Below are 144,179 nucleotides of genomic sequence, written 5' to 3' on the forward strand. Positions count from 1 at the left end.
GATTTATTTTTGGTTGTGTATAATTTCAGCCATGTGAAAATGGCTAAGTTTTCATGTTTGATTTCGGTATGTTTGCTTATGATCTGAGTTCATTTCGGTTGTAATGTTACATGCTATAAAAGAATGATGGTTGTGATAGGTGTTATATATTTCAGAAATAGCATGATAATGGTTGGGTCTTTGGAGGTGGTTGATGAAATGATTATGGTTTATATATCTTTCCTTAACATGCTTAGTTAATTCGACTAGTGCTATGTATAGATGATATAAATATGAAATTGGTTGTTATGATAATGTAAGAATTATATTGTGAATTGGTATTAAATGTTGTATGGCTAAGTTCGAATATGGTAAGGGTTTAACGAAATATGTTTTGTCTTGTGAATGGTTTACTAAATCGGTTTAATGTTGGAGTGAAATAATTATGTTATGTATATATGAATAGGTCAAGGATATTAATGTAATGAATTGGGTAAGTAGAAACAAGTTAAATTAGCTTTTTAAATTAGTAGTTATGTTGTGTGTATCATTCGACAAATGTATTATTATTATTAGGTTGACATATGTACGTTTATAAGTTCCGATATTCCATGGAAGACGGAAAATGTGAGATCGAGGAAAAAAAAGCCCGTTTGAACCTTAGGAATAGATTAGGATACAAGTGACATGCCACTAGGATGGTTGAGCATCCGAACTCGTTGAGTTGAGTCCGAGTTCACTTATGGATGCAAATGTCCGAACTCGTTGAGTTGAGTCCGAGTTCGTGAGATGTAACTAGGCATCCGAACTCGTTGAGTTGAGTCCGAGTTCACTTATGGATGTGAACACCCGAGCTCGTTGAGTTGAGTCCGAGTTCGCTTATGGGCGGGTTACATAATAGCTTGGCTACATATGTGGCACTTATGTGCAAACTTTCCATGTATCCGAATTGTATTCCGATGTGTTCAACGGGTAAAATTCTACTCAAATGGAGGAATACTTGAGATGAAAGGGACATATTGGTAAGTGTTGTGAAATGAATACTTTGAACAGGTATGTACTTAACCCTCGGGTTGAAAAATCGATATAACAACAATATGGTAAGATGATAAATGAAAATGTGATATGAATGTCTTGGTGATGATTATGCAAATGATGTTTTATGTTTGCTTATATGGTTATGTTACTTGCTATTTGCATGTGAACTTATTAAGCATTTATGCTTACTCCCTCCTCTTTATTTACTGTAGTTTTGAACAAGCCAGCTCGAGAATCGGGACGGGTCGAAGGTTCGATCACACTATCCAAAGGACTTTCATCTGGGTAAATGGCTTGTAAAACTTAAGTATGGCATGTATAGCAATATACTTATTTTGTGTAAATAATTTTATGATATGGCCATGATTGGTTGAGAAAATGTTTGATATTGATAAGTCATGGTGATGGTTAAATTTAGATCATGTTTGATATCATGGAAGTTTAATAGGTTATCTAGTTCATAACAACTCATGAAAAGATGAAATTTGCCTTAAAACAGAATATTGCTGCAGCAATGACATGAATTTGAAAAATCACTAAAAATAGTATAAATGGAATTAAATGATGAGCAGGTTATGAAATTGAAGCTTAATGAGTATATTTTCATATGGATTAAAAAAACAGGCATATACATTATACTTTATGAGATATTTGAAACCTTGTGAAACAGGGCCAGAGTGATTTATGGATCCTTTGTTCTGACTTTATAAATTCATAATAAACTATAAAAATATAATTAGAAGTCATTATTTTTATGTAAAGATTCCTTGTTGAGTCTAGTTTTAAGAGAAACAAACCTCGTAGTCATTGAAATTCTGTACAGGGAGATATCTGATTCGTAATACACAGAGGTCAGAGTAGTCGAACCCTGAAACAGGGGAGACTTTAACTAATAAACTGTACTAATTGGCCTAACCAAAAAAAAGTAGTAGATAGATATATGAGTCTAGTTTCAGGGAAAATTTATGGAATTGGATTTCGAGTTTCGAAACTCGAGATATGATTTTTAAAGCGACTGTGATGCAGTTAGCCAGCTTGTCTGGAAATTTTAAAATGAATTGTATGAGCTGTTTAAGTAATGAATTAAGTCTGTTAACACCTCGTGTTCGACTCCGGCGACAGTCTCGGGTACGGGGCGTTACATTTAGTGGTATCGGAGCAGGTTTAGTCGGTTCTCGGACTAACGTAGCATGTGTAAAAGTTTAGCTATACATGCCACTGATCTGTGATAGTGTGATGTCTTCCGACGCGTATGAGTACTGTCTTATTTAGACATGGTACTCTCCAACCGAGCTGCGACCATGTTCAATGTCATGTGAAGGTATTTGAGTAAAATTATGATTATGATAAGTGTCGGTTCAGAAAAGTATGAATAAAAGTTTATGATAATATGTGATAAATATCCATATTTGCTTAATGCTTATATGATGTAGTGTATATGGCTTACTTGATAAGATGAACGGAATAAATAGAAAGTAGTAGAAGTATGAATAAAGGTCAATATTATGATACGAGTGAAAATGTCCTTGTCTTGATTTGGACGTTGAATGCTGATAAATGTTAATGATATATAATTTTTATGAGATAAAGGATTATAATGAAATGAACTTATCTATGTTAATTAAATTGTTGGATTGAATTATATGATTGTAATGATATGTACATGATGATGCACGAAATGAAAGTTGTGATTGTGATGCAAATATCTATGTTTGTTTGGCCTTATATAATGTCATGAGCATGAATTAATTTAATTAAATGAATGGATAAGTAAAGCTGTCTAGAAAACATAGAATGTATGCATAAGTATATTGTCTAAATGGGACAATAGGAAAATTGGTGTAAGCCAACATGAATGAATGACATGATTTTGATGATGTTACTATGATGATGGAAGTTGTGTCATATGTGTATGTATAAGAAAGTCGAGTCAGAGGTCCTACAACCCCTCCCCCTTACCGAAGTGGTACTTATAATGGAATTTCATGAGATTTGTATTGAATAAGTTTCCGGTTGAGAACCCAAAGAGTACAGTGATAGAATAATTATAAGTATGCTTAGAGATTGAAAATGAGCTGATAAGTAAAGTCAGAGCCAGTAAAGTATCGGATTGACGTAAAAATTATTGGAGTTATGCACTGTCCCAGTTAGAAAAGGGAGTCTCCTTGGTAAACCGAATTACTGAGGTGCAAGGTCGAGAAAAGTGTAAATCGAAATTTATTCAGAACTGGCCTTCTTTAGTGAATGGTTTAATATGAAATTTGTGACGGCAGAACTAGTTGGGGAAATGATAATTGAAATGTGAACTATCTGAATGTGACAGTTATGACTGAACAGATTTAGCAGTCTCTTTTGAGATGTTCTATATGTTTACCCGTTCTCAGAAATATTTCTATGGCTATTGATCTTCTGAAGAAATTCTTGTTATATGGGAATGTCTTCTAATTCTAGTGTTGGATGAAAGCATTGGTAGTCTGACTAGTTTATAATTTATATTGCTCTACTTCATCGGGTATTCTATTTCATTTCGTCTGATAAGAATTGATGAGAGAATACATATGATATTATGATTCTGTTTCTTCTACTTGATGCTTCATCTGATATATATGTATGGGAAGATATATTGTTCTTGTTATATTTGATTCCAGTGGGATTAAATGATGTTTTCTTTTGGACTTTCTTTCTTTGAAGAATTATCGGGGTATTCTGTATTTTCTCTATGAGTTTGGTTTTCGATTCTCCGGCATAGTATCGTATCTTGGATTTCTTTATTCGATTTTCTTGTTATCTTTGTTCTATAATTTGTCAATTATGACTCATGTTCGAAGTACATTCTTCAACTCGTGATAATCATGTCAAATATAACTATACTTCTAATTTGATCTTGGTAATGTGGTGATTTTAGTATTGGGATTTTTTTTTCTAATTTCTGTGTAAGGATTTGACATCAGTAAAGGCATAGGTGATAAAAGCGCGAGTTTCAATCGGTATGGTGAATTATTTATTTGAAAGATTTCATGTGACAATTATGTCAGGATTATTTTTCTCAAGTCTGATATTATAATTTCATTTTTGTACTGATAAAAGAGTAAATAGTCTGAACGAGAAGTGTATATTTATTAGAAAGAGTTGGATATTAGTTAAAGTCACTACGAATGATAAGGTTTTCGTCTTGTGAAAGCTGAAAAGTTTATTACATGTTGACAAAGTTTGGATAGATGAGAATATTGGTAAATGAAGCGTCTGAACTAGACTAGTCTACATTAAGTAAAGACTTCCTGACTTTCAGTAATGTACTGTTGTATGAATAGTGATGTGTTTCAAGACAGTGAGGTAATGTGATAGTTTAGAGCATTCGATGTTACATAAAATCGGAGTTGTTAAAGGGGTTAAAGCTGAGCATTGGGATCTATCAAAATTATCCTTGTCAGTGTTGATATTGGGATGGAAATGAGAAGGATTATTCTTGAGGCCATATTAGAATTATTTCCATAGCGGAAAGAGGAAAATGTGATGTATCCTATTGTTAAATGTTTGGCGAGATCTATAAATCATACCTATATTGAATGAATTCCTACTTATCAGATTCATGGAATTTCAGGTCTCTTTGATTGTTGGATTTCTTGGAATTCCAGTCTCCATTAAATCAAGTTGAGATCCGGGTTTTATGTCATGATATCATGGGAAACTGAGAAGGGTTGAAAATTTAAGAACAGTTGAGAGTTGAGACTGTAAGCTTTTAGATCATATGAGAAATTGAAGAGATGTATTGGCGGTATAGTCTAAGTGCAAGTTCTTCGGCACCGAATATGAGATTAAAAGTGAAGACCACTTTTCTGGTAAGATTTTCGGGGACGAAAATCCCTGAAGGGGGGGAGAGTTGTAATATCCTGATTTTGGGCCTAGTCGGAACAATGGTTTCGTGACCACAAAATCCGAGATAGAAATAATTATTTTATGATTATTTTAAGGTCTATGATATGATTGCATGATTGTGTGAAAATTACGTGATGAAATTCTATGCCTAAAGTGCTTAAATTGAAAGTAGGACTAAATCGAATAAGTTGCAAAATTTGCATTCTAGAAGTTTTTAGTATGAAATTGCATTGAAATATTAATTAGGAGGTCTTAAATAACAATTTGACCAATTTCTAAGTCTATGGACAAAAATTGGACATGGATGGAATTTTTGGAAAGTTTAGTAGTAAGGGCATTTTGGTCATTTAGGGGTAAAATGAATTAAAATACAAAATTAAAAGCCAATTTTGCTCATCTTCAACCCCATGGCCGAATGTAGCAAGGAGAAACCATGGCTAGGGTTTTTCAAGCTTGCAAGCTCGATTGTAAGTCCGTTCTAGCCTCGTTTTTAATGATTTTTACGTTTTTGGAGTCCCGGTAGCTCGATTTAGCTTATGCTAGCAATAATTCAACCTGGGGTTCATATTTGGAAAAATACCCATAGGTGAAATTTGTGTATTTTGGTGTTTTATGATAGAATATGAGGTTTTAAATTATGTTAGACAACTTGTAATACTCGGTTTTAAGTGAAAACGAACGAAAGGGCTTAATCGGTAAAAATACCTAATAGTCATAAGTACATGTTAGAGTGAGAATTTGATGTTGCCATAGAAGGGAAAAATGATCAGCATGTCATAAAACATAAGAAAATAGGCTGAATTTTAATTTACGAGCTTTGGGGCAAAAGTATAAACATGCAAAAGTTTAGGGGCAAAACTATAATTTTTCCAAAATATGATTTTGGGTCAATTTGTATAATGTGAGTCCTAATTAGACTATATTTTAAACGATAGAGCAGGGAAAACTCAAATTCGGGCTAGAATAGGGAAAATACCAAGTTGTGGACGAAATGGTAAAAGTAGCCATTTTCGCATACGATGTAAGTTCATGTGTAAATAATGTAGCATAATTGTTATTTTTAAGTTATTGTTGTTAATTATATGATATGCTGATTTTTAATCGTGAAATATTATGCTTTGTGGTTAATGTTGAGTAATATGCAAATTATGTTTACTACTTGATAAATATGAATTGCTACCGAGTATCGGTTCCGATATTCCATGGAAGACGGAAAATGTGAGATCGAGGAAAAAAAAGCCCGTTTGAACCTTAGGAATAGATTAGGATACAAGTGACATGCCACTAGGATGGTTGAGCATCCGAACTCGTTGAGTTGAGTCCGAGTTCACTTATGGATGCAAATGTCCGAACTCGTTGAGTTGAGTCCGAGTTCGTGAGATGTAACTAGGCATCCGAACTCGTTGAGTTGAGTCCGAGTTCACTTATGGATGCGAACACCCGAGCTCGTTGAGTTGAGTCCGAGTTCGCTTATGGTCGGGTTACATAGTAGCTTGGCTACATATGTGGCACTTATGTGCAAACTTTCCATGTATCCGAATTATATTCCGATGTGTTCAACGGGTAAAATTCTACTCAAATGGAGGAATACTCGAGATGAAAGGGACGTATTGGTAAGTGTTGTGAAATGAATACTTTGAACAGGTATGTACTTAACCCTCGGGTTGAAAAATCGATATAACAACAATATGGTAAGATGATAAATGAAAATGTGATATGAATGTCTTGGTGATGATTATGCAAATGATGTTTTATGTTTGCTTATATTGTTATGTTACTTGCTATTTGCATGTGAACTTATTAAGCATTTATGCTTACTCCCTCCTCTTTATTTACTGTAGTTTTGAACAAGCCAGCTCGAGAATCGGGACGGGTCGAAGGTTCGATCACACTATCCAAAGGACTTTCATCTGGGTAAATGGCTTGTAAAACTTAAGTATGGCATGTATAGCAATATACTTATTTTGTGTAAATAATTTTATGATATGGCCATGATTGGTTGAGAAAATGTTTGATATTGATAAGTCATGGTGATGGTTAAATTTAGATCATGTTTGATATCATGGAAGTTTAATAGGTTATCTAGTTCATAACAACTCATGAAAAGATGAAATTTGCCTTAAAACAGAATATTGCTGCAGCAATGACATGAATTTGAAAAATCACTAAAAATAGTATAAATGGAATTAAATGATGAGCAGGTTATGAAATTGAAGCTTAATGAGTATATTTTCATATGGATTAAAAAACAGGCATATACATTATACTTTATGAGATATTTGAAACCTTGTGAAACAGGGCCAGAGTGATTTATGGATCCTTTGTTCTGACTTTATAAATTCATAATAAACTATAAAAATATAATTAGAAGTCATTATTTTTATGTAAAGATTCCTTGTTGAGTCTAGTTTTAAGAGAAACAAACCTCGTAGTCATTGAAATTCTGTACAGGGAGATATCTGATTCGTAATACACAGAGGTCAGAGTAGTCGAACCCTGAAACAGGGGAGACTTTAACTAATAAACTGTACTAATTGGCCTAACCAAAAAAAAAGTAGTAGATAGATATATGAGTCTAGTTTCAGGGAAAATTTATGGAATTGGATTTCGAGTTTCGAAACTCGAGATATGATTTTTAAAGCGACTGTGATGCAGTTAGCCAGCTTGTCTGGAAATTTTAAAATGAATTGTATGAGCTGTTTAAGTAATGAATTAAGTCTGTTAACACCTCGTGTTCGACTCCGGCGACAGTCTCGGGTACGGGGCGTTACATTTAGTGGTATCGGAGCAGGTTTAGTCGGTTCTCGGACTAACGTAGCATGTGTAAAAGTTTAGCTATACATGCCACTGATCTGTGATAGTGTGATGTCTTCCGACGCGTATGAGTACTGTCTTATTTAGACATGGTACTCTCCAACCGAGCTGCGCCGACCATGTTCAATGTCATGTGAAGGTATTTGAGTAAAATTATGATTATGATAAGTGTCGGTTCAGAAAAGTATGAATAAAAGTTTATGATAATATGTGATAAATATCCATATTTGCTTAATGCTTATATGATGTAGTGTATATGGCTTACTTGATAAGATGAACGGAATAAATAGAAAGTAGTAGAAGTATGAATAAAGGTCAATATTATGATACGAGTGAAAATGTCCTTGTCTTGATTTGGACGTTGAATGCTGATAAATGTTAATGATATATAATTTTTATGAGATAAAGGATTATAATGAAATGAACTTATCTATGTTAATTAAATTGTTGGATTGAATTATATGATTGTAATGATATGTACATGATGATGCACGAAATGAAAGTTGTGATTGTGATGCAAATATCTATGTTTGTTTGGCCTTATATAATGTCATGAGCATGAATTAATTTAATTAAATGAATGGATAAGTAAAGCTGTCTAGAAAACATAGAATGTATGCATAAGTATATTGTCTAAATGGGACAATAGGAAAATTGGTGTAAGCCAACATGAATGAATGACATGATTTTGATGATGTTACTATGATGATGGAAGTTGTGTCATATGTGTATGTATAAGAAAGTCGAGTCAGAGGTCCTACAACCCCTCCCCCTTACCGAAGTGGTACTTATAATGGAATTTCATGAGATTTGTATTGAATAAGTTTCCGGTTGAGAACCCAAAGAGTACAGTGATAGAATAATTATAAGTATGCTTAGAGATTGAAAATGAGCTGATAAGTAAAGTCAGAGCCAGTAAAGTATCGGATTGACGTAAAAATTATTGGAGTTATGCACTGTCCCAGTTAGAAAAGGGAGTCTCCTTGGTAAACCGAATTACTGAGGTGCAAGGTCGAGAAAAGTGTAAATCGAAATTTATTCAGAACTGGCCTTCTTTAGTGAATGGTTTAATATGAAATTTGTGACGGCAGAACTAGTTGGGGAAATGATAATTGAAATGTGAACTATCTGAATGTGACAGTTATGACTGAACAGATTTAGCAGTCTCTTTTGAGATGTTCTATATGTTTACCCGTTCTCAGAAATATTTCTATGGCTATTGATCTTCTGAAGAAATTCTTGTTATATGGGAATGTCTTCTAATTCTAGTGTTGGATGAAAGCATTGGTAGTCTGACTAGTTTATAATTTATATTGCTCTACTTCATCGGGTATTCTATTTCATTTCGTCTGATAAGAATTGATGAGAGAATACATATGATATTATGATTCTGTTTCTTCTACTTGATGCTTCATCTGATATATATGTATGGGAAGATATATTGTTCTTGTTATATTTGATTCCAGTGGGATTAAATGATGTTTTCTTTTGGACTTTCTTTCTTTGAAGAATTATCGGGGTATTCTGTATTTTCTCTATGAGTTTGGTTTTCGATTCTCCGGCATAGTATCGTATCTTGGATTTCTTTATTCGATTTTCTTGTTATCTTTGTTCTATAATTTGTCAATTATGACTCATGTTCGAAGTACATTCTTCAACTCGTGATAATCATGTCAAATATAACTATACTTCTAATTTGATCTTGGTAATGTGGTGATTTTAGTATTGGGATTTTTTTTTCTAATTTCTGTGTAAGGATTTGACATCAGTAAAGGCATAGGTGATAAAAGCGCGAGTTTCAATCGGTATGGTGAATTATTTATTTGAAAGATTTCATGTGACAATTATGTCAGGATTATTTTTCTCAAGTCTGATATTATAATTTCATTTTTGTACTGATAAAAGAGTAAATAGTCTGAACGAGAAGTGTATATTTATTAGAAAGAGTTGGATATTAGTTAAAGTCACTACGAATGATAAGGTTTTCGTCTTGTGAAAGCTGAAAAGTTTATTACATGTTGACAAAGTTTGGATAGATGAGAATATTGGTAACCGAAGCGTCTGAACTAGACTAGTCTACATTAAGTAAAGACTTCCTGACTTTCAGTAATGTACTGTTGTATGAATAGTGATGTGTTTCAAGACAGTGAGGTAATGTGATAGTTTAGAGCATTCGATGTTACATAAAATCGGAGTTGTTAAAGGGGTTAAAGCTGAGCATTGGGATCTATCAAAATTATCCTTGTCAGTGTTGATATTGGGATGGAAATGAGAAGGATTATTCTTGAGGCCATATTAGAATTATTTCCATAGCGGAAAGAGGAAAATGTGATGTATCCTATTGTTAAATGTTTGGCGAGATCTATAAATCATACCTATATTGAATGAATTCCTACTTATCAGATTCATGGAATTTCAGGTCTCTTTGATTGTTGGATTTCTTGGAATTCCAGTCTCCATTAAATCAAGTTGAGATCCGGGTTTTATGTCATGATATCATGGGAAACTGAGAAGGGTTGAAAATTTAAGAACAGTTGAGAGTTGAGACTGTAAGCTTTTAGATCATATGAGAAATTGAAGAGATGTATTGGCGGTATAGTCTAAGTGCAAGTTCTTCGGCACCGAATATGAGATTAAAAGTGAAGACCACTTTTCTGGTAAGATTTTCGGGGACGAAAATCCCTGAAGGGGGGGAGAGTTGTAATATCCTGATTTTGGGCCTAGTCGGAACAATGGTTTCGTGACCACAAAATCCGAGATAGAAATAATTATTTTATGATTATTTTAAGGTCTATGATATGATTGCATGATTGTGTGAAAATTACGTGATGAAATTCTATGCCTAAAGTGCTTAAATTGAAAGTAGGACTAAATCGAATAAGTTGCAAAATTTGCATTCTAGAAGTTTTTAGTATGAAATTGCATTGAAATATTAATTAGGAGGTCTTAAATAACAATTTGACCAATTTCTAAGTCTATGGACAAAAATTGGACATGGATAGAATTTTTGGAAAGTTTAGTAGTAAGGGCATTTTGGTCATTTAGGGGTAAAATGAATTAAAATACAAAATTAAAAGCCAATTTTGCTCATCTTCAACCCCATGGCCGAATGTAGCAAGGAGAAACCATGGCTAGGGTTTTTCAAGCTTGCAAGCTCGATTGTAAGTCCGTTCTAGCCTCGTTTTTAATGATTTTTACGTTTTTGGAGTCCCGGTAGCTCGATTTAGCTTATGCTAGCAATAATTCAACCTGGGGTTCATATTTGGAAAAATACCCATAGGTGAAATTTGTGTATTTTGGTGTTTTATGATAGAATATGAGGTTTTAAATTATGTTAGACAACTTGTAATACTCGGTTTTAAGTGAAAACGAACGAAAGGGCTTAATCGGTAAAATACCTAATAGTCATAAGTACATGTTAGAGTGAGAATTTGATGTTGCCATAGAAGGGAAAAATGATCAGCATGTCATAAAACATAAGAAAATAGGCTGAATTTTAATTTACGAGCTTTGGGGCAAAAGTATAAACATGCAAAAGTTTAGGGGCAAAACTATAATTTTTCCAAAATATGATTTTGGGTCAATTTGTATAATGTGAGTCCTAATTAGACTATATTTTAAACGATAGAGCAGGGAAAACTCAAATTCGGGCTAAAATAGGGAAAATACCAAGTTGTGGACGAAATGGTAAAAGTAGCCATTTTCGCATACGATGTAAGTTCATGTGTAAATAATGTAGCATAATTGTTATTTTTAAGTTATTGTTGTTAATTATATGATATGCTGATTTTTAATCGTGAAATATTATGCTTTGTGGTTAATGTTGAGTAATATGCAAATTATGTTTACTACTTGATAAATATGAATTGCTACCGAGTATCGGTTCCGATATTCCATGGAAGACGGAAAATGTGAGATCGAGGAAAAAAAAGCCCGTTTGAACCTTAGGAATAGATTAGGATACAAGTGACATGCCACTAGGATGGTTGAGCATCCGAACTCGTTGAGTTGAGTCCGAGTTCACTTATGGATGCAAATGTCCGAACTCGTTGAGTTGAGTCCGAGTTCGTGAGATGTAACTAGGCATCCGAACTCGTTGAGTTGAGTCCGAGTTCACTTATGGATGCGAACACCCGAGCTCGTTGAGTTGAGTCCGAGTTCGCTTATGGTCGGGTTACATAGTAGCTTGGCTACATATGTGGCACTTATGTGCAAACTTTCCATGTATCCGAATTATATTCCGATGTGTTCAACGGGTAAAATTCTACTCAAATGGAGGAATACTCGAGATGAAAGGGACGTATTGGTAAGTGTTGTGAAATGAATACTTTGAACAGGTATGTACTTAACCCTCGGGTTGAAAATCGATATAACAACAATATGGTAAGATGATAAATGAAAATGTGATATGAATGTCTTGGTGATGATTATGCAAATGATGTTTTATGTTTGCTTATATGGTTATGTTACTTGCTATTTGCATGTGAACTTATTAAGCATTTATGCTTACTCCCTCCTCTTTATTTACTGTAGTTTTGAACAAGCCAGCTCGGGAATCGGGACGGGTCGAAGGTTCGATCACACTATCCAAAGGACTTTCATCTGGGTAAATGGCTTGTAAAATTTAAGTATGGCATGTATAGCAATATACTTATTTTGTGTAATTAATTTTATGATATGGCCATGATTGGTTGAGAAAATGTTTGATATTGATAAGTCATGGTGATGGTTAAATTTAGATCATGTTTGATATCATGGAAGTTTAATAGGTTATCTAGTTCATAACAACTCATGAAAAGATGAAATTTGCCTTAAAACAGAATATTGCTGCAGCAATGACATGAATTTGAAAATCACTAAAAATAGTATAAATGGAATTAAATGATGAGGAAGTTATGAAATTGAATCTTAATGAGTATATTTTCATATGGATTAAAAAAAATAGGCATATACATTATACTTTATGAGATATTTGAAACCTTGTGAAACAGGGCCAGAGTGATTTCCGGATCATCTGTTCTGACTTTAAAAATTCATAATAAATTGTAAAACAATAATTAGAAGTCATTATTTATATGTAAAGATTCCTTGTTGAGTCTAGTTTTAAGAGAAACAAATCTCGTAGTCATTGAAATTCTGTACAGGGAGATATCTGATTCGTAATACACAGAGGTCAGAGTAGTCGAACCCTGAAACAGGGGAGAGTTTAACTAATAAACTGTACTAATTGGCCTGACCAAAATTTCTAGAAAAATATTAGTAGATATATATATGAGTCTAGTTTCAGGAAAAAATTACAGAATTGGATTTAGAGTTTCGGAAATCGAGATATCATTTTTAAAACGACTGTGATGCAGTTAGCCAGCTTGTCTGGAAATTTTAAAATGAATTGTATGAGCTGTTTAAGTAATGAATTAAGTCTATTAACACCTCGTGTTCGACTCCGGCGACGGTCTTGGGTACGGGGCATTACATATATGCTGAAATGAAATTTATGATTTTATTTAAGCTATAGCTGAATATGTTAAAGCTTAATTACTATGTTTCCGAATTGGTTTCGACCGAGTTACGAAGTCCAGAAGCCTCGTATGAACCTTAGGAATAGTTAGGATACATATGTCATGACATAGGATTCCGATTTATGTGTGTGAGTAAGACCATGGCATCTATTTGCGATTCTGATATGTGTTTACGAGTAAGACCCTGTCTAGGACAGTGGTATCGATATGTGATTACATGTAAGACCGCGTCTGGGACTTGCCATTGTACGACTTGTGTGATTATCCGAGTGTCATATCCAATTCCGAATGGTTCATCGGGCAAAGGTAAATCATGATCGAATGTGTAAAGGAGCTAAAAGGCCAAGTATGGTTAGCTTATTATCTATTGGTAATAAGGCATGTGTGAGACTTGAAAGTTGATAAGTTTTACGTGATGCAAAGAATAAATATGTATGAATTAAACAAGTATATTCGGTTTGAATTAATGGTATGAATATTATGGAATTAATTTTGGATATGAATATATATATGTGTGATCATATATGTTCGGCCATACAAGTAGTTTATGTCCATGACATTATAATTGGATTCTTAAGCTTATGTGAATAAGAATATGTGTGTTTGATTGTATAACGATGTTTTAACTTAGAAAGTTGATTGACATTCGGTTAATATGAGTATGAGAGCATTCGGCCAGGGTAGTATTATGCATGAAAATATAATTATTTATCTCATTTATAAGTTCGAGATTATGTTTAATAATGTTAATATTATTCGGTTTAGCTTTAAACGAATCGATTATATCTTAGAATTGATTATTTGCTTTTGACTTACTAAGCTATAATAGCTTACTCTGTGTGTGTTCTTGTTTACTCTATTTTATAGATTTTGAATCAAGTTACAAGCTCGGGGATCGTCAGCAAGGCTCATCACACTATCTACCGTTTTGGTACCTTTATAAATTAAACTCGAATTATGGCATGTTAATGACTAGTTTATGTTTTGAAATATTGGATTTATTTTTGGTTGTGTATAATTTCAGCCATGTGAAAATGGCTAAGTTTTCATGTTTGATTTCGGTATGTTTGCTTATGATCTGAGTTTATTTCGGTTTTAATGTTACATGCTATAAAAGAATGATGGTTGTGATAGGTGTTATATATTTCAGAAATAGCATGATAATGGTTGGGTCTTTGGAGGTGGTTGATGAAATGATTATGGTTTATATATCTTTCCTTAACATGCTTAGTTAATTCGACTAGTGCTATGTATAGATGATATAAATATGAAATTGGTTGTTATGATAATGTAAGAATTATATTGTGAATTGGTATTAAATGTTGTATGGCTAAGTTCGAATGTGGTAAGGGTTTAACGAAATATGTTTTGTCTTGTGAATGGTTTACTAAATCGGTTTAATGTTGGAGTGAAATAATTATGTTATGTATATATGAATAGGTCAAGGATATTAATGTAATGAATTGGGTAAGTAGAAACAAGTTAAATTAGCTTTTTAAATTAGTAGTTATGTTGTGTGTATCATTCAACAAATGTATTATTATTATTAGGTTGACATATGTACGTTTATAAGTTCATGGTACAATGGTGGTATTAATTATTTGTGGCTAAAAATAGGTTTATAGATCTGATTTACAAATATGATATATGTGCCATTTTAATTGAGGCATGCAATTTGGATATTAAGCATGGTTCGTTAGTGTATTTTTATTAGCAAAGTTGGAAGTGAACAATTGTCAAAGCTTAGTTATTAAACATATTTATGCTCAGCTAAATGAATGTAAAAATGACCAAATGAATAATGTATTATGCTATATTAAATCATGAAATTGTATGAATTTTTTTATGTGATATACATGTGTTCGGCTAGTTATAGTTAAATGTTATGTAATATGATAGCTAGTCCCTAAACCATGATTATAAGTTGATTAAAAAAATAGTAATATATAAGTGTCGAATATGATTTTATTAAATTGAAATAACTAAGTGAACTTTGTCATATGAGTACTATTATTGTATGAATCTATTATGTGGTTAAATTGTAATATGGTCCGTAAGTTTAATAAAACCTTAATGTGCATTAATGTTATAATCTGCTATATGGTAATAAAAATTAAATTGATTATTTATATTAATATTTGATTGTTTTAAAAGTTCGTGCAAGTGTATACAAATGATTGTTCATAGTTTGTGGCTTGTCTGGTTATACCCCGTAACCCCACTCCAGCGACGGATACGGTTTAGGGGTTTTACAGAAAAAGTTGAGTTTGATTAGTTAAAAGGGTCAAATGGCTATGAAACCTTAAAGTAAAGGACTTGAGGGATAAATAAGATAGTTAAGGTATTAGTGGATGTGCATGACATGGTTTCATTGAAATTTTGTTAGTTTTTAAAGGTTAATAAGGTAAATAGGTAAATAAACTTAAAACTAAAAGAAATTAAACAAGGTATCATCTTTTATTTCTGAACCCTAAACCAATTTTAAGTGAAGAAAACCTCCATGGATGTGTGCTTGGTTCGCTAGCTTATCTCTTTGCATGGTATGTGATTTCAACTCCGTTTTTAATGATTTTTATGCTTTTAAGTTTGTTTTAGCTTAATCTAGCTAGCTCGAGGGTTAATTTGAAAAAAATTAAAGGTTGAGGGTTATTCCAAGAATATTCTTGAATGCTTTTTGATGTTAATTGGTATATTATGAATCTTTATTAAGAAATAAACAAGTTTTGTTAAGTGATTTTTTATTAAATTGCATTTAGGGATCTAATTGTGAAAATAGTAAAATTTCACATAAATTTTTGAAATAATGGTTTAATTGGGGTAGTATAAGTCCCTAAGAAATTCAGCTAGCTTGAATAGAGGATTAAAATGGTTAGATTTCAATTTATGAGCTTAAAGACTAAATTGCGAAAAGTTAAAATGTTAGGGGTAAATTGGTAATTTTGCATAAATATGAAAGGTGGATTAAATTGAATACTAGAAGTATTTAATTGATTGAAATTACCTATTTAGGTCAAGATAAACCACATATGGACCTAGATAGAGGAAAAGCAAAAGCTCCGGATTACCTAGATTTAACTATTACGCCCCTAATTATCGAGGTAAGTTCGTATGAACGATTATCATATTTATGTTATTCTAAATTGAATGTTATTATGTTATTTATAATGTAAATGGATCGGTATATAAACATATTATTGCTATGATGAACTGACGAATATTGAGTCCCGGTTGAACCTTATGAATTTGTAGGATACAAACGACATGTCATTAGGGATTTCATGTTTTAGGTGCTGGTCTTGAATGACCTACTTATGGTTGAGGTCCTGCATTTGTTGCGGATTCTCCATAGCTTGTGTGAGTAGTTTCATGTAGCTTACATTTCGACCTACGACTTGTGTGAGGAGACCCATTCCACAGCTCGTGGGAGCATTAATGTAAAGGAAATGTTATAGTTAAATGTAAAGTCACACTTCTTGTGGGCTTTCCTGTGTATCCGATGAAATTCTAGATGGTTCAAGAGGCATGAAAAGGGAACGGAAAGGTAAGTATGCAATTGGATTGAATCCTGACTTATTGAATGGAAATATGAACTACATGATGTTATACACATGGTTGATTTCATTATATCATGGAAAAACTTACTAACTTGTGAGTTGATGACGTTGATTAGGCATTTCTAAGCTTTTGGCATTGGTGTTAAATTATATTTTAAACTATGACATGTATTCTGTAAATGGTAAGTTGTGTTTATGTTGATACGAGCTTACTAAGCATTGTTGCCTATGTAGTTTCTTTCCTTTGTTTTATAGATTATCAAAAGCTCAATTTGGTTGGAAGCTTGTCGGAGATCTATCACACTATCTAAAAGTCTTTTCGATAGTTTTTGAGTAGTTTGGCCAAGGTTTATAATGGCATGTATAGGGTGCTTTATAATGGTGTTTTTGATGAATATGTAAATGGTAACTTGGTATGTTTGTGCTTTGATGTTTATGTATGGTTGATGAACTTAAAATGTTTGTTTAGGTAAGTCATTTTGGTCACTTTTTGATATTGGATGTGTATGGCTTATTAATACAAATTTTTTTCTTGAAAATGGTCAATTATGATGTGTTTAGGTAGATAATAGGATAAGGCTTTTATGGTATGTCTTGAATGATTTGGAAATGGTTAAATGTTGTATGTTTTAGTACCTAAATGGATTAGATTTATATGCATGAAATGTGTCATATGTACTTGTTTATGTATGTAATGTTTGGATACTAATTGTGGTACCTTGAATGGCATATTGGTTAGTTGAATTAAGGTCTTGGAAATGGAAAATATATGTGTGCTTAGATAAGTTTTGGTGCTTTGAAGGTGTGTATAATTTGTCTAAATGTTCATGCATGGAATAATTTTGAAATGGTTTGATTTTAGATAAATTTGGATCCATATGGCCTGAGACACGAGCGTGTGACTCAGCCGTGTGAGGCACATGGCCTAGCGATATAGCTGTGTGTCATCTGATGATTTCCTCAGGGAACAAGTCAGTGAGTTATACGGCCTAACATACGACCTGGCACACGGGCGTGTAGGGCAACTCAAAAAGGCCGTGTGACCCTACTCAGAAAGTTACACAGGTGGGGATATGGGCTGAGACACAGTCGTGTGTCTCTATTTCGAAAGTTACATGGCCCAGGGCCATGTCACAAGGCCGTGTGACCCTTGTTTTGCAAATTTTCCATCTTTTTTCTAAACTTTCTAAACTATTTCAAATTGGTCCCAAATTGTTCTTATGTTATTTTTAGGGCTCAAAGGCTCGATTTAGGGACAAATTGCATGTGAATGAATGGATTATGACATGTTTTAATTTATAAAATTGTTTGGATGTTAAATATTTTTGAATTGTACGATAATGCTCTATAACCCTAATTCGATGATGAAAATTGGTTAAGGGTGTTACATTACTTCTTCATTTACTATCTACATTCGTAAACAGACTAAATCAATCAGAAGACCATATGCAAGTCCAAATTATTTACCCTGAACATGAAACAACCATTTGCATGAACTCCAATCCTTAATTTCAACTTAGCAAGAAAGATCCCTGATATATATATATAGAAAACCCATGTTTCATAATGGAATTTAACATGTGTCATCAACATTCAATACTGCCCTTTTAGCGGTTAACATCTATTAAGATACATAAATAAGAGTCCATAATCTATATGTATCTTTAATTTTCCATATCATTCATTCTTGACCATCTTGTTAGAATGTAATAAGGACTGTAAATAACCAACTCGACACATAATACTTTTCGACAATAACCCAATTACCCAAAATTCCTTAATACATTACTTAGCTCTTTCTTTTAATAATTCATCCTTTCTAAGACAATCCCTTGCAATAATCTGATGCCTGCTATGCACCCACTTTTACACGCCAAGAACATTGGTTGGGTGGATAGAACTCTATTCAGAGTATCATTTGATTTACCTGCCAACTTCAAAACCCACCAAGAACGGCGTGCTACATAGGGTGTGCTGGATGAACCACCTTAGACTATGGTTGTTGTGGTTGTTTTTTAGGCTCTTGATTGTTATCCCATAAACTAATCGAATAACTACGCCATTATAGCGAAAAACATAGTCCTAAATTGCATTTCCCATATTACTGGTAGTAGTAGCTTGTTCTTGCATAGGCATATGACTTTCCATTTCCTCACCTATGGCTTCTCTAGAACCGTCAGACATTTTCTTATAATACTACAAAAGAAAATTTAACTCAGTTTGAAACACTAAAGACTATGCTAAAGGCATACTATACATGATGGACTATGACATCACCATCAATTTTTTGAGAATCGGGTAAACCTTGGCTCTGATACCAACTTGTAACACGCCAAAACTGATCACTTAGGAGGATCCAAGTAAGACATTTTAGTATAAAGAAATTATTCATCTTTAAAACTGATTCTGGCGTAAACTTTGTAAAACCATAGTGTTTGAAATAAACCTTTAACAATATATGGAAAATAGAGTATAAGCCAAATAGCATATAGAATTTTAGTACGGAATTTTATCAACCCAAAATAGAATACTTTGAAATCATTCCATAAACTTTAATGACATTTCATTAAATCATAATTTTTCGACATGAGTCTTACGTACAATTTCTTTTCAAAATACAGTCAGACATCACCCCCATCATCATGCATAATACAAATGAACAAGTATCTCACAACAGCAGATGTCCTATGGCGTAGTCCTTTAGAAAGTCTTCCTTCAACAATAAGCCTAAGAAGGGACAGGAAAATGAGGTAAGTTTAAAAGAACTTAGTGAGCTTTAGGAGAAAGTGTATTAATAGATACTAATACTTCGAGCAAATCTTTTCAAAAATTCAAACACAATCACACAATTCGGCAGATGGTGAGTACCAAACACAAATAGACTATACATCAATTTACTTTTCCTTTGGCGTATACAATACACCTATATGACCATTCAGACAAACCTTCTTCATGTTGGCCATGTACCCAGATCCATAATCAGATTCATATCATTCATTCCATTCATATTCCTTTGGTTTATATCCTTTGTCATGATTTGCCAATTTGGTTTACAACATACATTTGCCCTACCAGAGGATACACAACCATTTTCATGCACTGCGATCTGCCAATTCAATGTACATTCCATTGAAGGCAACGCCATGAATATATTTCTTTAACATAATTTCCATGAATTAGTCCATATCATTCTTGCCAGAAGTGAAAGGTTGTGCCTTAAGCATAAAGAATGGTTCTTACACTTCAATACAGACATAACAGGCTCACACTAACAACTCTTAAACACCTTTTTTCATATACACATTACACCTTTACAGAGTATGAGTACATACCTTACTGAAATATAAAACAAGAATGTAACACCCCTAACCCGTCTCAATCACTGGATTAGGGTTACGAAACATTACTATACAAAACAGAACCTTAAACTTCAAAACAAAACAATAATTCAACTTAAGTATAAATTCCTAATAACTCAATCCAATTATAGCAAGAATACACAATTGGACCTTAAGTCAAACTTTTGGGGCTCTAAAAATAATTTAAAAATGATTGGGGATCATTTTGAATGAATCCAAAAAATTTAGAAAAAACCTAAAAAAATTGGGAAATCAGAGGTCATACGGCCATATGGCTAGGCAATGTGACATGGGTCAAACCGTGTGAACATTTAAAATAGGGACACATGGCCGTGTCCCAACCTATGTGGCTACCTATGTGTGTTTTCTAAATAGGGTCACACGGCTGTGTCGCAGGTTATGTGCTAAACCATGTGACCAACTATTTTAAGACACACAACCTTTTAGTAAGTCATGTCTCAGACCATGAGAAACTTTCACTTAAAATATAAATGACATACAGCCATGTGAGGTGGTCATGTGTAGCACACGGTCATGTGGTAGCCTGTGTCTATAGCCATGTACGCCAAATTTAGCCCCTAAAACAAGTCATTTCTAAACCTAAACTTGCATATCAAAACACACCTTTCTCATACAAATTCATATGACCAAAGTACACCTTAAACACATACAAAACATACCAATTCAACCATCTTATATGTTCTAAAAAATATGCCATTCTGTAACACCCCGTGCCCGAGACCGTTGCCGGAGTCGAACACGAGGTGCTGACCGACTTAGTTCATTTACTTTGTTTTCACAGTCCATTAAAAAAAATTCCAGACAGGCTGGCTAACCGCGTCACTGTCGCCTTAAAAATCATATCTTGAGTTTCACAACTCGAAAATCAGTTTCGTGATTTTTCCCTGAAACTAGACTCATATGCCTATCTCCAAAATTTTTTTCTAGAATTTTTGGTCTGGCCAATTAGTACAGTTTATTAGTCAAAGTCTCCCATGTTACAGGGATCGACTACACTGACCCTTGCGCATTACGAATTGGATATCTCCCTGCACAGAGCTTCAATACTGATGTCGTTTGTTTCTATAGAAACTAGACTCAGAGAGGAATCTGTACATATATGGCATGACTCCTAATTATCTCTGGTTAATTTATAATAAATCTCCAAAGTCGGAACAGGGAATCCAGAAACCGTTCTGGCCCTGTCTCACGAGAACCTCAATAACTCTTAACATACTGTCCATATGATCGTTTCGTTACTTTCCTATGAAAATAGATTCATTAAGGTTCGTTTACATAATTTATTAATTATTTAATTCCAATCCTACTATTTTTAGTGATTTTCCAAATCTACTTCACTGCTGCTGCCAGCATCTGCCTTTAAGGTAGACTTTACCTACTTCATAGTTTCCATGATTCAACTAGCCCTTTCAGCATAAATAGCACAAATTATGATGGTGATTAACCATTCCATACCAAATGATTATAACATTATGCTCAAACATATATAAGCCATTTTCGCATGGCTATATACATTAACCAAAATATTCCTCCGCCACTAGTCTATTTTATACATGCCATAAGATAATCCAAAACATAGCAGTACCAACAGTGGATAGTGATAGTGTGACTAGTTGCTGACGATCCCCGAGCCTGTAGCTTCGCAATGAGATCTATAAAACAGAGGAAACAGAGTAAACGGAGTAAGCATTACAATGCTTAGTAAGTTTTAAGCAGTGGCAATAGATAACAATCAAATTATAACATAGTTGTTCGTATTTTTATTTCACTCTTCCTTCGGGCATACCATCCCTTTTCCGAATACGCACATCTCATCATATACAATAGGCAGATAAACTTTCACATAAAAGTGAGCTCATGTGACATAGATATATCGAATGATTTCACATCACCCCTCACACTGATCCGATGTCACATAATCATAAGAATAGTCTCATAGATTGCTCTCGTATGCATCACATAACTACCTTATGATTTAGTGCAAATCAAGCTCACATATAAACTTGGAGTACATACCTGTTTAACCTTTCGCATTGAATATATTTATAAGCAATTCTTATTACGAAATCTTACCCGGACATAATCTCCACACGAAGTTATCGGGTCTTACCCGGACAAAATCCCCACACGTAGTCATCGGGTCCTTAGAACTCGGATATAGTACGAGCACGAAGCTTAGGGACATTAATCAGTGATAATATTCTCGCATAAAGCCTGCGGGGTTTTAACCCGGATATAGTACTGAAACAAATGCCCTTCGGGACTTATCACATTTATGCACTTTCACATCCATCACATTGGCCACTCGGCCCTGTCACATATATACACTTTCACATTCATCACATCGGCCATTAAGCCTTCTCACGCATATACACTTTCACATTCATCACATCGGCCATTAAGCCTTATCACGCATATACACTTTCACATTCATCACATCGGCCATTAAGCCTTATCACATATATATACACTTTCACATTCATCACATCGGCTATTAGGCCTTATCACACATATACACTTTCACATTCATCACATCGGCCATTAGGCCTTATCACATATATACACTTTCACATTCATCACATCGGCCATTAGGCCTTATCACGCATATACACTTTCACATTCATCACATCGGCCATTAAGCCTTATCACATATATATACACTTTCACATTCATCACATCGGCTATTAGGCCTTATCACACATATACACTTTCACATTCATCACATCGGCCATTAGGCCTTATCACATATATACACTTTCACATTCATCACATCGGCCATTAGGCCTTATCACATATATATACACTTTCACATATGGGTTTAATCAATAGCTTATAAGCAACTAAAACAAGTTTATCAAGGTTTACAACACAATCTCAAATTCAGCACAAGCTGTTTTTCCTGAGCAATAGTCACTAAATTATTTATAACTGGAGCTACAAAACTCCAAATCACTTTCCGTAAATTTTTCCTGAATATAGACTTGTATGTCTTCCATCCATAAAATTTCCAGAATTTTAGGTTTGGCCAATCAATACCAGATTTTTCTTAAAGTTTCCCCTGTTTCACTGCTTGACTAATCTGACCACTCTTCACTACGAATCAAATTTCTCATTATCAGAAATTCCTTTGCTTACACGGTTTCTTTTATAAGAAACTAGACTCATTAAGCTTTAATTTCATGTCTCATTCAGCCTCTAATTCAAATCCATGAATTTATGGTGATTTTCTAAATTCATGTTACTGCTGCTGTCCTGAGCAGGTTTATCACAATTTTACTCTTCTGACATATCCTTTCAGCACTTCATAATATCATATCCATTTGGCAACATATCATATCAATAACTTACCTATACTTCATAATAACCATTAGGCTATATGCATAAAGATTTACAATAGAGTTATGATTCTTTTAATATGTGCTTAACATATCATACTCAATCACATTATAGGCTTTAATACTTAAAACTTACCTCGAATACTTTGAATAGTTGTGGATAGACTACTCGATCACTTTTTCCTTTCCTTTATCAGATTTTGACCCTCTTGGCTCTTGAGCTTGATTCAACAAGTAGATTTTATTAAATAACTTATCAATTTAGCGATTCGATTTAATACATGTATACCATACAACTAAGTACAAAAGATGTTATTAACTAGATATTAAACATCAAACATATGCTCTACTCATGTACCAACGAACATGATACTAGCTCAATACCATGCATAATCGAATTTATTTAGCATCATTTAGTTTTATATAAATACACATATCATCCCAACTCGACACAAGAGTCAAATTCATCACTCAAACATTCACACCAATCTATTTGAATATCTTGGCCGAAACCCTCAATTGGCTAACATAGCCTTAATATTTCAATATAAGCATGTATACATCAAAGGCAATTTAAAACACTTAGCCCTTATACTCAATAATGAAACCAACCCGTATACCTAATTATTTAACACATCACCTCCAAATGCATGTATTAACTAACATATATCCAATCCACATGCCAAGTTACCATGAATAAATTAAACTTATATATATATAGATAACCTTTCATACCCTTGTATCTAGTGTCATGAGAATAGCCGAATGTCCAAATTAACCAAGCTTAAAGATTTAACCTTCAACACTTTAATGATCCACAACCTATTCTTCAAGGCTTCAATTTTAAAGTAATTAACATTTATACTCTTGTGCCGAATTAGCTAACACTTATAGTCCATAGCCGAACCTCTTGATGGTTAAGCCTCCAATTATTCATTTCAATTACCCTTACATTTTTACTATCAAAGCCGAAACCCATACATGACATTACTCATATCATTCAAACTCACCTTCTAAAAAAATCATGAACAATGCCGAATCCTTAAGTGTTCAAACCCTAATTTACTCAACACATTCTTCATCAAAACTTAAAGGAAATAATCAAATTCCTTCTTTAATAACCATAGCCGAATGCTCCATCCATCCATCAAAATTCCAAGTTTTCAAATGGGCTAATATGGAGCTAGCTAAATGACTTAAACTAAGCTTAAAATTTCAAAACTAACAAAATTTTACTAACCTTCTCAAGCTTCAAGTGACCGAATGCTACCCTCCTATCTTCCTCTCTACAATCGGCCAAGAAGAACAAGGTGATAACCTCCCTCTTTCTTTTTTTTTTCTTTTAGTATCCTTAGTATTTCTTTTATTATTTCTTTTCTTTTACTTAAAATAATGACCACTTCATGGAAATTTACCACATAGTCTAATATATGCTCCATCATGGCCGGCCACTATGCACACAAAAGGAGTATTTGACATGCAAAGCCAATATTTTCACTACATGCTTAAATAGGTCCTTATAAATTAACCTATCGCATTTCAAAAGTGTCACACATAAGTCCTATTAACTAGGTTCACATGCAATCGACTAAATCGAAGTTTAAAACTTTCACACATTCATATTCACATATTCTAGACAATAATTATCACATCCAAATACTTCGGTGACTCGGCTTAGCGGTCCCGAAACCACTTTCCGACTAGGGTCACTTTAGGGGTGTCACACATTCAAAGGCACCACATATCAAACACCTAACCAAAATCAATTTATCATCATAAATTCACTCATTTAACATGCTTCAAACATACCTATTATCCATATCCACAAACATAATCAACTATTTCCTTCCTAATTTCAAAACGCCATGCACAACCATTAACATAAGAATTAAGGCATACCAAAGCTTAACACAATCCAATACATACCAAGTAGACATGCAACCCTATACATGCCATTTATAACCATTTCAATATATTAAAAAGCTACCAAATTGGATCGATGGATAGTGTGATCTTGCTCTGATGAAGATTCCAACCGTTCAAGCTTTCCGATGATTTAGAAAACAAAGAAAAGAACTATATAAGCAACTAGTGCTTAGTAAGCTCGTATAAAGGAACTTAAACTTACCAATTGTATTAAATTATTCAACCATGAGTAATTCCATTTAGTTATAGACCAAATTTCCTTTTCTTATACACCATACCTCACAAGGTTAGTAGGTGAAGCAATGCATATATAAATCGAAACCAATCAATGCATATAACATAACACGCATTTCAATTTCACTATTCATCTATCTATGACTACCATAAAACTTCATTTTGTTTTAACTATACTTATCATATATACCATATCCTTACTTTAAATCATCGATAATTTCATATAGTCTCATACTCTATAAAGCTTCAATTACCTGTTCATATCAAGAAAAGAATTTCACTATATAAATCATTCATGGACTGTAGCACCCCAAACACGACCTAGATGTTATGGTCGAATCTGCGATGCCTCATTGAAGTGTGATTTGAAAAGAACGTTCTTTTGAAAAATCCATACTATAAAAACCCTCGTGTGATCTTTTACAAAACTTTAGGGTATCTTGTTCGTTGTTAAAAACTCAAAGTGGGTTTAGCAAAAAAGGTTTAATCATTATAGATCGTTATTGCGCTTTAAAAACAATGTTTGATTGCGGAAGCTTTTAAAGTATGTTGCAAAGGCATGGTGTTTTGAAAGAATTTAATCTTATGAAAAACCGCGACCTACTTCTAACAGACATGATCCAAGATAAGTAAAACCCAAATCAAAAGTAAAACTTTAAAAAGGCCCTATTACATAATAAATAGCCCGAACTAAATTACTTATAAAATAGAAGTTAAAAAGTGAAAACAAGTGCGGTTGTGTAGCCACCGTCGAGCCCCTCATAGCACCATCCTGCCTAAGGATTACCTGCGCAGAGAAGCAGAAAGGTAAGTTTACACAAACTCAGTGTGTAATCCCTTATTAAATAAACAATCAGTCATATAATAGGCAAATATAGTCTAGGCGTAAGCCTGTTTCAGTAACAATCCAGTAACAGTTAGGGCCTTTGCCCAATACAGTATCAATAGCAGTGTGGGCCTTAGCCCATTACAGTAATAGTAACAGAAATAAAATCAGAAGTCCTACCTATCCATCCACTACACTCCACTCTGTCCAGCCCTACGCTCTATGTGGGCATAAAATTGACCCACCCATCTCTACACTCCAAAATATAGCACCGGTTGCGGTAGTAAACAGTATATGCAGCAGAGCTGCTAGTACAGTACACTTCCTCCAAATATATCAAACCCACCCCCATGCAACATGAAGCCTACATTCAATCAAAATACTCCATTAATCAATGAAAATATGATTAACATCTCCTCTTTATATTTATCGCAAAAATTTCCACTAATACTTGCCTTTGTCGTACTAATGAAGATTCCACCCTTAAATTGATACATGCAACTGATTACGAACTCTTTTAAAGATTACCAGCGTTTCGAACGAACTTATTAACTAACACAGTACACAAACATAAATTGAACCAAGCGCATAACCACTTACCGAAGGTGCAAAGCCGAAACTAGGGAAGGAAAGTAATCGTTTCACAATCCCCAAAAAGATCGCTGCTACAATAAGGAAGAACTAGCGCAATCACTCCCCTAACAATAGTCGGCCGGAAAGAAGGTGTTAAAAGGAAACTATAGATTCAGCAGAAAGGGAAGAGGGGTGAGCAAAAACAAAATCTAAATAGCAGCACTTACCACCTGATTGATAGAGAAAAAGAAAAAGAAAGAGTCAGCACACAGAGGGTAAATGAAAGAGCAATATTCGTCCAAAAAAGATTCAATTGCACTTGAGAGAAGAAGGAAGAAGAAGACAGAAAATAATCGATCACCCCAAGCTAAAGCCAAAAGTGTTTGAGAGATAGGAAAGCAATAGGTATTCGACCAAGAAAGAGAAACAAAAAACTGTGGACAAGAGGGTTGGAGAGAGGAGTAGAATCTCAAGCAAAAAGGACCGAAAGATATCTGAAATAGCATAACACGGCTTTAGAAACAAAAGAAACCAACCACAATTTCACAAAAACCCAAACAAAAATAGGGAGAAAAGAACCCCGAAGAGTAGACAATGCCAAAAGTATTAGAGAATAGCAGTTAAAAATCCTTATGCCCACTACCCAATTTCGGCACAACTCTACCATACCTCAAACTCCACTTCTTCCTCCCTTATCTCTCTCCTAGAATCTCTCCACCATAATCTACTCAACATCCCATTCAAACTTCAATCAAACACCTCAATTTCGGTCAACCAAGGACACTTCCCCGGTACTTGTATCAAAAATAAAATGCTTCATTTGCCTTGCCAAGCCTCGAACCTCAGACCCCAAGGAACACCCCGCACGCCACTCACTCCTAGACTAGCAAGCCCTTTGTGACATATTTTACCCGTAATAATTTAAAAGTCTACTAACCACAGCAAGGGTTAATTTCCTAAAAACAAAGTTTTTGCAAATGCCTAAGCTTGAACCCAAGACTTCTCAGGCGCTATCCAAGGTACTTAACCATTGAAACAAGCATGCATTTGAGTTACACAACATACAGAAAATAAGTACCTATATTTTGGGGTGTTACAACTCTACCCCCCTTAAAAGAGAATTTCGGCCTCAAAATTTACCTAGTCAAAACAGATGAGGGTATTGATGTCGCATCGTCTCCTCAGATTCCTATCTGGCTTCCTTAAAGCTGTGATTACGCCACAGTACCTTCACCAGTGGAATGGACTTCCTCTTCAAAACCTTCACATCACGGTCTAAAATTTGAATCGACTCTTCTTCAAAGGTTAGATTTGGCCTAACCTCAATCTACTTAGTTGAGACGATATGTGCAGGATCAGAGCAATATCGCCTCAGCATAGAGACGTGGAACACATCATGAATCTGGTCTAACTCTAAAGGTAATTCAAGTTGATAGGCAACTGGTCCCACACGTTTCAGTATGCGATAAGGCCCAATGAACCTAGGGCTTAGCTTGCCCTTCTATCCAAACCTCAGAACCTTCTTCCATGGTGAGACCTTGAGAAAAACTAAGTCCCCCATAAAATATTTAATCTTCTTATATTTTAGATTCGCATATGACTTCTGTCTGTCAAATGCCACCTTCGATCTATCCCAAATCAACCTAACTTTATCCTTACTATCATAAATTAATTTAGGGCCTAGAATGCGTTGCTCGCCCAACTTAATCCAACACGTAGGAGTACGACACCTATGACCATACAGTGCCTTGTAAGGTGCCATCTGTATATTAGACTGGTAGCTATTGTTATACGAAAACTCTGCTAACGGCAAGTAATCCTCCCAACTGCATCGGAAGTCTATCACACAACCCCTTAACATGTCCTCCAGTATTTGAATCACCCTCTCTGACCGGCCATCTGTCTGAGGGTGGAACACCGTACTGAAGTACAACCTAGTACCCAAAGCCTCATAGAACTTTTTCTAGAACTGAGACATGAAGCAAGGATCTCTATTAGATATTATGGAGACCGGTACCCCATGCAGTCTCATTATTTTAGACACACATATCTTAGCCAGCTTCTGTAACGAGTAATCAGTACAAACAAATACGAAATGGGTAGACTTGGTCAATCAATCCACGATGACCCATACTAAATCTTTCTTAGAAGGCATTAGGGGTAGCCCACTAACAAAGTCCATAGTCACTCTCTTCCACTTCCACAGCGGAATCTTAACTGGCTGAAACAACCCTGATGGTAATTGGTGTTCAACCTTAACTTGCTGACAAGTAAGGAATTTACACACAAAGTCGGTAACTTTACGCTTAAGACCTAGCCACCAATATAACTCACGAAGGTCTTAATGCATCTTATTCCTTCCAGGATGCATAGCATAGGAGCCCCTTACAGAATAGACTACCTTAGATCAATATCCTTTGGTACACAGACTCTCCCACGGAAACAGAGTACCCTTTCGCTATTCAGCCCAAAATTTAAGTTTCCCTACTCTCTATCTATCGTAAACGAAGACCCAAAGACTCATCCTCTAACTGTTTTCCCCTAATTTGCTCAATCCACCTTGGTTTAACTTGAAGTTCTGCCAACAAGCTGCCATCGTCAAACAAGCTGAGACGAGCAAACATCGCCCTCAGATCAGTCACAACCCTACGGCTCAGTGCGTCGACTACCACATTAGCCTTACCAGGATGGTATTTAATCGAACAGTCATAATCCTTAAGTAGCTCAATACATCTATGCTACCTAAGGTTTAGCTCTTTCTGAGTGAGGAGATACTTGATGCTCTTGTGATCCCTGTAAATGATACACTTCTCACCGTACAAGTAATGCCTCCAAATTTTCAGTGCGAACACCACCACAGCCAACTCGAAGACATGTGTCGGGTAGTTCGCCTCATGCGTCTTAAGCTGATGAGACGCATAAGCCACTACCTTACCCTCTTGCATCAACACACATCCTAAACCAACATGTGATGCATCACTATAGACAGTGAATTTTTTCCCATACTCTGGCTGTATTAAGACAAGAGCCTAAGTCAGACCTTTCTTAAGCTTCTCAAAACATTCGTGCTGCTTATCAGTCCAGTTAAACGGTACCCATTTACGTAACAAATTAGTCAGAGGAAAAGCAATCAACGAAAACCTTTCCACAAAATGTCTATAATACCCTACCAGACCTGAAAAATTTGAATCTCAGATACCGACTTAGGCTACTTCTAATCCAGAACAGCTTCTATTTTTCAAGGATCAACCCTAATCCCCTCAGCAGATACCACATGACCCAGAAATGTTACCTCTCGTAACCAAGATTCACACTTACTGAACTTAACATACAATTGTTTCTCCATCAAAATCTGCAAAACAACTTGGAGATGAGCATCATGTTCATCTTCAGTTCTTGAATACACTAGAATATCATCTATAAACACCACCACGAATTGATCCAGATAGGACTGGAACGCTGGGTTCATCAGATCCATAAAAGCCACTGGTGTATTCGTCAGTCCAAACGACATCACTAGGAACTCGTAATGACCATAACAAGTCCTAAATGTTGTCTTGTAAACATCAGTCTCCTTGACTCTCAATTGATGATACCCTGATAGGAGATCAATCTTAGAGAAGACTGAAGCTCCTCGAAATTGGTCAAATAGATTGTCTATCCTCGCTAGGGGGTACTTATTCTTAATAGTCAATTTGTTCAGTTACCGGTAATCGATGCACATATGCATGGTTCCATCCTTCTTTTTCACAAATAAAACTGGTGCTCCTCACGGAGACACACTATGGCGGATGAACCCTCAATCCCGTAACTCTTGAATCTGAGCTTTAAGCTCCTCAAGCTCCTTCAGTGCCATTCTATAAGGGGCGATTGACATCGAAGCTGTACCAGGCAGAAGCTCAATCCCAAACTCGACTTCACGGTTTGGAGGTAACCCAAGTAGTTCATCGAGAAAACCATCTGGAAAATCCTTAACCATTCTGATATCTTTAATAGATGAAACCTCAGAATCAGAAGCACCGATATAGGCTAGATACGCCTCACAACTCTTATGAACCAATTTCTTGGCCCTAAGTGTAGAAATCACATTTGACAGATAATTTCGACGCTCTGCAATCACAACTACCTCATCACCATTTACAGTTTTTAGTACCACTCATTTTGCAGCACAGTCCTAATTCACCTAATGCTTAACCAGCCAATCCATGCCCAATATTAAGTCAAATTCTCCAAAAGGAAGTTCCATTAAATCCGTCAAAAAGATCATTCCTTAAACCTCCAAAGGTACATCCTTAAACAGTTTATTCACTCTCACCGACTGCCCTAATGGACTTAACACAGTAACCTCACTCGTAGTGTTTTCAACCATAATACCTAAAGTCTTAGACATAATGCAGGCTATATATGAGTGCGTAGACCCAACATCAATCAATGCAGTATAAGGTACATTATGGATAAAGAACATACCCGTAAAAACATCTGGGACGTCTCTATCCTCTCAGCAATGTACAGCATAAATCAGTGCCAGTTGTCTCGCCTCTGTATAACCAACACCTCTACCCAGTGCTCCTCGACCACGACCCATACCATTTCCACCTCGACCCTGACCATGGCCTCTCAGTGACTGCTGAATACCTCTCGACGGCTGCACAGTACCTATATCCATAGCTTGCATCTGATCGGGCCTCCGTGGACAATCTCTGATACGGTGCTCCATAGATCCGCACCTCAAACATTCCCTTAACCTTTTCTAGCACTCGTCCTGATGGCGTCTCCCACAATCAGCACAAGGCTGCAGCCCAAAAGTAGTAACAGAGGGCCCAACTCTGACTGGCCCATCAACTCTAGCCTTTTTCTTAGGCCTCTGAAATAAACTTGAGGGCTCCGAATCTCTCTTATTTCTACCCTTCTATTTCTCACAATTTTGGTGCTCAGCGCGCTTCACATCTTTGGCGATCTTTGCCTTATCCACCAAAATAGCAAAATCTCACTCCCTCTGTGGAGCTATCAGAATCCTTAAACTACCTTTGAGGTCGTCTTTGAACTAAACACAGTGCTCGTATTCAATTGCAACCATCCTACGTGCATAGCGGCTAAGTCGCAAAAACTCAGACTCATATTCAGCTACTGATTTATTCCCTTGAGCCAAATTCAGAAACTTTCTGCTTCGGGTATCTACATAACTAGCGCCCACATATTTTCCTCAGAATACAGTTTTGAAAAATTCCCAAGTCAACCGGTCGGGCTAAGTACCCTCTTTCACTGTAAGCGATTACTGGTATGCTTCATCTCGTAGCAACGACACTGCACCTTTTAATTTCTGCTCTGGGGTGCAGTCGAGGTCATCCAAGATTCTCTCTGTGGCCTCAATCCAATACTCACGCACATTAGGGGCAACTCCAGCGATACCCCTAAAAATCTCAGCCTTATTAGACTGGAGTCGTTCCGTAATCGACCCACGGCCCATAGTACCAATATTAGGCCCAGAGACCCTTTCTAGAATTTGCAACATAGCTTGGGATAGTGCGCCATCCCCAGCTGCACGATCGTGTGATCCAGTATCAGTTATAGGTGAAGTCGATGCCTCTCTAGCTTCATTGTTAGGCATGTGGCCCGATAACGACGATCCAGCTTGAGCACCTCCACGACCTCTGTCGTGGTCTCTTGCTCCTCTTCCACGAGTACCTCTAGTGCTCATTATCGGTTTGCGTATTATCTGAATTATAAATCTTATGCATCAGTTTATAGTTCCAGTGTTTATTACATGATATGTTATGGAAAATATTACCAGTGATTTAGAGTTTTGTTTCGCAGATCGCAGTCTTACTATAGTTTTAGGTTGACCTAAACAGAGATTTCGGTACAGTCTATTGCCTACAGTAGTCTCAATATTTCAATTTAAGTAGGCAGTAATATCAAGGAACTTAAAAAATCGGCGCTTGAGACTCGGTAGACCTCACATTCAAAAATAACACTTCAAAATACTTTCCAACCATTTGAAACAGTTCTTTTTAGAAATTTTACATTTTTAGAAAAACCCAAATCCATAGCCGAATTTTGCAACTTGGCTCTAATACCACTAAATGTAACACCCCAAACCCGGCCTAGACGTTATGGCCGAATTTGTGATGCCACATTGAAGTGTGATTTGAAAAGCATCGTTTTGTTGAAAAATCTGTACTATAAAAACCCTCGTAATGATCTTTTACAAAACTTTAGGTTATCTTGTTCGTTGTTAAAAACTCAAGTGGGTTTAGCAAAAAAAATTAATTATTATAGATCATTATTGCACTTTAAGAATAATTTTTTCTTGCAGAAGCTTTTAAAGTATGCTACAAAGGCGTGTTCTTTTGTAAGTATTTAAACTTATGAAAAACCGCAACCTACTTCTAATAGACATGATCCAAGATAAATAAAACCCAAATCAAAAGTAAAACTTTAAAAAGGCCTTATTACATAACAAATGCCCCAAACTAAATTACTTATAAAATAGAAGTTAAAAAGTGAAAACAAGTACGGTTGTGTGGCCACCATCAAGTCCCTCGCAACACCGTCCTGCCTAAGGATTACTTGTGCAGAGAAGCAGAAAAGTGAGTTTACGCAAACTCAGTGTGTAATCCCTTATTAAATAAACAATCAATCATACAATAGGCAAATATAGTATGGGCCTAAGGCCGTTTCAGTAACAATCCAGTAACAGTTAGGGCCTTAGCCCAATACAGTATCAGTAGCAGTATGGGCCTTAGCCCATTACAGTAATAGTAACAGAAATGCAATCAGAAGTTCTACCCATCTATCCTCTACACTCCACTCCTTCTAGCCTTACACTCCATGTGGGGATAAAATCGACCCACCCATCCCTACACTCCAAAATATATCACCGGTTGCAGCACTAAACAGTATATTCAGCAGAGCTGCCAGTACAGTACACTTCCTCCAAATATATCAAACCCACCCCCATACAAAATGTCAGGTCATAATATCATACGTGTATGAAAATATGTCATACTCAAATACAGTCATACAAATCATAGGGGCATATCAGTCATTTTACCTCATAGGGGTATAACAGTCATTTCATCAGTATGGGATCTAAGTATACTTATTGCCCCAACAGTAGGTCCACAATCGTATCGGGCGTCCCGTGCAACCTTAACAATCAATCAATAAAAATGGGCCCAAAGCCCATAATAGGGCCAAGTGGACCCACAAAGCCCAAAATGGCCATGGCCGTGTAAAGCACGTAGCCTGGTCCAATTATCTCCACATGTCCGTGTGGTTTACCTGTTTGAGGCCCACGAGCCCATAGGGCCCACACAGCCCATTTCGGCCCGACATGGCCCAAAACTGCCTAAGCCCATGAAATTGCTCATGGTGGCCTCTACGATCGAACACCCATGTTTTGTACTTTCGATTCACCACACGAGCGAGTGCACGCTCGTGTAGCGACACTAGTCATGTTTTCCAGCTTTTGCCTATTTATGATTATAGCAGTGTGATTACACACCTTAAACGAAGATGCGCGAGTAACCCACGAGCCCAAAGCCTACATTCAATTAAAAAACTAGTGATTACAAACTCTATTAATCAAATTTTTGCGCAGTATTAACATCTCCTCATTATATATATTGCAAAAATTTCCACTAATACTTGCCTTTGTCGTACTAATAAAGATTCCACCCTTTAGCCGATACACGCAACTGATTACAAACTCCTTTCGATATTACATGCATTCTGAGCAAAGTTATTAACTAACACAGTACACACACATAAATTGAACCAAGCACACAACCATTTACCGAAGGTGCAAAGCTGAAACTAGGGAAGGAAAGTAATCGGTTCAGAATCCCTAAAAAGATCGCTGCTACAACAAGGCAGAACTAGCGCAATCACTCCCCTAATAATAGTCAGCCTGAAAAAATGTGTTAAAAGAAAACTATAGATTCGGCAGAAAGGGAAGAGGGATGAACAAAAACAAAATCTAAATAGCAGCACTTACCACCCGATCGACAGAGAAAAAGAAAAAGAAAGAGTCGGCACACAGTGGGTAAATGAAAGAACAATATTTATCCAGAAAAGATTCAATTACAGTTGGGAGAAGAAGGAAGAAGAAGGTAGGAACGAATCGATCACCCCAAGCTAAAGCTGAAAGGGTTTGAGAGATAGGAAAGCAATAGGTATTCGGCCAAGAAGGAGAAACAAAAAATCGTGACAAGAGGGTTGGAGAGAGTAGTAGAATTGCAAGCAAAAAGGACCAAAGACACCCAAAATAGCACAACACGGCTTCAGAAAAAAAAGAAACCAAACACAATTTCACAAAACCGGAACAAAAATGGAGAGAAAAGAACCCTGAAGAGTAGACAATTCTGAAAGTATTAGAGAATAGCAACTTAGCGAAAAAAGCTTATGCCCACTACCCAATTTTGGCACAAATCTACCATACCTCAAACTCCACTTTTTCCTCATTTATCTCTCTCCTAGAATCTCTCTATCATAATCTACTCAACCGCCCATTCAAACTTCAATCAAACACCTCAATTTCAGTCAACCAAGGACACTTTTCCAACACTTATAGCAAAAATAAAATGCTCCATTTACCTTGCCAAGCCTTAAACCTCAGACCCCAAGGAACACCTCACACACCACTCACCCCTAGAGTAGCAAGCTCTTTGTGACATATTTTACCCACAATAATTTAAAAGTCTACTAACTACAGTAAGGATTAATTTCCCAAAAATAAAGTTTTTACAAATGCTCAAGCTTGAACCCAAGACTTCTCAGGCGCTTTCCAGGACACTTAACTATTGAAACAGGCATGCATTTGAATTACACAACATACAGAAAATAGGTACGTATATTTTGGGTTGTTATATCGACATAATTCAAATGTTACCTTTTCAATCCAAATACATCATAACAACCTCCATTTCGAAGGAATTTTTATACCATAAATCACATTTGCTCAAAGTAACAATCCATACATGTAATCTAACGTCCCAAAAATCCTTTAATTTATTTTTGTATATTTGTGTTACACAATTGCATGTCTGCTTCAGTGGTTAAGTGTCCTAGGAAGTGTCTGAGAAGTCTTGGGTTCAAGCCTTGGCTTGTGCAAAAGTTTTGTTTTTAATATGAATAAACCCTGTATCGAGTCAGTAGGTTTTTACATAAATGGGGGTAAAACATGTCAGAAAGGGCCTGCCAGTCTAGGGATAGGTGGCATCCATGAGGTCTGAGGTTTGAGTCCTGCTTTGAGCAGTGGGAGCGTTTTATTTTGCTCTAAGGCCATGTGGGAGTTCTAATTAACCTGAACTACTGAAGAGTTATTGTGGAATTTAAATTAAGTGGTTGAGGGAGGAGTGACGGTATGGAGGAATTTAGGGAGGAAAAATATGGGATTTTGAATGAGTGGGAGAGTAGTGCCGAAGTTGAACGCTTGCTCAGAGAATTTCGGCAGTGGCTGGAGAATTTTGAGGAGCCAAGTGAGGGGTGTGTTTTATGGTCATACCGAATTGGGAGTCTCGTTTTGGTCAAGAATCAATCATAGCTCACCCTTTTACCTTTGGTGCTGAAATTTTGCTTCTGTTTTCTTTTCTTTCTACTTCTCATTTTTACCATTTTTCTCTCTTTTTGAGACTAAATATTGCTTTCGAGCATCTTCTCATTTTTGTTGTTTATTCCGAATTTGCACTTCTCTAGAGTTCACTTGTTGATCGATTGGCTCATCTCTAACGGTCGTTCTATCTATTTTCTTTGCTTTGGCTGAATATCTCTTCTTCCCTCTTTCCCAATCAATTTTCCCTCTTTGACCGATTACTGCTTCTTCTCCCTTCTCTCAATCGGTTTACTTTGGCCAAATACTCTCTTTTCTTTCTCTCAATTCTTTTCTCATTTCATCTTTTGTTTTGACTGACTACTCCATCTCTATCCTTTCGGTTTTGGAAATTGTTCTTTGATCAATCTGGGTTGTGGTTGTTCTCGCCTTTGCCTTTGTTGTATCGTGTGCTTTCGACCTTCGTTTGGGGTGTGGGCCGATTACTTCTTTCTCCTATTATGAGTTTGACGCATTCGATAAGTTGTTATGCGGTTGGTGCAAACTATTGGTGTGATCAATAATGGTTTAGGTTATTAAGGTTTGGTTGTATTGCAGGTTATCTCTATGGGGTTTGTAATCAGTCTCTTGCAACGGGTTAAGTGTGTGAGCCTTAATTGATCGATCAAGGCAAGTGATAAGTAACCCTTTGGATAAGTGATATAAAAACAAATTATTCAATCCTGTTGATTAAAGGACTGGTGGTCTATTGTGTTTGAATCTAGGTTTCGAGCGCTTGTGGACTATTAGTGCACTTTTGCAATAAGGTGTGTAAACATAATCTCAACTATGGAAATCGGCAAAAGCCGGAATAAGTAAATCATGACGCTACACTGGCGTGTGATTGCTCGTGTGGTGGTCTGTTGACTAAACATGGGCGTTTGATCATTGAGGCCGGCCATGAGCGATTTCATGGGTCAAGGTTATTTTGGGCCATTTCGGGCCAAACTGGGCTGTGTAGGCCCTTTGGACATGTGGGCCCCACATGTGTAAACCACACAGACGTGTGGAGAATATTAGGCCAGGCTGTGTAATCCATACGGCTAAGGCTATTTCTAGGCTGTGTGGGCCACACGGGCGTGTGGGCCTACATGGGCCCGCAATATGGGCCGTGGGCCCATTTTTACTGTTTGACTGTTAAGGTTGCACGGGTCACTCGAGGTGAATGTGGACCTACTGTTGGGTCGGTAAGTGTTCCTAGGCCCCCTAGTTGATAAAATAACTGTAATGCCCCTATGAGATGTATGATTATATTTGAGCATGCCATTCTAAACATCTTGAATACATGTATGATATTTTGACATGACACGACTTGATGCATGATATGTTGCATGGGGATGGGGTTTATTATGATTGGAGGAAGTGTACTGTACTGGCAGCTCTGCTGCAAATACTGTTTAGTACCGCAACTGATACAACTTGGAGTGTAGGGATGGGTGGGTTGCTTATATCCCTACATGGAGTGTATGATTGGACGAAGATGGAGTGTAGAGGTTGGCTGGGTAGGATTTCTTGATTGCATATCTATTCCGTTATTGTTACTGAGATGGGCTCAGGCCCAAACTAATACTGATATTGTAATGGGCTAAGGCTTTAACACCCAAAAATCCTGAACTTTCCTTTTATGATGGTTTTGATAAAAGGTGTGCTTAATATTCCTAGTCAAGTGTTATTTATGTGATAATAGGCCTTGGTTAAGTTTAGAGTTTGAACTTTGTGGTGAAGGAAATTATAGTTTAATAATTAAAAGAACCTTGATGGTAAGTAGATTGTGTTTTAAATAAATGAAGGAGGAACTGGACATAAGGAGCCTTGTGTTAGAGCGGCAAGTAGCGTCACATGGGCGGCTTAGAGGTGGCACCACATGCATGGCAATGAGGTTTCGGGTTTGAATCCCTCCTTGCTCAAAAGAAAGATTTATTTTTGCTCAATAAATGGCCAGTAGTGGCGTTGGATGTGAACTCTGAAGGGAGTGATTAGAGGAGAAATTTAAGGAAGGGATTAAGGAGTTATTAGGGAGAAAAGTTAGAAGATGAGGGATGTAGAGAAGTGGAGCCGAATAGGGAATTTGGGGATAGGTAAATTCGGCTATAGTATATATAGGTGTTGATTTTGGATTCTAGGGTAATGCCAAAAATGCTTCTCTTCCTTTAGCCGAATTCCTCATTTATTTTTGAGTTGTCGAAACACTTTTCTCTCTAAGTGCTTTGAAGTCAAATTCTTTTTTCCTTGCTTGCCGATTTTCCATTCTTTCTCTTCTAAAATTCTTTTTTGATTTACCTTTGGTTTTAGCTGATTCATTCTTCTCTTCTTCTTATTTGTGCCGAATAACCCCTTTCACCATACAAATCTCAAAAGCCGAATACCTCTTTGGCTGAAGACCCTCTGTGCCGCCACTACTCCCTCTACTTCGCTCGATTCTTGTGTAAGTGCTCTGCTCTTTCGGTCGGTTTTCTTGGTACCAATTTCTTCTCTCCCTCACTCTTTCTAAATCGATTTTGGTAGGGGATTATTATCGAATCTCAGATTTCAAATCTATGCTGAATTGCTCCTTATGTATTTTGGGGTTTGGGTAAGTGTTCCTCTTTTATTAGTTAAGGTTGGTCGAATGGTCATGGATGTTTTAAGAGTGACTTAAGATGATTGCAAGTCAATTGTTGGTTAGTTCTTAATGATTAAGATTGATGCAGATTTAAGGAATACTCGTGATTAGTGATCAAAGAAGGTCTGTATGGCTTATCGTTCACGGTAAGGCAAACGTGATATTTTTGACTTTTGGTGATCGTATCTGATAAGTGTGTGATTAATCGTTGAGTGATATCATTTGTAGGTTTGTGGCTAAGGAGATCGCAGCATGTTTAGTACCAGGTGTGTACATACACTACACACACATAGTAGATCGGCAAATCCCGAAATGCTAAAAGGCCAGAAGTTTGGCAACAATAATCTTGCGAGTGCGCGAACACTCGTAAGGGGGAAACTGATAGGTTATCAGGGGCCCCATGAGCGATTCCATGGGCTTGGGCCGTGTATTGGTCAATTGGGCCAGAATAGGCTAAATAGGCCCGATGGGTGTAGGGCCCATAATAGGCAAAATTGGCAAATTGATACTATGTGATGAAAAATCATATGATTACATGACTATGAATGTGATTGGGCTTGACGGGCCATATCAATGTGATTGGGCCGATAGGCCATATGAATGAGATTGGGCCTAAATAGGCCAAATGAATAAGTGTGGGTCTGTTAGTGTTTGGTAAGGGGTTGTGGGCCCAGTTTTTTGGTAATTGCTTAAACAGACATAAAACTTAATTAATTAATTAATTGCGACTATGGATGAGTCATAAGGTTAAGGTGTGGCAATGGGTATATGCATGTCTAGGATTGGATCTAGGGAGAGCTTGGTACTTAAGCAGTCTTAATAACCCACCTCCTATTCTCTGGAATCCTACTTGGTGCATAGTATCTGTTCACTTTAGCCAACGATGACTTGTTAACTAGCCAAGGTAAGTAATAAACCCATAATAAAGAGAAATTATCGAAAATACCCCTAAGGGCAGAAATGACTAAAATACCCCTATGTGTGGATGTAAGATTTCTGGATGTCACATGTATACCTGCTGCATTTATATGATATTCTGTTTAGGTTGCATATAGGTTGGGAATTATGGAACGGAGGAAGTATATGAGGATCGCATGGTTGCTTGACGACCGTAGATCCACTGATGGCTATTATGCCCAATATTTAATTAGCAGCTTGCTGCAATGTTAGGTAGTACCGCAATCGGGCTACCATTGGAGTGTATCGGATGGGTAGGTCTGTAACAGTCTGATTTAAACCCTAGTCAGAACAGTGGTTTCGAGACCACGTAATCGATTCTGAAAAAAATATTTTCAGACCACGTAATCGAAACGGTGGTTTTCAGACCACGTATCCGAGTAAAAAAATATTTAAATATTATTTTTTGTGTTTATTATATGTGAATTAGCATGTGTGAAAGTTTCGTATGAAAATTTGATTGTTTGTATGCTTAATTAAATAAAAGGGCTTAATTGTGTAAGTTGAAAACTTGATAGTTTAATTCATAAAGGTTGAATTGGTAGTGGCTTTTTAATATGGAGTATTTTTGTTGCAATTAATCCTTTATTTTAGTGATGGCCGAATGTACCCATAATGTATACGATTATGTTATTATTTTTATAAGGTCAAATAAGTAAAATATGTTAAATGTTAACATATAATATATTAAAACATAAAAAAGAATTAAAAGCCATGGTTCTTTATCTTTGCATGACCGAAACTAGTAAAATAAAAAGAAAAGAAAAGAGTTAGGCATTCGGCTACTTCTCAAGCTAAATCAAGGTATGTTTTTACTTCAATTTTTGATATTTTTTATGTTTTTGAGATTGTTGCTTCGAATACTACCTGACCCATGCTTGAATTTTTTATTTTGGTGAATATTTTGTGTTATGCCATTGATGAATATTTGTGTTTTGTGATGTTCGATGATGAAATATCAAAAATATATTTTAGATTAACAAGTTTTGTATTGAAGTTTTTGATGATTTTGAGTTAATAGGACTAAATTATAAAATAATAAATTGAAGGACTAAAATGCAAAATAAATAAAATGTATGGACTAGTATGAGTATGTTGAAAACTCAGCTCAACTATGTTGTTGTGAGATTTGGTGTATTTTGTGTTTTGTGCAATTTGGACTAAATTGTAAAAGTATGAAATATCAGGGGTAAAATGGTAGTTTGCCCATTTATGTGTTGTTGGATTAAATTGAATGAAATTGTATTTAAATGAGGTTAATTTGAAATTATATAGACCAAGAACAAAGGAAATCGGACTTGGATCGGGGGAAAACAAAAATAGTCGAATAGCTGTTTTGTAACGTTCGTCGATATCCGAGGTAAGTCTTTAAGCAATTAAACACAGTTTATTTTGAACATAGAATATTTTACTATAATGGTTCAAATTTTATATTCTATTTTTATGTTAGCCGAATGTGATATATGAATATTTAATGTGGTTAAGTTTTGTTCGACTGATTTAAAACCCCTGGAAGTGTGTATGTGTTACATGGAATATTGGACTATTCGATATATGAAATGTTGTGGAATGATTCTATAATTGTGATATTCGGGCTTTGAGCCTAGCAAGCCTTGTTCTGGTGACATTTATCGGGCTTCGTGCCTAACAGACTTATTGCCAGTTAATAAATATCAGACCTTGGGTCTAGCAGGCCTTGTGCCGGTGTGTGATTCAGGCGTATGCCTAGTAGGTTTTATACCGGTGATTTGTTTACAAGTCTGTGATTATAAGAGTTCAAATTATTTTGTATATTGAGCAAGTGAAATTGAGATAAATTACCTTGTATATGTTCGGCTACATAGGTGAGTACATGTCAGCTTATATTGAACTAGTATATTTGGTTGCATGTGAGATTATATTGAATTTTAGTATTCGATTACATGTGAGCTTATATTTGAACTTGTACACTTGGTTATATGTGAAGTTATTTTGAATATGAATATTCGGCTATATGTGATGTTCTATTGAATTTTGAAATTATAGGTTACATGTGAAGTTTTATTTAACTTTTATATTCGGCCACATTTGATGTTATGATGAACCTTGTATATTTGGCTTATTATATAAGTGGCTATGTGATGATATAATTGATCTTGAGTAATTGGTTATATAGGAAATATTTATGTGGTGTTATATAATTGATTGTGAACATTCGGCCAAGGTATTTTATTAAGGTAAAGTATAACATTATGGATATACTTTGGTTAGTCTGAATGTTTTGATTATTCAATGAGTTGTTTAATTTACTTAAGTCTGACTAAGCTAAATTAACTTACTCTGTGTGTTTTTGTTATTCTGTTTTATAGATTTTGATTGTAAGTTATGAGCTCGGGGATCATTAACGAAGTCATCCATACTATCGTCAACTTTCGGTATTATTAAAAGTTTATTTTCGAACTTATGGCATGTATAGGCTAATATGTATTTTGTTAAACTTTGAATATGTATATATATTAAGCCATGCAAATATGGCTTATCTTTAAAGTTTGGATATGATTACGTTTGGCAATGGTTTATCTCATTTTGATTATAATGATATGTGAAGTGAATGAAAAGTAAATGTGAATGGTATTATATGTGTTGGTAATAGCTTGAAATGATAAGTGGAATTGGCTGTGGTTGATCACTTGGTTTTGATATGTTTAAATATAAATAAATATGATTTGATGATTTGATTGTGATGTATGTTTATTCATTTATAAACGCGAGCTTAGGTGTTAGCATGTTTAATGTATACTAGAAATGCATGATATGAGGCATGCCTATATTCAAATATGCAATGATTAGTGTAGTTCGGTTTGCATGGAAAAATGTATAAGTACCATAATTAGTTATAAGTTTATTAATGGTGAATTATTGGAATTGTATAATAATGCTTGTAAGTGAGACATTGATAAATGACCATTTGAATAGTGATTTTACGTAATAGTACACCATGAGCATTATATGCATTTTTGCAAAATTGATAATTATGTGTACGTATATACAGGTACTTTGATTGTTAATCCGAATGATGGTTTGGGTATATAATGAAATTATATGCGTATGTTTATATTTGTTAATGAAAATGTGATTATTTGAAAGGTATAGATTCAGTTAAATTTTGAGGTATGATTCTTAAATGTAATATGATAAATAAAGCATGTTTAATATTTAATTAGCCATGTGCTTAATGTATTTATGAATATGAATTGTATGAATATGTGAATGTTTGGAATTTTATTTTTGTTCACTAATGCCTCGTAACCCTAGTCCGGCGACGAATACGAGTTAGGGGTGTTACAAGAGTTGGCTAGCAAATGGTATGCTTGTGCTTAGTTTTTGGTAAATGGTTTGTGTTGCCAAATTGTGTATGCTTGTAATGGTTATATGGCCTTGTATGTGGTGGTCATTTTGAAATATACCGAGTTGAGGAAATGGTATGTTTAAGCATGAGTTAGAAGATGCCATAAGTCAGTTATGGAATGAGCATTTTGGCGTGTTGTTGTATTAAGATTTTTAATGTGTTTTGGTATGGATTTGAATAGGTTATCGAATGATGATTATTTAGTTATAATGAAGCATGTTTTGGGCATGGTTTTGGCTGAATATTTTGGTATAAATGTTGTTTAATATTGCTGGTAGGAATGACCCAAAAAAAGGTGGCAAGTTGGATTAAACCAAGCCTGCATTGTGCCACACGATCAGGGAACACAGGCTTGCCTTGTGGCCCGTGTATGCAAAGCAGTAACCTCTTAAGATCACACGGTTAAGACACATGGGCGTGTCATATGGTCGTGGGCTTAAGTCAGTAGCCAGCTAAGTATCACACGACCCTGTCTGTTGGCCGTGCGTAAAAATCAGTATGTATACTTTGTTTTGGCACAGTTGGACCTCATGGGCGTGTCTGGTACGCACACGGCCTGATCATACGGGCGTGTGACCTCAATAGAATTGAAATTTTTTTCTAATTTTTGAAAATTCTGAATGTGTTTAGTTTAGTCCCGAGCTTTTCTAAAAGTATGACTTAGGTCTTGGAGACCTCCATAAGGGATGAATTGTGGAATTGCTTATGCATTAATATTATGTGATATCCTTGATTTTGTATTGATCTGTGATTTTTTTCTATTTGGTAATGCCCCTTACCTATTCTGGTGACGGTTACGGGATAGGGGTGTTACAGGGTCAATATTATATCCCCACATAGAGTGTATCGGGGAATGGAGATGGTGTGTAACGGTTGGATGGGTGGGATTCGTGCATATTTGATTGCTTTACATCTATTCTGATATTGAATTGGGCTCAAGCCCAAAAAGACTTGCTATTGTGTGCTTTTCTATTTGCCGAGGGTTGTACACACTGAGTTTTCAAAAACTCACCCCCTCTTTTATTTTTCTCAAGTGATCCTCAGTAGGTGGTTCGATGGTTGAAGGGACTCTAAGGTGGCTAGCTAGCAAGACAACTTGGACTTCTTTTCTTAAGCCTATAATTTCTAGTATTTAAAGTTATTTCAGTTCGAAATGTAATAAGGCCTTTCTTCTGGTTATTATTCAAATTAGGATTATATTTATTATTATGCTTTATATTTGCTAGAAGTAGAACATGGTTTTCTTAAAACCATAACTGTTTTTAAATACTACGTTTCCGCAACTTAATTTTTAAATGACAAGTTTTCATAGATCATCTGTTTTAAATTTTTAAGTGACGTGTTTTCATAGATCATCTGTTTTAAATAAAGCTTCTGCAACAGAAAAGAGATTTTACAAAGTAATTATTATCATACAAGAAGGAATAGTTTTTTTAAAAATACACCTCGCTTTGAAAGCAACAAATACAAGCTGGGATTTTACACAAGGTTTTTATTGTAAAGAAGGGTTTTCAATGAAAACAAGGTTTTTGATAAAACACTTCAATGTGACACGCTGGATCTGGCCATAACGTTCGGGCCGGGTTTATCAAAGCCAAGTTGCAAAACTGAGGCTATGAAGTGGGCCTTATTATTTGGGTTTGTTTTTTTAAAAAAAAGAATTGGATCACAACTTCTTGGAAAAAATCTTGCTGTGCGGCACACCGAGTCTCCGACGTCGAACCAAATAAGTTCTTTTATTATTAAGCTTGTTTAATTTGATAGACTGTAGATAGTTAGTGGGCTACTTTAAATGATTATACTGAGGCTTTTAGTTAGAGTGGAACGGAAGACCGTAGGACCATAAAACTGTAGAGAATTTACGAAAACAACTTTCTTTTAATACTTTTATAAAACATCGGCTTAATTATTGAAACTAACTAAAACTTCATAAAATTTCTAATCCAGATAATACGCGAATCAACGATGAGTGTTAGAAGAGGTGCAAGAGGCCATTGCCGAGGCCGCGGAGGTGTTAGGGCTGAATCGTTGGCATCGGGCCATGTGCCCAATGTTGAAGTAGAAGAGGCTCCGGCCACACCCGTGGCTGAGACTGGACTGTATTATCGGGTCGCGGGGGATGATGCATTGTCGCAGGCAATGCTGAGGATTTTGGAAAGGGTCACATGGCCTAATAATGGCACGGGAAATCGGGGGTTAATTTCGGAGCGACTTTGAATGGGGCTGAGATCTTTAAGGGCATGAATGATGTGGCTCCTAACGTGGCTGAATACTGGTTGAAGGCCATTGAAAAGATAATGGAAGACTTTAACTGGTCGCCTGAACAAAAGTTGAAAGGGGCATTGTCATTGCTTAGGGAAGAAGCTTATCAATGGTGGCTGACAGTGAAAGAGGGCACCCAACCTGAGCAGGTCACTTAGGAGTTCTTCAAAACTGCGTTTCAAGGGAAGTATGTGGGTGCGAGTTATGTGGATACTAGAAGGAAGGAGTTCCTAAACTTGACCCAGGGAAACAAATCTGTGAGGGAGTATGAGGTAGAATTTCTACGCCTTAGTAGGTATGCAAGAGTCACGGTGGCAACGGACTATGAGCGTTGCGTTAGGATGGTCTGAGGGATAGCTTCAGAGTATTGATAGATCCACAAAGGGAGCGAGTTTTCTCGGAGTTGGTAGAGGAAGCAAAGATAGCAGAGGAGGTGAAGCACGCTGAGCGCCTGAATTGGGAAAAAGAAAAGGGTAAGAATAAAAAGGAGGCTGAGACTCCTGGTGTTGGACAGAGGCCTGGGGCTTAGGCCAAAGTTAATGGGGCAGTTAGAGCAGGGCCCCCTGCTGTCAGTCCAACGGTGCCGCCTTGTACTACTTGTGGAAAAAGTCATGTAGGAGAGTGTTGGAGGAGAACAGGAGCCTATCTGAGTTGTGGTTCCATGGAGCATCGTCTCAGAGAATGTCCTTGAAGACCAGATCAGAGGCAAGTCTTTGGTAGAGGTAATGGACAGCCACAGAGGGGTGGTCAGCAGCCGCCTGGAGGCCGTGGTCAGGCCAGGGGCGGAAACTGTTTGGGCCGTGGAGCATCGGGCAGAGGTACTGGTCATGCTGAGGTGAGACAGCCAGCGTTGGTCTATGCAGCACGTCGTCTAGAGGCAAATACTGGTGCGTATTTTACCCATAGTGTGATATTTACTTAGTTTGGAATTAGAGTGCACAGCGGGAGCGTGGTGTGGTAGTCTGTGTTATGCAGCTGTACTGGTAGTTGAAAAATTTGAAGAAAAAGTTTCTTTTAGGGGGTACAGTTGTAACGCCCCAAAAATCCTGAATTTTCTTTTTATGATGGTTTTGACAAAAGGTGTGCTTAATATTCCTAGTCAAGTGTTATTTATGTGATAATAGGCCTTGGTTAAGTTTAGAGTTCGAACTTTGGGGTGAAGGAAATTATAGTTTATTAATTAAAAGAACCTTGATGGCAAGTAGATTGGGTTTTAAATAAATGAAGGAGGAGCTGGACACAAGGAGCCTTGTGTTGGAGTGGCAAGTAGCATCACATGTGGGGCTTAGATGTGGCATCACATGCATGGCAAGGAGGTTTGGGGTTCAAATCCCTCATTGCTCAAAAGAAGGATTTATTTTTGCTCAATAAATGGCCAGTAGTGGCGTTGGATGTGGACTCTGAAGGGAGTGATTAGAGGAGAAATTTAAGGAAGGGATTAAGGAGTTATTAGGGAGAAAAGTTAGGAGATGAGGGCTGTAGAGAAATGGAGCTGAATAGGGAATTTGGGGATAGGTAAATTCGAATATAGTATATATAGGTGCCGATTTTGGATATTAGGGTAATACCGAAAATGTTTCTCTTCCTTTAGCCGAATTCCTCTTTTTTTTGTGTTGCCGAAACACTTTTCTCTCTAACTGCTCAGAAGTCGAATTCCTTGTTCCTTGCTTACCGATTTTCCATTCTTTCTCTTCTCAAGTTCTCTTTTGATTCACCTTTGATTTTAGCTGATTCCTTCTTCTCTTCTTCTTATTTGTGCCGAATAACCCCTTTCACCATACAAATATCAAAAGCCGAATACCTTTTTGGCTGAAGACCCTCTGTACTACCACTACTTCCTCTACTTCACCCGATTCTTGTGTAAGTGCTCTACTCTTTCATTTGGTTTTCTTAGTACCAATTTCTTCTCTCCCTCACTCTTTCTAAATCGGTTTTGGTAAGGGATTAGTATCGAATCTCGGATTTTAGATCTATGCCAAATTGCTCCTTACGTGTTTTGGGGTTTGGGTAAGTGTTCCTCTTTTATTGGTTAAGGTTGGCCGAATGGTCATGGATGTGATAGCCCTAAAGTGACCCTAGTCAGAAAGCGATCTCGGGACCGCTAGACCGAGTCACCAAATTATTTGAATGTGATAATTATTGCCTAAAATATGTGAATATAAATGTGTGAAAGTTTTAAGCTTCGATTTAGTTAATTGCATGTGAATTTAGTTTATAGGACTTATGTGAGAAAATTTAAAAATGTGCTAGGCAAATGCAAGTGGCCTAATAGTGCATGTAATCAAAGGGGTGGACTTGCATGTCAATTTCCCCCCCCCATTTAAGTACTAGTGGCCGGCCATGACAAGGGATGATGGGCAAAACATGTCATGAAACATGTTGTGTTAATGGAAAAATAAAATAAGAAGCATGGGCAATAAACTAATAAGAAATGGAAGGAAGAAAACAAAAAAAAAAGAATGTGTGTGAGTGTTCCCCCCCCATTGCCGTGAGTGAAGAAAAGAAAAAAAAATTTGTTCATCCTTTTTCATTTCTTTTGGCCGAAAATTCTAAGGAAGAAGGAAGGAGCTCTTGCTTCATGTTTGGTTTGGAAGAGGATTAGGAGGAGGTTTGGCCATACTTGTATCTAGATTAAGGTATGTTTGAGGTTGTGCCATGAGATTCATGCATGTTTTTAGTTGCTAGCTTGAGTTCTAATTAGCCCATGGTTCAAATCTTTGCTATGTCATGGGGATGATATTCGGCCTAGGTGGATTTTGTGTTAATGCCATTGGATGCTAAATATGAAGCTTGTTAATGATACATGTGATGGTGGATTGATGACTCTTGGATTTTCTTTTTAGCATTTTTGAGTGAGACATTAAGTTCTTTGTTTAACCATGACCAAAATTGAAATGGTATGGTGTTGTGATGTATTCGGCCATGGTATATCCATAAGTATGATTTATGCTTATTGCATGGTAGGTAAGATTTGTGTTTTGGATTTATGTTCATGTTTAGTTATAATCAACTTTGAGATTCGGCTCTTGCACATATATATATATGTTTGCACATGACGTATTGGTATGACATATACAATATCCCAAGGTATATATTTACATATGATGGTGTTTCGGTTATGGAGTACATGATGGATGCGTATTGAGTTATAATATGTAATGCATTAGTTAGTAAAAGGTATGCCATTTGTGTGTGGTATTGAGTATATAATTGGCCTCAACATACACATGCATAATCGGCCACATGAATGAGTACATAGGTTGATGTGTTGTTCGGCCATAGGTAAGCATATTGAAGGCTTTATCTTGACTTAGAAAATTCGGCTAAGGAGAGTATTAACTAATGTGTTGAGTTTGATTCATGATTCCGTACATATGTGACTTTAATGTCTAATGAATATATGTGGGCCAAGTACCTTGAGTTCCTCTTTTCGATGCTCAAATGATTAAATCAATTTATTTGTTAAATTAAGCTCAAGAGCAAAGGGGAACTAAATCCGATAAAGGGAAGGAAAAAGTGGTCGAATAGCCATCGGAATCGTTCGACAACATCCGAGGTAAGTTTTCGAGTAATGGGACTTAAATTATGATTCGATTAGATTATGTCTTAAGTAAATCAAAATCACGCTCTTGTATGTGGCTATTGAGCCGAAATTGTAAATGTGATAAGTGTCTTGTGTTTGAGCTTTGGTAATGAAAATGAAATATGAATGTGTCATGACTTATTGATATATGTGCATGGTTACTCGAATGATATCCGGGCTAAGTCCCGAAGGCTTTTGTGCTAAGCGACTACATCCGAACTAAGATCCAAAGGCATTTGTGCTAGCGACTATATCCGGGCTAAGTCCCGAAGGCATTTATGCTAGTGACCATATCCGGGTTAAGACCCGAAGGCCTTGTGCGAGTGGTTATATCCGGCTAAACCCCGAAGATGCTTGATTTGGGAATGAGTGATCTTGCTGTAAAAATTTAAATTAATACGCTCGTAAAATCCCAGCGATGAGGTATGTTTCGTGTGTGCTTTGAATTAGTTGATCCCTTACAAATCGGTATTCGCTCAGTCGATAAATGAGCTACCGGCCTTTGGCTAAGTTGATCTTTTGTGTATGAACATAAGGGTTGGTAATGTGAAGTAAGTATGATATTGAGAATTTGTGCATATGAAATTATCCGTTTAGCTATATGAATGCTATACTTTTGTTGTGCTGGAATCCCTTGCTCAAAACTTACTAAGCATAAATTGCTTACTCCGTTTCTTTGTTTCTCTGTTTTATAGATTTTGGCTCATCAGCTATCGGACTCGGGATTTTTGGAAGTCGAAGTCTCCCACACTATCAAAGCCCCCTTTTGGTACAATTTTGGTTGAACTTTGAAATGGCATGTATAGGACTACCCTTCTTGTTGTTGGTCATGTACCCATGGATTTTGTGTAAATTTGGATAGCCATGCGAAAATGGCTTATATACGTTTTTAGCATAGCACTATAATCGTTTTGTATGTTGATCACTAAGAGGTATGGAAATGTTTGGAAACGATTAGCCATTGGAATGGTTAATCATGATTATACTTTGTGCTAAAGGGCTAATTGAATCATGGAAACTATGAAATAGGTAAAGTCTACCTTAAAGGCAGATGCTGACAGCAGCAGCGATGTGGATGTGAAAAATCACTAAAAATAGTAGGAATGAAATTAAATAGTGAATAAATTATTTAAATGAACCTTGATGAATCCACTTTCATATGGAAGAAACGAAATGGTCATATGAGTTGTATGTTAAGAGATATTTAGGTTTTCGTGAAACAGGGCCAGAACGGTTTCTGGATTCCCTGTTCTGACTTTGGAAATTCATTATAAATTAACCAGAGATAATTAGGAGTCATGCCATATATTTATAGATTCCTCTTTGAGTCTAGTTTCTATAGAAATAAACGGCATCAGTATTGAAGCCCTGTACAGGGAGATATCCAAGTTGTAATGCGCGAAGGTTAGTGTAGTCGATCCCTGTAACATGGGAGACTTTAACTAATAAACTGTACTAATTTGCCCGACCAAAAATTATAGAAAAAATATTGTAGATGCATATATGAGTCTAGTTTCAGGGAAAAATCACGAAACTGATTTTCGAGTTGTGGAACTCAAGATATGATTTTTAAGGTGACAGTGACACAGTTAGCCAGCTGTCTGGAAATTTTTAAAATGAACTGTGCAAGTAAATGAATTAAGTCGGTCAGCACCTCGTGTTCGACTCCGGCAACGGTCCCGGGCACGGGGTGTTACAATGGATGTTTTAAAAGTGACTTAAGATGATTGCGAGTCACTTGTTGGTTAGTTCTTAATGATTAATATTGATGCAGATTTAAGGAATACTCGTGATTAGTGATCAAGAAAGGTCTGTAAGGCTTGTTGTTCAAGGTAAGGCAAAGGTGAGATTTTCGGCTTTTGGTGATCGTATTTTATAAGTGTGCGATTAATCGTTAAGTGATATCGTTTGTAGGTTCACGGCTATGGAGATCGCAGCACGTTTAGTACCAGCTGTGTACATACACTGCACACACACAGTAGATCAGCAAATCCCGAAATGTCGAAAATCCAAAATACCGTAAAGCCAAAAGTTTGGCTGCAATAATCTTGTGAGTGCGCGAACACTCGTAAGGGGGAAACCGATAGGTTATCAGAGGCCCCATGAGCAATTCCATGGGCTTGGGTCGTGTATTAGCCAACCGGGCCATAATGGGCTAAATGGGCCCGATGGGCTGTAGGGCCCATAATAGGCAAAATTGGAAAATTGATACTATGTGATGAAAAATCATATTATTACTTGACTATGAATGTGATTGGGCCTGACAGGCAATATGAAAGTGATTGGGCCGATGGGCCATACGAATGAGATTAGGCCTAAAGGGGCCAAATGAATAAGTATGGATCTGTTAGTGTTTAGTAAGGGGTTGTGGACCCATTTTTTTGGTAACTACTTAAACAGACATAAAACTTCAATATTTAATTAATTGTGACCATGGATAAGTCATAAGGTTAAGGTGTGGCAATAGGTATATGCATGTCTAGGATTGGATCTAGCGAGAGCTTAGTACTTAAACAGTCTTAATGACCCACCTCCTCTTCTCTGGAATCCTACCTGGTGCATAGTATCTGTTCACTTTAGCAAACGAGGACTTGTTAATGGGCCAAGGTAAGTAATAAACCCATAATAAAGAGAAATTACCGAAAATGCCCATAAGGGCAAAAATGACTAAAATACCCCTATGTGTGGATTTAAGATTTATGGATGTTACATGTATACCTGCTGCATTCATATGATATTCTGTTTAGGTTTCATATGGGTTGGGAATTATGGAACGGAGGAAGTATATGAGGATCGCATGGTTGCTTGATGATCGTGGACCCACCGATGGCTATTAAGCCCAATATTTGATTAGCAACCTGCTGCAACATTAGGTAATACCGCAATCGGGCTACCATTGGAGTGTATTGGATGGGTGGGTCGATATTTATATCCCCACATGGAGTGTATCGGGGGATGGAGATGGTGTGTAGCAGTTGGATGGGTGGGATTCGTGCATATGTGATTGCTTTACTTCTGTTCTGATATTGAATTGGGCTCAGGCCCAAAAAGACTTGCTATTGCATGCTTTTCTATTTGCCGAGGGTTGTACACACTGAGTTTTCGAAAACTCACCCTGTAACGCCCCCACGCCCGAGACCGTCGCCGGAGTCGAGTATGAGGTGTTACTAAGCTTAGTTTAACATTTTTAGAACTTTGGATTATTTGTTTCTACATTCACAGCTTTTAAGCTACTTGCGTCACAGTCACAAGAAAAATCATATCTCGAGTTACGAAACTCGAAATTAAGATCTGTAAATTTTCCCTGAATCTAGACTCATATACCTATCTAATAATTGTTTTCTAGAATTTTTCGTTGAGCCAATTAGTACAGTTTATTAGTTAAAGTTACCCCTGTTTCAGGACTCAACTGGTCTGACCTCTGTTTACTACGAACCACATTTATCTCTGTAAAGAATTCATATGACTATGAGATTTGTTTCTACTAAAACTAGACTCAATAAGGATTCTGAGGATATAAAATACACCACCTAATTATATCTTTACAATTTATGGTGAATTTCTAAAGTAGGAACAGGGGATTCAGAAACTGCTATGACTCTGTTTCACTAAAATTCAAATATCTTCTAACATATAATTCCTTTACTTGTTTCATTTATTTCATGTGAAACTAGACATAATAAGCTTCAATTTTATATGTATTTAATCACCAAATTCAATTTATATGATTTTTAGTAAATTTTCAAACTCGCGTTAGTGTTGCTGCGGTATTCTGTTTATGGTAAATTTCATCCTTTTTATGAGTTTTTATGCACTAAGTATCTTAATAGTTTTCCTTAACATCAAACATAATCTAAACTAACCATTTTCATAATTTATCATTATCAAGCATTTCCTCAACCATTTCACAACCATACCATAAGATTATTTACACAAAATAGGTATATTGCTATACATGCCATACTTAAATTTATAAGCCATTTACCAAAAGTCTTCCGGATAGTGTGACTGAGCCTTCGACCTATCCCGACTCCTGAGCTGGCTTGTCCAAAACTACAATGAGTAAGAAGGAGGGAGTAAGCATAAATGCTTAGTAAGCTCACATGCAAATAGCAAGTAACACAACTATATACGCAAATATAAAACATCATTTGCATAATCATCACCGAGACATTCATATCACATTTTCATTTATCATCTTACCATATTGTTGTTATATCGAGTTTTCAACCCGAGGGTTAAGTACATACTTGTTCAAAGTATTCATTTCACAACACTCACCAATACGTCCCTTTCATCTCGAGTATTCCTCCATTTGAGTAGAATTTTACCCGTTGAACACATCGGAATATAATTCGGATACATGGATAACTTGCACATAAGTGCCATATATACAATCAAGCAATCATGTAACCCGCCCATAAGCGAACTCGGACTCAACTCAACGAGCTCGGGCGTTCGCATCCATAAGTGAACTCGGACTCAACTCAACGAGCTCGGATGCCTAGTTACATTTCACGAACTCGGACTCAACTCAACGAGTTCGGACATTCGCATCCATAAGTGAACTCGGACTCAACTCAACGAGTTCGAATGCTCAACCATCCTAGTGACATGTCACTTGTATCCTAATCTATTCCTAAGGTTCAAACGGGATTTTTTCCTCGATCTCACATTGCCGTCTTCTATGGAATATCAGAACCGATACTCGGTAGCAATTCATATTTATCAAGTAGTAAACATAATTTGCATATTACTCAACATTAACCACAAAGCATAATATTTCACGATAAAAAAAATCAGCATATCATATAATTAAAATCAATAACTTAAAAATAACAATTATGCTAGATTATTTACACATGAACTTACCTTGGTACCAAAATACAAGGATTTTGCAATTTAGTCCACAATCTTTTCTTTTCCTCGATTGAGGTCGATTCCACGTCTTTCTTGATCTAAAATAACACATTTAGCTCATTTAATACTCACATTATCAAATTAATCCTTAACTCAAATTTTGGCAAAATTACAATTTTGCCCCTAAACTTTTGCATATTTACATTTTTGCCCCTAAGCTCGGGATTAAACTTTATTCCTTATTCTTATGTTTTACAACATGCTGATCACTTTTCTCTTCTATGGCAACATCAAATTCTCACTCTAACATGTACTTATGACTATTAGGTATTTTTACCGATTAAGCCCTTTTACTCGTTTTCGCTCAAAACCGTGTAGCACAAGTTGTCTAACATAATTTAAAACCCCATATTCTATCATAAAATATCAAAATAAACAAATTTCACCTATGGGTATTTTTCCAAATATGAACCCTAGGTTGAATTATTGTTAGCATAAGCTTAATCGAGCTACCGGGATCTCAAAAACGTAAAAATCATTAAAAACGGGGCTTAGAATCACTTACTATGGAGCTTGAAAGTTGAAGAAACCCTAGCTATGGTGAGAGTGAAGTTTCGGCAGCAACTAAATGGGGAAGATGACTATTTTGTGTTATTTTTCCCATTTTATTTCATTTAATATCAAAATGACCAAAATACCCTTACTACTAAACTTTCCAAAAATTCCTTCCATGTCCTAAATTTGTCCATGAACTTAAAATTGGTAAAATTTCTATTTAAGACCTCCTAATAAATATTTCAAAGCAATTTCATACTAAAAATTTCTAGAATGCAAATTTTGTAACTTATTCGATTTAGTCCCTACTTTCAATTTAAGCACTTTAGGCATAGAATTTCATCACGAAATTTTCACACAATCATGCAATCATATCATAATCATCAAAATAATTATAAAATAATTATTTCTATCTCAGATTTGTGGTTACAAAACCACTATTCCGATTAGGCCCTGATTCGGGATATTACAACTCTCCCCCCTTTAAGGATTTTCGTCCTCGAAAATCTTACCTGTAAACAGATGTGGGTATTGATTTCTCATAGTTTCTTCGGATTCCCATGTAGCTTCTTCTACTCCATGCCTTTGCCACAACACCTTCACAAGTGCAACATTTTTATTCCTTAGTTGTTTGACCCCTCGAGCTAAAATCTTAATCGGTTCTTCTTCGTAGGTCATATCTGATTGTAGTTCAATTTCTGTCGGTGAAACTACATGTGAAGGATCCGAACGATACCGACGTAACATAGATACGTGGAACACATGATGAATCTTCTCTAATTTAGGTGGTAATGCTAGCAGATATGCTACCGGTCCAACTTTTTCAATTACTTCATACGGCCCAATATAACGCGGACTTAATTTGCCCTTCCGTCCAAATCTAAGGACTTTCTCCCACGGAGACACCTTTAAAAATACTTTATCACCAACTTGAAATTCAATACACAACATCTGAGCATGTCTTCAAGAATCTGAATTACTCTCTACTTCATCTGCCACAGCTGGATCGGGATCCATTTACTATAAAAAATCATTTAAAAAGGTCAGAAGTCGTCACACTATCACAATTTATACATATGGCATGTATAGCAAAATCCGTACATACAACACGTAGTCCGAGAACCGACTAAACCTGCTCTGATACCACTAAATGTAACGCCCCCACGCCCGAGACCGTCGCCGGAGTCGAGTATGAGGTGTTACTAAGCTTAGTTTAACATTTTTAGAACTTTGGATTATTTGTTTCTACATTCACAGCTTTTAAGCTACTTGCGTCACAGTCACAAGAAAAATCATATCTCGAGTTAAGAAACTCAAAATTAAGATCCGTAAATTTTACCTAAATCTAGACTCATATACCTATCTACTAATTTTTTTCTAGAATTTTTTGTTGGGCCAATTAGTACAGTTTATTAGTTAAAGTTACCCTTGTTTCAGGACTCGACTGGTCTGACCTCTGTTTACTACGAACCACATTTCTATCTGTAAAAAATTCATATGACTATGAGATTTGTTTCTACTAAAACTAGACTCAATAAGGATTCTAAGGATATAAAATAAACCACCTAATTATATCTTTAAAATTTATGGTGAATTTCTAAACTAGGAACATGGGATTCAGAAACTGCTATGACTCTGTTTCACTAAAATTCAAATATCTTCTAACATATAATTCCTTTACTTGTTTCATTTGTTTCATGTGAAACTAGACATAATAAGCTTCAATTTTATATGTAGTTCATCACCAAATTCAATTTATATGATTTTTAGTAAATTTTCAAACTCGCGTTAGTGTTGCTGCGGTATTCTGTTTATGGTAAATTTCATCCTTTTTATGAGTTTTTATGCACTAAGTATCTTAATAGTTTTCCTTAACATCAAACATAATCTAAACTAACCATTTTCAAAATTTATCATTATCAAGCATTTCCTCAACCATTTCACAACCATACCATAAGATCATTTACACAAAATAGGTATATTGCTATACATGCCATACTTAAATTTATAAGCCATTTACCAAAAGTCTTCCGAATAGTGTGACTAAGCCTTCGACCTATCCCGACTCCTGAGCTGGCTTGTCCAAAACTACAATGAGTAAGAAGGAGGGAGTAAGCATAAATGCTTAGTAAGCTCACATGCAAATAGCAAGTAACACAACTATATACGCAAATATAAAACATCATTTGCATAATCATCACCAAGACATTCATATCACATTTTCATTTATCATCTTACCATATTGTTGTTATATCGAGTTTTCAACCCGAGGGTTAAGTACATACTTGTTCAAAGTATTCATTTCACAACACTTACCAATACGTCCCTTTCATCTCGAGTATTCCTCCATTTGAGTAGAATTTTGACCGTTGAACACATCGGAATATAATTCGGATACATGGATAACTTGCACATAAGTGCCATATATACAATCAAGCAATCATGTAACCCGCCCATAAGCGAACTCGGACTCAACTCAACGATCTCGGGCGTTCGCATCCATAAGTGAACTCGGACTCAACTCAACGAGCTCGGATGCCTAGTTACATTTCACGAACTCGGACTCAACTCAACGAGTTCGGACATTCGCATCCATAAGTGAACTCGGACTCAACTCAACGAGTTCGGATGCTCAACCATCCTAGTGACATGTCACTTGTATCCTAATCTATTCCTAAGGTTCAAACGGGATTTTTTCCTCGATCTCACATTGCCGTCTTCCATGGAATATCAGAACCGATACTCGGTAGCAATTCATATTTATCAAGTAGTAAACATAATTTGCATATTACTCAACATTAACCACAAAGCATAATATTTCACGATAAAAAAAATCAGCATATCATATAATTAATATCAATAACTTAAAAATAACAATTATGCTACATTATTTACACATGAACTTACCTTGGTACCAAAATATAAGGATTTTGCAATTTAGTCCACAATCTTTTCTTTTCCTCGATTGAGGTCGATTCCATGTCTTTCTTGATCTAAAATAACACATTTAGCTCATTTAATACTCACATTATCAAATTAATCCTTAACTCAAATTTTGGCAAAATTACAATTTTGCCCCTAAACTTTTGCATATTTACATTTTTGCCCCTAAGCTCAGGATTAAACTTTATTCCTTATTCTTATGTTTTACAACATGCTGATCACTTTTCTCTTCTATGGCAACATCAAATTCTCACTCTAACATGTACTTATGACTATTAGGTATTTTTACCGATTAAGCCCTTTTACTCGTTTTCGCTCAAAACCGAGTAGCACAAGTTGTCTAACATAATTTAAAACCCCATATTCTATCATAAAACATCAAAATACACAAATTTCACCTATGGGTATTTTTCCAAATATGAACCCTAGGTTGAATTATTGTTAGCATAAGCTTAATCGAGCTACCGGGATCTCAAAAACGTAAAAATCATTAAAAACGGGGCTTAGAATCACTTACTATGGAGCTTGAAAGTTGAAGAAACCCTAGCTATGGTGAGAGTGAAGTTTCGGCAGCAACTAAATGGGGAAGATGACTATTTTGTGTTATTTTTCCCATTTTATTTCATTTAATATCAAAATGACCAAAATACCCTTACTACTAAACTTTCCAAAAATTCCTTCCATGTCCTAAATTTGTCCATGAACTTAAAATTGGTAAAATTTCTATTTAAGACCTCCTAATAAATATTTCAAAGCAATTTCATACTAAAAATTTCTAGAATGCAAATTTTGCAACTTATTCGATTTAGTCCCTACTTTCAATTTAAGCACTTTAGGCATAGAATTTCATCACGAAATTTTCACACAATCATGCAATCATATCATAATCATCAAAATAATTATAAAATAATTATTTTTATCTCAGATTTGTGGTTACAAAACCACTATTCCGATTAGGCCCTGATTCGGGATATTACACACCCCTCTTTTATTTTTCTCAGGTGATCCTCAGTAGATGGTTTGACGGTTGGAGGGACTCCGAGGTGGCCAGCTAGCAAGACGACTTGGACTTCTTTTCTTAAGCCTATAATTTCTAGTATTTAAAGTTATTTCAGTCCAGAATGTAATAAGGCCTTTCCTCTAGTTATTATTCTAACTAGGATTATATTTATTATTATGCTTTATATTTGCTAGAAGTAGAACATGGTTTTCTTAAAACCATAACTGTTTTTAAATACTACGTTTCCGTAACTCAATTTTTAAATGACAAGTTTTCATAGATCATCTGCTTTAAATAAAGCTTCCGCAACTGAAAAGAGATTTTACAAAGTAATTATTATCATACAAGAAGGAATAGTTTTTTTTAAAAATACACCTCGCTTTGAAAGCAACAAATGCAAGCTGGGATTTTACTCAAGGTTTTTATTTTAAAGAGGGGTTTTCAATGAAAACAAGGTTTTCGATAAAACACTTCAATGTGACATGCTGGATCTGGCCATAACGTCTGGGCCGGGTTTAGGGTGTTACAAAGGCCCTAACTGAAACTGACCCATTATCGAAATGGGTTTAGGGCCAGACTGTATATGCTTACTGTTTTGTTATTTGATATGGGATTACACACTGAGTTTTCATAAACTCACCCATCTATTTATCTGTGCAGGTAATCCCTAGTCTTAGGCAGATCGGTTGCTGCGAGGGACTCAAAGGTGGCCACACAACCTTACATACTTTCACATTTGATTTTTAAAGTTTAAGTAATTTTATTTTGGGTATTTTTACTGTAATAAGGCCTTTATGGATTTTTAATTTAATTTGGGTTTTTATTTGTTTTGATTTATAACTGGTAGCTAGGGAAAGACGCGGGTTTTCAAATAGATAACTATTTTTCAAAAACACCACGAATATGCAACATGTTTTAAGAGCTTCCGTAAGAAATAATGTTTTAAAATACAAATATACTAATGACGTTTTAATATGATTAAATTTTTGATAAACAACTCACATTTTGAATTGAACGAACGTCTTTAAGATCACACAAGGAGGTTAAATAGAGAATGGGTTTTCATCAAACATCACACTTACAAAAAAACACTTTAATGTGACATCGCCAGATTCAACCATAACGTCCAGGCCAGGTTTGGGGTATTACATGTAACTAAGGAAATCATTATAATATTTTTCACTTACCAATACTATAAATATGCCATAATATATAAGCATTGTAATTCGATTATTTCATAGGCATATGAACTAGTAACTTGACTTGGATACTCGGGTAACTACACCACACCAGAAGCATCGTAGATGCATAACAGAGGGACCGAAGTGCAGACAAAGACACAATTCGTGCAATCATAGGCATCAAAGTGCAAACAGAGACATTGAAATGTAATAGAGGCACCAAAGTACAATCCCATACAAGCGCGCATACTAACCCTATAGGCATGCCAATCGTATCCTAAGCGTTTACTACGTTCAACCGGGCATTAAGCATAAATTCATTACTTTTATACACATTCATCATTCGAAAGCACTTTATCATTTTTGTATATTTACAATAACTCCAATACATTCATATCAATAGTGTGTAATCACAAAAATGCTATCATCAACTATTCATTCTCATATTTACTCATTTGTAATAATTGATATCCAATAATAATAAATGAAATTTCTCAAACATATATTCACCTAACTAACAAACAATGATATAATAACAAGATAGTTAAATTTACATATCAAAACACTATGAGTTTACCTTACAATCTGTAACGCCCCGATTTTTGGGGCCTAGGAGAGTTGAGTTTTGAGTCTGGGATTCGGATAAAAGAAAACCTGAATAATTAAGAAGTTTTAAATATTATCGTTTAAGAAAAAAATTGAATTAAATTACTACTAGAAATTTTTTTACTATATTTATTATTACGAATATTTTAAATTTTTATGAAATTTTAATTAGAATTATGAGATAAAATTACTATTATTAGAAAAATAATATTGTATGTATGTTTGAAAATTTTTTATGAAAATTATTATTTACTGTATTAGTGATATTTGAAATTTTTATTATTTATAAAATTTTTATTATTATTATAATTATTATTAGATAGGAAAGAAAAAAATACATATATATTTATAAAAGTATTTTTGGGGTTTAAACTCTAGGAAAAAAAATTGTTTTAATTTTTGCCTCATAGAGGGAATCTGGGCATAAGGCTTATAAAATAAATTGGGCAAGAATGGGCATGAAGAAGCGTACCTGGCCCAGTGGTTAGCATGCTAGGTAGTAGGAAGGAGAGCTGAGGTTTGACTCCCAGCATGTGCAAAAGTGTTTTATTTTTTCTAAATATCAGGGAACGACGCAGGGAAGCCTTATATATAGTTGGGGTTAAAAGGTAACACAAAGGGAAGCTCGGTCCAGTGGCAGCTGGGAGTGTGGTATAGTGCCTAGGTTTGAGGAGTGGTGCACATAAAGGCTTGTTTTTATTTTAGAAGCCAGGTCGCACTAAAGTAAGGTTTAAGAATAGTTGCGACCGAGTTATGCTACAAGGAGCGCCTGTGGCGCAGTGGCAGCAACGTGTTGGGCATGCAGAGAGGGCGAAGGTTCGAGTCCTTACGTGGGCGAATTCCATTTTATTTTTAAAGTGGGCCAGAACTGAAGTAGGTAAGGTTTATAATTAATTGTAAGCATATATTAATAAGGGAGAAAACGTGGTGTAGTGGCCAGCAGCTCGGGCAAAGGCGCAAAGGTGCAAGGCGTACGAAGGTCTGGGGTTTAAGCTACATCTCGCGCATACAAGGTTGGGATTTTTGCTGCATGCGTGGGGAAGGTTGGGGTCAGATCAGGACTCTTGGCAGCATGTTGAGGCGGTGCAAATGGTGGGCTGATCGGTCTAGAGTTTGAATGGAATTCAAACATTGAATGTGGCCAAAAATCAAGGAGCAATTCGGGGAATTGGAATTTAGGAAGAATACCTATGCCGATTTACACTCATTTTGCCATAGCTAATAAGTGCCATATATCTTTGGCTTTTAGGATTTATTTTCTTTTTGTGTATGGGGTGCCGTCTCTAACAATTCTTTTCTCTTCTTCTTTTCTCCTCTCTTCATCTATTTCCTCTTCTTCTTCTTTTTCTCTATAGCCGAATCTTTCTACTATTCTTCTCATCTCCACTATCTAATCATTTGTTCCTAAGCCTTATACACAAATGCCGAAATCCTGAAAGCCTCTATTTCTTCTGTGGTGATTTCTCCTAGCTAAATATCTTATTCTTCTCCATCTCGTGGTCGATTCTTTCTTCCTCTAAAACCCTAAAGTTCTGTCGACAAAGCCTCTACAAAACTCTTATATCTCATCTTTTTCACTGTTTCCAGAAGCCGAAAACCCCATAGTTTTAGGGGCATAGCCGAATCTTTAGACCAGAAAAGGGCTGCTTCTGCTAGGGGTTGAGGGTTAGATCTACATCAAAAGTGAATAAGAACTAAAGTGAAATCGTTGGCTGAAGGAACTGGTGGTAAGTTTTCGAAACTATTTCTTTATTTCGGGAATTAAGAAAAGCCGAAACCCTTATGGGTGGCTAGCGTTTTGGACTAAGGGTTTTGTGACTCTTTCGATTTGGTTGTGTAAGCGTTAGCGTGAGCAAGGGGACGTACAACAAAGGGATTGAAGACTAATTAAGTTGGCTCTTCAGAACTAACCCATATTTCGGCAAAAGGTAAAGAACTCTGGGATCTAAGGCTGTGTTGGCCGAATATGGTAAGGGGTTAAAAACATAGTTTGTTTTCGATATTTAGATTGACGTGGTAGTAATCCAATTGTAGGCAGTTCGTGTGAGTGGATCTCACCAACGTACCGTTCTAAATCAGGTGTGTATCGAACACCTCTCATAGTTCAATTCGGCAAAAGCCGAAATGCCGAAATTCTGGCATTTCGTGGGCTTGTGAGCGTGCGAGTGCTCACAAGACGTTTCGAAATCATTAGATCTGAAATAGCAAAGTGGTAAGTTAATTGTGTTTGAAATTTCATCCACTTCAGTAATTGGGTGTAACACCCCGTACCCGAGTCCGTCGCCGGAGTCGGACACGAGGGGTTTGCAGACTTAAATCACTTCTTTGCACAATCCATTTTAAATTTTCCAGGCAAGCTGGCTAACTGTGTCACTGTCACCTTAAAAATCATATCTTGAGTTTCACAACTCGAAAATCAGCTTCGTGATTTTTCCCTGAAACTAGACTCATATATTCATCTACAAATTTTTTTCTAGAATTTTTGGTCGGGCCAATTCGTACAGTTTATTAGTCAAAGTCTCCCATGTTACAGAGATTGACTACACTGACCTTTGCGCATTACGACTTAGATATCTCCCTGTACAGGGCTTCAATACTGATTCCGTTTATTTCTATAGAAACTAGACTCAAAAAGGAATCTATTCATATATGGCATGACTTCTAATTATCTCTAGTTAATTTATAATGAATTTCCAAAATCAGAACAGGGAATCCAGAAACCGTTCTGACCCTGTCTCACGAAAACTTTAGCATCTCATAATATACTGTTCATATGAACGTTTCGTTACTTTCCTATGAAAATAGATTCATCAAGGTTCGTTTTCATAATTTATTCACTATTTAATTCCATTTCTACTATTTTTAGTGATTTTCCAAATCTACATCACTGCTGCTGTCAGCATCTGCCTTTAAGGTAGACTTTACCTATTTCATAGTTTCCATGATTCAACTAGCCCTTTTAGCATAAATAGCACAAATTATGATAGTGATTAACCATTCCCATGGCCAATCCTTGTTAAGCATATCCATACCAAATGAGTATAACATTATGCTCAAACATATATAAGCCATTTTCGCATGGCTATCCAAAATTATACAAATCCAAAGGGTCCATGACCCACAACAAAAAGGGTAGTCCTATACATGCCATTTCGAAGTTCAACCAAAATTGTACCAAAAGGGGGCTTTGATAGTGTGGGAGACTTCGACTTCCAAAAATCCCGAGTACAATAGCTGACGAGCCAAAATCTATAAAACAGAGAAACAAAGAAACGGAGTAAGCAATTTATGCTTAGTAAGTTTTGAGCAAGGGATTCCAACACAACAAAAGTATAGCATTCATGTAGCTAAACAGATAATTTCATATGCACAAATTTTCAGTATCATACTTACTTCACATTACCAACCCTTATATTCATACACAAAGATCAACTTAGCCAAAGGCCGGTAGCTCATTTATCAACTGAGCGAATACTTATTTGTAAGGGCTCAACTAATTCAAAGCACATACGAAACATACCTCAATGTTGGGATGTTACAAGCGTATTAACTGAAATTTTTACAGCAAGATCGTTCATTCCCAAATCACGTACCTTCGGAATTTAACCGGATATAGCTACTAGTTCAAATGCCTTCGGGTCATAGCCCGGTTATAGTAACTCGCACAAATGCCTTCGGGACTTAACCCGGATTTAGTAACTCGCACAAATGCCTTCGGGCTTAGCCCGGAATTAGTATCTCGCACAAATGCCTTCGGATCTTAGTCCGGATATGGTCACTTAGCACAAAGCCTTCGGGACTTAGCCCGGACTTCATTCGAATAACCATGCACATTTAACAATAAATCATGACACATTCGTATTTCATTTTCATTAGCAAAACTCAAACACAAGACACTTATCACTCTTGCAATTTCGGCTCAATAGCCACACACAAGGAGCATGATTTTGATTTGCTTAAAACATGATCTAATCAAATCATAATTTAAGCTCTATTACTCAAGAACTTACCTCGGATGTTGTCGAACGGTTTCGACGGCTATTCGACCACTTTTTCCTTCCCTTTATCGGATTTAGTTCCCCTTTGCTCTTGAGCTTAATTCAAACAAATTTAACTCATTAAAGTCTCATTTTGCTAGCTTATGGCCGAATATGACAAGGAGTTTGATAGGTCATATGGCCACCTTTTAGCTCAAATACACAATGGTCATACGCATTTTTAATCACATCAAGCAATTTAATACAATTCATTCGAACATCAAAAGAGAAGCTCAAGGTACTTAGCCCATATATACATTAGACACTAGAGTCACATATGTACGAAATCACGAATCGAATTCAACATACTAGCTAATATTTCCCCTTAGCCGAATTTTCTAAGTCAAGCTAAAGCCATCAATAGGCTACCTATGGCCGAACATACACATAACTTATGTACTTATTCATGTGGCCGAACATACATGTCTATGTTGGGGCCGATTGCATCACAACACCATACCATTTCAATTTTTGGCCATGGTTAAACAAAGAACTTAATGTCTCACTCAAAAATGCTAAAAAGAAGATTCAAGAATCATCAATCCACCATCACATGCACCATTACAAAGCTTTACTTTTAGCATGCAAATGATATCAACACCAATCCACCTTGGCCGAATATCATCTCCATGACATAGTAAAGATTTGAACCATGGGCTATTTAGAACTCAAGCTAACTACTAAAACATGCATGCATCTCATGGAACATCATCAAACATACCTTAGTCTATCAAACCACCATAGCCGATTTCCTCAAAGCTCTTTTTCCTTCTTTTTCTTTCTCCTATTCGGCCAAGAACAACATGAGAGCTTTTCTCTTCTTTTTTTTTTTTGGTCATGCATGAGAATGATGAACACATTTTTTCTCTTTGTTTTCTTCCTTCAATTTCTTATTAGTTTATTGCCCATGCTTCTTATTTTATTCTTCCATTAACACAACATGTTTCATGACATGTTTTGCCCATGCTTCTTATTTTATTTTTCCATTAACACAACATGTTTCATGACATGTTTTGCCCATCATCCCTTGTCATGGCCGGCCACTAGTACTTAAATGGGGGGAAATTGACATGCAAGTCCACCCCTTTGATTACATGCACTATTAGGCCACTTGCATTTGCCTAGCACATTTCTAAATTTTCTCACATAAGTCCTATCAACTAAATTCACATGCAATTAACTAAATCGAAGCTTAAAACTTTCACACATTTATATTCACATATTTTAGGCAATAATTATCACATTCAAATAATTTGGTGACTCGGTCTAGCGGTCCCGAGACCGCTTTCCGACTAGGGTCACTTTAGGGCTGTCACAACTCTCCCCCACTTAAGAAATTTCGTCCCCGAAAATCTTACCGGTAAATAGGTTTGGGTATCGTTCTTTCATCGAGCTCTCGGTTTCCCAAGTAGCTTCCTCGATCTCGTGTTTGAGCCATAACACCTTAACTAACGGAACCCTTTTGTTTCGCAACTCTTTCACTTCACGAGCTAAGATACGAATCGGTTCTTCTTCATAACTCAAGTCAGATTGAATTTCAACTTCTGAGGGATTAATCACATGTGACGGATCGGATCTATAACGTCGAAGCATCGAAACATGAAAGACGTCGTGAATCTTTTCAAGTTCAGGGGGCAAAATCAATCTATACGCAACCGGACCAACTCGTTCGGAGATTTCGTACGGCCTAATGAATCTCGGGCTCAACTTGCCCTTACGGCCAAATCTGAGTATCTTTTTCCAAGGCGAAACTTTAAGAAACACTTTATCTCCCACCTGATATTCAACGTCTTTTCGTTTCAAATCCGCATACGATTTCTGACGATCTGTGGCTGCCTTCAGACTTTCACGGATTACCTTTACTTTCTGTTCAGCATCTTTAATCAAATCAACTTCGAAAATTTTACTATCACCGAGCTCGGTCCAAAACAATGGTGTACGGCATTTACGACCGTACAAAGCCTCGTAAGGTGCCATCTTAATACTTGATTGAAAACTGTTGTTGTAAGCGAATTCAATCAAAGGTAAATACCGTTCCCATGAACCGCTGAACTCGAGGATGCAACATCTCAACATATCCTCAAGTGTCTGAATTATCCGCTCGGATTGACCATCGGTTTGTGGATGAAAAGCGGTGCTAAAATGCAGCTTGGTACCCAAAGCTTCTTGAAATTTCTTCCAAAATCGCGAGGTGAACCTCGGATCTCTATCCGACACAACAGAAATCGATACCCCGTGTAATCTCACAATCTGAGAAACATACAATTCAGCTAGTTTATCCAATGAAAAATCCGTACGTACGGGGATAAAGTGAGCCGACTTAGTCAGTCTATCCACAACAACCCAAATCGCATCTTTCTTACTTGCCGATACTGGCAACCCAGATACGAAATCCATCGTGACTCGATCCCATTTCCATTCAGGTACCATGATCGGCTGAAGTAATCCTGAAGGCACTTGATGTTCTGCTTTCACTTGTTGACATATTAAACATCTCGAAACAAAGTCGGAGATGTCTCGTTTCATACCATGCCACCAAAACCGATGTTTCAAATCGTTGTACATTTTCGTACTCCCCGGGTGAATTGACATTCGGCTACAATGGGCTTCGTTCAGAATCATCGAAATGAGTTCCGAATTCCTTGGAACACACAAACGACTTCTGAACCTCAAACAATCATCATCATCAATTTGAAACTCCGATTCCTTGTTCGGAACACACTCAGCCTGTTTTGCAACCAATTCATCATCGACTTTCTGAGCTTTACGAATTTGATGAATCAATAATGGTTTGGCTTTTAATTCAGCTACTAACACATTGTCGGGTAGAACAGACAAGTGTACATTCATTGCTCGTAAAGCAAACAGTGATTTCTGGCTTAAGGCGTCCGCAACCACATTAGCCTTTCCCGGGTGGTAATCAATGACAAGCTCATAATCTTTCAACAACTCAAGCCAACGCCTTTGTCGCAGATTCAAGTCTCGCTGGGTCATCAAATATTTGAGACTTTTGTGATCCGAAAATACATGGCACTTCTCACCAAACAAATAATGTCGCCATATTTTCAAAGCAAATACGATGGCAGCTAGTTCGAGATCATGGGTCGGATAATTTCTCTCGTGTGGCTTCAATTGTCTCGACGCATAGGCCACAACTTGACCTTCTTGCATCAATACGCAACCCAACCCAAGTAGGGATGCGTCACTATAAATGATAAACTCTTTGCCTGATTCGGGTTGCACTAAAATTGGAGCTTCAGTCAAATAAGTTTTCAGTTGATCGAAACTTTTCTGACATTTCTCCGTCCATTCGAACTTAACATCCTTTTGAAGTAGCTTCGTCATTGGTGTGGCTATCATCGAGAAACCTTTTACAAATCGTCGGTAATAACCGGCGAGCCCCAGGAAGCTCTGAACTTCGGTAATATTTCTTGGAGGCTTCCAGGTACAAGCTCAATACTAAACTCTACCTCCCGAACAGGTGGTAAACCCGGTAATTCTTCAGGAAAAACATCCGGGTGTTCACAAACCACCGGCACAGATTCGGGTTTCTTTTCTAATTCTTTGTCATCAAGTACATACGCAAGGTATGCTTCGCACCCTTTTCTTCCATATTTCTGGGCCAACATTGCTGATATTACAGCTGGCAACCCCTTAAGTCCGTAGACTCAACTCGGATTATCTCGTTATTTGCGCACCTCAAATCAATAGTCTTGCTTTTGCAATTCACAACCGCATCATGCGCGGTCAACCAATCGAAACCAAGAATAACATCAAATTCATCAAACGGCAAAAGCATCAAGTCCGCCGGAAAACAAGAATCTCGAATTACTAGGGGACATTTCTTACACACTTTGTCGACAAGCACGTAACGACCCAAGGGATTTGACATCTGAATTACGAACTCAGTAGACTCAATAGGTAAAGTCTTACTGGATGCTAAGGTTTCGCATATATATAAGAATGAGTAGAACCAGGGTCAATCAAAGCAATCACATTAGTATCAAAGAGAGTAAAAGTACCGGCAATAACATCTGGCGAGGAAGCATCCTCGCGTGCGCGTATAGCATAAGCCCTAGCAGGAGCGCGAGCCTCGGATCTGGTCGTAGCATCTCTAGATCCTCTCTGACCACCCCTAGCATTGTCCATATTTCTAGATGGTCTACCTCGAACAGTGGTAGCACCCGGTTTCTCGCTTTGATTTATATTCTGTTCAGACAACCTCGGGCAATCCTTAATGAAGTGGTCAGCTGATTCACACTTATAGCAGGAGCGGTCATGGAACCTACAGCTCCCCAAATGCCATTTACCACAATGCTGACACTCCGTTCTGTCTCGACGTTCATTTCCAACACTAGCGACCGAAGTGCCTCGTGTACCCACAGGGGGTCGATCACGATCTCGTCTAAAAAGGCCCGAAGTGCCTCTAGACCGGCCCACATCATCTCGAAATTTCTTCGATGCCTATTGAAGAGACTTTCCCGAGGATCTTTTACGAAACTCTCCAGTTCCCACATCAACTTTTTGTTTTTCTTTTCTATGCTCTTCGACTTTACAAGCTCGCTCGACAAGTACTACGAACTCTCGTATTTCAAGAATGCCAACGAACATTTTTATATCTTCATTCAGCCCATCCTCGAAGCGTTTACACATGATAGCCTCGGACGAAACACATTCCCGAGCGTATCTACTAAGTCTAACAAATTTTCGCTCGTAATCAGTAACTGACATAGAACCTTGCTTAAGCTCAAGAAATTCCTTCCGTTTTTGATCAACAAATCTCTGACTGATATACTTTTTCCGAAACTCAGTTTGGAAAAACTTCCAAGTTACTTGCTCTCGGGGCACAACAGAAGTCAGAGTACTCCACCAATAGTAGGCAGAATCGCGTAGCAAGGAGATAGTACACTTTAGGCATTCATCGGGTGTACAAGATAGCTCATCGAGTACCCGGATAGTGTTGTCCAACCAAAATTCAGCTTGCTCGGCATCGTCGCTATCCGTAGCTTTAAATTCAGTAGCCCCATGTTTTCGGATTCTGTCAACTGGGGGCTTATTTGACCTTATTTGGTCAGTTACCGGAGGTATTGTAGGTGCGGGGGTGGCATTAGTCGGGAATGGAGGTTGTGGAACAGCCGTATTAGTTCGAATGTATTGGTTGAACCAATTATTCATTACGATATAGAAAGCTTGTCTAGCTTCATCATTCGGGTTACTAGTATTAGGTTGAGAGTCCGCCGGCGCTGTCCCTTGCGCGGGAGCAGGCGCTACACTCTCAAGATCATCAGCTACCGCTCGGTCGGGATCGGGATCCATTACTATAAATGAACACATTTTCAATTGTCAAAAATCACCACACTATCAAATAATCACAAAATGCCATGTATAGCTAGACCCAAACGTATTACGGTAGTCCTAGAATCGACTAAACCGTAGCTCTGATACCAATAAAATTGTAACACCCCGTACCCGAGTCCGTCGCTGGAGTCGGACACGAGGGGTTTGCAGACTTAAATCACTTCTTTGCACAATCCATTTTAAATTTTCCAGGCAAGCTGGCTAACTGTGTCACTGTCACCTTAAAAATCATATCTTGAGTTTCACAACTCGAAATCAGCTTTGTGATTTTTCCCTCAAACGAGACTCATATATGCATCTACAAATTTTTTTCTAGAATTTTTGATCGGGCCAATTAGTACAGTTTATTAGTCAAATTCTCCCATGTTACAGGGATCGACTACACTGACCTTTGCGCATTACGACTTGGATATTTCCCTGTACAGGGCTTCAATACTGATGCCGTTTGTTTCTATAGAAACTAGACTCAAAAGGAATCTATTCATATATCGCATGACTTCTAATTATCTCTGGTTAATTTATAATGAATTTCCAAAGTCGGAACAGGGAATCCAGAAACCGTTCTGGCCCTGTCTCACGAGAACCTGAATATCTCTTAACATACTGTCCATATGATCGTTTCGTTACTTTCCTATGAAAATAGATTCATCAAGGTTCGTTTACATTATTTATTCACTATTTAATTCCATTCCTACTATTTTTAGTGATTTTCCAAATCTACATCACTGCTGCTGTCAGCATCTGCCTTTAAGGTAGACTTTACCTATTTCATAGTTTCCATGATTCAACTAGCCCTTTTAGCATAAATAGCACAAATTATGATAGTGATTAACCATTCCCATGGCCAATCCTTGTTAAGCATATCCATACCAAATGAGTATAACATTATGCTCAAACATATATAAGCCATTTTCGCATGGCTATCCAAAATTATACAAATCCAAAGGGTCCATGACCCACAACAAAAAGGGTAGTCCTATACATGCCATTTCGAAGTTCAACCAAAATTGTACCAAAAGGGGGCTTTGATAGTGTGGGAGACTTTGACTTCCAAAAATCCCGAGTCCGATAGCTGACGAGCCAAAATCTATAAAACAGAGAAACAAAGAAACGGAGTAAGCAATTTATGCTTAGTAAGTTTTGAGCAAGGGATTCCAGCACAACAAAAGTATAGCATTCATGTAGCTAAACAGATAATTTCATATGCACAAATTTTCAGTATCATACTTACTTCACATTACCAACCCTTATATTCATACACAGATCAACTTAGCCAAAGGCCGGTAGCTCATTTATCAACTGAGCGAATACTTATTTGTAAGGGATCAACTAATTCAAAGCACATACGAAACATACCTCAATGTTGGGATGTTACAAGCGTATTAACTGAAATTTTTACAACAAGATCGTTCATTCCCAAATCACGTACCTTCGGAATTTAACCGGATATAGCTACTAGTTCAAATGCCTTCGGGTCATAGCCCGGTTATAGTAACTCGCACAAATGCCTTCGGGACTTAACCCGGATTTAGTAACTCGCACAAATGCCTTCGGGCTTAGCCCGGAATTAGTATCTCGCACAAATGCCTTCGGATCTTAGTCCGGATATGGTCACTTAGCACAAAGCCTTCGGGACTTAGCCCGGACTTCATTCGAATAACCATGCACATTTAACAATAAATCATGACACATTCGTATTTCATTTTCATTAGCAAAACTCAAACACAAGACACTTATCACTCTTACAATTTCGGCTCAATAGCCACACACAAGGAGCATGATTTTGATTTGCTTAAAACATGATCTAATCAAATCATAATTTAAGCTCTATTACTCAAGAACTTACCTCGGATGTTGTCGAACGGTTTCGACGGCTATTCGACCACTTTTTCCTTCCCTTTATCGGATTTAGTTCCCCTTTGCTCTTGAGCTTAATTCAAACAAATTTAACTCATTAAAGTCTCATTTTGCTAGCTTATGGCCGAATATGACAAGGAGTTTGATAGGTCATATGGCCACCTTTTAGCTCAAATACACAATGGTCATACGCATTTTTAATCACATCAAGCAATTTAATACAATTCATTCGAACATCAAAAGAGAAGCTCAAGGTACTTAGCCCATATATACATTAGACACTAGAGTCACATATGTACGAAATCACGAATCGAATTCAACATACTAGCTAATATTTCCCCTTAGCCGAATTTTCTAAGTCAAGCTAAAGCCATCAATAGGCTACCTATGGCCGAACATACACATAACTTATGTACTTATTCATGTGGCCGAACATACATGTCTATGTTGGGGCCGATTGCATCACAACACCATACCATTTCAATTTTTGGCCATGGTTAAACAAAGAACTTAATGTCTCACTCAAAAATGCTAAAAAGAAGATTCAAGAATCATCAATCCACCATCACATGCACCATTACAAAGCTTCACTTTTAGCATGCAAATGATATCAACACCAATCCACCTTGGCCGAATATCATCTCCATGACATAGTAAAGATTTGAACCATGGGCTATTTAGAACTCAAGCTAACTACTAAAACATGCATGCATCTCATGGAACATCATCAAACATACCTTAGTCTATCAAACCACCATAGCCGATTTCCTCAAAGCTCTTTTTCCTTCTTTTTCTTTCTCCTATTCGGCCAAGAACAACATGAGAGCTTTTGTCTTCTTTTTTTTTTTTGGTCATGCATGAGAATGATGAACACATTTTTTTCTCTTTGTTTTCTTCCTTCAATTTCTTATTAGTTTATTGCCCATGCTTCTTATTTTATTCTTCCATTAACACAACATGTTTCATGACATGTTTTGCCCATGCTTCTTATTTTATTTTTCCATTAACACAACATGTTTCATGACATGTTTTGCCCATCATCCCTTGTCATGGCCGGCCACTAGTACTTAAATGGGGGGAAATTGACATGCAAGTCCACCCCTTTGATTACATGCACTATTAGGCCACTTGCATTTGCCTAGCACATTTCTAAATTTTCTCACATAAGTCCTATCAACTAAATTCACATGCAATTAACTAAATCGAAGCTTAAAACTTTCACACATTTATATTCACATATTTTAGGCAATAATTATCACATTCAAATAATTTGGTGACTCGGTCTAGTGGTCCCGAGACTGCTTTCCGACTAGGGTCACTTTAGGGCTGTCACATTGGGCCTCGATAGGCTAAAATTGGGCCCAATGGGCTTACGGGCCCATACGGGTAAAGAAATAAAAAAAAGGCAATAAGTATGTTCTGTCAGACTGTAGAATTGAAACTACTTAAACCGGTAAACTTGTAACACCCCGAACCCGAGGCCGTCGCTGGAGTCGAACACGAGGTGTTAACAGACTTCAAACCACTTAAAAAAAATTTCCCAGACAAGCTGCCAGTCTGCGTACTAGTCGCTTTAAAAATCATATCTTGAGTTCTGAAACTCGAAATCCAGTTCCATAAATTTTTCCTGAAACTAGACTCATATTCCCATCTACATATTTTTTTCTAGAATTTTTGGTCGGGCCAATTAGTACAGTTTATTAGTCAAAGTCTCCCATGTTACAGGGATCGACTACACTGACCTTTGCGCATTACGACTTGGATATCTCCCTGCACAGAGCTTCAATACTGATGCTGTTTGTTTCTATAGAAACTAGACTCATAGAGAAATCTATAAATATATGGAATGACTCCTAATTATCTCTGGTTAATTTATAATGAATTTCCAAAGTCGGAACAGGGAATCCAGAAACCGTTCTGGCCCTGTCTCACGAGAACCTGAATATCTCTTAACATACTGTCCATATGATTGTTTCGTTACTTTCCTATGAAAATAGATTCATCAAGGTTCGTTTACAAAATTTATTCATTATTTAATTCCGTTCCTACTATTTTTAGTGATTTTCCCAAATCTACATCACTGCTGCTGCCAGCATCTGCCTTTAAGGTAGACTTTACCTATTTCATAGTTTCCATGATTCAACTAGCCCTTTTAGCATAAATAGCACAAATTATGATAGTGATTAACCATTCCATACCAAATGATTATAACATTATGCTCAAACATATATAAGCCATTTTCGAATGGCTATATACATTAACCAAAATATTCTTCCGCCACTAGTCTATTTTATACATGCCATAAGATAATCCAAAACATAGCAGTACCAAACAGTGGATAGTGATAGTGTGACTAGTTGCTGACGATCCCCGAGCCTGTAGCTTCGCAATGAGATCTATAAAACAGAGGAAACAGAGTAAACGGAGTAAGCATTACAATGCTTAGTAAGTTTTAAGCAGTGTCAACAGATAACAATCAAATTATAACATAGTTGTTCGTATTTTTATTTCACTCTTCCTTCGGGCATACCATCCCTTTACCGAATATGCACATCTCATCATATACAATAGGCAGATAAACTTTCACATAAAAGTGAGCTCATGTGACATAGATATATCGTATGATTTCACATCACCTCTCACACTGATCCGATGTCACATAATCATAGGAATAGTCTCATAGATTGCTCTCGTATGCATCACATAACTACCTTATGATTTAGTGCAAATCAACCTCACATATAAACTTGGAGTACATACCTGTTTAACCTTTCGCATTGAATATATTTATAAGCAATTCTTATTACGAAGTCTTACCCGGACATAATCTCCACACGAAGTTATCGGGTCTTACCCGGACAAAATTCCCACACGTAGTCATCGGGTCTTTAGAGCTCGGATATAGTACGAGCACGAAGCTTACGGACATTAATCAGTGATAATATTCTCGCATAAAGCCTGCGGGGTTTTAACCCGGATATAGTACTGACACAAATGCCCTTCGGGACTTATCACATTTATGCACTTTCACATCCATCACGTTGGCCACTCGGCCCCGTCACATATATACACTTTCACATTCATCACATCGGCCATTAGGCCTTATCACATATATACACTTTCACATTCATCACATCGGCCATAGGCCTTATTACATATATACACTTTCACATTCATCACATCGGCCATTAGGCCTTATCACATATATACACTTTCACATTCATCACATCGGCTATTAGGCCTTATCACACATATACACTTTCACATTCATCACATCGACCATTAGGCCTTATCACACATATACACTTTCACATTCATCACATCGGCCATTAGGCCTTATCACACATATACACTTTCACATTCATCACATCGGCCATTAGGCCTTATCACACATATACACTTTCACATTCATCACATCGGCCATTAGGCCTTATCACATATATATACACTTTCACATTCATCACATCGGCCATTAGGCCTTATCACATATATACACTTTCACATTCATCACATCGGCCATTAGGCCTTACTATCATTTCATATTCCAATACTCATATACTTACAACATCACGATTTAGAATTCAAGTATGGGTTTAACCAATAGCTTATGAGCAACTAAAACAAGTTTATCAAGGTTCACAACATAATCTCAAATTCAGCACAAGCTGTTTTTCCTGAGCAATAGTCACTAAATTATTTATAACTGGAGCTACAAAACTCCAAATCACTTTCCGTTAATTTTTCCTGAATATAGACTCGTATATCTTCCATCCATAAAATTTTCAGAATTTTAGGTTTGGCCAATCAATACCAGATTTTTCTTAAAGTTTCCCCTGTTTCACTGTTTGACTAATCTGACCACTCTTCACTACGAATCAAATTTCTCATTTTACTGAATTCAAAATGTGTTGTATTTGATTTCATTTGAAATTAGACTCATTAAGGAGTCTAAGCATATAAATTTTATCTTATAACCATTTTTGTACAATTTATAATGATTTTCTAAAAAGAAAACAGAGGATTACAGTGTCATTCTGCGCTGTCTCACACAACTTTAAGTATCTCATTATCGGAATTTCCTTTGCTTACACGGTTCCTTTTATAAGAAACTAGACTCATTAAGCTTTAATTTCATGTCTCATTCAGCCTCTAATTCAAATCCATAAATTTATGGTGATTTTCTAAAGTCACGTTACTGCTGCTGTCCTAAGCAGACTATTTCAAATTACCCTTGAATTCCCAAGCTCAAACACTTAAGAACTTACCATTTGAGCTTAGAACATATCATGGCCACATCATATCTTATTAAATCAACTCATCATGTCCTATTATAATTGAATTTACTCAACGTTTAATCACTTAAAACTTACCTCGGATGTGGTCGAACAATTTCGGCGGCTATTCGATCACTTTTTCCTTTCCCTTATCCAACTGTTGTCCTCTAAGCTCTTGAGCTTGATCTAGCAATCTCCTTAGCTGAAAATTTTAACAACAAAAGGAAATTTCTTCTCCACCCTTTCCTAGCTACGGCAATGGAGGAATAAACCAACTTTGGTTTCTCCTCCCACTAACACATTATTTTTATTACCCATACTCTTTTATTCATCTTTAATTCATCTAATACATTTTTTATTACATATTTCTCACCACTAATAAATATAATAATATTAACCCATGCATATAATGCCCATACTTATAAGCTTGGCCGGCCACTAGCATTAAAAGTGGCAAATTGGCATGCAAACCCACTTATTTGCATCATTCAATAATTAATCACTTAAAATAAGCCACACATATATTCAAAGCTTCTCACATAAGTCCTTTTTATTTAGAAACACATTCAAATTGACAAAAATCAAAGCATTCAAATTTCACACATGCATGATCACATATTTTAGACATAAAATATTATATTCAATTATTTCTGCAACTCGGTTTAGCGGTCCCGAAACCACTTCCCGACTAGGGTCAAATTAGGGGTGTCACAACTCTTCCCCCCTTTAGGGATTTTCGTCCCCGAAAATTTCTACCGATGCATAGTTTAGGATAACGTCCTCTTATTGAATTATATTCATATAAACATTAGCTCATCGATGGCAATTGTAATTAATTATTGATTTCGCATCGATCTGTAAAATCATTTTCTTATCTTAAAACAAATACATAAACATTTCTACAAGTATGCACATATATCTCATTTTCTTGATTTCATAAGTAATAATCACTTAATTTAATTCACAATTGCATCTCAAACACATATTAAGCACATATTAATATGTATAATTCACATCATCAACCCACATATTTGTAACCCATGTTTTCATTCATAAATAAGCTGTAACCTAACCGAACATATACTCAAACATCCCAATAAATATCCTTTATAACTTTATCACATCTCAATATTCAACTTAACTCATTTCCAAAAGAAAAGTCAACTTCCACGTACCTGAACATTTAGTTCATTTAGCACATTCAATCATAGTTAACGTTACCCGTATACAGTCGAATAGGCATAAAGCCTAATATAATACTCTGGCATGAGATTTATTCTAGCGCATAACTCGTATATCCAAAATTATCAACATTCATCAAAAATTCTTTCAAACTTTCGAATGTCGAAACTTAATCAAAATAATTTCTTGAACAAGATTAACAAAATAGTGTCCATTCAGCAATAGCACATATAGCTCTTACAATGCCATATCCTAGATATGGTCCTACATATTCTCACATATCGAGCCGATGCCATGTCCCAGACATGGTCTTACACACTATCTCAAATCAATGCCTTCGTCCCAAACGAGGTCTTACATGAATTCCACTTCACACACTTAGTGCCCACTGACCGATCTCGCACTCATAGTGCTCGGTTAAAGGAATTCGCACACACACAGTGCCTCTAATTATTCACATACATAGTGCTCTTATTCATTCGTTAATACACATTGATATGACTTAACCAAGTCTATAAACATCATGTATGTACACTTTTAAACATATCATCTCATTTAAATTTGAATTCGTATAGTAATGAATACTTAAACTTTGCTCAAATTACCGGCACGAAGCCTACTAGGCACGAAGGCCCGAATACATGTCACCAGCATGATTGCTCTTCGGGATTTAGCACGGATATATCACTAGCACGAATGCTCTTCGGAACTTAGCCCGGATACATCACTAGCATGAATGCTTTTCGGGACTTAGCCCGGATACATCGCTAGCATGAATGCTCTTCGGGACTTAGCCCGGATACATCACTAGCATGAATGCTCTTCGGGACTTAGCCCGGATTTAGTAACTCGCACCAATGCCTTCGGATCTTAGTCCGGATATGGTCACTTAGCACAAAGCCTTCAGGACTTAGCCCAGACATCATTCGAATAACCATGCACATTTAACAATAAATCATGACACATTCATATTTCATTTTCATTAGCAAAACTCAAACACAAGACACTTATCATTCTTGCAATTTCAGCTCAATAGCCACACACAAAGAGCATGATTTTGATTTGCTTAAAACATGATCTAATCAAATCATAATTTAAGCTCTATTACTCAAGAACTTACCCCTTTCCGCTGTTCGAAATCGACTTGGTAAGGTCGCACCCTTAATATAAATAATTGATAGAAAATATATATATATAGTGGGTTCGCACACATAGTGCTTAATAATCAACCACGCACACTTAGTGCCATGTACTTTAAACTCGCACACTTAGTGCCATGCATTTCAAGCCCGCACACTTAGTGCCAATCTCACAACCGTGAACACTTATTGCCCGCACACTTAGTGCCAATCTCACAACCGTGAACACTTATTGCCCGCACACTTAGTGCTGAAAACCAACCACTCTATACGCTTCACTGCCTTTTTACATTCGACAATTTCGTCTCTACATACATATACACATATAGCAATACACATTAGTATATCATTTACATTACTTGAATACAAACACAACATGCTTATCGACCATTCAACTTCCACTTCCATAGCCACATACAAAAATCACATTTATAGTCATAACACTCCTTCAAAATTGCATCACTTATACCCTTATAATCCAATCCAAATCGAAATTCAAATACGAGTACATGATACGTACCTGATCAACTTAATAATTTAGGCATATCTAAATGAAGTTATATCGCAAATTCTCATAGTCAGAAGCTTGCTACAGCTCGATCGGGATCAAGATTCATTACAATACAGCAAACACATTTTAATAGCCAAAAATCATCACACTATCATTGTATCACTTTATGGCATGTATAAATAGACTCACGCGTGCTACGTTAGTCCTAGAATCGACTAAACCGTGGCTCTGATACCAATCAAATGTAACACCCCGAACCCGAGGCCGACGCTGGAGTCGAACACGAGGTGTTAACAGACTTCAAACCACTTAAAAAAAATTTCCCAGACAAGCTGCCAGTCTGCGTACTAGTCGCTTTAAAAATCATATCTTGAGTTCTGAAACTCGAAATCCAGTTCCGTAAATTTTCCTTGAAACTAGACTCATATTACCATCTACATATTTTTTTCTAGAATTTTTGGTCGGGCCAATTAGTACAGTTTATTAGTAAAAGTCTCCCATGTTACAGGGATCGACTACACTGACCTTTGCGCATTACGACTTGGATATCTCCCTGCACAGAGCTTCAATACTGATGCCGTTTGTTTCTATAGAAACTAGACTCATAGAGGAATCTATAAATATATGTAATGACTCCTAATTATCTCTGGTTAATTTATAATGAATTTCCAAAGTCGGAACAGGGAATCCAGAAACCGTTCTGGCCCTGTCTCACGAGAACCTGAATATCTCTTAACATACTGTCCATATGATCGTTTTGTTACTTTCCTATGAAAATAGATTCATCAAGGTTCGTTTACATAATTTATTCATTATTTAATTCCAATCCTACTATTTTTAGTGATTTTCCCAAATCTACATCACTGCTGCTGCCAGCATCTGCCTTTAAGGTAGACTTTACCTATTTCATAGTTTCCATGATTCAACTAGCCCTTTTAGCATAAATAGCACAAATTATGATAGTGATTAACCATTCCATACCAAATGATTATAACATTATGCTCAAACATATATAAGCCATTTTCGCATGGCTATATACATTAACCAAAATATTCTTCCGCCACTAGTCTATTTTATACATGCCATAAGATAATCCAAAACATAGCAGTACCAAACAGTGGATAGTGATAGTGTGACTAGTTGCTGACGATCCCCGAGCCTGTAGCTTCGCAATGAGATCTATAAAACAGAGGAAACAGAGTAAACGGAGTAAGCATTACAATGCTTAGTAAGTTTTAAGCAGTGTCAACAGATAACAATCAAATTATAACATAGTTGTTCGTATTTTTATTTCACTTTTCCTTCGGGCATACCATCCCTTTACCGAATATGCACATCTCATCATATACAATAGGCAGATAAACTTTCACATAAAAGTGAGCTCATGTGACATAGATATATCGTATGATTTCACATCACCTCTCACACTGATCCGATGTCACATAATCATAGGAATAGTCTCATAGATTGCTCTCGTATGCATCACATAACTACCTTATGATTTAGTGCAAATCAAGCTCACATATAAACTTGGAGTACATACCTGTTTAACCTTTCGCATTGAATATATTTATAAGCAATTCTTATTACGAAGTCTTACCCGGACATAATCTCCACACGAAGTTATCGGGTCTTACCCGGACAAAATTCCCACACGTAGTCATCGGGTCTTTAGAGCTCGGATATAGTACGAGCACGAAGCTTACGGACATTAATCAGTGATAATATTCTCGCATAAAGCCTGCGGGGTTTTAACCCGGATATAGTACTGACACAAATGCCCTTCGGGACTTATCACATTTATGCACTTTCACATCCATCACGTTGGCCACTCGGCCCCGTCACATATATACACTTTCACATTCATCACATCGGCCATTAGGCCTTATCACATATATACACTTTCACATTCATCACATCGGCCATAGGCCTTATCACATATATACACTTTCACATTCATCACATCGGCCATTAGGCCTTATCACATATATACACTTTCACATTCATCACATCGGCTATTAGGCCTTATCACACATATACACTTTCACATTCATCACATCGACCATTAGGCCTTATCACACATATACACTTTCACATTCATCACATCGGCCATTAGGCCTTATCACATATATACACTTTCACATTCATCACATCGGCTATTAGGCCTTATCACACATATACACTTTCACATTCATCACATCGGCCATTAGGCCTTATCACACATATACACTTTCACATTCATCACATCGGCCATTAGGCCTTATCACATATTTATACACTTTCACATTCATCACATCGGCCATTAGGCCTTATCACATATATACACTTTCACATTCATCACATCGGCCATTAGGCCTTACTATCATTTCATATTCCAATACTCATAAACTTACAACATCACGATTTAGAATTCAAGTATGGGTTTAACCAATAGCTTATGAGCAACTAAAACAAGTTTATCAAGGTTCACAACATAATCTCAAATTCAGCACAAGCTGTTTTTCCTGAGCAATAGTCACTAAATTATTTATAACTGGAGCTACAAAACTCCAAATCACTTTCCGTTAATTTTTCCTGAATATAGACTCGTATATCTTCCATCCATAAAATTTCCAGAATTTTAGGTTTGGCCAATCAATACCAGATTTTTCTTAAAGTTTCCCCTGTTTCACTGTTTGACTAATCTGACCACTCTTCACTACGAATGAAATTTCTCATTTTACTGAATTCAAAATGTGTTGTATTTGATTTCATTTGAAATTAGACTCATTAAGGAGTCTAAGCATATAAATTTTATCTTATAACCATTTTTGTACAATTTATAATGATTTTCTAAAAACAGAATAGAGGATTACAGTGTCATTCTGCGCTGTCTCACACAACTTTAAGTATCTCATTATCGGAATTTCCTTTGCTTACACGGTTCCTTTTATAAGAAACTAGACTCATTAAGCTTTAATTTCATGTCTCATTCAGCCTCTAATTCAAATCTATAAATTTATGGTGATTTTCTAAAGTCACGTTACTGCTGCTGTCCTAAGCAGACTATTTCAAATTACCCTTGAATTCCCAAGCTCAAACACTTAAGAACTTACCATTTGAGCTTAGAACATATCATGGCCACATCATATCTTATTAAATCAACTCATCATGTCCTATTATAATTGAATTTACTCAACGTTTAATCACTTAAAACTTACCTCGGATGTGGTCGAACAATTTCGGCGGCTATTCGATCACTTTTTCCTTTCCCTTATCCAACTGTGGTCCTCTAAGCTCTTGAGGTTGATCTAGCAATCTCCTTAGCTGAAAATTTTAACAACAAAAGGAAATTTCTTCTCCACCCTTTCCTAGCTACGGCAATGGAGGAATAAACCAACTTTGGTTTCTCCTCCCACTAACACATTATTTTTATTACCCATACTCTTTTATTCATCTTTAATTCATCTAATACATTTTTTTATTACATATTTCTCACCACTAATAAATATAATAATATTAACCCATGCATATAATGCCCATACTTATAAGCTTGGCCGGCCACTAGCATTAAAAGTGGCAAATTGGCATGCAAACCCACTTATTTGCATCATTCAATAATTAATCACTTAAAATAAGCCACACATATATTCAAAGCTTCTCACATAAGTCCTTTTTATTTAGAAACACATTCAAATTGACAAAAATCAAAGCATTCAAATTTCACACATGCATGATCACATATTTTAGACATAAAATATTATATTCAATTATTTCTGCAACTCGGTTTAGCGGTCCCGAAACCACTTCCCGACTAGGGTCAAATTAGATTTGTCACAAAACTGGTCATAAAACTTGAATTAAATGGGCTTAAATTGCTAGTGGACACTGTCGGGCCCATTAGGGGTTTTAGGGTCCAATGGCTAAAATTGTGAAATTGAGATAAATAAATTATTGCGATGACAAATGGGCTAGTAAGGACTGTAACATTCATGAGAACCCTTAAAACTGATTTACCCCTAGGAGTAAAATTACGATATACCCCTAGGGTTAAGGTTGACCTGAATGTATGTTTGACCGTTGCTATTTACTGCATGCCATGTTATTATCATCTGATGCATAGGACTGGGTTATTAATGGAGGAAGTACTGAAAGTGGCTTGTCCACATACTAGAGGCTTTGCCTCAACTTACTGATATCTGAGCAGCAATGCTGCAACTGTGGAGTGTAGGGCGGGTGGGTTGAGCTATTCCCCACATAGAGTGTAGGGCTGGTATGGGTGGAGTGTAACGGTTGGTTATAGGCTGGGTTGGGCTTGCATACACGAATATGTCTGTTCTATTCTGGAATGGGCCTATGGGCCATACTGTTATCTGAAAAGGGGCTAAGGCCTAGTTTATTGTATTCTCAGAGGGCTTCGGCCCAGTACCCGCTGTTATCTGAATAGGGCTTAGGCCCAATGGGCTTGAGCTGACTTGGGCTTTGGATGGGTTTTCCATACACACTAAGTTTTCCAAACTCACCCCTTTCTCTTCCATCCTTGCAGGTGAGCCCTAGTTGGTGGACTTGGAGTTGGGCGGGATTCAGAGTGGCCACGAAGATTAAATTTCTGGTTTTTAAATAAGTTTCAATTAGCTTCCTTTTAAATTTCGCATTTATTTTTTATTATTTCTATTTTGGTTAAAGTTGTAATAAGGCCACTCTATTATTTTTATTTGGGGTTTTTAAATTACTTAAATCGTTTTCAACTTGACATTCACATCACTTAAATTGATTTCTTAAAATTGGATAGCCTTAGGGCGCGTTTTATAAAAGTTACTTATTTTCAAAATATCACGATAACCGAGCAAAGCTTCCGCAACGTAAATGTGTTCAAAGGAAATAAATATTTTAAATACACTTAAACTTAATTTGTTGTTCGTGGACAAGTAATAAGCTTAAAGTGTGGCAATGGATATGTGCATGTCTAGGATTGGATCATGGAAGAGCTAGGTACTTAATCAATCTAATTGACTCACCTCCTCTTTTCTTGAATCCTACCTGGTGTGTAGTATCCGTTCACTTAAGCCATAACAAAGAAGGTTTGACTTTTTGATACTTAACTATTTTTAATATAACATGTTTCTGCCACTACAAAGGTTTACAAGTTTAAACGGTAAAAGTTTCTAAACATCAAGAAGGGTTTTCAATGAAAACATGGTTTTCGAAAAACACTTCAATGTGATACACCAGACTTGGCCATAATGTCTGGGCCGGGTTTGAGGTGTTACATTTAGTGGTATCAGAGCCCGGTTGCAACAACTCGACAGTGGATCAGGTCCAAAAAAGTTTTCAAAACTTTAAGCCTAAAGAGGGTTTTTTTGGAAAAATCTGACTTTTGAAAACAAATTTTCTGGTTAAAGGAGATAAATTTTCAAACTTGGTTTCTTTAAATCAAATGTTTGAGAAATGGATTTTAAAAAGGCCTAAATCTTTTGCGTTTGTCTGAAATCTGATAAGGTGGCACACTGAATCCCCGGCACCAAGTCTGTAAGTATTTCTGTCACTCATACTACACTATATTAAGATATTACTGTAGATAGAACTGAGACCATATCATGACATTATAGCTAGGATAATACTAAAAACCCTAGAATATATGAGACTATAGCTAGGCTATGAAAATAGAAACTTTAAAATACTATCTCTGCATAACACGTATGAATAAGTATTATTTTTGAATCAAGATCTTGGTAGTTATTGTTATGCATGCTGATAATGTAGAGTGTGGATATGGATACTGAGGAGAAGCAAAGTCTACCAAATTTGGGTAGCGGTAACTCGGAGATTGGGACTGAGGCACTAGCCGAGTTAGTAAGGAAAATGGTAGAAGAAGTATTGGAGACCAAGGTTAAGGAAATTAGGGAAACGCTTCAAGCGAGGTGCTTGGAGTGTAAAAAGAGGAAGGATTCTAGTTCTCAAAAAACCGAGCTTCGTTCTGTGAAACATGTTAAGAAACGACCAAACTTTCCACCTACAAGAAATGCAACGAGCGTCATACGGGTGAATGCCTTCGAAAGACAGGAGCATGCTTTAGATGTGGGTCCAAGGAGCATCGAGCTCGGGATTGCCAAGTTTATCCTATTTAAGTGTGTGCTACGAATTGTATGCGAGCTTGATAGATGTTTCTTTACTTTGGTAATTAGATGTTCGGGGTGTAACACCCCTTACCCATATCCGAGGCCGGGCTAAGGTACGAGGCGTTACCAGAGAAACATACAAACATTAAACTAAAATACGAGCCATAAAATTTTATTCATATTTCAAAGCGTTCATTCTCTTACACATAGTCCCTTATTTGAGTCTACGGAGCCCAAAACATACTTTAGAAAGGGTTTGGGACTAAACCGAGAACTTACAAAAATCTTGGAAATTTCATGCTTTAAGGCTCCACACGCCCGTGTCCCAAAGTCGTGTTCCATACACGGCGGAGACACATGGTCGTGTCTCTGCCTGTGTGGAATATACCTAGGCTATTTTCCAAGTTTTGGTCAACCTTGATCTCTTACACACTTATACAAAATCAAAAGCATATAACATGGTATTCATTTAATGATTAAACATCCTCAATTAAACCACAAACATAACATTTGTATGTCATCATACATGTGTCTCTCATACTCATTTTACCTTGTTTATTATTGTACCACTTATACATTTATACCAAGATTATCATCTTACCAAATATCTTCAGCTTAATCATCAAGCATTCATATTTAAAGCTAGATCATATCTTTATAAAATACCACGATTCAGATGCGTAGAATAACATGTTTGCCTGAAACATTTCAATTCAATTCCATACCCAACAAGCATTACATTGAGACTAGTCATATATATATATACATGTCATGATACATAACATTCTCTTTTTGTTTTCTTATAAACACATATCATTTATTTCATTATATCAATATTTCATATACCATAGTTTCCATGTATTCCACATATATTTATTTTCCTCCTCCTCCTCTCCATTCCACATCTTTAATGTATATAGCATTCTTGTAAGTATGATTTCACAATTTACTAATAAATGTTCACATCAAACTGTCCACACGAGTCACAGTCACTTAATTATTTATAATTCGAGCTACAGAGCTCCAAATTAAGATTCGTAAATTTCCCCTGAAACTAGACTCACATATGTTCCACCATAAAATTTTCATAATTTTTAGTTTAGCCAATTAGTACAGTTTATTCATTAAAATTTCCCCTGTTTCACTTTCTGACTGTTCTGACTTCTCTTCAGTAAAAAATAATTATCTCACAGTACAGAACTCGGATAATGTTCTTGTTGATTTTTCTTGAAAATAGACTCATTATGGATTTTAAAAATATAATTTTGAGCCTATAATTATTTTTCTCCAAATTTTTGTGATTTTCCAAAGTCAGAACAGGGGATCACGTAATCATTCTGAATCAGTCTCACGAAAACATAAATATCTCAAAATATAGAACTCCTTTGCTTTCTATGTTTCTTTTATATGAAAATAGACTCATTAAGATTTAATTTTATATCTCATTCAGTCTCTGATTCAATTTATACTATTTTTGGTGATTTTTCAAAATCACGTCACTGTTACTGTCCAAAACAATTTTATTGCTAATTCACTCTTTCACACTTTCTTTGTATTAACCTCATTTTAACATACATATCACAAATCATTTTCACCACATTTCATACATCACAAGTATAGGCCCATGATCACAAGGTCACCATAAAATCATGCTCATGTATAACTTACTTGTTTATAACCTTACCACATCCTGGTCACTTAGTGAACACATCATTCTCATAACCAAGTTCCTGCACATATTCATCACAAAACTCACAAAGCAATACATAGAGAGTCTCCCGTTGAACACTTCGGATCAATCCTCGATACTTGGTGGTTTCAGCACATAGCTCCACCCATCATATAGTTCGGCTCTCTTCTACACATGGTGAACACTTAGTACCACCCATGTGACCTAGCCAGTTTATCTCGTAGCTCTCTTGTCTACATGGTGTCCTTCACTTGGAACCACGCATGCGACCTAGCTACATATATCCCGTAGCTCTCTTGTCTACATGGTGTACACATAGTATCACCCATGTGACCTAGCTACATCATAATGTCTTGTAGCTCTCTTGTACACATGATGTGCACTCAGCACTATACATGTGACCTAGCTACATACCATCTGTATCATCCAATCTTTCCGAAGGTTCAACCGGGATTTCTCTCTCTTTTCCAACAATTTCACCAATCAAGTAATTATCCACAAACATATTTCCAATATTTTTATAAAATATCATAATACAAGTAATAGTGATGTATTACTTACATATAAACTTACATCTTATTTAATATCAACGCAATAACATTAAATTACACATTGTCTTATTAAAAATCATATGAACTTACAATTTCCCATAATATCCATAATCATAGAAATCACATTTATGTATGATAATTCAATGCACTTCATGTACCATAGACATATTTTTAAATCAATTCATAAACTTGGCACCATAATCATTTAATTTAACATAATTCAATTAATTCACTAAATTTAACTTTCAAATATAAATTACAGCATTATTGTTGTATTATTATCATACCAACTTACATACTTTCAACACCTCGGAGATCATAGTAAATATATCAATTTTACATTGAAACATGCATAAATTAATGCTTATTATACATATGAACTTACCTTGATATTAAAACGGCCATTTTACCAACTTTCCCAATTTTCGATTTTTCTCTCATTCTAGGTTCAAATCTCGTTTTTCGGGATCCAAAACATCATATTTTACTTATTTAATTAATGTAATATTCAAAACAGTCCTTAACTCAAACTTTGGAAAAATTACAATTTTGCCCCTAAACTTTTGCATATTTACACTTTTGCCCCTAGGCTCGGGAATTAAACTTCTTCCATTATTCTTATGTTTTATGACATGATTATCACTTTTCCCTTCTATGGCAACATCAAATTCTCACTCTAACATATACTTCTGACTATTAGGTATTTTTACCGATTAAGCCCTTTTGCTCGTTTTCACTTAAAACCGAGTAGCACAAGTTGTCTAACATAATTTAAAACCTCATATTCTATCATAAAACAGCAAAATAAACACATTTCACCTATGGGTATTTTTCCAAATATGAACCCTAGCTTAAATTATTGCTAGAACAAGCTTAATCAAATTACCGGGATTCTAAAAATGTAAAGAACTTGAAAAACGGGGTTAGAACGGACTTACAATTAAGCTTGGGAAGCTTGAAAACCCTATCCATGGAGTCTCCCTTGGTATACACGTCCATGGTGAAGAAGATGAGCAAAATTGGCTTTTAATTTTGTATTTTAATTCATTTTACCCCTAAATGACCAAAATACCCTTACTACTAAACTTTCCAAAAATTCCATCCATGTCCAATTTTTGTCCATAACTTAGAAATTGGTCAAATTTCTATTTAAGACCTCCTAATTAATATTTCAAATCAATTTCATACTAGAAACTTCTAGAATGCAAGTTTTGCAACTTCTTCAATTTAGTCCTTAACTTCGAATTAAGCATTTTATGCATAGAATTTCTTCACGAAATTTTCACACAATCATGCAATCATATCATAGACCTCAAATAATCATAAAATAATTATTTATATCTCAGATTTTGTGGTCCTGAAACCTCTATTCCAACTAGACCCAATTTTGGGCTATTACACGGGGTCGTACTAAGAATTATTTTTTTAGAGTGCGCAGCAGAAGCATAGTGGGTTGACTGGAGTTATACGGTTAGTTGGTAGTTTGAAATTTCGAGGAAGAAATTTCTTTAAGGGGAGTAGAATTGTAACGCCCCAATTTTTGGGGCCTAGAAGAGTTGGGTTTTGAGTCTGGGATTCGGATAGAAGAAAACCTGAATAATTAAGAAGTTTTAAATATTATCGTTTAAGAAAAAAAATTTCCATTAAATTACTACTAGAAATTTTTTTACTGTATTTATTATTATGGATATTTTAAATTTTTATAAAATTTTAATTAGTATTATGAGATAAAATTATTATTATTAGAAAAATAATACTGTATGTATGTTTGAAAATTTTTTATGAAAATTATTATTATTTACTGTATTAGTGATATTTGAAATTTTTATTATTTATAAAATTATTATTATAATTATTATTATTAGATAGGAAAGAAAAAAATACATATATATTTATAAAAGTATTTTTGGGGTTTAAACTCTAGGAAAAAAATTGTTTTAATTTTTGCCTCATAGAGGGAATCTGGGCATAAGGCTTATAAAATAAATTGGGCAAGACCAGGCATGAAGAAGCGTACCTGGCCCAGTGGTTAGCATGCTAGGTAGTAGTAAGGAGAGCTGGGGTTCGACTCCCAGCATGTGCAAAAGTGTTTTATTTTTTCTAAATATCAGGGAACGACGCAGGGAAGCCTTATAAATAGTTGGGGTTTAAAGGTAACACAAAGGGAAGCTCGGTCTAGTGGTAGAGGCGCTGGGAGTGTGGTATAGTGCCTAGGTTCGAGGGTTGGCGCACAGAAATGCTTGCTTTTATTTTAGAAGCCAGGTCACACTAAAGTAAGGTTTAAGAATAGTTGTGACCGAATAGTGCTACAAAGAGCGCTTTTGGCGCAGTGGCAGCAATGTTGCTGAGCATGTGGAGAGGGCGTAGGTTCGAGTCCTTGCGCGGGCGAATTTCATTTTATTTTTAAAGGGGACCAGAACTGAAGCAGGTAAGGTTTATAATTAATTGTAACCATACATTAGCAAGGGAGAAAACGTGGTGCAGTGGCCAGCAGCTCGAGCGAAGGCGTAAGGGCGCAAGGAGTATGAAGGTCTAGGGTTCGAGCTTCATCTCGTGCACGCAAGGTTGGGATTTTTGCTGCATGCGTGGGGAAGGAGTTGGGGTCTGATCAGGATTCTTGGCAGCATGCTGAGGCGGTGCAAACGGTGGGCTGATCGGTCAAGAGTTTGAATGCGACCAAAAATCAAGGAGCAATTCGGGGAATTGGAATTTAGGAAGAATTCCTATGCCAATTTACACTCATTTGGCCATAGCTAATAAGTGCCATATATTTTTGGCCTTTAAGATTTATTTTTCTTTTTGGGTATGGGGTGCCGTCTCTAACAATTCTTTTCTCTTCTTCTTTTCTCCTCTCTTCATCTATTTCCTCTTCTTCTTCTTTTCCTCTATAGCCGAATCTTTCTACTATTCTTCTCATCTCCACTTTCTAATCATTTGTTCCTAAGTCTTATACACAAAAGCCGAAATCCCCAAAGCTTCTATTTCTTCTGTGCCAATTTCTCCTAGCCAAATATCTGATTCTTCTCCATCTTGTGGTTAATTCTTTCATCTTCTAAAACCCTAAAGTTTTGTCAACAAAGCCTATACAAAACTCTTATATCTCATATTCTTCACTGTTTCAAAAAGCCGAAAACCCCATAGTTTTAGGGGTATAGTCGAATCTTTAGACCAGAAAAGGGTCGACTTTTGCTAGGGGTTGAGGGTTAGATCTACATCAGAAGCGAATAAGAACTAAAGTGGAATTTGGCTGAAGGAACCAATGGTAAGTTTTTGAAACTATTTCTTTATTTCGGGAATTAAGAAAAGCCGAAACCCTTATGGGTGCCAAGCGTTTTGGACTAAGGGTTTTGTGCCTCTTTCTGTTTGGTTGTGTAAGCGTTAGCGTGAGCAAAGGGACGTCCAACAAAGGGCTTGAAGACTAATTCGGCTGGCTCTTCAGAACTAACCCATATTTCGGCAAAAGGTAAAGAACTCTGGATCTAAGGCTGTGTTGGCCGAATATGGTAAGGGGTTAAAAACGTAGTTTGTTTTTGATATTTAGATTGAGGTGGTAGTAATCCAATTGTAGGCAGTTCGTGTGAGTGGATCTCGCCAATGTACCATTCTAAATCAAGTGTGTATTGAACACCCTATCATAGTTCAATTCGGCAAAAGCCGAAATGCCGAAATTTTGGCATTTCGTGGGCTTGTGAGTGTGCGAGTGCTCACAAGATGTTTCGAAACCATTAGATCTGAAATCACAAAGTGGTAAGTTAGTCGTGTGTGAAATTTCGTGCACTTCGGTAATTGGGCCTCGATAGGCTAAAATTGGGCCCAATGGGCTACGGGCCCATACAGGTAAAGAAATAAAAAAAGGCAATAAGTATTTTCTGTTAGACTGTAGAATTGAAACTTCTTAAACCGGTAAACTGGTCATAAAACTTGAAGGGGACGTTAGAAGGCTGAAGGGGACCCTAGTTCGAGGCACAGGGCGTGCGAGACGTTTGCTTTTTTAAGTAAACGGGTTGCACAAAAATAGGCTTTAAATAAATTTGCGAACGGAGTATGCCATAAGGACCGCCTGTGACGCAGTGGCAGCAGCGTGCTAGGCATGCTGAGAGGATGTGGATTCGATTCCAGGGGAAGGAGAAATTTTGATTTATTTTTAAGTAGCTGTGACTGCAGCAGTTAAGCCTTAAAGTTAAATGTGAGAAGATTCTGTCATGAAAAGAAAGCTTGCTGAAGTGGCCAGCAGCAGGATGTGGAGCGTAGGGACAAGAGGAGGTCTGGAGTTCAATCTGCTGTGCGCGCGAAGGACCAATTTTGCTGCTCGCCTGGGGAAGGAGTTGGAGTCTGATCAGGACTCTCATAGCAGCGTGCTGAAGCGGTACAAGGGGTGGATAAGGCTGTTAAACGATGGGAAGGAGTTTAAATGCAATTCAAACTGTGCTAAGGGCTAAAATTAAGGAGCAAAACGAGGAATTTGAATATGGGAAGGACGGTGGTGCCGAAATAGAACTCATTCGACTTTGGGCAATTAGATGCCGAAATAGCTCTAAAATTTTGGCTAGGATGAATTGTTTGTTTATTTTTTTTCAGCTCAAATTCTCTTATCATATTTTTTATTTTATTTCATCAACTTTCATTCCTTTTGATCCATCTTTCTTTTCTTCGTCGAAGCCTAAATCTTCTATTGCTATTCTTAAAATTCTTTCCCTTTTATTTTTCTTCCACCAAACCATTGCTAACCGATTACCCTTCGAAAAGCCAAACCACACTACATGATAGCCAACTTTACTTCTTAGCCGAATCTTCTATTCTTTTTCTTCGTTATTCTTCTATTTTCTTCTTAAACCGAAATAAGCATACCTAAGAATAGGTTTTAGAAGCCGAATCATTAGATCTGTTCTCTACTCGTATTTTGGGGATTTGATCTACATCAGATCGGGAAAAGGAAGGTACTTGGGAATGTTTCTGGGAAGTGAATCTTCAATAAGTGCTCAGATCTCATCTCTCTGTTCATTATTTTGGGAATTAAGAAAAAGCCGAAAACCCCTATTCACATAAGGTGGCTATTGACTAAGACTAAAGGGTTTAGTGGTGTTATTTGATTTGTTTTTCTCTAGTGTGGATTAAAGGCTACTGATCAAGGGCTTGGATAATTGGAACGAACAGATTTAGATCTAGTCCATATTCCAGCAAAGGTAAGAACTTTAGTGCCTAAGGTGTTATTGGCCGATTATTGGTAAGGGGATTTGTATATAAGTTGTTATGGATTCATAGTTTAACGTGTTAGTAACTGATTGTAGGAAGCTCATTTGTGGAACTCGTCAATGTTTCATCGTAAAATAGGTGTGTAAAGGACACCCACTTATAGACTAGATCGGCAAAAGCAGAAAAGCCGAAATGCCGAAGAGCCGGATTTTGTGGACCTGCGAGCGTGCGAGCGCTCGTGGGATAGTTGTTTGTTAATCTTGGTAATCTCAAGCGGTAAAATTTCAGAGTGCGCAATTTCGTGCACTTCGGTATATTTGGGCTTAATGGGCTGAAATCGGGTTAATGGGCCAATAGGCCCAATTTGGTAAAAACGATCAGTAAGTGTTTCTTTTAATACGTTAATAACTGTAATAAGCATGAAACCCTAAAAAGACTAATAAAATTACTGAAATACCTCTGTAAGATAGAATTACCATAATACCCCTAAAGAGGTAAGTTTACGATTATGCCCCTCGAGGGTAAATAATTGTTCTTACGCTATAATCTGACTGTCTTTCTGAAGCATGCCTTGTCAATTATATATATTCCACCTATATGTCATACTGCATGGGGTTGGGTTTTGTTATGGAGGAAGAACCCGTTCTGGTGGCTGTGCCACATATTCTGATATATGCAGCTTTACTGCGGATTATAGTTAGTGCTGCAATTGGTGCTAACACTGTAAGTGTAGGGATGGCATGGGTGATTTATTCCCCACAGGAAGTGTAGGGATGGACGGAGGCAAGTGCAGGGTTGGATGGGGTTATCATGCATTAATCATATGAGACTGTTTTGTTATGGGCCAACTGTATTGAAATGGGCCCAACTATGTTAATATGGGCAAGGCCCAATATATCTTGACTTGTAATAGGGCTACGTCCCAGATTAATATTGATATGGGCTAACGCCCAGTTAACTCTGATTTCTGAATAGGGTTTATGCCCAGTAAAGCTTGAACTGATTTAGGCTCTAGTTGGGTTTATTTTACACACTGAGTTTTCCAAACTCACCCCTTCCTTTTTACCCTTGCAGGTGAGCTTAAACTGGGGACTTGGAGCTGGTAGGATTCAGGGTGGCCACGTGGACAGCGCAGATGGTTTTTAATTTAATTAGTAGTTCTTTAAGTTATTTTTCAATTATATTTCGTGTTGTAACAAGGCCGCTTTAATTATTTTTAACTATTTTTAGTATGTTTTGTTAGCTTAGATATGATATTGTTTTAATTGTTTGAAATTGAATAGCTCTAGGGCGCATTTTAAAAAGGTTACTTGATTTCAAAATATCACGTTAACAAAGCAAAGCTTTCGCAATGAAAAAGTTTTCAAAATTAATAACCTTTTCAAATGGTTTTAAATGAATTGGTTTTCCCTGAACAACCACTCAGCTAAAGTGTGGCAATGGTTGTGTGCATGTCTAGGATTGGATCCGTGGAGAGCTGGGTACTTAAGCAGTCTAATTGACTCACCTCCTTTTTTCTAGCATCCTACCTGGTGCACAACTTCCATTCACTTTAATCTATAACAAGGATATTCTTTAAACACTAAGAAAGACTTTAGATAAAACATGACTTTCCTAGTAACGCTTCAATGTGACACGCCGGATTCGGTCGTAACATCTGGGCCGGGTTGGGGTATTACAGAAGACATCGATACCCTTGTATACATAAGCATGGGGACAAGGTTTAGTGGAAGAATCAGATTATTCCATTAACACTATTGATTCTCGTGATTAAGTGTGCTTATCATAATTTAAGTTTTATCAACTACAGTATCATAGTTCCATTCTAACCAATTCTCACTAGATTAACTAAATAATCTTTCTAAAATAATAAAAAATCTATTAAACTATGAATTTAATGATGATGACAGAAACATCTAGGGTGGTGTATACCCAACAAAAGAATCCATCAATTCATAGATCTCACCAAAACACAAAATTCGCCATTGGGGCCTACACAGAATCCTATACTTAGTCATAACTAATACATTACTTACCCAACACTATGCTTAGTACAATAAGTAACAACAAGATATAGAGACTTTTTCTTGTGGATTGTTACAAAGGTTGTTCTGTTGAAAGCTGGGAATGACAAGGACCCGTCTAGAAAAAAATCCAAATGCAATTTTAGGTAAATTTTATTACTATAAATATCATAAACTGGCTCGATTTTCAAAATTTTAATTTTCTGCTATGCAAGAAAATCGTTTTTGAACCGAATTTTTTCCAACATGTGACCTTACAAACGTTACTGCAAGAGGTGGTAACAATTGTTTCATAACCTGTATAAATGTTTATTCCATGTATGGGTATGTGTACCTAATACACCGCAAGAGTGAAACCTTTGATAACTTCAAAGAGTTTTGTGCAAAAGTGGAGAAAGAACTAGGTTTACCCATAAAGACACTCTAGTCTAATCGAGGTAAAGAATTCTTATTAGTTGAGTTCTTAGTATTTCTCAAAAAGAATGTGATATTATCCCAACTAACCACATTGGGAACTCTAAAATAAAATGGTTTGGTTGAGAGAAGTAATCGAACCTTGTTTGACATAGTATGATCTATGTTAAGTTATTTGTAATTGTCGATTTCTTTTTGGGGATACACTTTATAAAAAAAACTTGTTATATTCTGAATGTTGTACCAACTAAAACTTCATACAAATCATGGCACGACTGAAAGCATTTTAGGATTTGCGGGTGCTCAGCCCACATAAAAAGTTGGATTCATAGATAAAATTGTGCATGTTTTCTGGATATCCTAATAAAACGAAGGGCAATTGGTTTTATAACCTAAAAGAGTAAACAACTATAGTGTCCAATCATGCTACTTTCCTTAAGGAGATTTACATGAATGAATTTAAGCCTCAAAGTAAAGAGGTACTCGAGGAACTTTTAGGAAATACATAAAGTCCTCTAGTATCGATTTCGGGTCCAACTTTTAATAGTTGACCTAAAAATAATCAGTAGCATAGGGAGCTCCGCCAGAGTAGGAGGGTCTCTCGTAAGCCTGAGTTCTTCTAGTATGGCAGAAGTATTTTTAGCTTTGAGTCTTTAGAATAGGAAGATGACGACCCACTCACATTAGACGAAACGATGCAAAGTGCAAATTCCAAGCTCTACGAAATAACTATGAAAATTGAGATAGATTCTATGAAATCCAACTTTGTGTAGGAACTTGTACATTTAATGTAAGGTATAAAACCTGTAACATCCTACAGACGAGCCTGGAAGTTTTGGCCTCGCAAATGAAGGGTTTGCCAAAAGAGTATTAACAAGGGGGTTCACCAGTAGCAGTGTATGCTTGAATTTGTTTAAGGGGTTTGCCAGTTTCTCTACGAGGTAGGGTCAATAATGTGATGGTGGGATAGTTTTTGCCTGTTAAGTTGCGAACAAGGGTTTGCCAGTCAAAGATATAATTAGACTCGGATTAGGAAATAAAAATTTAGTGTATCTATACTTTACGTGCAAGTAATAACTTTCCTAAGTTAAGTAAGGTATCCAAAGATTCTCAGTCTATAAATACAACCCTTAATTATGTGAATTCTTCACTAAATATTCTACCATCAAAGTTTCTGTTTAGTTCATAGCTATCGGGGTAAGCCTTTGTCTTGTTGGGTGTGATTGTCTAAGTTCACATTGCATTAATTCGTATGTCTTGTTCTAGTTAAATAATATGTGTGTATGTTGTTGTGAGTCAGCCAGACCATCTACGAACAAGGATAAAGGCAAAACTAAACTTTTTTAAGTATCTCCATTTTCTGATAAGTGGTTTGGAGTTATTTGGGGTATTTAATTGCCATGTTGTTCAATTTACACTGTTATGTTCTTTGAGAATTATGTTTCGAAACGAGTTTTATAAAATATATGTTTTAAAGCTATGAAGCTTTGTTTTCAAATATGGTTTGAAAATATGATTTTTAAAGCACAGTTTTGTGCAAGCTCTTATGCAAGTTAAGGATTTAAAGAATGTTTTCAGAAACAGAATTACAAGTTATGTAATCAGTGAAGCTCCCCTTATGAGCTTATGTAATAAGATATTTAATCAATGAAGCTCCTCATATGAGCTTAAGTGACAAGTTGTGTATTAGCAAAGCACCACATGCTAGCTTAAGTGATTGTGCTCCTTAGTGAGCCCAACTCTATGAAAACTAGTGTGATATGTCTCAAAGTGCATGCTCCTCTACGAGTTCGGTTGGATTATACACAATGAGACAAAGTGATGAGTTAGTCTTGTGACCTAAGGCATACTTTGCTCGCAAGTGTTAATCGGTCTTGCAAGCTAAGGCAAACTTGTTCAAAGAAAAGGTTTGTTTTAAAAGTCCAGGCTGCCTTTTCGATTTTAGCACTAATTCAAACTCAAATTTTAAAGGTTTTTTAAAACAAAAGGCCACGTAATTTTAAGGTGAGCCTTCCCAAGCATGTTTTAAGAAAAGAATAATGAATTTTCAAAGCTTTTTTCTAAAGATATTATTCCTAATAGAATGTGTGAACTAGGTCTCGCAACCTCACTCGCGAACCTAGCACGCTAAATGTTTTCAAGACTTTTTTTTTCTTTTAAAAACTCCATTTCTATAATGTATCAAAGGTTTCTGATTGTTCACTGAGTTCATTATGAACTCACCCACTCCTCTTTTACTTCTTCTCAGGTAAACAGATCGCAGATTAGCATTGGCGACGTTGATGTTGTGGCGAGAGGCACTCCTGAGCAAATGTTGGCGAACTAGGGTTAAAGATGATAGGATTATTGTTATGAGTTTAGAGTTAAAAATATATTTCTGACTTTATGAATAGGATAATATTATTTAAAGTTTAGATTATTTAGTTAAAATTAAATTCTTATTACAATGATTTGCGAACCATGTTTAAAAAACTTGTATTTTCATGAATTAAGTCGATGCTATCCATGCATGAGAGTATTGTGTTATATTTATGTACAAGTTAGACTTAAGGTTAAGGTTCACTGCATGTTGCATGCCATAATTACATGCGTACCCATGTTATGATTATTTTGTTACATTCGAATCAGTAGTAAGATACGCGGACCCATATATGCATGCAAACCCATGATTATTGTAACAACCCAGTTTAGATCCTAGTCAGAATAGTGGTTTTAGGACCACAAATCAGAGTTAGAAAAATATTTTAATAACATTTTTCGTGCTTATAATATGTGAATTAATATGTGTGAAAGTTTCATATAAAAATTTTGCTGTTTGTGTGATTAATTTGATAAAAAAAGACCTAATCGTAGAAGATGCAAAAGTGGTGTGCTACATGAATAAGTGCTGAATTGCTAATAAGTGTTGAATTGCTATGTCTTTATATATGTGGGGTCCTTATGATGCAATTATACCATTGAATCAATGCATGGACATAGTTGGACATGATTTAGTAGATTTTAAATGGTATTAGTAAGGTTAAAATTGGTATTTGATTATTAAGTTAATGTATTAATTAGAACAAAACAAAATGTGGCTATTAGTTCATCTTTCCTAATTGATTGAAAGAAAGAAAACAAGGGTTTTGATCTTCCTTACATTTGGCACTCATTGTGGTTAATTGAGGTATGATTTTTGAATTTTTTTTTATGATTTTTACGTTTTTGAGATGGTTGCTTAGTAATCTATCAAGCCCATATCTTAATTTCTGAATTTGATTATGATTTTAAGATGTGCCATTGTTGATAATGTGAGTTTTATAAAGTTTGATGATAAAAAGTGAAAGATATGTGCTAGATTACTATGATTTGTATTGGGATTTTTGATGAATTTGAGTAATTTGGGCTAAAATGTGAAATAAATGAAATATGTGGGCTTATATGAGCTAAGGGAAAATTTGGGTAAGTACGCGTATAAGGAAATTTTGTGTATTTTGTGATTTTGTTAATTAGGATTAAAATGTGAAAATGTGAAAACATGCGGTTTAATTTCTAAAATGCCATAATTATATGTTTTTGAATTGAATTGAATGATTTGATGAATAAAGGAGTTAAATTTGAATGTGTATAGATCAAGAACTAAAGAAAACAGAATTAGATCAGGAAAAGTCGAAAGTAGTTGAATAGTTGTTTGTTTCCATTCAATCCCGTACGAGGTAAGTCTATATACAAATAAATGTGTTTGAATTGATTTATTCATGCTTATATGATTTGAATTGTGATGAATGGTAATAGAAGCTGAATATGTGAAATTGAAAAAGTTTCGATAATGTGACGACGTCCGAAAGCCCCGTACGAACCATAGAAATGTTAGGATACATATGTCATGACATAGGATTTTGATATGTGATTTCATGTAAGACCATGTCTGGGACATCAGCATCGTATTTGACTTCATGTAAGACCCTGTCTGGGATAGTGGCATCTATATTTGATTACATGTAAGACCACGTCTGGGACGTTGGTATTGTATGAGCTTTTTGAGCTATTCGCGTATCCTATTTGATTCCGTACTGTTCAACGGGCACTCTGAGAAATGAATGAATATATGAAATGTGTATCCGATTCAAGTACGTTTAAAATGTGTATAAAGTTGAGAATGAGAAATGAGTATATGTTTAATTGTGATTAAAAGATGATATGTGATATTCATGGAAGTGAAATGATTTGGGATTATATGATTTGTATATGAACAAATGAGTATGATGTGCTTCATAAAATGCATATGTGAAATGGTGATGAATCTTAAATGAATGAATTGAATTATACTTGATTCATGAGTTAAATTTATCTGTATATGGCTTACTAAGCTTTCAAAAGCTTACTTTGTGCATGTTTTCAATTGTTTTGTAGTTATCAAAGCTACTAGGAGTTCGGGGATCGTCAAGGATCATCACCACACTATCAAACTTAATTTTGGTACCTTTTGAAAGTGTAAATATTTAAGTATGGCATGTATAGTCTAGTTAAATTGAGATATGTTTTTGAGTTGTAAATATTTAGCCATGTGATATGGCTTGGTTTTGGTTGTGTTTATGAATGAATTTTGGGTTTAAACTATGTGATGCAAAAGTGTCAATATGATGTGTTCATGGATGGCCAAGAGAATTGGTCAATTTGGTAAGATTTTGGCATGAGATTGAATGAAGTAAATTGAAGTTATGAAACATATGTTTTGGTATGACTTTGGCTTATGATTCGGTATGATTTGGTATGGATTATAAGCATGAAATTGGTTGATAATGACATGGCATGAATAGTGTATGTTTTGGTTATGTATTGATTGAAAATTTGGTATGAAATGGTTTGATTTTGAACTTGTGGGGAGGACCCAAAAATTTGGGTGGATATTGGCCTTGTAAATGACCTATTTTTGCCGACATGGGTAGGGACATGGGTGTGCGTCTTTGCCATGTTGCTCGAGGGCCATTTCAAAATGAGCCTGTGCAGACCACACGGTCACACACACAGGCGTATGCCAGGCTGTGTGGGCAAGTTAGAGAGTTACACGGTCTAGACACACGGGCGTGTCTTGTGGCTGTGTGGATAAGTCAGTCTGTATGCCCTATTTTGTCATAGCCAAGAAACACGAGCGTGTCTAATGTTGTGTGAGGCCACGGCCTGTTCACTCAAGCGTGTGACCTTTGTAACTTAGAAAAATTGTTTAGTTTCAAAAAATTTTGTATGAGATCTGTCTATACCCGACCCTTCCTAAAGCATGTTTAAGGTCTTGTTGACCTAAGAGAGGGACTCTGTGTTTATGTCTGACTATGATGCTTTTATCTGTGGATGATGTTTGTGAATTGATCATAAAATGTTCCGATATGTCCGGTAATGCCTGATAACCCTAGTTCGGTGACGAATACGGGTTAGGGGTTTTACAATTATAGGTGAACCCTATTGAAATATAGTAACCCTTGCATGCATATAAATGAGAAGTCTGTCTATTTGCAAAATCTATGAACTGTTCATATTTAGTGAACTCTTATATTATGCAATTTCATGTGAAGTCTGATAAGTATGCGAGTCCATGGTTTCAACTGAACTGCGAACTCATATGTTTTCTTGTTCTGCGAATCATGTTGTCTTTTGCAAAGTCTAAGTTGTGCTGCGAGCTCTTAAGTATGTTGTTAGAAGGAATGCGAACCTGCTTATGTTTGTTGTGAAGCTCGCATGTTTACATTTTGTTTTCGCTACTATTTTTGAGTTCGTGCAACTATTATTAAGGCTTAAGTGGTGTGTTGGAGGTTAGGTTGGGAGTCAACGGAAAGTCACTTTGGTGGCTAATAAAGCTCGCTAAGTTCGGGCAGATCCTTTTATGCTAGGTTTGGGGTGTTACAAAACCCATAGGGTGTAAGTGGATCTACAAGGAGAAGAGAAATGCGAAAGGAAAAGTTGAAAGTTATAAAGCCTAACTTGTAGTTAAGGGGTATACTTAGAAAGAAGGCATCGATTACAAGGAAACCTTCCCTCCAGTTGCCATGCTCTAGTTGATCCACTTACTTATTACTTATTATCAGATATATAGCTAAAGGAAATGAGCATAAAGTTTGCAAACCGCTTAGGTCCATATATGGTATTAAGTAAGCTTCCCATTCATGGAATCAAATATTTGATCAAGTGATCAAAACTTTTGGATTTGAGCAAAACATTGATGAACCTTGTGCTTATAAATGTGTTAAGGATTGAAAGATGATCTTTCTCATTCTATATGTTGAAGACACTCTACTCATTGGGAGCATTTTGCAATGGTCAATTATAAGGGCACTTAACCCTCTATATCTGTCCTTCATCTTTCTTTGAAGGATTACTCTAAGATAGTAGAAGAAAAAGAATACAAGAGAAAGGTTCCTCATGCTTCGATAATAGGAAGTCTCTCTTATGTTATGTTATGCACTCATCCAAATATTTATTTTGTAGTAGGTTTGGCGAGTTGATATCAAGCAAATCCCAGTCCAAGACACTAGTAAGAAGTTAAGCATATACTTAAGTATTTACAGAGCACGAGGTATTATATTATTGTGTATTCAAAAGGAGATATTACTTCTATCGATTATATAGATTCTGACATCCAAACATGTTAGGATTTGAGGAAATCGATATTAGGTTGTGTCCTTGTCCTAAATGGCAGGTCCATAGTGTGGAGAAGTGTCAAACAAGGTTGCACTATTGACTCCGCTATGGAGGTTGAATATTGTAATGGGATTTGTGTGCAAGTGTACATAGTTGGTCAAGTAATAAGTCAAATGAGTTATCATCTCCATAGGGACTGTATATGTTAATCAATTATTTTTAAAGTTATAAGTTAACAATTTGCTGGTCAAAACACAATATTTTGAGTGGTGGATGATTAAATTAAATTATCTACATGGAATATGATCCCTATGCAATTAAATCTAAATGTAAATGATCTAAATGTATGAATGGATTTTAGAAAAAAAAACACAATTTCAACAATCAATAACATGAATAGGCTAGAATAATCATATTAATCAATTTAATTCATTTTCATCATGCTTAACAGTGTTCAAAGAACATTCCATGGAAACTGATCTTTCATGAGTTTGGAAACAAAATTAAGTCCTTTTGGATCTTCTACTTAGTGAAACATGCATTTTACTAATCATATTAACCTAAGGATTTCTTAGTATTTATGCGAGGTAATAGGGACAATTAAGTTTGAAATAGTTTAATCACATAACCCTAAAAACTATGCAAGATAATATAGCTAATTAAAGATATTATGGACCTCTAACTTAGTCAGGTTTAATTATGTAAATTGAGCATTGCACTTTTCAATTATGTGTCTACTAGCCATCATCTGGTTAGGATCCCTCATCTAATCTAAATGCATCCAATCACGTATGAATGAAATACATCTTGATTTTAATTGTAAAATGATTAACTGAGGCATAAACACGTTAAGCATGATACAAACAAATATTATTGAATTAACATAATCATCCTAGCTAAATAGAATTAAACTGTCATTATTGATTGCAAGATCAATAAACACTTAACAAACATGTTTAAATTAAACAACAAATAGGAAAGAGTAAACTCTAATTCAATTTAGCAGCCTTTTTGAATCTTTTTGACTGAGGTGTTTCTCCGGTCCACCAGTTGCTCCTTTGCTAAGGGTTCCTTAAGGTGATCGACCAAGAGATAGTCTTGACAAGGCTTTTTTTGGGTAAAGAATGGAAAGGGAGATGGAGTGGCTAGGCGTGGGGAGAAAGAGCAAAAGAGAAAATGAGAGAATACTTAAGGAATGAATGGATTAAGGGATAATTTGAAAGGTGAAAGGTATGGGGTATTTATAAGTGAAGTTGGTGGCTGATTTTGCTAAAAATAGTATCACATCTCCCTTGATTCTCTCCCTCCTATGGCCAGCCATGATGTGTTGAAAGGTGGATGATTTAGTTGCTTGATTTGATCACAAGATCATGCTATATTTAGCCAAGGTTGGATGGTTTCTCAAGCAAACCTTGTGTGCCAATTTTAGACATTCTTACAAAGTGTAGGGACTTCTAAATAATTGTCCCAAAGTTAGTTTTTGGCTACGCAAGTGTGTTGTCGAATTGGGCTTCTCTCCTTTTGGATTGGACGGTTCCTTGACCCATTAAACTTGTAGACTGATCCAACATATATCACCCTTTTTTATTGGGTCAAGATGATAATTAAATGTGCCAATTTTGCATTGTTGTTTCCATCCAATACATGAGAAAGTAGCTCATGTCCATGCACATTATTATATACTCAATTTATTGAATCAACTCTATGGCCCCATTGCATGATAAAAATTAACACAATAATAAATGACATGAAATAATGTAATTTATGCACCAAAATCATGTAATAAAGCACAATTTTACATATTTTATAAATTCATGTCTATTATTAACGTTTAAGCAAAATCCACTTAATTTCTTATCAATTACTCAAGATTAATTTAATTATTAAGTCAAAAGGTGGTAAAAATATATAGAAAAATCCTATATAATTTTGAGTTTACACAACCTTAAACTTAAACCATTGCTCGTCCCGAGAAATGTTTAGGCACAGCAGAACTTTTGCTAAGGCAGTTTTGCACTATGATAAAGCAGCATCAACCTTTGCACATAATCATGCATCAACAAAATTGATAAACCGTAATTTATACATATTTTTATCCCATGCTTGGCACATTTTATGGATGATTTTTCCTTAAAATTGGTGAATTCAATGCTCCTAATGCCTTAATTTCATGTTTTATACTTAGGTCAGCATAAGAGAGTAAAAGGAACAAGAAACGGGCCAAAAATGGAGAAAATGGGCCAACGTATGAAATCAACAAGGCCTAGACCTCCTCACACGGGCAGATCACACGGCCATGTCAATTTGGCAGAATCAAAGCACGACTTACACAGGTGGACCACATGCCCGTGCCTATTTAACAGGCTTGGCCACGACCTTAAGCAATCGCACATGGGCGTGTCACACGGGCATGTCCCTGCCGTGTAACACCCCATACCCGAGACCGTTGTCGGAGTCGGACACGAGGTGTTAACGGACTTAATTCACTTATTTGCACAGTCCATTTTACATTTCCAGACAAGCTGGCTAATTGCGTCACTGTCACCCTAAAAATCATATCTTGAGTTCCAAAACTTGAAAGTCATTTCCGTAAATTTTTCCTGAAACTAGACTCATATATCCATCTACAAATTTTTTTCTAGAATTTTTGATCAAGCCAATTAGTACAGTTTATTAGTTAAATTCTCCCCTATTACAGGGTTCGACTATACTGACCTTCATGCATTACGACTAGGATATCTCCCTGTGAAGGACTTCAATACTTCTACTGTTTGCTTCTAAAGAAACTAGACTCAAAAAGGAATCTATACATATAAGGAATAACTTCTAATTATCTCTGGTTAATTTATAATGAATTTCCAAAGTCAGATCAGGGGATCCAGAAATTGCTCTGGCCCTGTTTCACGAAACCTAAACATCTCATAAAATACAGCTCATATGATTGTTTCGTTACTTTCATATGAAAATAGATTCATCAAGGTTTAATTACATAATTTATTCACTATTTAATTCCATTCCTACAATTTTTAGTGATTTTTCAAATCCACATCACTGCTGCTGCTGTCAGCATCTATTTTTAAGGTAAACTTTACCTATTTCGTAATCTTTCATGGATCAACTAAAATTGTCATACATAGCACCAAAATGATCGTGATTAACCATTCCAATGGCTAATCGTTACCAACATTTCCATAACACTCCATGAACAACATACAAAATGATTGTAACGCTATGCTCAAAATATATATAAGCCATTTTCGCATGGCTATCCAAATTTATACATTACCAAAGTACTTGTCTAACAACGAAAGGGCTGCCCTATACATGCCATTATCAGAGTTCAACTAAAAGAGTACCAAGGGGCTTTGATAGTGTGGGCGACTTCGACTTCGACACTCCCGAGTCCGATAGCTGACGAACCAAAATCTATAAAACAGAGATTCAAAGAACGGAGTAAGCATTTAATGCTTAGTAAGTTTTGAGCAATGAAATTAGGCACAACTGAAGTATAGCATTCATATAACCAAACGGATAATTTTATATACACATATTCTCAAAATCAGTCCTACTTTACATTTCCAACCCTTATATTCATACATAAGGGATCAACTTAACCAAAGGCCGGAAGCTCATTAATCGACTGAGCGAATAATATTTGAAAGGAATCAACTATTCCAATGCATATACGAAACGTACCTCATCGTTGGGATTTTACGAGCGTATTAATTGAAATTATTACAGCAAGATCGCTCATTCCCAAACCAAGTACCTTCGGGATTTAGCCGGATATAGCTACTCGCTCAAATGCCTTCGGGACTTAGCCCGGTTATAGTAACTTGCACAAATGCCTTCGGGACTTAGCCTGGTTATAGTAACTCGCACAAATGCCTTCGGGACTTAGCCCGGTTATAGTAACTCGCACAAATGCCTTCGGGGCTTAGCCCGGAATTAGTCATTAGCACAATTGCCTTCGGGACTTAGCCCAGTTATCATCCGAATATCCATGCACATATCAATAAATCATGACACATCTATATTTTATTTTCATAACTAGAATTCAAACACAAGTCACTTATCGAGCATTATCATTTTCGGCTCAATAGCTACATACAAAGAGCATGATTTTGATTTATTTAAAACATGATCTAATCGAATCATAATCTAAGCTCCATTACTCAAAAACTTACCTCGGATGTTGTCGAACGATTTCGATCACTTTTTCCTTCCCTTTATCGGATTTAGTTCCCCTTTGCTCTTGAGCTTAATTTAACAAATAAATTGATTTAATCATTTGAACATCAAAAAGAGAAACTCAAGGTACTTAGCCCATATATACATTAGACATTAGAGTCACATATATATGAAATCATGAATCAAACTCAACATATTAGCCCACACTCTCTTTTAGCTGATTATCTAAGCCAAGATAAAAGCATCAATATGCTTGCCTCTAACCGAATACATGCAACACCAATCTATCTCATGTGGCCGAATATGCATGTCTACGTTGAGGCCGATTATATGCTTAATACTTCCTACAAATATGGTTACTTGTATTGACTACATACCATTTTGTTTCAAGTTCAAAACTCGGCTAATACACATATACACACTTGTAAATCAAATACTAACATTTGCACTTCACCTTACTACCATTTCTCATCCAAATAACGTGAACAACAACCATATTTCTCTTCTACTTCCTACCATGGCCGAATGCATCAAGACACCATACCATTTCAATTTTGGTCATGGGTTAAACAAAGAACTTAATGTCTAACTCAAAAATGCTAAAAAGAAAATCCAAGAGTCATCAATCCACCATCACATGTATCATTACAAAGCTTCACACTTAGCATGCAAATGACATCAACACAAATCCACCTTAGCCGAAACTTAACTCATCTTCATGCCTCATCACCACAACATCAAACACTAACCAAGAAGACAACACCCATGGCCGAATATCATCTCCATCACATAGCAAAGATTTAAACCATGGGCTAGGTAGAACTCAAGCTAACAACTAAAAATATGCATGAATCTCATGGAACATCATCAAACATACCTTAATCTAGATACAAGTATGGCCGAACCTCTTCAACCTTTTCTTCCCCTCTTTCCTTTGATTTTTCGGTCAAGAAGAACAAAATGAGAACTTTTTTTTTCATCATCCTACTAACCATTATTATTTTATTTCCCATGCTCCTTATTTTATTTTTCCTAACATAAAACACTAACATAAAAGGTTTATAATACCTTTTATCCCGTAGCATGGCCGGCCACTAGTCAAATTTTGGGTAATTTGACATGCAAACCCATCACCTTTATAACATGCATTAATAGGCCACTTACATTTGCCTAGCACATTTCTAAATTTTCTCACATAAGTCCTATTAACTAAATTCACATGCAATCGACTAAATCGAAGCTTAAAACTTTCACACATTCGTATTCACATATTCTAGACAATAAATATCACATTCGAATACTTCGGTGACTCGGTTTAGCGGTCCCGAAACCACTTCCCGACTAGGGTCAATTTAGGGCTGTCACATGCCGAGCCAAGTTTAGTCCAATTCGGAAAAGGCCAATTTTTAGGGTTCTTAGGCATTCCAAGGCCTATAAATACACCCTAGAAGAGGAGGAAAAGGGGGATACAGAGAGAAGGAGGCAGGGAACTGCTCAAGGAAAGTCGATTGATCCATGTCAGAGGTTGGATTCATCATCAAGACTGAAGATCTTCCCTCAATTTCCCTTCAGGAGTTTTGGGTTTTTCTTTATGTTTCGTTTTCATTATTCTTCTAAGATGTTTACCTTTTTATTTATGAACTAAAACCCCTAAATACCTAAGGGGAATGAAACCTATGACAGATCTTGTTATTATTATTTGAATTGTATGATAAATATTTGACTTGTTCTTAATTATGTGTCCTTAATTCTTGTTTTGATATTCCAGGATATTGATTCAAGTTAAGGTCTTATTTAGAGGAGGAATAGACCCTGTCTAAGAGTACATTTTTCATAATTAAGCGGAGTTGGTTGTGCGCCAAGAGATAAGGTGACAAATTTTGCCGAATTAGGGTGAAACCTTATAAGGGGATCCATAAATCAAGTTAATGCAACCCTAGGGAGTTAATTAGAAAGAGATTTTAATTATTCAACCTAGGGTTAGACGTAGTTAGTCGCGAGAGGGATAATAATATAACTTAGGGATTTCTATGGATCAAGTCAAATGAATAAATCGTCCGATTCAGAGTCAAATAACTAGTGAAGTCTAGGTGGATTTTTCCTTAGGTATTGTCTTGATTCAACCGTTTTTCCAAAAAGTAATTCCCCAATTCTATTTTCTACGATTTCTTAGTTTAGTTAATTAGTTAGTAAAAACAAACCCCATTATTCTTGGGCTAGATAATAAAAAGATAGTCATTACTAGTATTTTTAGTTCCTTTGGGTTCGACAATCCGGTCTTGCTAAAACTATACTGTTCAATAGGTACACTTTCCTTCATCGTGATAATAGTTAGTTTCAAGAACGATTCATTATAAATATTTAAAACCTATCACGAATATCACACATCAAGTTTTTGGCGTCGTTGCCGGGGAATTAAGGTATTCAGAACACTCGATTTTTATTACTTTAGCCATTTATTTTTACTGCAATTTAAATTTATTTCTAATTTTTATTACTAATTCTTCTTTTTCCTTTTTTCTGATAGGTTCTTATAGTTTATGACTAGAAGAAACCCGTCAGGACCATTGCTTTTTAATAGTGAGATCGATTGCACAGTTCACAGAAACCAAAGAGATATAAGACAAAGCTTACGTTGCACAGAAGAGCAAGAGGAAGATACTTCAACCACCACCGAGGAGATGGCTGAGAACCAAGAAAATACGCTACCTCCTGCGATTGTTGTTAATCAAAATCCTGCTCCGCACACTATATATGATTATGCCAAACCTTCTTTAACAGGAATTGATCGAGCATAGTTAGACCTGCTGTAGCTGCAAATAATTTTGAATTGAAACCTAACACAATTCAAATGATACAGCAATTTGTTCAGTTTGATGGTTTGCAGGACGAAGATCCCAACGCTCACTTGGCAAACTTTTTGGAACTATGCGATACATTTAAAATCAATGGCGTTTCTGATGACATCTTCGGTTGTTTCCTTTTTCATTAAGGAACAAAGCTAAGTAGTGGTTGAACTCGTTACCACGAGGGTCAATTACTACTTGGGAACAAATGACCGAAATGTTTTTACTTAAATATTTTCCACCAGCTAAAATGGCTAAATTACGATGCATGGGAGAGATACATGGGAGAGATACAAAGACTTTTTGCGAAGATGCCCTCACCATGGGTTACTACTCTGGCTACGGTTCAAACCTTTCATAATGGCCTGAATCCTTCGACTCGACAAATGGTTGACGCAGCTACTAGTGGAACCATTAATAATAAAACACTGAAGATGCTTATGAGTTTATAAAGGAGATGTCACTGAATAACTATCAGTGGCAAGTCAAGAGAACAAAGCCAACAAAAATAGTCGATTTTTATAACGTTGATTTAGTCACCATGCTCTCTAATCAGGTAGAACTCTTGAATTAAAAAATTGATGGTTTTCTTAGTTCTTCACAGGTTTACCCAGTAATATAGTGCGAAGCAAGTGGAGGTGGATCAAATAATTCAGAATACCAACATTATGGCCACAACATGGAGAACGAGCAGTTAAATTACATGGGTAATAATCCTCGATCTCAAAACAATCCATACACTAACACTTACAATACAGGTTGGAGGAACCACCCAAATTTCTCATGGGGAGGCCAAGGAAATCAGAGACCACCTCCAGGCTACCAACAACCACCTTACCAACAAGAAAAGAAGCCGAACCTTGAGGAGATGCTCTCAAAGTTGATATTGGTGTCAGAAAATAGTTTTCAGAATCAACAAGCATCGATCTAAGGGCTTGAAACTTAGATTGGACAGCTTGCCAAGTTGATTTCTGAACGACCACAAGGTAGCTTGCCAAGCAACACAGAATCTAACCTAAGGGAGCAACTCAACACGATTACTAGTCAAGATGAGGAAGGCTTAGTCACACCTAAACCAGAACCAAGGCAAGAAACTGAGATAAGCAAAGATAAAGGTGAGGTAGACAACAATGAGCAGAAACCGGTAAGTACAGAATACAAACCTCGTGTACCATACCCCAATGCGACAAGGAAAGACCGCATAGACGAATAATTTGGTAAATTCCTTAAACTTTTAAAGAAACTACATATTAACCTATCGTTTATTGAAGCACTTTCACAGATGCTGGACGTAGTCAAATTTTTAAAGGAGCTTCTAGCAAATAAACGAAAGTTAGAGGAAAGGTCGCATGTGGAGCTGAACGCGGTTTGCTCAGCCATTCTTCAAAATAAGCTACCCAACAAATTGAAAGACCCAGGGAGTTTTACAATTCCTTGCTTAATTGGTAGTTTAAATGTTAATAATGCATTAATTGATTTAGGGGCTAGTATTAACATCATGCCTTACAAAATGTTCAAACAATTAGGTCTTGGGAAACCCAAATAGACTAGGATGAGCATTCAATTAGCAGATAAAACTATAAGATTTCCTAGGGGTATTCTTGAAGATGTGTTAGTTAAAATCAATAAATTTATATTTCCCGTTGACTTCGTTGTTCTAGACATAGAGGAGGATAGCAAACTCCTTTGATTTTAGAAAGGCCCTTTTTAGCGGCTGCTAGAACAATTATTGATGTTGGCACAAGTGAACTCAGACTTCGTGTGGGAGACGAAACAATCACCCTTCAAGTTCACAATTTCGGCAACACATCGAAAATTGAAGGTGATCGTCTAAACCATTCTACTAAAACTGACAATATGGTGCAACCTACTTTGCAGGAAATGAGTTTGAAGGAAGTACATGAGCCATTTTCAAGAAATAGTAGATGACCCATTCATGAAGAACGAAGGCTACAAATCGAGGAGCTAGATGAATGGCAGACACATAAACTGAGAGCACACGATAAACCAAAACTACGCCAGGATGAGCTCAGTACCTTTCCAAATCAACTTAATGTTGGAGATAAAGTTTTATTAGATGCCGCAGATCCTCACATTGTCACTACCAAACCGAATGAAAAAATCCCTCTTATGGTACTTAGCATTTTCCCATTCGGTACAGTCGAGGTAAATCATCCCAAGTTCGACACTTTTAAGGTAAACAATACCCGTCTAAAACCTTATTTTGATAAAATTCACTGCAGGAATGAGGAGTATAAACTCCTCGAACCACCATGACCATTCAATGGAGAGGTAAGTCGAGCTTAGACTATAAATAAGTGCTTTTCGAGAGGCAACCCGAGCACTAACAATATTACTTTCTTTAAATTTTAGTTTTTAAAATCTAACATACTAACCAAATCATTAAACACAGGCTTTTCAGAACCACACGGTCAGGCACAAGGGAGTGCCGTAGGCCGTGCACATACCATGGGATGCAGCACGACCGTGCGATACGGCCGTGTGAAAACAGGACAAAAATTTCTTCCACAACACGGGATACGATAAGTAGCCACGGCCGTGGGCGAAACTGCCAAAATCACGCCCGTGTTTTGAACCCGTGGGAAAACCTGTCAATTTAACACGGGCATGGGAGAAGCGAACAGAGATCAACACGGCCGTACAACATGGCCATGTACACCAATGCGCCTAATTTCGAAAATTACGAAATGCATGGGCTGAGCTTAGAGCACATGGGCATGCCCCACGGTCGTGTGCCCCAATTTCTCTATAAACACCTATTATTTATTTTATTTTATTTTTATCTCTATATTTTGAAATTATTTTTTTCCTTTTAATACTATTTCATCCTAAGTTTTTACAATTTTTATTTTTCGGGTATTTCATTACAAGTAATTATGCTTCAGTATACCTCTTAAAGAGTTCCTAATTTTATCACAGTTATAAAGAGCTTCTTAGCTCATCATCACATAGGAACTAAAAGCTCCACCGGGAAAGGTTCCCCACAATTGCCATGTCTTGCTCGACCACGATCTTAGCCAACTTCAGATATAATATTCTTTTGGCGCAGGACTTATGGACTAATGAACCTCTACCACCACCGGAGTATCCTCCTCCACCCCCAAGCCGATTATTCTCCAAACCTCCAGTTCAAGGAAATTCATTCATCACTCAGGAAGTTTCACTTCTCTCCCTATCTTATATTTATATTCTCTTCTATAGATCTATCTTTGTACATTGAGGGCAATGTACATCTTAAGTGTGGGGGGTATTCATTTCACTATCAGAAAAATCCCTGAATGATTGTCTTTTTTCTTTTGAAAAGCTCTCATATCATGTTTAGGATAAATTTTGATTGATTTATGACTTTTATTGATATATCTTGAATTAAAACATAGGCATTTATGCATTGATTGTTTAAACTTTAAAGACATCAGGGAATCAAGCATGATAAGTTGATTTTTGAAGAATTAAAAACTTTTAGGTTGTTTCCTTAAGTTTAGGTATTATGTTGAGTTGGAATTCACAAGTTTAAACATCCAAAAGCCATAATTTTTGTGAGATATTGAGCCTTTAGAGCATCTATTATTTCTTTCATGCTCACTTTCATTATGAGTGCATTAGTATTGAATTGCTATTCTAGAACTTGCTTGATTATGCATGTCAAGACCACGCCATTTGATTTGATATGTCAAAATGATAAAGGCACTTAGGTTTAACCCACTCACTCCATAAAAGCCTACCTTCACAATTAACCCTTAGTGAACCCCCTTGAGCCTAACAACCCATTCATTGATTTACCCTCGATATTAACCCATAACTCATTATTGTTGAAATCCCCTAAATTAATTTGATCCTTATTTTTGTCGAGATTTGAGTTGGAATAATTGCTTAGTTATGTTTTATTCTTTTTTCTAATTTGACTTGTTCTTAAGAAAAAATGTATACATATCAGTAGTAGTGATCTTTTGAGCTAAAGAAGTTAAATTTCATATTCTGAGAAAAAGCTTTGTTGTACGCAATTGATGACTAGTCATTTTTCTAGTTAGGTAATTTTTCAATTCAATCTCGATTCTAACCCTTTCTTTCAGTTTGTGGCCACACCCTTAACCAAAGCCACGTTCCAACCCTCTAAAGACCTTTTGATTGATGTTTCATCTCAATTTATAGTGGTGGAGATTTGATTTTATGCAAGCCTATGGTAATGACTCTTCATTATTGACTATTGAGTGCTTCATTTTATTGTTCTTAAACACCTCGAGTGATTTGAGTGAATCTTTAGTGAGGATGTGAAACTCTGTGATATTTTGAATCAGAGGTAATTACTTAAATGATGGGAGACACCTATGTTTTCATGATAAAATGCTCAACTTGGAATGGTTGAAACTTTGATGTTCTTTCAGTCGAATTTTCAATGTATGATTACCTATGGATTATTTTGAGATATTATCGATAGAAATTATAAGTTGAGAAGAATTTATTTTGATTATGAGTTGAGGATTTTGCTTGAGGACAAGTAAATGCTTAAGTGTGGGGGCATTTGATAAACCGTAACTTATACATATTTTTATCCCATGCTTGGCACATTTTATGGATGATTTTTCCTTAAAATTGGTGAATTTGATGCTTCTAATGCCTTAATTTCATTTTTTATACTTAGGTCAGCATAGAAGAGTGAAAGGAACGAGAAAATGGGCCAACGTACGAAATCAACACAGCCTAGACCCCTTCACACGGGCAGATCACACGGCCGTGTCAATTTGGCAGAATCAAAGCACAACTCACACAGGTGGACCACATGCCGGTGCCTATCTAACAGGCTTGATCACGACCTTAAGCAATCGCACACGGGCGTGTCCCTGTCAAGCCCAAGTTTAGTCCAATTAAAAAAATGCCAAACTTGAGGGTTCTTAGGCATTCCAAAGCCTATAAATACATCCTAGAGGAGGAGGAAAAGGGGTATACAGAGAGAAGGAGGCAGGGAACTACTCAAGGAAAGCCGATTGATCGATCTTAGAGGTCGGATTCATCATCAAGACTGAAGATCTCCCCTCAATTTCCCTTTAGGAGTTTTGGGTTTTTCTTTATGTTTTGTATTCATTATTCTTCTGAGATGTTTACCTTTTTAGTTATGAACTAAAATGCCTAAATACCTAAGGGGAATGAAACCTAAGGCAGATCTTGTTATTATTATTTCAATTGTATGATAAATATTTGACTTGTTCTTAATTATGTGTTCTTAATTCTTGTTTTGATATTCCAGGATATTGATTCAAGTTAAGCTCTTATTCAGAGGAGGAATAGACCCGTCTAAGAGTACATTTGTCATAATTAAGCGGAGTTGGTTGCGCGCCGAGAGATAGGGTGGCAAGATTTTGCCGGATTAGGGTGAAACCTAATAAGGGGATCCATAGATCGAGCTAATGCAACCCTAGGGAGTTAATTAGAAAGAGATTTTAATTATTCAACCTAGGGTTATACGTTGTTAGTCTTGAGAGGGATAATAATATAACTTAGGGATTTCTGCGAATAAAGTCAAATGAATAAATCATCCGATTCTGAGTCAAATAACAAGTGAAGTCTAGGTGGATTTTTCCTTAGGTATTGTCTTGATTCAATCGTTTTTCCAAAAAGTAATTCCCCAATTCTATTTTTTGTGATTTCTTAGTTTAGTTAATTAGTTAGTAAAAACAAACCCCATTATTCTTAGGCTAGATAATGAAAAGACAGTCATTACTAGTATTTTAGTTCCTTTGGGTTCGACAATCCGGTCTTGCTAAAACTATACTACTGTTTGATAGGTACACTTGCCTTCATCGTGATGATAGTTAGTTTCAAGAACGATTCATTATAAATATTTAAAACCTGTCACGAATATCACGCATCAAAAGTTATGCTCAAAAATGCTTTTTTATTGATAAGTAGCTCAAGTGCAAATATTATTTCCAAACTTAATACTACGAACAACATAATGTCAACATCAGTTATAGTATGCATGCATTTGAAAGTAATATGTAACATTTACCAATCAATAAGCTTTCCTTATCAATCTAAACAAGTAATCACAAGGTTTAACTAATGGTCTTCATATGTTGAACTTAGCAATTCCTCTCCACTAATGTAGTCGGTATAATCATCAAATCAATATGTCTTTTATTAGGTTGTAATAAGGCTAGGCTAAAGGTAGGGATAAAGAGAAGTGAATTTTTAGGTTCAATCATCTTAAACCTAACTTTGCCTTGGATCCTTTTACGTCACAACCTTCATACAAATAGGTCTTTCGAACACCCCCAAACTTATTTCGAACTCATGTTCAACCTTTATTTTTCGGACTTTGGGCAAACTTTTCTTTACTTTTTATTCTTTTGAACAAACATACCTTTGATCTTTGATCTTTCTCTTTTTTTTTTAATCAAACATGTTGAGAGCATGTACATCTTTTGTTAAGATAGGTGCACAAAATAGGATAAAATTAAAAAGATGGTAATGTGGCCTATAATGTAGTTAATTTGCAATAAACAAACCATTAAGCTCAAAAGTAAAGTTTCAAAGGTTAATTTAAATCGGTCGGCTTGAACGGCTCAAATGATCCAAAAAAATGTGCATATATTGTAAAACCCCTAACCCGTATCTGTAACACCCCAAACTCGACCTAAACGTTATGACCGAATCTGGCGTGTCACATCGAAGTGTTTTTCAAAAATTGATCTTTTAGTTAAAAGATCCATTACTGAATTTAAACCCTTTTCACCTTATTAACCATCAGTGTTATATTAAATTGATTTAAAAATGCGGAAGCTTTTCAAGTCGATGAAGTTTAAAACGCGTGTTTTAGAAAACAATAATTGTTTTAAAAACTCGTATTTGCTTAGACTAGCAGTTTAAAACTATATATATAAACCAAAGGCCAATTAAAAATTAAAACCCGCAAATAACCTTATTACAAAATTAAAAACCCAAAAGTGAAATTTAAATTAAATAAAGTCAAATGCAAGACACAGCATTCATGTGGCCACCTCCAAGTCCCTCGCAGCACCAAATCTTCTAAGGCTGGGGATTACCTGTACAGTTAAAAAGAAAGGGTGAGTTTACAAAAACTCAGTGTGAAGCCCCCTATTAGTCAAACAGTAAACAGTGCATACAGTATCAGTCTGGGCTTGGGCCCTATTTAGTATCAGCACAGTCTGGGCCTTAGCCCTATACAGTAACAGTGTGGGCCTAAGCTCAATACAGTATCAGTACAATGTAATGCAATTATGCATCCTACCCAAATCTAGCCAGCACACCACCCGTACAAACCAACACACCACGTAGGGATATAAATTGACCCCTCCAGCCTGCACACCATTATCGCAGCAAAGTTGCCAGTAATAATAATGCAACATAGCTGCCAGAAACAGTAAATGTGGCAAAGCCACCAGTAACAGTGAATGTGACATAGTCACCATTACCGTACTTCCTTCATATCAAAATCCCAACCCCATGCAATATGTCATGTCATAAATATTACGTGTATGCAACGTCATACTCAGTACAATCATATATGTAAATCATAAGCACATCAGTCATACGGAACATAAGGGCATAATCGTCATTTTATCATATAGGGGTATTATGGTTATTTTACTCTACAAGAGCATTACAATTATTTTACCTATTTTGGGGTTTCAGCTCAAATAACGACCTCCTCGAAGGTCTACAGTCGCTTCGAGTGACACCGATAACCTAAATAATCATAATGGTGTAAAATGGGCCCAAGGCCCATTACTCAGCCTAAGTGGGTCCATAACGGCCCAAGTCCACGGAAACGCTCGTAGTGGCCTTTACAAACTATCACCCAAGATTTGTGGGCTCGGTCTACCCAATAAGCGATCGCACACTCGTGAGGCCTCAAATGCTGAAGTTTCGGCACTTTGACTTTTTGGCTCCTGCCAATTTACAGTCCAATAGTGTGGAATACGCACCTGTTTGCGAAAGCTGCTCTAAGATCCACAAGCTCCAAACCCTGATTCAGTTAAGATATACCATAAATCTCCTAACAACAGAATTTTAACACTCCCTCTCTATCCCACTTAACGAAGAGGTTCTAGTCACCTACCTTGGTCGATCGCCTGTAAATATCACACTTAATCCTTTATAAGAGATAGTCTACAGACCCCCTTTAGAGATATCCTGTAATACAACTGAGACTTTAGACCCCCTTTAGAGATATCCTGTAATACAACTGAACTTTAACAATCGAATCCATTTACTGACCAATCAAAGGTTTGCACCAACTGTATAACACTTACCAAAATGTTGACCAAAAGTGAAGAGATACCACTAATCGGCCTACTAGAGTATGCCCTAACACCAATGAATAAAAAGGAACACCCACCCCTGAGATGGAAGATTCGACTACTTCCAAAAATGAAAAAAGAAAAGAAACCTGATAAAAAAGAGAGTTAGGGAAATAGTATTCGGCCTAGATACTTAAAGAAAGAGATGATAATAGAAAGAATAGAAATTAAACAACTTATCGATTGACTAAAGATCAACTGTAAAAGCCGAAAGTAGAAGTAGGGAGAGAGCAATGCGGTAACTGCTCGAATATTAATAGTCAAAGGATGACAAGAAAAGAGGAGATGATAAAGGTTATTCGACAAGAGATCAAAAGAAAAAAGAAATAGTTTGAGGCCTAACCGAGAGGAGAAGTATGGGTAATCAAAAACTAAAAGCAAAAATGGAGAAAAAGAGAGACAAAATAGGAGAAAATGGCATAATCAGCTAGAGGGAGAAGAACAAAAAATGTTGATTGGAGACGGAGAGTTAAGAGCAAAATGGTAACAAGGAAACCAAGAAGTAGTGAAAAAAGCACAAAACGAAAGAAAATACCCAAAAATCAACACTACATTCGGCTTCAGAACAAAGAGTAGCCAAAAACCCGAAATGGAGAGCCACACTTCCCCTACTAAGCTGAATTCCTGAGTGGTTGATGTCCACCAACGTCCACAACTCTTCCCCTCATAAAAAATCCCTTAATTTTCTCCCCCTATCTATCCTAAAAATCCTCCTTAATATCCTCTTTGATTTACTCCTCCATTTACTCTTTGACTAATTCAAAATTCCACCTTGCAGAATTCCAATCCACTTCTGCTTCTCGTATGGCAAGAGTAGCAAAATAAATACTCTTTTTACCTTACCAAGACTTGAACCTTAGACCTCAAGCAACTACCACACGCCACTTACCACAGGACCACAAGCTCATTTGAGACACTTTTTAACCACAATTAAATATAAGGCTCACCTGTTAACACCATAATTCATTTAAGAGGAAAACTAAAAATTTTGCTAAAGCCCAGATTTGAACCCAAGACTTTTAAAACACTCCCAACAACTCCTAAATTACTTAGCCAATAGAGCAAACATTTTATTTGTGATATGTCTTGAACACATAAACTTTTATATGCAGTCTCTTAGCTGCTCCCGTGCACAAGGTTCAACACTTCTAGGCCCAAAAATTTAGGGCGTTACAGTATCCGTCATTGGAATAGGGAGTACGGGAATGTTACAGCAAGTTAACAGAAATAATAGGTAAAAATCATGATCATTACAATATAATTTCTCTAATGTCACAAAGTAATTGAATTACAATAATCACTTACATTTACGAGGCTTCAATCGAGCTTAAGAGACTAAAGAAATAATCTTAAAACTATCAGGGACAAATTTGAAACAAGTAAAAAAATTTGAGGAAAATATGAAAAATTACATAAACAAGGAACACACGACTTGTAACGCCCCCACGCCCAAAACCGTCGATGGAGTCGAGCTTGAGGAGTTACCAAACATAATTTATCAAATTAAGAACTTCAAATCTTTTGTTTCTACATTCACAGCTTTCTAGCTACTCGCATCACAGTTACAAGAAAAATCATATCTCGAGTTACGAAACTCGAAATCAAGATCCGTAAATTTTCCCTAAATCTAGACTCATATATCTATTTACTAATTTTTTCTAGAATTTTTGGTTGGGCCAATTAGTACAGTTTATTAGTTAAAGTCTCCCCTGTTTCAGGGTTTGGCTGCTCTGATATCTGTGTATTACGAATCAGATATCTCTCTATATAGAATTTCAATAACTACGAGGTTTGTTTCTCTTAAAACTAGACTCAATAAGGAATCTGTACATATAAAGAATGACTTATAATTATTTTTTTACAATTTATTATGAATTTTTAAATTCAGAATAGAGGATCCAGAAATCACTCTGTCCCTGTTTCACAAGGTTTCAAATATCTCATAAAGTATAATTTATATGCCTGTTTTTTTTATCCATATGAAAATAGACTCATTAAGCTTCAATTTAATAACTTGCTAATCATTTAATTCCATTTATACTATTTTTAGTGATTTTTCAAATTCATGTCATTGCTGCAGCAATATTCTGTTTTAAGGCAAATTTCATCTTTTCATGAGTTGTTATGAACTAGATAACCTATTAAACTTCCATGATATCAAACATGATCTAAATTTAACCATCACCATGACTTATCAATATCAAGCATTTTCTCAACCAATCATGGCCATATCATAAAATTATTTACACAAAATAAATATACTGCTATACATGCCATACTTAAGTTTTACAAGCCATTTACCCAGATGAAAGTCCTTTGGATAGTGTGATCGAACCTTCGACCCATCCCGATTCCCGAGCTGGATTGTTCAAAACTACAGTAAATAAAGAGAAGGGAGTAAGCATAAATGCTTAGTAAGTTCATATGTAAATAACAAGTAACATAACAATACAAATATACCAAACAACTTTAGCATGGTATCACCAAAACATATATCACATTTCTGAACATTATTCATCATCTTACCACCTTATCGTTGTTGTATCTATTTTCAACCCGAGGGTTAAGAACATACCTGTCCAAAGTGTCCATTTCACAACACTTACCAAAACATCGCTTGCATCTTAAGTGTTCTTCCATTTCACTAGAAATTTCACCCGTTGAACACATCGGAATATAACTTGGATACAGGGATAATTTGCACATAAATGCCATATATGTAATCAAGAAATCATGTAACCCACCCCTAAGTGAACTCGGACTCAACTCAACGAGCTCGGTCGTTCACATCCATAAGTGAACTCGGACTCAACTCAACGAGTTCGGATGCCTAGTTACATTTCACGAACTCGGACTCAACTCAACGAGTTCGGACATTCGCATCCATAAGTGAACTCGGACTCAACTCAACGAGTTCGGATGCTCAACCATCCTAGTGACATGTCACTTGTATCCTAATCTATTCCTAAGGTTCAAACGGGCTTTTTTCCTCGATCTCACATTGCCATCTTCCATGGAATATCGGAACCGATACTCGGTAGCAATTCATATTTATCAAGTAGTAAACATAATTTGCATATTACTCAACATTAACCACAAAGCATAATATTTCACGATAGAAAAATCAGCATATCATATAATTAACATCAATAACTTAAAATAACAATTATGCTACATTATTTACACATGAACTTACCTCGTATGCGAAAATGGCTACTTTTACCATTTCGTCCACAACTTGGTATTTTTCCATTTTAGCCCGAATTTCAGTTTTCCTTGCTCTATCATTTATAATATAGTCTAATTAGGACTCACATTATTCAAATTGACCCAAAATCATATTTTGGCAAAATTACAGTTTTGCCGTTAAACTTTTGCATATTTACACTTTTGCCCCAAAGCTCATAAATTAAACTTCAGCCTATTTTCTTATGTTTTATGACATGCTGATCATTTTTCCCTTCTATGGAAACATCAAATTCTCACTCTAACATGTACTTATGACTATTAGGTATTTTTACCGATTAAGCCCTTTTGCTAGTTTTTGCTTAAAACCGAGTAGCACAAGTTGTCTAACATAATTTAAAACCTCATATTCTATCATAAAACACCAAAATACACAAATTTCACCTATGGGTATTTTTCCAAATATGAACCCTAGGTTGAATTATTGCTAGCATAAGCTTAATCGAGCTACCGGGACTCCAAAAACGTAAAAATCATTAAAAACGAGGCTAGAACGGACTTACAATCGAGCTTGGAAGCTTGAAAAACCCTAGCCATGGTTTCTCCTTGCTATATTCGGCCATGGGGTTGAAGATGAGCAAAATTGGCTTTTAATTTTGTATTTTAATTCATTTTACCCCTAAATGACCAAAATGCCCTTACTACTAAACTTTCCAAAAATTCCATCCATGTCCAATTTTTGTCCATAGCTTAGAAATTGGTAAAATTTCTATTTAAGACCTCCTAATTAATATTTCAAAACAATTTCATACTAGAAACTTCTAGAATGCAAGTTTTACAAATTATTCGATTTAGTCCCTAATTTCAATTTAAGCACTTTATGCTTCTAAATAGCCCATGAAACACCTTTTTTTCACCAATTAACCATGTAATTTTAACATTTTAACAATTTATTCATTTAATTAAAAACTAACTAAAATCACTTTACAAAAACAACCAAAAATCACAATTAAAGCTTAAAAAACATAATTATCATAAAAACCATTCAAGATTCATCAATGGAAACTTTTAAAATTTTTAACAGAATAAAAAACGAATGTACAGATTAGTTGGACCTAGTTGTAACGATCCTAAATACATATAAATTACAAGAAATAAGTAAAGAAATCACTCACATGCAAGGTGTTGAACTTGGTCGATTCTCAAAGCTTAAACAACAATGGAGATTCAGTTTTAGCATGAAAATGAAGGAAGAATATGATAGATTTCATGTTTTGTTTTTCTTTATTTATTACTTATTTACCTTTTTAACCTTTAAATCAATAAAAATTTCTTTAAATACCATACTAAATCGTCCACTTAATTTTTATAAGGTCTATTTACCAATTTAAACCCTCTAATCTTAATATCATGCTCAATTAACACATTTAACTCAATAGCGATTAATCTTTTGCAGTTTTTTATGATTTAGTCCTTTTTCTTTAATGAACTATATAAACGTTAAGTTTTCTTAACCAAATTTTAATATGACTCTAATGACTCCATAAATATTCTATAAATAATATTTACTGGCCAACACAATAAAAATTTGTGGTCCCAAAACCACTGTTCAATCACTATTGAAACACGGGCTGCTACAACTCTCTCCCTTTAGAAAATTTCGTCCTCGAAAATTTTACTTGAAAATAAATCCAGATACTTTAGTTTCATTGATCCCTCAGCTTCCTAGGTAGCCTTTTGAGTACCAAGTCAATGCCAAAAGAATTTTATCAATGATACTCATTTATTTCGAATTTCTTTGACTTTCCAAGCGAAAATTTTCTCTGGTTCTTCAAAATACATCAAATTTGGCTGTCATTCAGTTTCACCAAGAGGAATCACGTGTGAAGGATCAGATCTATACTGTCTCAGCATTGGGATGTGGAACACATTGTGAATTTTCTCTCAAGTTCAGAAGGCAAAGCTAATTTTTAAGCTATAGGACTGATTCTTTCAATAATCTCGTATGGCCCGATAAATCTCAGACTCAGCTTTCCTTTCCTGCCAAATTGTAGTACTTTCTACCAAGGAGAAACTTTTAAGAATACTCGATCGCCATCAGAAAATTTTATATCTTTTCTTTTCAAATTTACATACGATTTCTAATGAATAGATGAAACTTTCAAACAATCTAGGATAATTTGAACCTTATCTTCTATACAAAGCTTCAAACGATGTCATTTTAATACTTGACTAATAGCTGTTATTATAAGCAAATTTAGCTAACGGTAGATATTTTCCCAACTACCCGTGTACTCGAGTATACGGCATCGTAGCATGTCTTCTAGAATCTATATTACTCGTTCTGATTGCCCGTCAGTCTGAGGATGAAACGTTGTACTAAAATTGAGTTTTATGTGTGAAACCTCGTGAAGTTTACCCCAAAATCTCGATGTAAACTTTGAATCACGATCAGAAATAATAGTTGTTAGAACTCTGTGTAATCTTACAATCTCTGACACATATAAGTCCGCTAACCTCTCAAGTGAGTAATTTATTCTGATTGGAATAAAGTGTGTCGATTTAGTCAATCTGTCAAAAATCAACCAGATCAAAATTTTCTTTCTGTAGTTATTGGAAAACTAGATACGAAATCCATTGTTACTCACTCCCACTTCCACTCAGGATTCATAACAGGTTTAACAATCCCGATGGTACCTGATGCTCTGCTTTTACCTGCTGACAAATCAAACATTTAGCTACGAACTCACAAATCTCACATTTCATACTTGACCACTAGTATATCTGTTTCAAATCACAATACATTTTCACACTACCAAGGTGAATAGAATACATACTACTGTAAGCCTCTGATAGAATATCATGTTTCAAATCTAGATTATTTGGAACACAAGTTCTATCGCGGTAATATAATATATCATCAAAACCAATCCTGTATTCAATAGTCAAATTACCCTTAACTAAATTTCATTTCATGATACGTGATATTCGTGACAGGTTTTAAATATTTATAATGAATCATTTTTGAAACTAACTATTATCACGATGAAAGCAAGTGTACCTATCGAACAATAGTATAGTTTTAGCAAGACCGGATTATTGAACCTAAAGGAACTAAAAGTACTAGTATCAGCTTTCTTCTTATTATCTAGCGTAAAAAATAAAATGGTTTTATTTATCTAACTAATTAACTAAACTAAGAAATCATTGAAAAGAAATTTGGGGAAAATACTTTTTGGAAAACTCGATTGATTGAGACAATACCTAAGGAAAAATCCACCTAGACTTCACTTGTTATTTGACTCTGAATCGGAGGATTTATTCATTCAACTTGTTCCGTAGAGATTCCTAAGTTATATTATTATCTCTCTCGAGATTAACAACATCTAACCCTAGTTTGAATAATTGAAATCTCTTTCTAATTAACACCCTAGGGTTGCATTAACTAGATCTATGGATCCCCTTATTAGGTTTCACTCTAATCCGACAAAATCTTGTCACCCTATCTCTAGGCGCAAAACCAACTCCGCTTAAGTATGACAAATTTACTCGTAAATAGGTCTACTCCTCCTCTGAATAAGAGCTTAACTTGAATCAATATCCTAGAATATCAAAACAAGAATTAAGAACACATAATTATGAACAAGTAAAATATTTATCATACAATTCAGATAATAATAACAAGATCCGTCTTAGGTTTCATTCCCCTTAGGTATTTAGGGATTTTAGTTCATAATAATGAAAGAAAACATCTCAAAAGAATAAAAATAACAAAACATAAGAAAACCCAAAACTCTTGAGGGAATTTGAAGGGAGATCTTCAGTCTTGATGGTGAATTCGGCTTCTGAGATGGATCGATTGGCTTTCCTTGAGCAATTCCTTCCTTCCTCCTGTGCGCCCACCATCTAAGTGCCTCTCAGGTGTTTAAATAGGCTTTGGAATGCCTAAGAGCCCTCAAAATTGGCCTTTTTAGAATTGGACTAAACTTGGGCTCAGTAGGGACACGCCCGTGTGACATTCCCAAGTGCGATTGCTTAAGGTCGTGCTCAAAGTTGTTAAATGGGTACAGGCGTGTGATCCACCTGTGTAAATCATGCTTTAACCTTGCCAAAGGGACACGGCCATGTGGTTTTCCCGTGTGAGGAAGTCCAGGTCGTGTTGATTTCGTACGTTAGCCCATTTTTTCCGTTTTTGGCCCGTTTCTCGTTCTTTTCACTCTCCTATGCTCACCTAAGTATAAAACATGAAATTAAGGCATTAGGAGCATCGAATTCACCAATTTTAAGGAAAAATCATCCATAAAATGTGCTAAGCATGAGATAGAAATATGTATAAATTATGGTTTATCAAATACCCCCACACTTAAGCATTTGCTTGTCCTCAAGCAAAACCCTCAACTAACAATCAAAATAAATTCTTCTTAACTTATAATTCCTATTAATAATATCTCAAAATAATCCATAAGTAATCATACATTGAGAATTTGACTGAAAGAACATCAAAGTTTCAAACATTCCAAGTTGAGTATTTATCATAAAAGCATATGTGTCTCCCCTCATCTAAGTAATTACCTTCGACTCAAAATATCACAGATTTTCACATCTTCACTAAACATTCACTCAAATAACTCGAGGTGTTGAAGGATAATACATGAAGCATTCAATATTCAATAATGAAAAGTCATTACCATAAGCTTGCATAAAAATCAAATCTCCACCACTATATATTGAGATGAACATCAATCAAAAGGTCTTTAAAGGGTTGTAACGTGGCTTTAGTTAGGGGGTATGGTCACAAGCTGAAAGAAAAGGTTAGAATCGAGATTGAATTGAAAAATTGCCTAACTAGAAAATATAATTAAACATCAATTGAGTACAAGTGAGCTTCTTCTCAGAAGATGGAATTTAGATACTGCGGCTCAACAAGACCAAATTACTACTAATATGTAAGTATGAATTTTTTTTAAGAACAAGTCAGCTACACAGAAGAGCAAAACATAGCTAAGCAATTACTTCAAATCAAATCTCGACAAAAATAGGGATCAAATTAAGGGATTTCAACAATAATGGTTTATGGGTTAATATTGAGGGTAAATCAATTAATGGCTTGCTAGGCTCAAAGGGGTTCACTAAGGGTTAATCATGAAGGTAGACTTTTGTAGAGTGAGTGGGTTAAACCTAAGTGCCTTTATCATTTTGACATATCAACTCAAATGGTGTGGTCTTGACATGAATAATCAAGCAAGTTCTAGAATAACAATTCAATACTGACACACTCAAAGCAACAATAAAAGTGAGCATGAAAGAAAAGATAGATGCTCTAAAGGCTCAAAATCTCACAAAAATTATGGCTTTGTGGTGTTTAAACCTGTGAATTTCAACTCAAGATAATACCTAAACTTGGGAAAACCAACCAAAAGTTTTTAATTCTTCAAAAATCAACTTATCATGCTTGATTCCCTAATGTCTTAAAGTTTAAACACTCAATGCATAAATGCCTATGTTTTAATTCAAGACATATCAATAAAAATCATAAATTAATTAAAATTCATTCTAATAGTGATATAAATGATTTACATGAGAATAAGACACAATTCAGGGATTTCTAATGATGATATAAAAGACCCCCACACTTAAGAAGTACATTACCCTCAATGTACAAAGATAGATATAATGAAAAAGATAGATTCATAATCATAAGATAGGGAGAGAAGTGAAACTTCTTGAATGATGCATGAATTCCTTGAACTGGAGTTTTGGAGGATAATCGGTGTGAGAGTGGAAGAGGATACTCCGGTGGTGGTAGAGGTTCATTAGTCCATAAGTCCTGCGCCAAAAGAATATTATATCTGGCGGTAGCTATCGTCGTGGTCGAGTAGGACATGGCAGTCGTGGAGAACCTTTCCCGGTGGAGTTTTTAGTTCCTATGCAAGGATGAGCTTTGGAGCTCTTTCTAAATGTAATAAAATCAGGAACTCTTTAAGAGGTATACTGAAGCATAATTACTCATAATGAAATAGCCGAAGACTAAAAAATGTAAAAACTCAGGATAAAATAGTATTAAAAGGAAATAATAAAAAAAATAAAAAAATAATTTCAAAATATAGAGATAAAAATAAAGTAAAATAAATAATAGGTGTTTATAGAGAAATTGGGGCACACGGTCGTGGGGCATGCCCGTGTGCTCTAAGCTCAGCCCGTGTTGCACGGCCGTGTCGATCTCCGTTCGCTTCTGCCACGCCCGTGTATGCAGGCGCACACCCGTGTTAAATTGACAGGTTTACCCAAAGTTTAAAAACACGGGCATGTTGCATGCCCGTGTTATTTTGGCAGTTTCACCTACGGCCATGTCGCACGGTTGTGGCTACTTATCGCATCCCGTGTTGGGGAAAATATTTTTGCCCTGTTTTCACACAGCCGTGTTGCATCCCGTGGTATGTGCGCGGCCTACGGCATGCCCGTGTGCCTAGTTGTGTGGTTCTGAAAAGCCTGTGTTCAATGATTTAGTTAGTATGTTAGATTTTAAAAACTAAAATTTAAATAAAGTAATATTGTTAGTGCTCAGGGTGCCTCCCGAGGAGCGCTTATTTATAGTCTAAGCTTGACTTACATCTCTGGTGTGTGTTCATGGTGGCTCGAGGAGTTTACACTCCTTATCCCTACTTTCAATTTTATCAACATAAAGTTTAAGACGAGTATTGTTTACCTTAAAAGTGCTGAATTTGGGATCACTTACCTCGACTGTACCAAATGGGAAAATGCTAAGTACCATAAGAGGAATTTCTTCATTCGGTTTGGCAGTGTCAATGTGAGGATCTGCGGCATCTAATGAAACTTTATCTCCAACCTTAAGTTGATTTGGTGAGGTATTGAGCTCGTTCTAGCATAGTTTTGGTTTATCGTGTTTTCTCGGTTTAAATGTCAGCCATTCATCTAACTCCTCGATTTGTAACATTCATTCTTCATTTGTAGATCCTTTGTTGTGGATTGAACATGGCTCATGTGTGTCCTTTGAACTTGTTTCCTGCAAATAAGGTTGCACCATATGGTTGGTTTTAGCCGAATGATTTGTATAGTCACCTTCAATTTTTGATGTGTTATTCAAATTACGGGCTTGAAGGGTGATTGTTTCATTTCCAACACGAAGTGTGAGTTCACCTGTGCCAACGTCAATAATTGTTCTGGCGGTTGCTAAAAAGGGCCTTCCTAAAATTAAGGGTGCATTACTATCCTCTTCCATGTCCAGAACAACAAAGTCTACTGGGTATATAAATTTATCAATCTTAACAAGAACATCTTCAATGATACCCCTAGGAAATCTAATGGTTTTATCAGCCAATTGAATGCTCATCCTAGTTTGTTTGGGTTTCCTTAGACCTAGTTACTTAAATAATTTGTAAGGCATAACATTGGTACTAGCCCCTAGATCAGCCAACGCATTATTAACATCTAAATTACCAATTAAACAAGGAATCGTAAAACTCCCTGGATCTTTTAGTTTGTTGGGTAGCTTATTCTAAAGAATGGCTGAGCAAACCGCATTTAGCTCTACATGCGACTCTTCATCTAACGTTCGTTTATTTGCTAGAAGCTCCTTTAAACATTTGACTGCATTCGGCATATGCGAAAATGCTTCAATAAATGGTAGGTTAATATGTAGTTTCTTTAAAAGTTTAAGGAATTTACCAAATTGTTAGTCTGAGCGATCTTTCCTTGTTGCATTGGGGTATGGCACACGAGTTTTATATTCTATACTTACTGATTTTTGTTTTTTTGACCTACCTCATTCTTACCTTCGCTTACCACAGGTTCTGGCCTTGGTTTTGCCACTAACCCTTCCTCATCTTGAATGACAATTGCGTTGAGTTGCTCCATCGGGTTAGATTTAGTGTTGCTTGGCAGGCTACCTTGTGGTTATTCAGAAATCAACTTGGCAAGCTGTCCAATCTGAGTTTCGAGCCCTTGGATCGATGCTTGTTGATTCTTAAGTGTTGTCTCGATATTCTAAAAATGAGTTTCTGACACCGATATAAACTTTGAGAGCATCTCTTCAAGGTTCGGCTTCTTTTCCTGTTGGTAAGGTGGTTGTTGGTAGCCTAGAGGTGGTCTCTGATTTCCTTGGCCTCCCCATGAAAAATTTGGGTGGTTCCTCCAACCTGCATTGTAAGTATTGCTATAAGAATTGTTTTGAGATCGAGAATTGTTACCCATGTAATTTAACTTCTCATTGTCCATGTTGTTTCCATAAGATTGGTATTCTGAACTGCTTGATTCACCTCCACTTGCTTCGTATTGCATTACTGGGTGAACCTGTGAAGAACTAAGAAAACCATCAATTTTCTTATTCAAGAGTTCTACCTGATTAGAGAGCATGGTGACTGACTCAACGTTCTAAACACCAGCTATTTTTGTTGGCTTTATCCTTATGACTTTCCACTGATAGTTATTCTGTGACATCTCCTCTATAAATTCATTAGGCGCCTCAGATGTCTTATTATTGATAGTTTCTCCAACGGCTGCATCAATCAGCTGCCGAGTCGAAGGATTCAGGCCATTATGAAAAATTTGAACCTGTAGCCGGAGTGGTAACCCATGGTGAGGGCATCGTCTCAAGAGATCCTTGTATCTCTCTCATGAATCGTAGAGTGTCTCTAAATCCATCGACACAAAAGAAGAGATATCATTACGTAACTTAGCCGTTTTAGCCGGCGAAAAGTATTTTAATAGAAACTTTTCAGTCATTTGTTCCCAAGTAGTAATTGACCCTCTTGGTAACGAGTTCAACCATTGTTTAGCCTTATTCCTTAACGAAAAAGGAAACAACCGAAGGATAATGGCGTCATCAGAAACGCCATTAATTTTAAAGGTATCGCAAAATTCTAGGAATTTGCCAAGTGAGCGTTGGGATCCTCGTCTTGCAAACCATCAAACTGAACAAACTGCTGTATCATTTGAATTGTGTTAGGTTTCAGTTCAAAATTATTTGTAGCAATAGCAGGTCTAACTTGACTCAGTTCCTGTTAAATTAGGTTTAGCATAATCATACATAGTGCGCGGAGCAGGATTTTGATTAACAACAATTGCAGGAGGTAGCTGATTTTCTTGGTTTTCAGCCATCTCCTCGGTTGTGGTTTGAATATTGTCCTCTTGCTCGTGCTTTGTGTATCTTAAGCTTAGCAATATTTCTCTTTGGTTTCTGCGAACTGCACGATTGATCTCACTGTCAAAAAGTAATGGTCCTGATGGGTTTCTTCTAGTCATAAACTATAAGAACCTGCCAGAAAAAGGGAAAAAGAAAAATTAGTAGTAAAAATTAGAATAAAATTTAAAATGCAGTAAAAGTAAATGGCTAAAGTAATAAAAATCGAGTGTTCCTAATATCTTAGTTCCCCAACAACGGCGTCAAAAACTTGATATGTGATATTCATGACAGGTTTTAAATATTTATAATGAATCGTTCTTGAAACTAACTATTATCACGATGAACGCAAGTGTACCTATCGAACAGTAGTATAGCTTTAGCAAGACTGAATTATCGAACCTAAAGGAACAAATAGTATCACTTTCTTTTTATTATCTAGCCTAAAAAATAAAAAGGTTTTGTTTATCTAACTAATTAACTAAACTAAGAAATCAAAGAAAAGAAATTTGGGGAAAATACTTTTTGGAAAACTCGATTGATTGAGACAATACCTAAGGAAAAATCCACCTAGACTTCATTTGTTATTTGACTCTGAATCGGACGATTTATTCATTCAACTTGTTCCGTAGAGATCCCTAAGTTATATTATTATCTCTCTCGAGACTAACAACATCTAACCCTAGTTTGAATAATTGAAATCTTTTTCTAATTAACACCCTAGGGTTGCATTAACTCGATCTATGGATCCCCTTATTAGGTTTCCCCCTAATCTGGCAAAATCTTGTCACCCTATCTCTAGGCGCAAAACCAACTCCACTTAATTATGACAAATTTACGCTTAGACAGGGTCTATTCCTCCTCTGAATAAGAGCTTAACTTGAATCAATATCCTGGAATATCAAAACAAGAATTAAGAACACATAATTATGAACAAGTAAAATATTTATCATACAATTCAGATAATAATAACAAGATCCGTCTTAGGTTTTATTCCCCTTAGGTATTGAGGGGTTTTAGTTCATACTAATGAAAGAAAACATCTCAAAAGAATAAAAATAACAAAACATAAGAAAACCCCAAGCTCCTGAGGGAATTTGAAGGGAGATCTTCAGTCTTGATGGTGAATTCGGCTTCTGAGATGGATCGATCGGCTTTCCTTGAGAAATTCCTTCCTTCCTCCTATGCATCCCCCATCTAAGTGCCTCCTCAGGGGTTTAAATAGACTTTGGAATGCCTAAGACCCTCAAAATTGGCCTTTTCTGAATTGGGCTAAACTTGGGCTCAGTAGGGACACGCCCGTGTACGATTGCTTAAGGTCGTTGTCAAGGCTGTTAAATGGGTACAAGGGTGTGATCTACTTGTGTAAATCGTGCTTTGACCTTGCCAAAGGGACACGGCCGTGTGGTCTGCCCGTGTGAGGAAGTCCAGGCCATGTTGATTTCTTACGTTGGCCAATTTTCTCCATTTTTGGCCCGTTTCTCGTTCCTTTCAATCTATTATGCTCACCTAAGTATAAAACATGAAATTAATGCATTAGGAGCATCGAATTCACCAATTTTAAGGAAAAATCATCCATAAAATGTGCTAAGCATTGGATAGAAATATGTATAAATTACAGTTTATCATTTCATAATCAACTTCGGATCATCATTTTGTAACTCCCGAATTCATTGAAGAAACAAGGTTTAAGTCTTCAACTCTGCCAATACAGAACCATCATCATTCAGAACCAAATGAGTATTCAAAGCTCTTAGTGCAAATAATGATGATTTTTGACTAAGCGGATCTGTAACCACATTTGCCTTACCTAGATGATAATCAATAACCAAATCATAATCTTTCAATAGCTCTAACCAACGTGGTTGTCTCAGATTCAGTTCCTTTTTCATCATTAAATACTTTAAACTTTTATGATCAGTATACACATGACTTTTCTCACCGTATAAATAAAGCCTCTATATCTTCAAACGAAAGATAATCATGGACAATTCGAGATCATGAGTCGAATACTTTCTTTCATATGGCTTTAAGTGTCGTGAGGAATATGCTACTACTTTCCTTGACTACATCAACATGCAACCTAAACCATTGATAGACATATCACTGTAAACAAGATATTCTGTCCCATATTCAGGCTGATTCAATATTGGAGCTTTTGTTAACATGCTTTTTAGCTGATAAAAAATCTATTGACATTTATTAAACCAAACAGATTTGACATGTTTTTGTAGTAACCTGGTCATAGGTGAAGCAATTATCGAGAAGTTTTTAACAAAACGGCGGTAGTAACTTGCTAAACCCAGAAAACTTCGTACTTCTAAATTTTTTTTTAGAGTTTTCTAACTCATTATAGAAGAAACTTTACTCAGATCGACTTGAATCCTATCAGTTGATACAATATGACCCAAAAATCCAACCTCGCGAAGCCAAAATTCATATTTACTGAACTTCGCATACAATTGTTTTTCTCACAAAGTCTATAACACAATTCTCAAGTGTTGAGAATGTTCAGATTCTGTTTTAAAATAGATCAATATATCATCAATAAACACAACAAAAAATCTATCCAAATGAGGCTAAGAAACTCAGTTCATTAAATCTATAAAAGCAGCAGGAGCATTTGCCAATCCAAAGGGCATTACGAGAAACTCATAGTGGCTGCAACAAGTTTGGAAAGCAGTCTATCATAATCTTTAACTCGCAACTGATAATACCCGAATCTGATATCTATCTTCGAGAACATTGTGGTACCTTTTAATTAATCAAACAAATTTTCAATACGTGGCAAGGGATATTTATTCTTTATTGTAACTTCATTCAACTGTCTATAGTCAATACACAATCTTAAGGAGCTGTCTTTCTTTTTCACAGGGAGACACGCTCAGTCGAATAAACCCTCTGTCTAACAATTCTTGCAACTGTGCTTTGAACTCTTTTAACTCAGGTAGTGCCATACGTTATGGTGATATCGATATCGGTGCAGTTCCAAGAACCAGATCAATAACAAACTCAACTTCACAGTCAAGGGGCAAATCGAGAAACTCTTCGATAAATACATCAGTAAACTCATTAACAATGAGTAGCTGATCTAACTTCAATTCTGAATATCGAGTATCAAGTATATATGCTAGAAATGCCTCATTACATTTACTATCAATCTGTGTGCAGAAATAGTTGAAATGATTCTAGCGATACTGATCGGTCTGTCAGCTTCAACTGAAATCACTTCTCTTGTCAGGCATTTCAAATCAATTTGTTTCTGTCTACAATTTACCACAGCATCATGTAGTGATAACCAATCCATACCCAAAATAACATCATATTCCCAAAAGGGTAATAACATCAAATCAATAAGGAATTCACAGCCTTTAATTTTCAATGGACATTTACGACAAACTAAGTTAACTATCACACTTTGACCCAGTGGATTAGTAACTTGAATATCATATTCAGTTGATTTAATAGGTAGTTTCTTTCCCGTAACTAATGTAGTGAAAATATAAGAATAAGTTGACCCAGGGTCAATTAGTGCATATATTGTAACATCAAAGAGATAAAATGTACTAGCAATCACATTAAGCGCGGTAGCTTCCTCTCTGGCACTGATGGCATATGTTCGAGCAGGTGCTCTAGTCTCTGATCTCGTAACGGTATCTTTTGCTCCTATACGAAGGGTTCCAATATTATTACTCTGGCCCGGACATCTACCTTTCTGAGATGTAGACATTTGCTTTTCATTTTGTTCTTCACTTTCCCTTACCTATCTCGCACTATTTCATAGAAAATGATCAGTAGATCTGCATCTATAACATGCTCCCAATTTAGTTTTGCAATCACCAGTATGAAATTTTCTACAATGTTTACAATTGGGCTTCAGAGCGTTCCATACACTTCTCGCATTATCAATTGGCTTTATAGGAGATCTAAAATCATGCTGAATTGATTAATTTTTATTCAAATGTTCAGATGCTAAAGTAGCTCGACTAAAATCTTCTTTACTCTTCTTCGCTAGTGCTAAAGAAAATGATTTCAAGGAGCCTCTCTTGTTAAATTTTCGAACCTACCTATCTCTTTGTATTTTGCGATTGTACACTTCTTCTATTTCTGTTCATGATGAAATGGAACAAAAAGTTCTCGGGTTTCATTAGCTCTAATCATCATTCAAATTTCATCATTCAGGCCGTCTTTAAGTCAGATGCACACTTCTTCTCTGGTAGGCACAATTTCTCGAGCATATTTACTAAGATACACAAACTCTCTCTCATATTTAGCCACTAATTTATTTCCTTGTTTTTTTTTCAAGAAATTCTCTTTTCTTTTTGTTCAAATATCGTTTACCAACATATTTCCCTTTTTGTACTCAGTTTGAAAGAAATCCAGGAAATTTTATCTCTCGGTACTATAATTGTCAATGTAGTTCACCAACTATATGTTTCTTCTTTTAAGAGTGAAATGACACATCTTAAAAAATCATCAAGGGGCAAGCCATTTCTTCAAAAACTCATAGAATATACTGAAGCTAATATTCAACTTTAACTGGATCATATTTCGACCTACCTCAGAATTCTTTAGCGCCACACTTCCTAAGCTTTTCAATCGGTATACGTCGATTAGATTCAGTCATTGGAGGATATGGAAGTGCAATAGGAGGTATAAAAGGGGGTGGAGATTGTTGAACTGCAATATTCATTTGCATAAATTATTTAAACCATTAGTTTATAAACCCGACGAACATGTTTTTAATTTCATTTTCAAATGCTTGTGGGATTTCCTTATTCTTTAGTCAGTACAGTACTATTAGCCTCATCAATGTTAGCACGACCAGACCCAACCAATATCGTTTTAATCTATAAGAAAAACAAAGGTTAGATTAGATCAAACATACCACATTATCATAGGTTTATATGGAAAGTAATTCTAGACATTACCATGCTACGTTTAGTCCGAGAATCGCCTAAACCATAGCTCTGATACCACCAAGTGAATACCCCTAACTCGTATCTATCATTGAAATCGGGAGTACAAGAATCATATAGCAAGTTAATAGAAATAATACGTAAAAATCATGATCATTACAATATAATTTCTCAAATACCACAAAGTAATAGAATTACAAGAATAACTTGCATTTACGAGGGTTAAATTGAGCTTAAGGGACTAAATGAATAATCTTAAAATTCTCATGGACTAATTTGAAATAAGTTAGGAAATTTTAGGAAAATATGAGAAATTTGACACACGACCATGTGGAACGCCTTACATCGTGTGACTTTTGAAGTTGGGACTCACAGTCGTGTCTCAGCTTGTGTCTCTACTCGTGTAACTCTCTAACTTGATACACACAGTCGTGTCACACACCGTGTGCTAGCCTATGTGACTCACTGACTTAATATACATGGCAGTGTCGTAGGCTGTGTGTCAGATCGTGTAAATCTCTGACTTGATACATACAGTCATGTCATAGACCGTGTGCCAGCCTGTGTCAGTCATTGACTTAATACACACTGCGTGTAGTACGCTGTGTATGGCACACAATTGTGTGGCAACTCGTGTCCCATGTTGTCTGCACCTAAATGAACCTTAAATATCAAGTTTACCATTTCAAGATTTCTTAGACATTAAGTAATCCATTTACCAGCCATTTGACCAATTCAAAATGCCATTATACATGCATAAATCATGCTAATTCGACCATCTTAAGTGCCTAACCAATGTAACCTCAATGGTACCAAGTATATACACTTATACAATAATATAAGTCATCAACCGAAACATGCCAATTCACACAACTTAAAGTTCTAACCAATATACCTATCATAGGCACCACAATTCACAACATTTCAATATAACCTATTAGCCATACACATGCTAAAAATTTGTATCAAAGACATCTTCCACCATTCATAATTCATAATAAGTTATCAACTAAACATTTATCAAAAGAACACCAAGATCATTGTAATGATGCTTATTTTTTTTAACTTGCATTTAGGCACACTTTATATATTTACATGCCAAACAAAAGTAATGACATCACAATCCTATTACATGCCATATAATCCAAAATAAGTGTTCAAAAACCACCGAAATTGGATGGATAGTGTGACTTGAGTGTTGATCCAATCGTCCAATCCCTTAAAAGTATCTACAAGAAATAGAATTTAACACAAGTAAGCTTATTAAAGCTTAGTAAGTTCGACAGATAAAAACAATAAATCTTACCAAAGTAAATAAAATAATCTAATCAAATACAATTCAATAGCAAGTGTTTTCTATCATCCCCAATTGCAAACCGATAAATTGCATAGTTCAATTTAAAGCTCAAAAAATAATTTTTGAGAAAACATACATGTCCATAACGGAGTCGATTCAAGATGTCAAGTACATGTCATGCCATTCAAATTCTTTAAACAAGTTATAATACAATAATTTACGACCTAATGAATGACTTACAAATATGAGTACATAAGTAGTCCAACCAAAACACGCCAAACACTCATAAGTGCTAATCCAACCAATAACACGCCTCGACACTAAGTGCCTAGCTTGTAGGCTATACATCTGCCCCCATAACACGCCAGAACTGGGTAGTATAACACGAGGGTTCCAACAAATGTTGAACCTCAGTATACTCAAGAAAAAGTATATAAAGCATGCCATATCAATCTACGCTCCAACCCCGTATAACATGCCATCATTCAGTTGTACTCTCTCTCGCGTTCATCTGGCCCAAGTACCGAAATTCAATAACATTTTGCCAAACAAATTTATATCATCAATAGAACAATTAATATCCACTATTTCATATCATATCATCATACAATTCATATAGATATTAAATTACAAACCGAACGAACTTACATGGACTGAATTGTAATAGTTCCAAAAGTTCAAATACTATTTTACAATTTTCCCTTTTTTGCGTAAATCAACAGGGTCTTGATCTCCAATGTAAGATTTCCCAATTATTAGTGTACATTTCATATTCCAATTTATTCTACAATTTACACCCTTTTATTTTTAAAATTTACATAATTGCCCCTAACTTTTACAAATTGAAGCAATTTAGTCCCTTAACTAGAAAATCATCAAATTAACCATTTCTAAAACCTCATCATACCAGCTGAATGTTCAAGGCTTCTAAACAGTCCATGAAACACCTTTTATTCACCAATTAACCATGTAATTTTAACATTTTAACAATTTAATTCTTTAATTAAAAACTAACTAAAATCATTTTACAAAACAACCAAAAATCACAATTAAAGCTTCAAACACATAATTATCATAAAAAAAAACATTTAAGATTCAACAATGGCAACTTCTAAAATTTTTAAAAGATTCACAAATGAAGGTACAGGTTAGTTGGACCTAGTTGTAACGATCTCAAAAACATATAAATTACAAGAAATAGGTAAAGAAATCACTCACATGCAGGATGTTGAACTTGACCGATTCTCAAAGCTTAAACAACCATGGAGATTCTATTTTGGCATGAAAATGAAGGAAGAAGATGATAGATTTCATGTTTTGTTTTTGTTTATTTATTACATATTTACCTTTTTAACATTTAAAATTAATAAAAATTTGTTTAAATACCATACTAGGTAGTTCACTTAATTTATATAAGGTCAATTTACCTATTAAAACCCTCTAATATTCATATCATGCTCAATTAACACATTTAACTCTATAGCAAATAACCTTTTGCACTTTTTTATGATTTTGTCCTTTTTCTTTAATTAACTATCTAAATGTTAGAACTTCTTAACCAAATTTCAATACGACTCTAATGACTTCGTAAATATTCTATAAATAATATTTATGGGCCAACATGACAGAGATTTGTGGTCCCGAAACCACTGTTCTGTCACCATTGAAAAATAGGCTATTACATATATCATGTTTAGATTCTTATACTTTCTAGGATTTCGCCTCAAGAAAGTTACTATGTCAATTCTAAAGGCTTAAATCATCATACATGCCTATTTCTAAAGAAATAAAATTTTCATGGCAAATACTACATAAGACTAAAGAACATACAAGCATTCCATCACTCAAGATAACACAAGAATAACTTAGATAAAATTAGAAATCATGCTTCCATTTGAACAAACTTAAGAACAAAAATTCTCTCTGAACATTCGTTTATTTCAGCATACTTAGGTAAAAAGATTGAAACATACTTGCAAAATTTAAAAATTCATGCTGCAAAATATTTGCCTTACCCCTTTTAAAAAGAAACAATGTCCTCATTGCAAAAACAAAGTAATGAATTAAAACTAAACACCAGGTAGGGTTGTAAGAAAATAAAGGTGAGTCATAAAAACTGATTAAGTACCACATCACTTTGCTTTTCCTAATGAAGAGGGATAGAGCTTATTTTATTCATGCTTGCAATTTATTTTGCTGAAGCAAAATTCTAACTAGGAAATAAAAAAAAACCTAAAAAGAAATCAATACTAAAGAAAAGAAATTCCCCCTTTTATTTATTTGACTTATCCCCCTCGTCTTCATCCTCGCTTTCATCCTTATCTTCCTTCCATGACTCGAAGATATAATCTGGGAACTAAGGAATAAAATTGTTAGAGATACTTTTAAAATATTTCTTACAGAATCATCTCTAATCTTCACATATTTTTAACAAGCATGTTATTGGTTATGCATAAATTTCATCATATTCATCATAATTGAAATTCTAATTTCTTCATAGTGTATGAATAATTTGGCATAGGAACGGTCAACTCAGGATCAACACTTGGTTCTATGGGCTCATCAACATTCAGCTCTTCTCTTGGTTCAGAAACTTCTTGTTCTTTATCAGATTTTGTTTCTTCTGTCTCATTGACTGAGTCAACTTTTGGTTCATATTTGTTCGATAGCTCGTCAATTTCTAGTTCAAGTGGTTCACTCGGTTCAGTTGGGTTTAGCTCATGGACATTCTCTATTAATGTAACACCCCTAACCCGAATCTATCGCCAGAACGGGGTTACAGAGCATTACCGGAGATTTCGAATCAAGCAAACAGAAATTTCAAACATTTCATAACATATAAATATTCATAATAAAACCAATGAAATTCATACACAATGTTCCTTATACGAGCACTCGAGGCCCTAAATACGCGTTAGAAACAAGTCAGGACTAAATTAAAAACTTAGAGAATTTTTCAAAAAACATTAAAAAATTTCAAAGCTACAGGGGTCACACGGCCGTGTGGGCATTTGAAATGGGGACACACGGCTGTGTCCCAGCCATGACCATGCTCATGTAACTCACTGACTTGGGCCACATGACCAAGCCACACGCTAGTGTGCTGGGCCTTGTACCCTTCGAAGTAACCTCACACGCCCTGTGCCAGGCCGTGTAACAGCCTAACTTGCAACCCTATGAATGGTAAAGGGACACATGGTCGTGTCACCTGTCTGGGTGTCATGCACAGCTGAGACACAAGCCCATGTCTCTACACGTGTGGACAACAATAGGTAATTTTACAAGCCATATTTCTCACCCAATTTGGAATAAACCTACACCCAAAAATGCTCATATACACAAGCTATAATAAGGCATCCAAAACAAGCATAATCAAGCCTTATACAAATGGTATAATCACATACAACCACTCAAATGAAAACTTATAAACGTGACTAATCATGTGTTCAATATAACCAACTGTTCAACTAACATATATGTAAATTTACACCAAAACTTACCATGTAGATCAATTAACAAAACATACCATTTGATACCAAATTTCTATCCTAAAACTAGCATCAAATAACCATATAAATCATTTCCACCAAAACACCAATTTTCCACAATTACGTCTTATCACAAAGCACATATTCAATATGCGTACTCATACCACAATTTTCATCTTCCATAATTCAACCATACCAAGTTATTTATCAACCATTAGAGAGCAAATATTTACGTACCATATACTAGACTTATACTATCATTAAAGTGCCAAAACATGGACTTATACAAGCTTCCAACCCGAATGAGCTTCCGAATCACTAAAAATAGGAAAAATACACCAAGAAAGCATTTAAGCTTAGTAAGTTCATATAACATAGAATTTAAGTTACCATATGTCACAATTTAGGTAAGTAAACATAGCATATCCCAACTCAATTTGGCCAAATGCTTAATCAAATATTCACCAACATGTTAGCCATGTAAAACACATATAATAGTTAATAAACATGGATAAACATAACCACTAAGTAAGTTTCATATACATGTATCATCCATTTCATGTTTCAATATATCATGTAATTTCATTTCCATGTATTTCATGTATATACCTGTAATAGTTCATATCTAACTCATATCATCTCGTAATAGAACATTGCTGTTGAACCATTTACAATATCATTGGATACTCAAGATAACTCACACATAGTGTGCTAAACTGTAATCCGTAAATTCTTGTACATGTATGCTCATACAAACTATGAATCGGTATGCTCTCATGAGTTGCAAATCAGTAAGCTCATATGAGCTGAGAATCGGTAAGCTCTCACGAGTTGTAATCAGTAATCTCTAATGACATGTCATTTGTATCCTACGAATTCCTAAGGTTCAAACAGGACTCGATAATCATCGTACGTTGTTGGATATGCGATTGGTATTTATACATGGCAATTATACAAGTCACATACATATAATTCAATTAAAACATATAAATACTCAATTTAATTATACGAACTTACCTCGACGAATATACTTAGATATCGAGGCGATTAATCCGAAATTTTCTCTTTACCTTGATCTAACTCCGTACGAGGTCTAACTGGATCTATACGGATAAATTTAACTCAATTTAATATATATTTCATTCAATTTAGTCCAACACATTTTTGACAAAATTACCATTTTGCCCATATACTTTTAATTTCTTTGCAATTTAGCCCTTAGGCTCAGAAAATGAAATTCATACAAATTTACCCCTACCCAAGCCTAGCCAATTTTTATACATACTAATAGTAGCCCATATATTTCACAAATTCATAAATTTTACCATGAATTTATCACGTTTTCAATTTAGTCATAATTGATAATTTCATCAAAAAATCCTTTACAAAAGTTATTTATCTAACAACAACCATTCCTTATCTATCATCAAACTTCAAAAGTCATGTATATTCAACAATGGTAAAACCCTAATAGTTTAACAGTTTCACAAATTAGTCCTCGGGCTAGCTAGATTAAGTTACAACAATCTCAAAAACATAGAAATCATAAAAATGGGACAAAAACACATACCTAATTGAGCTTACAAGCTTGCCCGAATGTTTAGCACAAAAATGGATTCTTTCCCTTGTAAAAATCGGTGGAATATGGTGATGATAGATGATGATAATTTTATTTTCTTTATTTTTATCATTAATTACTATTTTACTTAATTAACCTTAATAATTCATTCAAATATCAATATTGTCAAACCATTATCATCCACTAACATAAAAATGGTCTGATTACCATATAAGGACCTCCAATTTAAAATCCTATAGCTATTTAATACCTTTAGCTATTAGAACTCAACTTTTGCATTTTATGCGATTCAATCCTTTTTGTCAAATTAAGCATGTAAATGATAAAATTTCTTAACAAAATTTTTATACGGTATTTCTATCATATATGTAATAAGATAATAATAAAATAAAGTTTTCAACTTTGAATTTGTGGTCTCGGAACCACTATTTTCGTCTAAAAGGGATTTTTGTCCCCGAAAATCATACCAAAAAAAAGGTTCAGATATTGCTTTCTAATAGCTTCCTTAGGTTCCCAGGTAGCTGCTTTTAGTTCCTGTCATTTCCAGAGAACTTTTACTAAAGCTATGTTCTTGTTTCTCAATTCTTTCACCTCTCGTGCCAGAATTCTCATCGATTCCTTACTGTATGTCATGTCAGACTGAATCTCGATATCTGTTGGGGAAATAACATATGAAGGGTCAGATCTGTACTATCGTAACATAAACACATGAAAGGCATTATGAATTCTTTCAATTTCTAATGGTAAAGCTAATCGGTATGTAATAGGTTCGATTCTTTTAATAATCTCATACGACCCGATAAATCTTAGACTCAGCTTTCCTTTACGATCGAACTAAAGAACTTTCTTCCAAGGCTATACTTTCAAGAATACTCTGTTGCTGACTTGGAATTCTATATCTTTACTTTAAGTTTTGTATACAATTTCTGATGATCTGAAGCGGCTTTCAAGCTATCTCGGACTACTTTCACTTTTTCTTCAGTCTCATGAATCAAATCAACTCTATGTATCTATTTCTCACTAAGCTTGGTCCAGTATAATGGAGTTTAGCATTTACGACCATACAGAGCATCATACGGTGCCATTTTTATACTCAACTTAAAACTGTTATTATACGTGAATTTGACTAATACTAAATATTTCTCCTAGTTGCCTTTGAAATCTAATACACAGCACGAAGCATATCTTCGAGAATCTGAATCACTCATCCGGACTGACTATCAGTCTAAGGGTGAAATGCAATGCAAAAATGAAACTGTGTACCAAGAGCTTCCTGTAACTTTCTCAAAAATAGTGATGTAAACTGTGGATCTCTATTTGAAATAATGGAGACTGGAACTCCGTGTAATCTAACAATCTCAGAGACATATAATCAGCCAATCAATCAAGGGAGAAATTTATATGTACTAGAATAAAATGTGCAGACTTTGTCGAACGGTCAATGCTAACCCAGATGTCATTTTTCTTTCTCGGTGATAGGGGTAACCCTGATATGAAATCGATAGTAACTCTATCCCATTTCCACTCTGGTATCATTATTGATTATAACAATCCTGAAGGTACCTAATGTTCAAATTTAACTTGCTGACATATCAAACATCTTGATACAAAATAAAAAATCTCACATTTCATTCCTAGCCACTAGTACATCTATCTCAAGTCACCATACATTTTATTACTTCCCGGATGAACAGATAAGCTACCACTATGAGCTTCGTGTAAGATTCTCTGAATAAGCTTTGGATTCTTCGGTACACAAACTCTACCTCTGAACAGTAAAAAATCATCAGGTCCTATCTAAAATTCTGAATTAGAAGTCGATTCATACTATACTCGTTTAGCTAGTAACTCACTATCACATTTCTGAGCTTCACAGGTTTGTTGTAAAAACATTGGTTTAGCTTTTAACTCGGCTAAGATTGAACAATCATTAGATAATGTCAGTCGTGTATTCATCTCTTGCAGAGTAAAAAAGGGCTTTCTACTCAAAACATCAGCAACTACATTTGCTTTTCTCGGATGATAATCAATGATCATTTCATAATCTTTTAACAGGTCGAGCCATCTTGTTGTCTCAGATTCAGATCTTTTTACGACATTAAATACTTTAAACTCTTATGATCAGTAAATATGTGACATTTTTTGTCAAACAAATGGTGTCGCCAAATTTTCAACGCAAACACAATAGCGGCCAACTCTAGGTCATGTCGTATAATTCTTTTCATGCGGCTTTAACTGTTTGGAAGCATAAGCTATCACTTTGTCTTCCTACATCAAAATACAACTAAACCATTTAAAGATGCATCACTAAAAATCACGAATTCTTTACCCGATTCAGGCTGAACCAAAACTGGTGCCTCGATCAGTAGTGCTTTCAACTGATTGAAACTTTGCTGACATTTCTCAGACCATTCAAATTTCACATATTTCTGTAAGAGTGGTGTCACCGGTGTATCTATCATTGAGAACCCTTTGACGAATCTTCGGTAATAACCAGCTAATCCTAGAAAACTTCTGACTTCAGATACATTTCTCGATCGTTTCCTATCAACAACTGCAGAAATTTTACTTTGATCAACTCTGATGCCTTCAGCCGACACTATATGTCCTAGAAAACCGAGTTCACGGAGCCAAAACTGGCATTTGCTAAATTTGGCAAATAGTTGTTTATCTCGCATTCATCTCGGGAATATATTAGAATATCATCAATAAATACTACAACAAATCTGTCTAAATACAGTCTAAAGACTCTGTTCATCAAATCCATAAATACCGCAGGTGCATTAGTTAACCCCAAAGACATTACAAGAAAGTCATAGTGTTCGTACCTGGTTCTAAATGCAGTTTTTAGCACATCTGAATCTTTCACTCGTAGCTCATAATAACCAGAGCAAAGATCAATCTTCAAAAATATTGCGGCTGTAACATCCCTAACTGTATTCGAAGTCAGAACTGGGTTACGGAGTATTATCGGACTTATAAAATCAAGCATTTCATAAATAATTATCATTCAAAACAAAAACGATTCGTAATCATTCATATGGTCCCTAAAATGAGCCCTGAAGGCCAAAAATAGACATTAAAAGTGGTTCGAGACTAAACCAAGTGCTTAAGGAATTTTTAGGAAAACATGGAAAATTTTCAAAATGCAGGGGACACACACCCGTGTGGCCAAGTCATGCGTCTCGCACGGCCAAGAGACACGCTCGTGTCACAGGCTGTGTGGGCATTCGAAATGGGATCACATGCCCGTGTCCCATCTCATGTACGACCTCGTGTAACTCATTGACTTGGGTCACATGGCTAGACCACACGCCCATGTACCATCCCGTGTACCCTTCGAAATGGCCTCACACACCCGTGCGCCAGGTCGTCCGAAAACTAAAGAGTATACTGATTGTGGCACACGCCCAAGCCACATGCCCGTTGCTAGGCCATTTGAAGCTACTGACTTGATTTCTAAAGAAGTATCAGGGGACACACGGCTGTGTCACCTGGTCGTGTGTCACACATGGCTGAGACACATGCCCATGTCTCTTCCCGTGTGGACAAAAATAGGCCATTTTCCAAGCCTTATTTCTCACTCAATATGGAATCAACTTACACATACCAAATAGCATTTAACCCTATCATCAATAGCCATTCAAAATAATCACAACCAAGTCTATATCG

At 36.0% G+C, this 144,179-nt stretch overlaps 1 non-coding gene across 1 annotated transcript; it reads left to right on the forward strand.

The window, feature by feature from the left end:
- The first annotated feature begins 128,672 nt into the window (after window positions 1-128,672).
- On the forward strand, window positions 128,673-128,779 carry LOC121206655 (small nucleolar RNA R71). Its single transcript, XR_005901764.1, has one exon. It is a non-coding gene; the product is annotated as a small nucleolar RNA R71 (small nucleolar RNA).
- The last annotated feature ends 15,400 nt before the right edge of the window (window positions 128,780-144,179 follow it).

The sequence above is a fragment of the Gossypium hirsutum genome, chromosome A01 (genome assembly GCF_007990345.1).
Source record: "Gossypium hirsutum isolate 1008001.06 chromosome A01, Gossypium_hirsutum_v2.1, whole genome shotgun sequence".
In the NCBI taxonomy this organism is placed as follows: Eukaryota; Viridiplantae; Streptophyta; class Magnoliopsida; order Malvales; family Malvaceae; genus Gossypium; species Gossypium hirsutum.